The sequence below is a fragment of the Saccoglossus kowalevskii genome, chromosome 5 (assembly GCF_978046115.1).
Source record: "Saccoglossus kowalevskii chromosome 5, keSacKowa6.1, whole genome shotgun sequence".
Classification (NCBI taxonomy): domain Eukaryota; kingdom Metazoa; phylum Hemichordata; class Enteropneusta; family Harrimaniidae; genus Saccoglossus; species Saccoglossus kowalevskii.
The window spans coordinates 7,076,611-7,220,789 of NC_140645.1; the positions used below are offsets into that span (position 1 = coordinate 7,076,611).

General features: G+C 35.8%; 3 protein-coding genes across 3 annotated transcripts; all 3 read left to right on the forward strand.

Annotated features, from left to right (window-relative positions):
- The first annotated feature begins 3,995 nt into the window (after positions 1-3,995).
- Positions 3,996-28,484, forward strand: LOC102803591 (death effector domain-containing protein-like). Its single transcript, XM_085499102.1, has 3 exons — positions 3,996-4,366; positions 7,979-8,221; positions 27,535-28,484. Exons 1-3 carry the CDS (start codon positions 4,030-4,032, stop codon positions 27,897-27,899), a joined length of 945 nt encoding a protein of 314 aa, XP_085355228.1. The 5' UTR covers positions 3,996-4,029; the 3' UTR covers positions 27,900-28,484.
- An 18,081-nt stretch (positions 28,485-46,565) lies between these two features.
- On the forward strand, positions 46,566-64,082 carry LOC100366663 (ribosomal RNA processing protein 1 homolog A-like). The gene is made up of 11 exons (XM_085499103.1): positions 46,566-46,726; positions 50,008-50,148; positions 51,122-51,207; positions 52,380-52,441; positions 54,141-54,276; positions 55,306-55,370; positions 57,330-57,537; positions 57,791-57,888; positions 58,130-58,709; positions 59,697-59,781; positions 63,860-64,082. Exons 1-11 carry the CDS (start codon positions 46,591-46,593, stop codon positions 64,009-64,011), a joined length of 1,749 nt encoding a protein of 582 aa, XP_085355229.1. The 5' UTR covers positions 46,566-46,590; the 3' UTR covers positions 64,012-64,082.
- Positions 64,083-82,165: 18,083 nt separating this feature from the next.
- LOC100366513 (histone H3.3-like) lies at positions 82,166-83,485 on the forward strand. The gene has a single exon (XM_006817572.3). It carries the CDS (start codon positions 82,269-82,271, stop codon positions 82,689-82,691), a length of 423 nt encoding a protein of 140 aa, XP_006817635.2. The 5' UTR covers positions 82,166-82,268; the 3' UTR covers positions 82,692-83,485.
- The last annotated feature ends 60,694 nt before the right edge of the window (positions 83,486-144,179 follow it).

Genomic DNA, 144,179 nt, shown 5'->3' on the forward strand with positions numbered 1-144,179 from the left:
TAGTACGTGTTGCCATAAAATGGAAAACAAATGGTTTCATAAAGTGCGTGTTACCACAGAATGGAGAACACATGGTTTCATATAGTGCGTGTTACCACAGAATGTAAAACACATGGTTTAATATATTGCGTTTTACCATAGAATGGAGGACACATGGTTTCATATAGTGCATGTTACCATAGAATGCAGAACACATGGTTTCATATAGTGCGTGTTACCACAGAATGGAGTACACATGGTTTCATATAGTGCATTTTACCACAGAATGGAGGACACATGGTTTCATATAGTGCATGTTACCATAGAATGCAGAACACATGGTTTCATATAGTACGTGTTACCACAGAATGGATGACACATGGTTTCATATAGTACATGTTACCATAGAATGCAGAACACATGGTTTCATATAGTGCATGTTACCATAGAATGGAGGACACATGGTTTCATATAGTGCGTGTTACCATAGAATGGTGGACACATGGTTTCATATAGTGCATGTTACCATAGAATGCAGAACACATGGTTTCATATAGTGCGTGTTACCACAGAATGGATGACACATGGTTTCATATAGTGCATGTTACCACAGAATGGAGGACACATGGTTTCATATAGTGCATGTTACCATATAATGCAGAACACATGGTTTCATATAGTACGTGTTACCACAGAATGGAGGACACATGGTTTCATATAGTGCATGTTACCATAGAATGGAGAACAAATGGTGCCATATAGTGCGCGTTACCATAGAATGGAGAAAAATTGGTTTTATATAGTGCGTGTTACCATAGATTGGAGAACACGTGGTTTCATAAAGTGGGTATTACCATAAAAAAGTGAACACATGGTTTCATATAGTGCGTGTCACCATAGAATGGAGGACACGTCGTTTCATAAAGTGCGTGTCACCATAGAATGGAAAACACATGGTTTCATATAGTGTGCGTTTCCATAGAATGGAGATCAAGTGGTTTCATAATGTGCGTATCACCATAGAATGGAGAACACATGGTTCCATATAGTGCGTGTTACCATACAATGGAGGACACGTGGTTTCATATAGTGCGTGTTACCACAGAATGGAGTACACATGGTTTCATATAGTGCATGTTACCATAGAATGCAGAACACATGGTTTCATATAGTACGTGTTACCACAGAATGGAGGACACACGGTTTCATATAGTGCATGTTACCATAGAATGCAGAACACATGGTTTCATATAGTGCATGTTACCACAGAATGGAGTACACATGGTTTCATATAGTGCATGTTACCACAGAATGGAGGACACATGGTTTCATATAGTGCATGTTACCATAGAATGCAGAACACATGGTTTCATATAGTGCATGTTACCATAGAATGGAGGACACATGGTTTCATATAGTGCGTGTTACCATAGAATGGAGGACACATGGTTTCATATAGTGCATGTTACCATAGAATGCAGAACACATGGTTTCATATAGTGCGTGTTACCACAGAATGGATGACACATGGTTTCATATAGTGCATGTTACCACAGAATGGAGGACACATGGTTTCATATAGTGCATGTTACCATATAATGCAGAACACATGGTTTCATATAGTACGTGTTACCACAGAATGGAGGACACATGGTTTCATATAGTGCATGTTACCATAGAATGGAGAACAAATGGTGCCATATAGTGCGCGTTACCATAGAATGGAGAAAAATTGGTTTTATATAGTGCGTGTTACCATAGATTGGAGAACACGTGGTTTCATAAAGTGGGTATTACCATAAAAAAGAGAACACATGGTTTCATATAGTGCGTGTCACCATAGAATGGAGGACACGTCGTTTCATAAAGTGCGTGTCACCATAGAATGGAAAACACATGGTTTCATATAGTGTGCGTTTCCATAGAATGGAGATCAAGTGGTTTCATAATGTGCGTATCACCATAGAATGGAGAACACATGGTTCCATATAGTGCGTGTTACCATAGAATGGAGGACACGTGGTTTCATATAGTGCGTGTTGTCATAGAATGGAGAACAATTGGTTCCATATAGTGCGCGTTACCATAGAATGGAGAACAATTGGTTTCATATCGTGCGTGTTACCATGGAATAGAGAACAATTGGTTTCATATAGTGGGCTTTACCATAGAACGTGGAACAATTGGTTTCATATAGTGCGCGTTACCATAGAATAGAGAACAATTGGTTTCATATAGTGCGCTTTACCATAGAACGTGGAACAATTGGTTTCATATAGTGCGCGTTACCATAGAATAGAGAACAATTGGTTTCATATAGTGCGTGTTACCATAGAATGGAAAACATGTGGTTTCAAATAGTGCATGTTACTATATAACAGAGAACACGTGGTTTCCTATAGTACGTGTCACCCTGGAATGAAGAACAATTGGTTTCATATCGTTCGTGTTACCATAGAATAGAGAACAATTGGTTTCATATAGTGCGCTTTACCATAGAATGGAGAACAATTGATTTCCTATCGTGCGTGTTACCATAGAATGGAGAACAATTGGTTTCATATCGTGCGTGTCACTATAGAATAGAGAACAATTGGTTTCATACAGTGCTTGTTACCATAGAATGGAGAACAATTGGTTTCATATCGTGCTTGTTACCATAGAATAGAGAACAATTGGTTTCATACAGTGCGTGTTACCATAGAATAAAGAACACGTGGTTTCCTATGATGCGTGTTACGTGTCAGCATATAATTGAGAACACAGAAGAGGCTGCACGAAATTTTGCATGGGGGGGGGGTCTGCTCACAAACATTGCGCCGAAGACGTGACCTTACTAGGTGGTCCGAAATTTAGACCCCCTGAAACGCTGCATTTTGAGGGTCAAATTTTGATGACACAAAGGGTTTCAGCTTGATTTAGGAGGGGCGACGCATTTTTTTCGAGGGGACAATTTGTTCTATCGATATTTTACATGTTCACATAGATTTAATTTAGCGTATTTACTAGCGAACAATAGAGAAATTGAATGACAACTAATCTAAACAGTACGTTATTGGTGGTCCATGATACTATACGTTTAAATTCAAGTAGTATTCTCGTGTGTAATCTCAATTCGACCACCGTTACTCGTGCCAATACAGACATGATATATTGGGTGAACGAAAATGAATCCCCACAGCGCCATCTTGGATGAGGGGAAGGATCTCTTACAAGATAACGCATGAGGCGAAGCCGAATATATTATTGCGTCTTTATCTTCTCTGAATACAGTATGACGGTGTAGGGCATCTATTATTGATGTTTTAAATCAGCACCATCAGAATTAAACAAACTTGGGGGCTTTTGTTGAAATGAATTTACTTAAAAATAGAGTGAAGATGACAATGTGACGTAATAAAAACCTCTGATTTTAATAGTGCTTTTATATAACACTGACTAAATCGTCACAATTTAATCGACACTCATTGTACTAAACACACAACCGTCCAAAAATGTGCCCCGAATATGAAAAATGAAAAAAAAAAAACACGTCATGATGATCAAGTACCAATCGCGTCGGAGTACAAATTACGCTTTATTGTTCAATACACATTACGCAGACAGAAAATATCATAGCTTGAAAATAAACGTTTACCCCATACAGAATGTAAATATGTATTTCATTGTGACGTATTTCATGTTTGGTATTGCTGTTCTCTTATATAGTTCAGGGAGTATGTGAGTTTTACCATACTGCACGCCTGGATGGGTGAGAGAGCTCAGTAGGCAGTTGAAAACTGGACCAAAAACAGATCTACGTTAGGCGCTTTTTGGCCAAAAAATGGCTCAAAATTTGTCATTTTCAACAAAAAACTACCAATGTTTTGTTACTATTGCCGAACAATTAAAAAGAAACGGGGGTAAAAAAGTTGGGGGGTCAAAGGTACCTGGAGGTACCTGTGGAAAATGGGCAACGAGGTAGAACTTGTTATCAAATGAGTGTGCACATAATCGACCAGCGCCATCATCAAATGCAAAACAAAAACAAAAACAACGGCAACTGTGCGCATGCGCATCAAAAGAGGAAACATTACTAACAGTACAGTAACCAAGATGGCGGAGACGGTGGAAAACGACCAACTGGGAACTCATTCTCTTCACGAAATGTTTCGTATTGTTGCTGATCAACTCACTCAACGGGATTTAGAAATAATTAGAAGTTTCTACCCGAGGTCTCTTTCGGAATATGAAAAATCAAAGATAACTGACGGCTTTACTTTGTTCGTGGCGTTGGAGCAGAAGGGACTGTGTGACACATCGAATTTCAAAGAAATCTTGGAACTGTTGAAAATTGTTTCAAGGCACGAAGTTATGCCTTACGTGACACTCAGAAAAAGAAAAACAGGTAAAGTCCGCTCTGGCGGTGTTGGTGACTATCTGGTGACGGTATACTCCCTGTTCTTAATTAAAAAGTCTGGTACTGAAATGTCGTTGGCAAGTGTGTCGCACTGCAAAAAAGGGTGAGACGAGTGGCTTCGAGCGCGGTGATTGACGGTAGTCAGTTATTTACAACACCCTTGTTTACCCAACCCCATGTGCGTCACAGTATTATCGTTTTATGTACGTGATCAATGTGCAACTGGCGTAGCAACATCAACTTGTGCTGTAGCCAGTGTGCCCTGTAACAGAACTGACTTTGTAGGGATCCCAAGTCAAAATTGAAACCCAAAAATCAAGTTGGGCCACCTTGTAGTGCAAGGAAAGGTTGGTCTTCAAGAAAAAAATTGAATTGTATGCAATTTATTAACGTGCCTGTGAATTAGCATGACTTGTTGCTTCACAGCAAATCTTTGTGCGTCAGTGGTGCACCATACCAGCTTAGACTAACTGTAGCTACATGTGTATGTGAGTTCTGTGAAGTTCCTGGCCTTTTATAAAAAATAGCTACTACATTCTCAGCACAACAAAGGCATTCCCTTTATCCTTTTAAATATTTATAAATTTCACCATTCAAACTGAAATGAGGTTTCTAATCGACTGAAGAACATTGGAATATTTTCAAGGGATATTGTTGCACGTTACTTGATGATTGGCTGCCATTAAAAATTTATAAATATTTATAAAGATGAAGAGAATACCTTTGTTGTGCTGAGAGTAAAATACTAGTAGTCACTTAAAACACAGTCCCTCCACAAGTTGTGGAGGTACTGTGCTTTAAAGTATGTTGTCACCCACTGAAATATGAATTAACGCCAATCAGACACTTGTACTTTTACATTGACTTAACCACATTAGGGTTAGACAACTTGGAATTAATGTCAAGTTTATATTACAGTAGTACGCTTACTACACAAATCTGACAATATTTTTGATATACCATTTCTTGCTATTCACAAAGGAGGTAAACAAATTGAAAAATGGCTAAAAATAATAATGTAGCATTAGTCATTGTAGCTGAAACTATTTTATCCTTAACGGAAGCCAAGAATGCTGTGGTTTTGAATATCTCACTAGTAAATAACTATAATTTAAAAAAAAGTCAATATTTCAAACTTTAAACATACTGAAACTTCACCAAAACCCAGGCAAACTGACCCCCCTCAACTTGTCTGCAATTTCTCCCCCAGAACTGTATAATCCAAAAATATTTGACTCGTATCTTGTGTAATAAAATACAATGACACACCCTTATCTAAACCAGTGCAAACAATTACTAACCATATCACTGTAATCAGTGATGTATGTGACATTAGTTACTGGTTATCGGTTATTCAGGTGGCTCAACAGCTGCCTATAGATCCTGCCCTATGTAGGTGTGCTCAGTGTTGTTGTGACCAAGTGCTAGTATAACACTGAACTATCATCATATTTGATTAATTAAATACGTACAGGGTACGGGCTAATAAATAATTTGGGTTTTTGATTTCCCAGAGTTATTACCAGTGCATCATGGGAGATGTAATTAGGTTACACCCATCATAAATCACTGGATGTATTTTCCTTACACTATCACTCCAACAATGCTGTGCAAATTAGACGATGCACTTTGATTAACAGTTTGAATAAACTGGTGATTTTGAGCTTGTGGCTGTTTAAAATGCGTCTTCTCGTTTAGTTTTAGGGTAGAATTACCCTTACGTCAAAATTGTTTTCTACACATATTATATACAATAGCTAGCATATAATGTATTCTTATCTGAAACAAGCGTTTCTGTGAAGCACTTCGACCAGATACATTGTGATTAGCAGACTGAAATCTGGTTGCCATCTTTTCTTTCATACAATCTGAGGTTAATGAAACTTGTACAGCTGTTGAGACGATCACATTGTTGCTTCTGTTTTATGACTAAACTGGAAAGTGGTCGCTTGAGGGCTTTTTCTTCCTTTTTCTGGTGGCATGCCGGACCAATGCTTTAAACTAAAATATCGACTCTTATATAATACACGTATGTACAATGTTTTTTGTAAGATTTTTTGTAAAATGTAGCATTATGCAACCACTATCCACAACAGCTTGTGGATGACAACAGGTATACATGTACAAGAGTAATGAACAATACTGTAAAATAATTTATTTTCGCTTGGAATTAATTTTCGTTATTTTCACCGAAGGGATGATTCTGTGAAAATAAAATCCAGCGAATATACATTTTTTCCTATATTTTAAATTCAATTTATCAAAAGTCTGTGAAAATGACTTTCATACAAATTAATTAAGGCCTGCCGTTTTTAAAATGTAACTTGAATGGACTACTACTAGAAATTTAAAAAAAAAAATGAAATAACTGCTTTTCATCAATATGTGTACAGAGCTCTAAGCAATGTCACGTTTATTTTTCAAGTTAACGCTTTCTTGTATAGCTACTAAATCTGATGGACAACCCAATATAACTATGGGACTACTAACTCTTAAAACTCGTAGTGCAGCAGACCACATAGAAATGTTGTTTGCTTCAAGCTCTTGGGTGTGATGATGTTGTGATTTAGGAAGAAAATGTAACAAATAAGAGATTTATAGTGACAGTGAAGACCATAGCATTTCCTACCATGCTTTGCAGATTTTACTTCTTTACGGTTTTATCATTTTAGAAAATGTGTTCTATGCTAAATTTTACATATTCACCAGGTTTTACTTTAGCGCATTTTCCAGTCAGCGAAATAAGCAAAATTAAAGCCCAGTGAATAAGTAATCCCCTACCTAATGTACATATTGATGTGACTGCATTGGTTGTACATGTAAGCAATTTTAGGGGTTGTTTACTGGCTGCTGGCTTGGAGAAGACCGATGAGGATCAGTGTTTTTAAAATACTGGCAAACATTATTGTTAAAATTGAATTTAAAGTTACCTGTTTATTGTACAGATTGAATAATAAAAGTGCCTGTTCCAATTAATGATGTATCTGTTCTTAGCAAGATAACTTGCATTATATTTGAAATAAAATTAACGTTCATGGTTTATCTACATTATTTTAAAGTTCTTAAAAATTCTGAAATCAATTTTGTTGATGATTAGCAACTTTGGTCTACCACCATTTGGTCAATTAGTTCTAAAATCTTCCTTTCTGGGACAGGTGAGCAAACATGAATTTTTGTCTCTGTTATATACAGTATGTATGGAATGTAATTAATCTGTCCTGGCTATGTGCTACCTATCAGGGTCCAAATAGACCCCTTTGGTATTTTATGTGCTGTGTTATCTACAGTTGAGATTTATGCCAAACTCTGCTGACATGGTAATGTCAAAGATTACAGCCAGACAAACCTACAGAAAATTTTATCTGATGACTTGCAGTTAATTTGATCTCGTACTGCATGACTGACTTTTTTGAACTGTTGCTATGTCCAAATTACCTGGTCGGTGCAGCCTATTTGCTAGAATTGCTGATTAAGGAAGTACAAATGTGTTAATGATGTTTGACCATTTTAGTCTCTGAATTTTCATCTTTGTGGATGCCATGTTATCATGAAATTTTAAGTGTATACAATTTTACATATGTGTTCTATTTTCTATTTCAGTATTTCCGGATCCAGTGGATAAATACTTAGAAGATACATCATCCATGACAACTATAGGTAAAGATAGTAGACATTCTCAAGACATTATTGCTAATAGAACCCAATTTGAGCCTAGAGGTCCCTCACTAGGACTAGAAACCATAAATGAGGAACCACCATCTAAGCGTAGAAGAAAGGGTGCCAAACCTATAAGTACACTCGGCAGCGCGGAGCAACAAAAAGAAAAAGAAAAGTTTACTTGTGGTAAGTTTCTGCTAAAATCAGTTTGACCAAGAAAAGACAGTTGGCCAGACTAGACATTTAGCAGTTTTAGACTCTAATACAAGGTTACTTTTGACCTGATGCAAAAATTGACCTTTAACCCTAGATGCAGCGTACAACTTGTCCTTTTATACTAGTAAGTGGCCTTAATGTTAGATGTAAGCGCGCATCATGAATTTTTGGATTACCCACATTACCGTAAAAGTACCAAAATTCCAACCACATTTAACTAATTAGTTCAGTGAGTGGAACATCGCATAGTTTCCAGACTCCATGATAAGATATTACTAGCATTGTACCTAGGCATTAGGAGAGTGGTATACAGTGAATGGAACATCGCATAGTTTCTGGACTCTATGATGAGATATTACTAGCATTGTACCTAGGCATTAGGAGAGTGGTGTACAGTGAGTGGAACATCTCATAGTTTCTAGACTCCATGATGAGATATTACTAGCATTATAACTAGGCATTAGAAGAGTGGTGTACAGTGAATGGAACATCGCATAGTTTCTAGACTCCATGATGAGATATTACTAGCATTGTACCTAGGCATTAGGAGAGTGGTATACAGTGAATGGAACATCGCATAGTTTCTGGACTCCATGATGAGATATTACTAGCGTTGTACCTAGGCATTAGGAGAGTGGTGTACAGTGAGTGGAACATCGCATAGTTTCTAGACTCCATGATGAGATATTACTAGCATTATAACTAGGCATTAGAAGAGTGGTGTACAGTGAATGGAACATCGCATAGTTTCTAGACTCCATGATGAGATATTACTAGCATTGTACCTAGGCATTAGGAGAGTGGTATACAGTGAATGGAACATCGCATAGTTTCTGGACTCCATGATGAGATATTACTAGCGTTGTACCTAGGCATTAGGAGAGTGGTATACAGTGAATGGAACATCGCATAGTTTCTAGACTCCATGATGAGATATTACTAGCATTGTACCTAGGCATTAGGAGAGTGGTATACAGTGAATGGAACATCGCATAGTTTCTAGACTCCATGATGAGATATTACTAGCATTGTACCTAGGCATTAGGAGTGTGGTATACAGTGAATGGAACATCGCATAGTTTCTAGACTCCATGATGAGATATTACTAGCATTGTACCTAGGCATTAGGAGTGTGGTATACAGTGAGTGGAACATTGCATATATTCTAGACTCCATGATGAGATATTACTAGCATTGTACCTAGGCATTAGGAGTGTGGTATACAGTGAGTGGAACATTGCATATATTCTAGACTCCATGATGAGATATTACTAGCATTGTACCTAGGCATTAGGAGTGTGGTATACAGTGAATGGAACATCGCATAGTTTCTAGACTCCATGATGAGATATTACTAGCATTGTACCTAGGCATTAGGAGTGTGGTATACAGTGAGTGGAACATTGCATATATTCTAGACTCCATGATGAGATATTACTAGCATTGTACCTAGGCATTAGGAATGTGGTATACAGTGAGTGGAACATTGCATATATTCTAGACTCCATGATGAGATATTACTAGCATTGTACCTAGGCATTAGGAGTGTAGTATACAGTGAATGGAACATTGCATAGTTTCTAGACTCCATGATGAGATATTACTAGCATTGTACCTAGGCATTAGGAGTGTGGTATACAGTGAGTGGAACATTGCATATATTCTAAACTCCATGATGAGATATTACTAGCATTGTACCTAGGCATTAGGAGAGTGGTATACAGTGAGTGGAACATTGCATATATTCTAGACTCCATGATGAGATATTACTAGCATTGTACCTAGGCATTAGGAGTGTGGTATACAGTGAGTGGAACATTGCATATATTCTAGACTCCATGATGAGATATTACTAGCATTGTACCTAGGCATTAGGAGTGTGGTATACAGTGAATGGAACATTGCATATATTCTAGACTCCATGATGAGATATTACTAGCATTGTACCTAGGCATTAGGAGAGTGGTGTTCAGTGAATGGAACATTGCATATATTCTAGACTCCATGATGAGATATTACTAGCATTGTACCTAGGCATTAGGAGAGTGGTGTTCAGTGAGTGGAGCATCGCATATATTCTAGACTCCATGATGAGATATTACTAGCATTGTACCTAGGCATTAGGAGTGTGGTATACAGTGAGTGGAACATTGCATATATTCTAGACTCCATGATGAGATATTACTAGCATTGTACCTACATTGTAGGCATTAGGAGTGTGGTATACAGTGAGTGGAACATTGCATATATTCTAGACTCTATGATAAGATATTACTAGCATTGTACCTAGGCATTAGGAGTGTGGTATACAGTGAGTGGAACATTGCATATATTCTAGACTCCATGATGAGATATTACTAGCATTGTACCTAGGCATTAGGAGTGTGGTATACAGTGAGTGGAACATTGCATATATTCTAGACTCCATGATAAGATATTACTAGCATTGTACCTAGGCATTAGGAGTGTGGTATACAGTGAGTGGAACATTGCATATATTCTAGACTCCATGATGAGATATTACTAGCATTGTACCTTGGCATGATGCGGTGTATCCTGTGGCCATACTTTCACGAGCAAAGTGAATGAAAGTACAGCAGAATACAATATATATCTGGGAATTTTCTATAAGGATGACCATTTGTCTTCATTATAAAATTTAATCATAAATAAAATGCTAGCTACAACACATCTCAAGTGAAAATAACTTCCATACGCAACAAAAGCCATGGGGAAGTTGTGGGGTTCTGTTATTATTACATATGTTCCATATTAAAGAAAGAACGTGCAACAAACCGGGATGGAATTTAGGTTGGGGAACCCCATTGCCCATTAATATGTTCTAAGTGTCACGTGTGTCACTGTCTGTGTGAAAAAAATAATCAGATGACTAATTTGAATTGCTCTACGAATAAATAACTCGTGGACGTTTAGTTGGGGCCACGACAGAAACAGAACTTGAACTGGACGACTATCATACATAGTTTATGTTGAAGTTAAAAGTTCCTGTACAGAATTGTGCATTGGCAAACATGCCATGCAACTGCGGTACTCCACTGACGGAATGACTTTCGTCGACAGTGACCGTCACTTAGCTGCACGCTACAACTTTGTTTGTGATGTTGCTTGCTGGTCATGGATTGAATGAGTCTTGATTACCGGTTAAAATGTTACTCATTTTGCATTAATAATCTTTATTTGGAACTGAGTAACGCCGCAACGTCGCCAGCAGAAACCTGGTATCTCGATGTTGACGGTTGTGGCTCCACAATAATCCTTGATTTTACTGCGGGTGATCTTTTGAGAGCCTTTCAAGGTTTATAAAACTCAGTTTTTAGGTTATCAACATACCGTTCTCCCAATCGTAGTATTCCATGTGATGTACACCTGATATGCCAAAAGTGTTGCCGAACGATTTGAACCGGATAAAAATAGCAGTGTTTACAAAATAAAAATATTTTGGTAGCCAATGGAAATACCATGTTCATTTGCATATCGACCGTGAAAATACCGAAAACATTATTGCATGGGTGATATGCAAATTAATTTCAGTCAAAATAAGTGACTGCTTAAAAGTACCATTACTGTTGTTAAAATTTCATTTAACTCCGCAAGTATATTCATGTGCCACAAGGGGAAAATATCCTACTTCTAACTATTGTTTATTTCTGCTATGTTTCGAAAAACGGTACTCCTGAAGGGACTACTTTGTTTGCTACTCAGACCTCATTTGCATATGGGTTGTGGAAATACTGATTTTGATTTCAGGGACGAATCAAAATAAACTGCAGTACATATGTAATAAATTCTAGACTCTGAGATATTACTAGCATTGTACCTGGAGGAGTTTCACTTTTGAGTCTTCCTGTGAGGGTTATTATCATAACAGTGCTGAAAAGTATTCAAGATTGTAGTATAGTGATCATATCGACCATTATAAAACAAAGGCTGACACATTCCTTTAATGCACAAGTGTATTATTTTACAGTATTCTTCTGTTTTTTGCAATTTAGTGGCTTCTTAAATTACGACTTTGAACTGTAATTACTTCTTTTAATTCAGTTCAGTTCATTTTATTTTCTTTCGGACCAAATAGTTTGACTTTTACTCAGGCTATATTTAATGAGAATGGAAAAAAAGATAAACTAGCAATACATGGTGTTACAAGGAATTTTTAACGTATACAAACAAATGTTGTAACAAGGTTTCTTGTTTTTCAGTCATGGTTCTATTAACAAAATAACAAGATATTTCTTAGGTTTGCTATGAAAAATGTAAACACATGTAAAGTTAGTTTTATCTTGAAAGAATGTCTCAGAAAATTCAATCGATTCCATACAAATGCAGAGATAAGCAGCGTTTCCTTGAGCACAATTTGACCAACTACAGTCAAACCTGTGTTAACGCCACATGTATATAGTGGTCACTTGGGTCCATTGGAACTTGGGTTGTGTAGTTGCAAAAATTTTATGATGAATATCATCTGAATGTAACGTGTGGAGCCTGGAAAGATGTCCAGTTTGTTTCCGATTGGTTCTATGTATGCTATCGATTCCCATTGACAATTCACTGGACTGTCTCGTGCTTGAAGAGCAAATTCCTGCCATCTCGTAAACAAACAAAATAATAAAACATTCGTTTATTTCATTTTCATCCTGAGATTGCAAAATCAGATCAGTTGATCATTATAAATTATGCTAATCTGACTTGTGCATGGGCAACACATATTGTTACTGAGGGGTCATCTCAAGGTCATTCTCCATAGATACATATTTATCTATTTTGATCCTTTTTCTATATAAAAGGTAATACATGTATCAATAATTCGCAACATAATTGGAATGAGAAAAAGTCAATTGTTTACAACTGTAAAACTACGTGTACTGTCATTCTGGTTCTTTTCGGGTTTCTTTGATTTTCTGATTCAACACTGGGAGTTCATTATTAGTTTGGTAAATTTGTTTATCACCAATGCTTCTTCATTTTTAATGCTTGTTTGTTTGTTTTTTCAAACATGGTGACTTTGCCTGTGCGTTTTGTCACTATGTACATTCAGCAATACTAATGATCTGACTGATTACCGCCTGTAAAGGAATATGTGTTAGTGACTGGGGAAAAAGACTGCATGGCAAGACGGAAAGACCGAGCTGGAACGCTAATCCGGTCGATCGTTGACAATAGTTCAGTGTTCTCCACAATCCAAAATAGCTGGTGGGCGGCCTAATTAGCATAAATTTGCATATTAATTTGCATGTCATTTCCATACATCTATCTAGCATTTATGTCATGAAATGCAATACACACTAAGTTATTTACTATTCTCTTTTTAATTTAATTGAAACATGTTACAATTTTTTGAAATACAAACAGATTGGTCACTATTAATATTTACGAAATGCAAAAAGTTTGAAATCGGTGATTTATATGTTCGCAAATTATTCTGCGTTCAAGAAATGCAATTAGAGTAACCAAGAGCAAGTACGAGTTATAATGTAGAAAATATACAAGGTGATTTGTTCCCGACGCCAAAACGGACGATTTGTCAAAATAAAACTCATAATATTTTTTATTTGTGGCATCAGTACTCACCCGTGCCGACAAACGGTAAGATGCATTTACGCATGTACGGTCACGATACGTTGCGTTTTCACACGTTGTTTTGGGATTCAAGAAAAATGCTGGCAATCGGCAAAATAAAAGAATCTGCTATGTTCTCGAAAGATTAGACATAAAAAATGGATAAATGAAAAAAAAGTATGTGGAAAAGATAACTAAAATATTATTCAATTACAAATACTCGCGGTAAACTAATCCGGCAGCCATGTTTGATGTTTATTACCGCTTTCCGAATTCAGTACACGAACACCCAGAATGCGCTGCTCCGCTATGCAACTTAGATACTAAATCGTTACAGCGCCAACACCGGTGGGTGACCGACGGTCGTTGAATGGGGTAGGCCAAAAGGTCACCAGTTTGCCTTCTCCATGCTGTTTTCACGATGAAAATCGAGCGAACGTTGTAAATACGGCTAGAATTTTAATTTTTGTTCGAGTTTACATGCAATATGCTAATATATTTGTTTATTTTCTGTGCATATACATTTCGTTCGTATTTAATTCTTTCTTTCGTGATTGGAAGACGATTATTAAAAATACAGCTGTAAATTGAAACCACTGTAGTTGCGTATCGTGAGTAATAAGTGGCAACAATGTCGATGACAATGAATTCAGGCGATTGACACATTATCATGAATACACTTGATAACTGCTTGCAGACTTCCAATGGACATTGTTTATGTTTGGACTCTTGAAACAATAGCAAAATAAAGGGTTGGGCAACTACTCTTTTGTTTAGGCTTGGGAAGAACAATGCAAGCTTTATACAAATAATTTCAGCTGGATGTACGTTGGTGGGCGGGTGTTGAGAGTTACTAGGCGGCCGTAAAACTTGATGGGCGGGCCGCCCACCTAAAACCCCTTGTGGAGAACACTGTAGTTGCATTGTCCTTATGCATTAAATACACAAATGAATCCATGGGCAGAATCACTTGGTTCCAGTGAATTAACATGTTATAATTTGTAGTAAAAAAAATGAAAATGAGTGACCTTTGTTAAAAATGACCTATTTATTGTACAATGTGTAGGTTTGCTTTTTTGTTTAGCTTATGATCCCCCTTAAAATCCCTGCCCTAATTAATATTCATGATTGATTGAATAAATTAGGCTACCTCCATATAAAGACTACCTGTCTATAAAGGACAGTTTGGCTCAGTCTACTGAATGTCCTTTATAAACAGGTTTGATTGTATTCTGTCCTTTGATCTGATACATTGTAGGTTAAGAATTCCATTAATCAGAATACTGTGTGGTGCTGCCACATTTTGTGAACAAATTTTTAAATAGCAATGACAAAGAATGTATTTTAGTAGTGAATGGTGCATTATGTATGAAACTCAATGTGTTTTACTAAAAAAATTAACTACTGTGGAATACTTTATTTTTCGCTGGAATTAATTTTCGCTGAAAAGGCTTTTTGCGCATTTTGTATGGAATTTATTTTCACTGATTTTTTATGAGTTTAATGTGAAATATAGGAAAAGAAGTATATTCGCTGGATTTTATTTTCACGGAATCATCCATTCAGCGAAAATAGCAAAAATAAATTCCAAGCGAAAATAAAGTATTCTACAGTAGTTGATAATTTCAACGACATGTATTCGAAAATTTAAAAAACTAATTATTCAAAAGTTGAAATTTTACAGATTTGATGGTATCTATTCATAAACAGACTTTCTGTAGCACTTTAGCTAACAGTTAGCACCCATAATTTGAATAGCAGCACTTCCGTAATACCATTAAAGAACCTAGTTCTTCTCATTGTGAAGGGTGGTGATATTCTGGTATCCTTTAGGCCATACAGTAAATCCCTTTCGTGCATCCATCAACTCACCTTGATCCAGCTGATATGTAAGTACATAGATTATTTTTAATCCTAGTCCATTCTTAAAAGTTTCCTGAACATAATATATATTATGTCGTACCAAAAACAATGAAATTTAACATTTTGTGAAAGGCTTCATGCATTTGAAATGTATTTGCACTTGTTCGTTTGATTTTTCATGTTATTTGAGGTGTACAGCTTCACCAACATTGAATGCATTCCAAATTATTGATTATTGATGTTGCATTTTGTGGCTTTTTACCTTGTCTGAATCATAGAGAGGTGTCCTTGTTTTCATCGTCTCTGATGTAAACTATCTCTTGTGGTTACAATAACTAAAACAGGTTTTATTCAATCTTTTTATACTATGCACAAACGGCACCCCATACAGGATGTCCTTTTTTGAATTTTAGCCATTCAACTTAAAAATTTTGGGGATTTACTTGTAAACATGCTTTATTTGAATAGACAATTTTCTGTACTCAACAACAAACTCAGAAAAAAACATGCATTGTTGAATATCAAGTCTAATATTGGAAGTAAAAAAATATTGAGGCCAAAAACTACAGATTTTCACTTCTATAAATGTTTGATAAGAACATGAATTTAGTCCAGCAGTTAAATAGTTTATTTATATTACAGACAGGATTCCATCCATCAATCTGCTGTCATTTATATGATATGCCTGTTTCAAAGTTCAAAGTTTGTACAAAGACAATTTGTGAGAGAACACATCAATGGGTGGTGGAATTAATCTACATTCCAACATGTTGTTTCTAAGTTATACTTTGTCTGATTCCAGTTTCTCCATCACAGTATCTAAGAAGTTCATGGACCAATTTATACTAAACTTGGTACATGGTTGATACATGATGGTATACATATGTCCCAGATTCTTTTTTTGTTCTGTTCAGATACAAAATGGCTGACTGCCACCTATTTTTGACCCTAAAACAGCCTAAAAATCATCAATCATATCTGTAGAGCATTATTTCCAAATTGTGTTGACCGATTCTGCTCTACCTTAACACCTGTTGGCATACTAAGGCCCACTCCTTGTTAGCTCCGCTGTCGACTTTGTCGAGCAGAGCTTATCATATGAGTGATTGTCCGTCGTCATCCGTGTCAATGTTTTACTTTTTCGACTTCTTCTTGAAAACTACAAGCCTGAATGCTTTGATACTTGGTGTATATGTACCTTGGGTAGACCTCTCTCACATTTGTTCATTTCATGTTGATATCTTCAATTCTCTAATTTTGGTGAATATTTTTGTCATTTTTGGTAAAAAGTGATATTTTCGACTTCTTGTTAAAAACCGCAAGTCCAATTGATTTGATACTACATATATAGGTACTACATGTGGACCTCTCTCAGATTTGTTCATTTCGTGATGATATCTTCAATTCTCTAATTTTGGTGAATATTTTTGTCATTTTTGGTAAAAAGTGATATTTTCGACTTCTTGTTAAAAACTGCAAGTCCGATTGCTTTGATATTACATATATAGGTACTACATGTGGACCTCTCTCAGATTTGTTCATTTTGTGATGATATTTTCAATTCTCTAATTTTGGTAAATATTTTTGTAATTTTTGGTAGAAAGAGATATTTTCGACTTCTTGTTAAAAGTCAATAGTTCAATTGCTTTGATATTACATATATAGATACTACATGTAGACCGTTCTCAGATTTGTTCATTTCATGTCAAAATCTAAAATTCTCTGTTTTTGTTGAATATTTTGTCATTTTTGGTAAAAAGTGATATTTTCGACTTCTTGTAAAAACCGCAAGTCCGATTGCTTTGATATTACATATATACAGTAGGTACTGCATGTGGACCTCTCTCAGATTTGTTTGTTTTGTGATGATATCTTCAATTCTCTATTTATTTTGGTGAATATTTTTTGTAATTTTTGGTAAAAAGTGATATTTTCGACTTCTTGTTAAAAACTGTAAGTCCGATTGCTTTGATACTATTCACATTGTTCATTTTCTAATGATGTCTTCAGTTCTTTAATTGAAATGTGCATTGCTAACAGCGGAGCTATCTTAGCCGATAGGCTGCTTGTTTTTTGAAATCTTATCTTTGTACATTTTTGTTTTTAACTTGAGATTACTATTGCTAAGTTTATTCAGATTTGGTACTGAGGCAGTATATTATATCATGAAAATGCAAGTCAGTATTTGTCGAGATGCTGTACAATATGGCTGACAAGCAGCCATTTTATTTGACACATTTTGACATGTATCTAAATTTCATGCAGTACAATTAAGTCAAAACTCGGTTACATACAATTGTGTTCTAGCAATTCAACAAAAGTTCCATTCCAATTCAAAATTATGGACTGTCAGCCATTTTGTTCAACAAAAATCTTGGGTTTCATCTATTTTACTAAATTCTGCTTACCCGGGTATATCTCAAATTCTTACTGCCCAGATAAGTTCAAACTTGGTACACAGATTACTGCATCACTGATATTTGGTCTGTGTCATGATCCAATCGAAGAGTGTTGGATGGCAGCCATTTTTTCTTCTTTTTAGCTCCGCTGTCGACTTTGTCGAGCAGAGCTTATCATATGAGTGATTGTCCGTCTCCGTCGTCCGTGTCAATGTTTTACTTTTTCGACTTCTTCTTGAAAACTACAAGCCTGAATGCTTTGATACTTGGTGTATATGTACCTTGGGTAGACCTCTCTTAGATTTGTTCATTTCATGTTGATATCTTCAATTCTGTAATTTTGGTGAATATTTTTGTCATTTTTAGTGAAAAGTGATATTTTCGACTTCTTGTTGAAAACTGCAAGTGCAATTGCTTTGATATTACATATATAGGTACTACATGTGGACCTCTCTCAGATTTGTTCATTTCATGATGATATCTTCAATTCTCTAATTTTGGTGAATATTTTTGTCATTTTTAGTGAAAAGTGATATTTTCGACTTCTTGTTAAAAACCGCAAGTCCAATTGCTTTGATATATTATACATATAGGTACTACATGTGGACCTCTCTCAGATTTGTTCATTTTCTAATGATATCTTCTGTTCTTTAATTGCCATGTGCATTGCTAACAGCGGAGCTATCTCAGCCGACAGGCTGCTTGTTTAGACATGCTCGGGCCGATTTGTTAGTTCCGCTGTCGACTTTGTCGAGCGGAGCTTATCATATGAGTGATTGTCTGTCGGCGTCCGGCGCCCGACGTCGTCAATGTTTTACTTTTTTGACTTCTTCTTGCAAACTACAAGCCTGAATGCTTTGATACTTGGTGTGTATGTACCTGGAGTAGACCTTTCTTAGTTTTGTTCATTTCATGATGATATCTTCAATTCTCTAATTTGGGTGAATATTTTTGTAATTTTTGGTAAAAAGTGATATTTTTGACTTCTTGTTAAAAACCGCAAGTCCAATTGCTTTGATATTACATATATAGATACTACATGTGGACCTTTCTCAGATTTGTTCATTTCGTTATGATATCTTAAATTCTCTAATTTTGGTGAATATTTTTTTCTTTTTTGGTAAAAAGTGATATTTTCGACTTCTTGTTAAAAACTAAAAGTCCAATTGCTTTGATATTACATATATAGGTACTACATGTGGATCTTTCTCAGATTTGTTCATTTTGTGATGATATCCTCAATTCTCTAATTTTGGTGAATATTTTTGTCATTTTTGGTAAAAAGTGATATTTTTGACTTCTTGTTAAAAACCGCAAGTCTGATTGCTTTGATATTACATATATAGGTACTACATGTGGACCTCTCTCAGATTTGTTCATTTCGTGATGATATCTTCAATTATCTAATTTTGATGAATATTTATGTCATTTTTGGTAAAAAGTGATATTTTTGAATTCTTATTGAAAACAGCAAGTCCGATTGCTATACATACTATACATATTGTTCATTTTCTAAAGATATCTTCAGTTCTTTAATTGAAATGTGCCTTGCTAACAGCGGAGCTATCACAGCCGAGAGGCTGCTTGTTTTAAAGTTGGTGTGATGGTTTTATATGTTTGGGTGTCTGTTTGAACTTGTGTTTTGACCTCTGTGTGTTCGTGCATCTGGCCTGCATGCACACACGTATCTTGAACATGCCTGGACCAATTACTTTCAAACTTCACACAGACATGCATGCATCTTGTGATACATATGCACCTCCACTTAGTTTGCAGTCTGATACAAAATGGCTGAATATTGGCCGTTTTTGTGCTAAAAATAATTTAAATAAAACATTTCTACTGTTCTGGAACCAGATCTGGCTTGTTTATGAACAGATTTCAGTCAAACTGCTACATATATATACAGTGGAAATTATGGAACCTTGATTCACTTCATTTTGTTATTCAGATTAAATTCAAAGTGGCCGACTGGTGGCCATTTTGTTTTCAATGAATGCTTTTCCAGAGCCATATCTCTGACATGCCTTGACCGGTAATGTTCACATTTATTAGCTCCGCTGTCGACAATTATTACTGATTGTCCGTCGTCGTCGTCGTAGGCATCAACTTTACAATTTCAACTTCTTCTTCGAAACCTCAAGTCAGAATGTTTTCAAATTTGATATGCAAGTACCTTGGATGGTTCTTTCTCAGATTTGTTCATTTCATGTCAAAATCTAAAATTCTCTGTTTTTGTTGAATATTTTGTCATTTTTGGTAAAAAGTGATATTTTCGACTTCTTGTAAAAATCGCAAGTCCGATTGCTTTGATATTACATATATAGGTACTACATGTGGACTTTTCTCAGATTTGTTCATTTTGTAATGATATCTTTAATTCTCCAATTTTGATGAATATTTTCATCATTTTTGGTAAAAAGTGATATTTTCGACTTCTTGTTAAAAACCGCAAGTCCGATCACTTTGATATTACATATATAGGTACTATATGTGGACCCCTCTCAGATTTGTTCATTACATGATATCTTTAAAGGGGAACCGATACTATAAATAAGGGTCAAGATGGCCACGGTATTAGTATGCTAATCCGAACCAAGCAGCTAACATCGTGGCGGGGGCTCCGTGAAATATGCCATTTACGATGTTTGGAGATCAAGCTGTGGTTCCAAATACATATCCATGGAGGCATGAATATCAGGGATTGCGTTAACCCCATATTTTGCTTCCCGGACTCCAATTATTGAAGAGGGACCCAGTTTTTCAGGCAAGCTGGGGTCCAATCTCTAATAAAGTTATAAAGGGTCAAATTTCAATTTCTTAAAATTTTGTAAGTGGGACTCGTCTTGCCGAGACACTAGCGCAAACCCTGAATATGTACGCTAACGATTACACTCGTCTGGTTGAGCTTTTGATGTATAAATGTTATTTTCAGTCGAAACGTGCCGCGACCAGTGAAAATCACGAGTTTAAAATGGTGGCTAATGTATGCAAAATTCCTGTCAATCACAGTTTGAGTAAACGAAAATGTAAATCCCCTAGATGTTTATTCAATCTACAAAGCTTGTTGGTTTACAAACAGCATTATCGTTACGTAGTTTGTCTATGTCTAACCACCTCCATGGTCTAACCATCGGTAACACTGGGACATGACGATGTAAGACAGTAAACAATGTCAATAACATTAGGTTACGTGCTTTCGGTTATCCATTACAATAAATTAAATGTAGAAGTAGAAATCATTCGCGTGGTTTAAATTTCGTGGTGAGTCCAAAAGCTCGAAAATAAAACCACGCAATAATTTCCTGTTGGAATGTAAAACACAATACCCAAGTCAAAACAACACTCACTCCTGACCCACAATCTTACGAATTTTACCGTAGTCATTGACGCCTATTCGAGAGTACGGCGTTTATTGTGGTTAGCGTGAATGGGTAAAGCTTCGATTCGACAATGAGCTGTTATCATCGTAAAAAATAGTCTTCAAATGGCCAGTCTATCATCGAAAACAACTAATGTTTTGATTTAAAAAAAAAACGTGCCGTCTTCCCATCAAAACCAGAGGTAAAAGATCGAGCTGGAACATCCGCAAATCTCCTCTATTTTGGTAATTTGAACACGTTGGCATCACCGAGTATTTTGACTGGCTGATTAGCGATTTGACCTATGAGGTGTCGAGCATTTGCATGCGACCGGAATCGATGAAACTAAATTGAAATTTACTTGCATTTTAGAACAATTCAACGAGTTTACTTTTTGTACTTTATTAATAATCACTACCAAGTAATAATAATAATAATTGTGAAATGTAGCATGGTCGGATTGCGCTACCGTGATTATTTGCTACTAAGCAATGCAGTGTTTTTTTAGGAACGCCAGAACGATGTTGGTTACTACTATGTGAACAGTTTTCTTTTGATCGTACAGCAAAGACTTGTGTTTCCTAAGGGATGAAACTTTTTGCATAACTTTCTAGACAGTCTGGAAAAAGGAAGGGGTACAGTGAATAAGTGTCAGACTGCAATGAGCTGCAAATGGTAGTTGTGTAATACTGGTAGGTGTGCAGGAAATAACAGTTTCGGATATCAACAAGACATTGGCCTGATTGCTTTGTATGGTGTTACCCTTCGTTTTATTTTTCGCGAAATACTTTGACAGCTCAAAACAGCGAAATCAGATGTTTCCACAGCACACACCATAGAGTACATGACGTAAATACGGCATGCTTGAAAAGCATGAACAATCAGGTCTTGGCATAAGAAAATAAATCAGTTTTTGTTTCTGTGTTTGACTGTAGGACGAAATGGCGCCTATAGACAACACGTCACAGGCAGTTTCAATTGATATCTTTTACAATAGATTGTTTTCGTTCATGCGTCGCATATATGTCCAGAAAATTTAATTGAGTGTATGTGTGTATTTATATTCTATTTTTGGATTCTTATTTATAATAATACAACGCTGCAGATTGGTCGTTAAAATTGAGTCTACGGTAAAATTGTTTTGACAGAACGCTCTTCTCCCCCTCACCGCTCATTTGATTTTGACTGTAAAGTCAACCCGACGTTCACCCACCAGATGACAAGAACTCAAATCTCACACGAGATACAAGCCGGTACCACCCGTGTACATACGGGCTAGGCTTCACGGAAGACAAGGCTGTACATTTTGATTTTCCACACGAGTGTCGTAAACAGGTTACAAGATAAGCCCTTGATATCGCGGCGACTTTTCTTTACTAATTTTTTTTGATATTTTATCACGGGAATTTCCGTGTAATAACCTGTACTTATAATATACAGTAAACTTTTTCATTGTCGCCTCTACCAATTAGTCAATATTATATGGAAATTTGAGGGCAATAGTAAATACACGTTCTGTTTACCGATTTGTGACGGAAATATGAAAACCGAAGTCATTGACTTTGTGTTTTCACACTTGTTATATTAGCAGTCTGGAGGAGTAGTATGTATACAGAATGTGCATAGGAAGTTTCGTTCTCAGGTTTACTGTATACGAGATCAGTACCGTCAATAGACCGACGCAACGGAAACAGGCAAATAAACTTGAGTCAGCGTATTTTCTTCGTTACCGTTTAGCAACACTCTGGCCGTGTGTATCCGGTGGACTGCCATCTTTTCTTGTTGGCCATCATCAACTTGAATTAGTTCCGCGTCATATTTTTCCGACGATGTATAAATTACCGAGCGCGCGATGTTTCAAATCATGGCACATGAAGACTGCTCTGTATTTGTTTGAAATTCAATTTCTATGTTATATTTAAACAAGCAAATTGTAATCCGTTCTTAGGATGTTTATATTAGTTGTTGTTTTGTGGGATTAGCGGTACAGGGGGAAAGATAAGCATTCATTTACTCAGTGGACAGAGGCGGAGTTAATTACCCATGAGCACTTGGTGCAATCCAAGGGATTGAGCGGTTCCCCTTTAATTCTCTAATTTTGATGAATATTTTTGTCATTTTTGGTAAAAAGTGATTTTTTTTCGACTTCTTGTTAAAAATCGCAAGACCGATTGCTTTGATATTACATATATAGGTACTACATGTGGACCTCTCTCAGATTTGTTCATTTCATGATGATATCTTTAATTCTCTAATTTTGATGAATATTTTTGTCATTTTTTGGTAAAAAGTGATTTTTTTTCGACTTCTTGTTAAAAATCGCAAGTCCGATTGCTTTGATATTACATATATAGGTACTACATGTGGACCTCTCTCAGATTTGTTCATTTCATGATGATATCTTTAATTCTCTAATTTTGATGAATATTTTTGTCATTTTTTGGTAAAAAGTGATTTTTTTTCGACTTCTTGTTAAAAATCGCAAGTCCGATTGCTTTGATATTACATATATAGGTACTACATGTGGACCTCTCTCAGATTTGTTCATTTCATGATGATATCTTTAATTCTCTAATTTTGATGAATATTTTTGTCATTTTTTGGTAAAAAGTGATTTTTTTTCGACTTCTTGTTAAAAATCGCAAGTCCGATTGCTTTGATATTACATATATAGGTACTACATGTGGACCTCTCTCAGATTTGTTCATTTCATGATGATATCTTTAATTCTCTAATTTTGATGAATATTTTTGTCATTTTTTGGTAAAAAGTGATTTTTTTTCGACTTCTTGTTAAAAATCGCAAGTCCGATTGCTTTGATATTACATATATAGGTACTACATGTGGACCTCTCTCAGATTTGTTCATTTCATGATGATATCTTTAATTCTCTAATTTTGATGAATATTTTTGTCATTTTTTGGTAAAAAGTGATTTTTTTTCGACTTCTTGTTAAAAATCGCAAGTCCGATTGCTTTGATATTACATATATAGGTACTACATGTGGACCTCTCTCAGATTTGTTCATTTCATGATGATATCTTTAATTCTCTAATTTTGATGAATATTTTTGTCATTTTTTGGTAAAAAGTGATTTTTTTTCGACTTCTTGTTAAAAATCGCAAGTCCGATTGCTTTGATATTACATATATAGGTACTACATGTGGACTTTTCTCAGATTTGTTCATTTCATGATGATATCTTTAATTCTCTAATTTTGATGAATATTTTTGTCATTTTTTGGTAAAAAGTGATTTTTTTTCGACTTCTTGTTAAAAATCGCAAGTCCGATTGCTTTGATATTACATATATAGGTACTACATGTGGACCTCTCTCAAATTTGTTCATTTTGTAATGATATCTTTTAGTCTCTAATTTTGGTGAATATTTTTTTAAATTTTGGTAAGAAGTGATATATTTGACTTGAAAACCGTTGAAAAAGTCTGATTGCTTTGATATTACATATATAGGTACTACATGTGGACTTTTCTCAGATTTGTTCATTTTGTAATGATATCTTTTAGTCTCTAATTTTGGTGAATATTTTTTTAAATTTTGGTAAGAAGTGATATATTTGACTTGAAAACCGTTGAAAAAGTCTGATTGCTTTGATATTACATATATAGATACTACATGTGGACCTCTTTCAGATTTGTTAATTTCGTGCTGATATCTTCAATTATCTAATTTTGAGGATTATTTTTGGTGAAAAGTGATATTTTTAAATTCTTGTTGAAAACAGTAAGTCCTGTTGCTTTGATACTATACATATTGTTCATTTTCTAATGATATCTTCTGTTCTTTAATTGCATTGTTCATTGCTAATAGCAGAGCTATCTCAGCCGAGAGGCTGCTTGTTTACATTGGAAGCAGATGCATGATGGAAATAGGATCCTGTCATTAAATGCTAACATTCACACAGCACAAAATGTTTATTTGTTATTTAGGACATTACTATAAGCAGGAATAGGATGTGTACGGGTAATAAATATTATTAGAAGAATATCAGAAAATAACAACTGTTACATCCTACATTGTATACTACTGCACTCGACCGCGTTAGCACCCAGGGGTCTCAACTCAAAAAATCACGATTTTTTAGGGGTGGTTGCTTACCCGAGCACCCCCCTCGAAAAACTGTGCAAATGAAAAATTTCATTTATCAAGTGACAGATTACGTCTTTGAACGAAAATAAAATTACGAAATTAGTTGAGTCGTCATTGATTTTCACAATGAAGAAACAGAAATGATCACAAAAAATATGCACATTTTATTACAATATTAATTACGTACCACTAGAATTTAGGAAATTAAAAACATTTGAGTCTGTTGGAACACTGTCGAAGTCAAAATTGTCATATTATCTCCACTGACGAAGGTGTTGGATCGATGAAAATCACTTTCCGCCATGATGCATTTGCTTTTGACCTGCAGCAGCGTCCTTTGACCTAATGGGTCAAGTTGGTTATTTACCAATCAGAATGCTGTGTTGTAACTGACGCAATTCTTCGGAAATTCCTGAAGACTCTCTGGTAACGCAATGCGGAAGCGAATTATCGATGTCGAAGTACGATCTGTTGGAATTGATTTAAGCGAATACACGACATAATTTTTCAAAAAAACTAGAAATTAGCCATTTTTGAGAGGTAAACTGAATATGTCATGAAATATTTACCTCATTTTACTTGTCATTGTCGAAGCATAGTTTACGCACCGTTACCGTGTTCCATGCATTCACAACATGTTCACAGCGATCGACATCCACGCTGTATCATATAAAAACGATTACCAAGATTCGTTACGCAAGACCAAGTTTTAAATTAGTTTCATTTTGAAGGGGTGGGCGCTTTGCCGAATGTGACCCCAAATAAAAATTGCGAAAAGTGGGGGGTTGGAGTACGGTATATGCCCGTTAATATTGTCGTTATACTGCCTTTGGTCATATTTTGTGGTATTCTCGCTATAACCTGTCCTGTCACAGACTGGCAGATTTTAGCTGGGACAAGTAAATGTACAAACTGCCTGTCCCTGTTGTATCAAGGCCTGTCCACCTGTCACAGACAGGCAGATTTTAGCTGGGACAGGTAAATGTACAAACTGCCTGTCCCTGTTGTATCAAGGCCTGTCCACCTGTCACAGACAGGCAGATTTTAGCTGGGACAGGTAAATGTACTAACTGCCTGTCCCTGTTGTATCAAGGCCTGTCCACTTGTCACAGACAGGCAGATTTTAGCTGGGACAGGTAAATGTACAAATTGCCCATCCCTGTTGTATCAAGGCCTGTCCACCTGTCACAGACAGGCAGATTTTAGCTGGGACAGGTAAATGTACAAACTGCCTGTCCCTGTTGTATCAAGGCCTGTCCACCTGTCACAGACAGGCAGATATTAGCTGGGACAGGTAAATGTACAAACTGCCTGTCCCTGTTGTATCAAGGTCTGTCCACCTGTCCCACACAGGCAGATTTTAGCTGGGACAGGTAAATGTACAAACTGCCTGTCCCTGTTGTATCAAGGCCTGTCCACCTGTCACAGACAGGCAGATTTTAGCTGGGACAGGTAAATGTACAAACTGTCTGTTCCTGTTGTATCAAGACCTGTCCACTTGTTCCAGACGGGCAGATTTTAGCTGGAACAGGTAATTGTGCAAACTGCCTAACCCTATTGTATCAAGGCCTGTCCACCTGTTCCAGACAGGCAGATTTTAGCTGGGACAGGTAAAGATAAAGATTTAGGTTTTTGGTAACTGGCCAATATGGGATAGCCCAACATTGCTAATGTCAAGAAAATTGCTTTCAGAATTGTTGACTTATAATAAGCTAATAATTTAAATTTCCATCTTGCTAAGGACAGGTACAATGTACATCATCAGATAGGACAGATACCAGTCCAGTTGTCGGGCGTTAGCATATTTTAACTTTCTATGTGAATCTGAAAATTATGATGATTTTTTATAATACTTTTGCCACTGTGGCTAAAACTACTATACCCTCAGTCAAAGTGAAGCCCAGCTTGCCATTCATTCATTCATTGTTTCAATCTATTATCATCATCTAACTAATGCATTAAAAATTCTCCACAGATATCAGGCTGAGAGTCCGTGCGGAATATTGTCAGCATGAAGGCGCTCTTCAAGGAAACATATTCTCAAACAAAGCTGAGAAGATAGAGCAACAGTTTGAAAAATTCACGCAAGCAAGCACTATATTAAAGTCCCGTGATCTGGGATCAATAATCTGCGATATCAAATTCTCTGAACTAACATATCTTGATGCCTTCTGGAGAGATTATATTAACGGATCTTTACTGGAAGCGCTGAAAGGTGTCTTTATCACCGAGTCGTTAAAACAAGCTGTCGGACATGAAGCAATCAAATTGCTTGTCAATGTTGATGAGGACGATTATGAAGCTGGTCGGATGAAATTGTTGAAGAACCTTACTCAATGATACAAGTGGATTTGTGTATGTCTCATTGGCTTATTGCCATGGTAACTGCTATGGAAGTGAAGTGGTTTTTCTTCTTCTTTACATGAAGTTTTGCGATATCATGCATATGACATTTTTTGCAAAATATTTAATTTGATACGTTTTACAGGTAATTTCAGAATCACCTTGCTGGGCAGTTCTAATTGATACTGTTCTGCGCAGACCCAGTTGATACCATTCTGGGCAGACCCAGTTGATACCGGACAATCCCAAACAACTTTTAATCAGATGATTACTTTTTGCTTCAGTAAGACAATTTTCTTTTTTTCCCTGAAAGAGTAAGATAAGTATTATTGTGTTCTCATGGAATCAATGGATGATTTTCTATAATAGAATGAATGTGGAATAATTACCTGTTCACTGCTAGATACATGACAAACAGGACAAAGAAATGTCCATAGCGTCAAAACTGTGTTCCCACACTTAATATTGTACTATACATATTTGATGAATCATGGGTATCGCAATATCATAATCACCTCTGAAAGATGTATATTTTTGACATTAAACTATGAAAATAAAAAGAAATTCAAGTTTAAACTCAAATCATTTGATTTTTGCAGCAGACGTTTACGTCTTTTGTAAGATCTTGCAGTCAACTGGAAATCTGTTCTTAGTTTATTCTATCGTAAAACTTAAAAAAAAAACATGAATGAACAACTGCTGTGTTTTCTATCTTAAAATTTACACAGTATATAACCATTTTTACACACATAGATATGGACATTGTTTCATGATTTTAGTTTGTCAAATAACAAAATAAAATAACTAAACATGATGCATGCAACCGTAACACTGGGATATGCAAAGTTAAAACCCAGTGTACATGTAATTACAACAAAATGGGTAAATATCCAATATACCCAGTACTAATATTACTTTGTATTGTAGTTTTTACAATCATATGTTCATTGCAACAACTTGGAAATTTGAAATGTACATGTACTATAATGTGATAATTGTTCTCATGTGCCCTTTGAAGTCAATATGTTGACTAATTGTGCTTATTGGTGTGTTAATGACACAACAGAAAATTATACAGTGATATGGTAATCTTGAAAAAAACCATCTAATTTATAGTCAAGGATTTTGTGATTCGGTTATATTAAATGTACATAAACATAATGTTTAAATGTAAAAACAATGAAAATTGGAGAACAGGACATTTTAGTTTGCGTCTTAAAAGTTACCGGTACAACTGTGTATACCGGTAATCTTTATTTATCTTACAGACTTCTCACTAGCAGTCATCAAATTGTATCAACTTGGTTATAGGGATTTCATTTTGACATAATTCCTGTTAGAAGGCAGGGTTCTGTTGTGTAATCACATGATGCATGTTGCACAGAAAGTTTCCTGTTTGACTCGGTTGCACATCTTATTTTGCTACTTGTTACTATAGCAGGGTTTGAACTTGAACTTCTCATTTGGGCTAAACTACATCATTGACATGTTTGAACATTTATCTCAGTTTATATCTGCTGCCAATTCATTATAGCATGTGATGGAAAGAATCACTGTACGCAAACATTTGCATAAGGCAAAACAATTTTCATTGACATTTCAACAGTAAGAAGATGTATAAGTTTATAATGAGAATACTACAAAATATGCAATCGAGCACATCAAGTACATCAACCTCCACTACAAATCAATTGATTTGATTGCCAATAATACCCATTGCCGTATTCTTGTGATAACCTCATAGTATAGGAGAAAATCTATATTTTTGAAGGGCACCAAAGCAAACTCCTTGGGCATTGAGGCAATTGCCTTGGATTCCTCTGAAGTTAAAGCCTTGATATAGTGATTGAATCAAGCAGTGTCACTAATAATACTGAGCATTTTAAATCAGTTATGCTTTTATTATGTGATTATAATTGTCACTGCTGACAATACATATAGGCAGACCCTGTATTTGTGAAAATAAACTCACAGCTAAACATATCATACATTATTTGTATAGTTTTCTTGCACATTTCACATGGGAGTCTTGCATTCAAATATCATTTGCTGAATTAGGATACGTCTTATATAATGTACACATGGGATAATTCAGTGTATTTGGAAAGACATGTTCTGATTGGTTGAGAGCAAATAAGTCAGTCTGTAGTGAAGCTAGTCCAGGTCATGTGCCACATTAGCACTTCAGAAGTTGGAGCTTGGCTAAGAGTCAATGTTTGGAATTTTGAAAGTGAAAGGGAGTTATTGACTATATTTAAATATTGGAAGCTGGTTCCTATAACCGGCCAATAGAAATGAAGACATTTGAAGAATATAGTATGCATTCACCATTACATGATATGCATGACCATGTACTAAATAAAACCTTTATAGTTTATGCTAATGATATCATCCCACTGGACAGCAATTGGTTGAAATAATCATCTCATTTGCATAAATTAATATTCATGACCAATGAAAAACTTGTTTTTTCAGTAAAATTGTGCCAATAGCATACACGATAGTTCTAAATTGATTGATTCTATTGTTCAGTAAACTGTTGAAAGTAACCACAGGTTTTGTCTTTACCCTGATCCTAATAATGCAGAAGCACGTTTATATTTCACTATAGTACTATTGCTCAAAATGTTTTCAGTGACTTTTGTGAGTGACAAGTTACCTAATTACCGGATTCGGCTGATACCCCGCCCTGGGCGATCTTATGGAGGATTCGATTTTTTTTAAGAAAAATGTGGACCAAAAGATCGCCCGGGGCGATCTTTTGGCAGATATTACGAGGCCCATCTTGTCTAAAAAAATAACCCTGCGTTGATAGAAATGGTCTAGAAAAAATAATGTTTCGCGTTGACCAAATATAATCATGCAAAGTATAAATTCAAAGTGTTTTAATACATTGGTGAGAGGTCGCATTTTACGTGAACAAGAACATGCACTAAGAAGGAAAAGCAAGTCAAAGTCGAAACGGGGTGCATCATGGACATGACACAACACACGTTGCGACAACTGAGTGATTAGCGACATAATTTTGGGACGCAAATGAACTTGAAGTACTTCTTTGCGAAACTTGCTGCGCGGTGATCAAGTGTGTGTTGACCGAAGTTTGACCCCAAGTCACGTGCTGAACTGGTGCTTTACCTTAGCAACCTTTTTCTTTTGCGGTCCGCGCGTCGATCTAGTAAAATTTTTAGCTCCGCTGTCGACTTTGTCGAGCAGAGCTTATCATATGAGTGATTGTCCGTCGTCGTCGTATGTCGTCCGTGTCAATGTTTTACTTTTTCGATTTCTTCTTGAAAACTACAAGCCTGAATGCTTTGATACTTGGTGTATATGTACCTTGGGTAGACCTCTCTTAGGTTTGTTCATTTCATGTTGATATCTTCAATTCTCTAATTTTGGTGAATATTTTTGTCATTTTTGGTAAAAAGTGATATTTTCGACTTCTTGTTAAAAACCGCAAGTGCAATTGCTTTGATATTACATATATAGGTACTACATGTGGACCTCTCTCAGATTTGTTCATTTTGTAATGATATCTTTAATTCTCTAATTTTGGTGAATATTTTTATCATTTTTGGTAAAAAGTGATATTTTCCACTTCTTGTTAAAAACCGCAAGTCCAATTGCTTTGATACTACATATATAGGTACTACATGTGGACCTCTCTCAGATTTGTTCATTTTGTGATGATATCTTCAATTCTCTAATTTTGGTGAATATTTTTGTAATTTTTGGTAAAAAGTGATATTTTCGACTTCTTGTTAAAAACCACAAGTCCGATTGCTTTGATATTACATATATAGGTACTACATGTGGACCTCTCTCAGATTTGTTCATTTTGTAATGATATCTTTAATTCTCTAATTTTGGTGAATATTTTTATCATTTTTGGTAAAAAGTGATATTTTCGACTTCTTGTTAAAAACCACAAGTCCGATTGCTTTGATATTACATATATAGGTACTACATGTGGACCTCTCTCAGATTTGTTCATTTTGTAATGATATCTTTAATTCTCTAATTTTGGTGAATATTTTTATCATTTTTGGTAAAAAGTGATATTTTCGACTTCTTGTTAAAAACCGCAAGTCCGATTGCTTTGATATTACATATATAGGTACTACATGTGGATCTCTCTCAGATTTGTTCATTTTGTGATGATGTCTTCAATTCTCTAATTTTCGTGAATATTTTTGTAATTTTTGGTAAAAAGTGATATTTTCGACTTCTTGTTAAAAACCAATAGTTCAATTGCTTTGATATTACATATTTAGATACTACATGTAGACCTTTCTCAGATTTGTTCATTTCGTAATGATATCTTGGATTCTATAATTTTGGTGAATATTTTTGTCATATTTGGTAAAAAGTGATATTTTCGACTTCTTGTTAAAAACCAAAAGTTCATTTGCTTTGATATTACATATATAGATACTACATGTAGACCTTTCTCAGATTTGTTTATTTCGTGATGATATCTTCAATTCTCTAATTTTGGTGAATATTTTTGTCATTTTTGGTAAAAAGTGATATTTTCGACTTCTTGTTAAAAACTGCAAGTCCGATTGCTTTGATACTATACATATTGTTCATTTTCTGATGATGTCTTCAGTTCTTTAATTGAAATGTGCATTTCTAACAGCGGAGCTATCTCAGCCGATAGGCTGCTTGTTATTATATCTACGGTACTGTAATTACGCAACTTGTATGCAACTCTGTACTGGTTTTGAATATATCAACGTCGTTTACTTAGTGCACTGTTTTTCTAATTACGCAAAATTTGTTTACAATATTGTACCAGCTCTGAATATTTCAACTTTGTATTAAATGTATTGCTTTCATGATAATTACGCAAACTCAAGTTAATTTTTACTATTGTTAGGGCACTGACCCGGGGTATTGGGTCTGTGAATATTTCAATATTACCGACTTGATAATGCGTTGCATTCGTAATAATTACGCAAACATAAACATTGGCGCATTTAAATCATTAAAAATGATAGTAGTCGGGTATCTACGGAAAGTCGAGAAAATATTTTAAATACTTGTGATTCACCAATGTTCCAATGGTGATTTTTTTATTCGAAATGAAGTGAACATGTAATATAAACCATACCATGCGTCAAGTTAAATTTTACTATAATATAATAAACTTAGACAGCGCACTTCGATCGCAATATTCACGTACATTTCGACTGAACTCTAATAACCACGCGTTTGAGTTCACGCAAAGATATTTAAATTCGGGCCACCCAGCTTGACGCAAATCAATATAGTTACTTGTCATGTGTTCAAAAAATCTTTCAACTCTCACAAATACCATGAACGCGAAGAGCTAACTGGGGGTTATTTGAAAGAGAACGTCTTTTTTGGAGAAAAAACACGTCAGTACAAGATTATGTGTACAAGGTTATAGCTTTATAGAACGTACATGACGTAACGTACGTAAATCAATATAGTTACTTGTCATGTGTTCAAAAAATCTTTCAACTCTCGCAAATACCATGAACGCGAAGAGCTAACTGGGGGTTAACTGAAAGAGAACGTCTTTTTTGGAGAAAAAACACGTCAGTACAAGATTATGTGTACAAGGTTAGCTTTATAGAACGTACATAACCGCTTAACTCTGTGTGTTTTTTAATAATCATGTCGCATGTGAAACGCAGGAGACATTTTAGTTCGCCCATTTCTTGTTTACCGACATTTTGTCTGGAATGCGATACAGACAAAGATTAAACATTACTGATAACAACCAAGAGGCTCGAACCAGGAAGGCTTGAATATTTTAAACTTCGTAAGTATCATTCTTTTCAAGCGTAGACTTTATTCGAGTGTAATAATACGCAACAACAATTCCTATACAGCATTGGTTTTATTGAAGTTTTTAATGCTTTTCGGCTTCACAGTGAATTATTTTAGCGTCATATTTGAAATAGCGCGCTCGATAAAAGATGTCGGACGGGAAAATTGGGGTCTGTAAAAATGTTTGTTGGTTCAGTCAGGCAATGTGTGGACCAAAACATCGCCCACTATTTGAAACATCGCCCATGCGCGGCGTTTAGGATGGGCGGGGTATCAGCCGAATCCGGTACTATGCATTTCGAGAAACCACAGTGTGTGTGTGCATGCACAGTTTGAAATGGAAAAATTTTGAACGCAATAAAATCTCGCGTAGAATTGTTTTGCAATAGACATAATTTTAGAGCCTCCATTTTCCTACGAGATGTTTCTAAGTTCTGTTGAAGATTATTCTGTAAAGAAATTATTTAATATGTTCATAAAAGGAACGTTGTTGCTTTGACGATGGGTTACGGATGAATGACTTTGAAATGTTCCATTCAGATCGGATGGCGCCCTCTCGTACCAATCCCTTCTGGGATAGTACTGGGGCAAAGTAGTGTGTATATATTTGGGTTATTGGGTCTTAACACATACACATGGCCTTTGGCTCTGTAACATTTACAACATTTACGAGTCCAAGCATATATACAAGGCAGAATTTCATACATCGAAAAAACTCTTGACAAACAAGCTGCTCTCTTATTGGTCTGGCTGTTAGGTATTATTGTTGGGTAGCTTCGCATCAACGTCTAAAGTGTGACAGGCCTGAGACAATTATAAATATGCAGCAATTGTAACATGTAATGTTCAAATTATCAAGTTCTGGTTAGAGTAATTAATGAACTGAAACTTAAAATCAGAGAATTATGATTCAACTAGTCCATGACACACTCATACTCGTACGATTCACAGCACCGTCACGACCAATCAGATCGATTCACAGGACAGTTTATCAATCAGATCAATTCACAGGGTCGTTTCTAACAATCAGATCGATTCACAGGGTCGTTTCTAACAATCAGATCGATTCACAGGGTCTATTTCACCAATCAGATCGATTCACATGACCGTTTGTACCAATCAGATCGATTCACAAGGTCTGTTTCACCAATCAGAACGATTCACAGGGCCGTTGCTACCAATCACAACGATTCACAGAGTATGTTTCACCAATCAGATCGATTAACAGAACAATTACTACAAATCAGATCAATTCACAGGGTCTGTTTCACCAATCAGATCGATTCACATTACCGTTACTACCAATCAGATCGATTCACATGACTGTTTCTACCAATCAGATCGATTCACAGGGTCGTTGCTACCAATCAGAACGATTCACAGGGTCTATTTCATCAATCAGATCGATTCACATGATCGTTTCCACCAATCAGATTGATTCACATGACCGTTTCTACCTATCAGATCGATTCACAGGGTCTGTTTCACCAATCAGATCTATTAACAGAACAATTACTACAAATCAGATCGATTCACAGGGGCTGTTTCACCAATCAGATCGATTCACGTGACCGTTACTACCAATCAGATCGATTCACATGACCGTTTCTACCAATGAGATCGATTCACAGTTTTTTTTTACCAATCAAATCGATTCACTGGGTCTTTTTTACCAATCAGATCGATTAACATGACCGTTTCTACCAATCAGATCAATTTGCATGACCGTTGCTACCAATCAGAACGATTCACAGGCTATTTTTTACCAATTTTTATCGATTCACCGTATCTGTTTCACCAATCAGATCGATCCACAGTACCGTTTCTACCGTTACAACCAATCGGATCGATTCACATGGCCGTTAATACCAATCAGATCGATTCACATGGCCGTTACTACCAATCAGATCGATTCACAGGATCGTTACTACCAATAAGATCGATTCACAGGATCGTTTCTGCCAATGAGATCGATTCCCCGAGCCGTTACTACCAATCAGATCGATTCACAGGGTCTGTTTCACCAATAAGATCGATTAACATGACCGTTTCTACCAATCAGGTCGATTCACAGGACAGTTTCTACCAATCAGATCGATTCACAGGGTCTTTTTTACCAATCAGATCGATTCACATGACCGTTTCAACCAATCAGATCGATTCACAGGACAGTTTCTATCAATCAGATCGATTCACAGGGTCTTTTTTACCAATCAGATCGATTCACATGACCGTTTCAACCAATCAGGTCGATTCACAGGACAGTTTCGACCAATCAGATCGATTCACAGGGTCTTTTTTACCAATCAGATCGATTCACATGACCGTTTCAACCAATCAGATCGATTCACAGGACAGTTTCTACCAATCAGATCGATTCACAGGGTCTGTTTCACCAATCAGATCAATTTGCTTGACCGTTGCTACCAATCAGAACGATTTACACGCGTTATTTTTTACCAATTTTTACCGATTCACAGTATCTGTTTCCCCAATCAGATCGATCCACAGTACCGTTTCTACCAATCAGATCGGTTCACATGACCGTTTCTACCAATCAGATCGATTCACATGACCGTTTCTATCAATCAGATCGATTCACAAGACCGTTACTACCAATCAGATCGATTCACAGGACAGTTTCTACCAATCAGATCGATTCACAGTTTTTGACTACCAATCAGATCGATTCATAGGATCGTTACTACCAATCAGATCGATTCACAGGATCGTTTCTACCAATCAGATCGATTCACAGGATAGTTTCTACCAATCAGTTTGATTCACAAGACCGTTTCTACCAATCAAATCGGCTCACATGACCGATTCTACTAATCAGATCGATTCACATGACCGTTTCTATCAATCAGATCGATTCACAAGACCGTTACTACCAATCAGATCGATTCACAGGACAGTTTCTACCAATCAGATCGATTCACAGTTTTTGTCTACCAATCAGATCGATTCATAGGATCGTTACTACCAATCAGATCGATTCACAGGATCGTTTCTACCAATCAGATCGATTCACAGGATAGTTTCTACCAATCAGATCGATTCACAGGGCCGTTGCTACCAATCAGAACGATTCACAGAACAGTTTCTATCAATTAGATCGATTCACAGGGCCGCTGCTACCAATCAGAACGATTCACATGACAGTTTCTACCAATCAGATCGATTCACAGGGCCGTTACTACCAATCAAATCGATTCACAGGATCGTTACTACCAATCAGGTCGATTCACAGGATCGTCACTACCATTCAGGTCGATTGACAGGGCCGTTACCACCAATCAGATCGATTCACGGGGCCGTTACTACCAATCAAATCGACTCACAGGATCGTTTCTACCAATCAGGTCGATTCACAGGATCGTTTCTACCAATCAGATTGATTCACAGGATCGTTACAACCAATCAGGTCGATTCATAGGATAGTTACTACCAATCAGGTCGATTCACAGGATCGTTTCTACCAATCAGGTCGATTCACAGGATCGTTACTACCAATCAGATCGATTCATAGGGCCGTTACTACCAATCAGATCGATTCACAGGACAGGATCGTTACTACCAATCAGGTCGATTCACAGGATCGTTTCTACCAATCAAATCGATTCACCGGGTCTTTTTTACCAATCAGATCGATTAACATGACCGTTTCTACCAATCAGATCAATTTGCATGACCATTGCTACCAATCAGAACGATTCACAGGCTATGTTTTACCAATTTTTATCGATTCACAGTATCTGTTTCACCAATGAGATCAATCCACAGTACCGTTTCTACCGTTACAACCAATCGGATCGATTCACATGGCCGTTAATACCAATCAGATCGATTCACATGGCCGTTACTACCAATCAGATCGATTCACAGGATCGTTACTACCAATAAGATCGATTCACAGGATCGTTTCTGCCAATGAGATCGATTCCCCGAGCCGTTACTACCAATCAGATCGATTCACAGGGTCTGTTTCACCAATAAGATCGATTAACATGACCGTTTCTACCAATCAGGTCGATTCACAGGACAGTTTCTACCAATCAGATCGATTCACAGGGTCTTTTTTACCAATCAGATCGATTCACAGGACCGTTTCAACCAATCAGATCGATTCACAGGACAGTTTCTATCAATCAGATCGATTCACAGGGTCTTTTTTACCAATCAGATCGATTCACATGACCGTTTCAACCAATCAGGTCGATTCACAGGACAGTTTCGACCAATCAGATCGATTCACAGGGTCTTTTTTACCAATCAGATCGATTCACATGACCGTTTCAACCAATCAGATCGATTCACAGGACAGTTTCTACCAATCAGATCGATTCACAGGGTCTGTTTCACCAATCAGATCAATTTGCTTGACCGTTGCTACCAATCAGAACGATTTACACGCGTTATTTTTTACCAATTTTTACCGATTCACAGTATCTGTTTCCCCAATCAGATCGATCCACAGTACCGTTTCTACCAATCAGATCGGTTCACATGACCGTTTCTACCAATCAGATCGATTCACATGACCGTTTCTATCAATCAGATCGATTCACAAGACCGTTACTACCAATCAGATCGATTCACAGGACAGTTTCTACCAATCAGATCGATTCACAGTTTTTGACTACCAATCAGATCGATTCATAGGATCGTTACTACCAATCAGATCGATTCACAGGATCGTTTCTACCAATCAGATCGATTCACAGGATAGTTTCTACCAATCAGTTTGATTCACAAGACCGTTTCTACCAATCAAATCGGCTCACATGACCGATTCTACTAATCAGATCGATTCACATGACCGTTTCTATCAATCAGATCGATTCACAAGACCGTTACTACCAATCAGATCGATTCACAGGACAGTTTCTACCAATCAGATCGATTCACAGTTTTTGTCTACCAATCAGATCGATTCATAGGATCGTTACTACCAATCAGATCGATTCACAGGATCGTTTCTACCAATCAGATCGATTCACAGGATAGTTTCTACCAATCAGATCGATTCACAGGGCCGTTGCTACCAATCAGAACGATTCACAGAACAGTTTCTATCAATTAGATCGATTCACAGGGCCGCTGCTACCAATCAGAACGATTCACATGACAGTTTCTACCAATCAGATCGATTCACAGGGCCGTTACTACCAATCAAATCGATTCACAGGATCGTTACTACCAATCAGGTCGATTCACAGGATCGTCACTACCATTCAGGTCGATTGACAGGGCCGTTACCACCAATCAGATCGATTCACGGGGCCGTTACTACCAATCAAATCGACTCACAGGATCGTTTCTACCAATCAGGTCGATTCACAGGATCGTTTCTACCAATCAGATTGATTCACAGGATCGTTACAACCAATCAGGTCGATTCATAGGATAGTTACTACCAATCAGGTCGATTCACAGGATCGTTTCTACCAATCAGGTCGATTCACAGGATCGTTACTACCAATCAGATCGATTCATAGGGCCGTTACTACCAATCAGATCGATTCACAGGACAGGATCGTTACTACCAATCAGGTCGATTCACAGGATCGTTTCTACCAATCAAATCGATTCACCGGGTCTTTTTTACCAATCAGATCGATTAACATGACCGTTTCTACCAATCAGATCAATTTGCATGACCATTGCTACCAATCAGAACGATTCACAGGCTATGTTTTACCAATTTTTATCGATTCACAGTATCTGTTTCACCAATGAGATCAATCCACAGTACCGTTTCTACCGTTACAACCAATCGGATCGATTCACATGGCCGTTAATACCAATCAGATCGATTCACATGGCCGTTACTACCAATCAGATCGATTCACAGGATCGTTACTACCAATAAGATCGATTCACAGGATCGTTTCTGCCAATGAGATCGATTCCCCGAGCCGTTACTACCAATCAGATCGATTCACAGGGTCTGTTTCACCAATAAGATCGATTAACATGACCGTTTCTACCAATCAGGTCGATTCACAGGACAGTTTCTACCAATCAGATCGATTCACAGGGTCTTTTTTACCAATCAGATCGATTCACAGGACCGTTTCAACCAATCAGATCGATTCACAGGACAGTTTCTATCAATCAGATCGATTCACAGGGTCTTTTTTACCAATCAGATCGATTCACATGACCGTTTCAACCAATCAGGTCGATTCACAGGACAGTTTCGACCAATCAGATCGATTCACAGGGTCTTTTTTACCAATCAGATCGATTCACATGACCGTTTCAACCAATCAGATCGATTCACCGGACAGTTTTTACCAATCAGATCGATTCACAGGGTCTGTTTCACCAATCAGATCAATTTGCTTGACCGTTGCTACCAATCAGAACGATTTACACGTGTTATTTTTTACCAATTTTTACCGATTCACAGTATCTGTTTCCCCAATCAGATCGATCCACAGTACCGTTTCTACCAATCAGATCGGTTGACATGACCGTTTCTACCAATCAGATCGATTCACATGACCGTTTCTATCAATCAGATCGATTCACAAGACCGTTACTACCAATCAGATCGATTCACAGGACAGTTTCTACCAATCAGATCGATTCATAGGATCGTTACTACCAATCAGATCGATTCACAGGATCGTTTCTACCAATCAGATCGATTCACAGGATAGTTTCTACCAATCAGTTTGATTCACAAGACCGTTTCTACCAATCAAATCGGCTCACATGACCGTTTCTACCAATCAGATCGATTCACATGACCGTTTCTATCAATCAGATCGATTCACAAGACCGTTACTACCAATCAGATCGATTCACAGGACAGTTTCTACCAATCAGATCGATTCACAGTTTTTGTCTACCAATCAGATCGATTCACATGACAGTTTCTACCAATCAGATCGATTCACAGTTTTTGTCTACCAATCAGATCGATTCATAGGATCGTTACTACCAATCAGATCGATTCACAGGATCGTTTCTACCAATCAGATCGATTCACAGGATAGTTTCTACCAATCAGATCGATTCACAGGGCCGTTGCTACCAATCAGAACGATTCACAGAACAGTTTCTATCAATTAGATCGATTCACAGGGCCGTTACTACCAATCAAATCGACTCACAGGATCGTTTCTACCAATCAGTTTGATTCACAAGACCGTTTCTACCAATCAAATCGGCTCACATGACCGTTTCTACCAATCAGATCGATTCACATGACCGTTTCTATCAATCAGATCGATTCACAAGACCGTTACTACCAATCAGATCGATTCACATGACCGTTTCTATCAATCAGATCGATTCACAGTTTTTGTCTACCAATCAGATCGATTCACATGACAGTTTCTACCAATCAGATCGATTCACAGTTTTTGTCTACCAATCAGATCGATTCATAGGATCGTTACTACCAATCAGATCGATTCACAGGATCGTTTCTACCAATCAGATCGATTCACAGGATAGTTTCTACCAATCAGATCGATTCACAGGGCCGTTGCTACCAATCAGAACGATTCACAGAACAGTTTCTATCAATTAGATCGATTCACAGGGCCGTTACTACCAATCAAATCGACTCACAGGATCGTTTCTACCAATCAGGTTGATTCACAGGATCGTTTCTACCAATCAGATTGATTCACAGGATCGTTACAACCAATCAGGTCGATTCATAGGATAGTTACTACTAATCAGGTCGATTCACAGGATCGTTTCTACCAATCAGATCGATTCACAGGATCGTTGCTACCAATCAGATCGATTCATAGGGCCGTTACTACCAATAAGATCGATTCACAGGACAGGATCGTTACTACCAATCAGGTCGATTCACAGGATCGTTTCTACCAATCAGATCGATTCACATGGTCGTTTCTACTAATCAGATCGATTCACAGGATCGTTACTACCAATCAGATTGATTCACAGGATCGTTACTACCAATCAGGTCGATTCATAGGATAGTTACTACCAATCAGGTCGATTCACAGGATCGTTTCTACCAATCAGATCGATTCACAGGATCGTTACTACCAATCAGATCGATTCATGGGGCCGTTACTACCAATCAGATCGATTCACAGGACAGGATCGTTACTACCAATCAGGTCAATTCACAGGATCGTTTCTACCAATCAGATCGATTCACATGATCGTTTCTACTAATCAGATCGATTCACAGGATCGTTACTACCAATCAGATCGATTCACAGGATCGTTTCTACCAATCAGGTCGATTCACAGGATCTTTACTACCAATCAGGTCGATTCACAGGATCGTTTCTACCAATCAGGTCGATTCACAGGATCGTTACTACCAATCAGATCGATTCACAGGATCGTTTCTACCAATCAGATCGATTCACAGGATCGTTACTACCAACAAGATCGACTCACAGGATCGTTTCTACCAATCAGATCGATTCACAGGATCGTTTCTACCAATCAGATCGATTCACAGGATCGTTTCTACCAATCAGATCGATTCACAGGATCGTTACTACCAATCAGATCGATTCACAGGATCGTTACTACCAATCAGATCGATTCACAGGATCGTTTCTACCAATCAGATCGATTCACAGGATCGTTACTACCAATCAGATCGATTCACAAGATCATTACTACGAATCAGATAGATTCACAGGGCCGTTACTACCAATCAGATCGATTCACAGAATCGTTACTACCAATCAGATCGATTCACAGAATCTTTACTACCAATAAGATCGATTCACAGGATCGTTTCTACCAATCAGGTCGATTCACAGGATCGTTACTACCAATCAGATCGATTCACAAGATCGTTACTACGAATCAGATAGATTCACAGGGCCGTTACTACCAATCAGATCGATTCACAGAATCGTTACTACCAATCAGATCGATTCACATGATCGTTTCTACCAATCAGATCGATTCCCAGAGCCGTTACCACCAATCAGATCGATTCCCCCTTTTCTACCAATCAGATCAAATCGCAGGTTCTGTTTTACCAATCAGATCGATTCACAGGGCCATTTCTACCAATCAGATCAAGTAGCGGCGGCACGGGGGGGGCAGAGGGGTTGTCGCCCCTAGTGAAAAAATCAAGCTGAAAACCCTCTGTGTCAGCAAAATTTGCCCCTCAAAATGCGGAAAGAGTGTTTCAGAGGGTCTAGATTTCAAATGTTTTAAGGGGAACATGCACTTAATTTTTTTTAATAATTTCCATGTTTTTCTAATATAAATGTTTGTCATCACATTAAGAATTAATACGCTAAGGAAATCCTTATGTTTTCTCCATGTATGTGACGAAACAAAAATATGAAGATTTTTTTTTCAGCACTTTTAGTTATTTTTTTAAATTTAACTGCATGGTATGACATGACTACGATTTAGGACAACTATACAAGCAAGTACACGAACTTTTCTATCGCTTTTCACAACTTTGCACTCTGCTAATATACTGTGGAATACTTTATTTTCGCTGGAATTAATTTTCGCTGAAAAGGCTTTTTGCGCATTTTGTATGGAATTTATTTTCACTGATTTTTTATGAGTTTAATGTGAAATATAGGAAAAGAAGTATATTCGCTGGATTTTATTTTCACGGAATCATCCATTCAGCGAAAATAGCAAAAATAAATTCCAAGCGAAAATAAAGTATTCTACAGTATAGGGCTTTAACTTAGCTTTTTTTAATTTTTTTCTTGCAACTACATAACTCCTGGGTTCGATATGACAATGACTTAGGTCAAATATACAAGGAACCAACCAACTTTTCAATCGTTTTCACAACTTTGCAGGCTGTTTTTCTTATCATTACACAACCGGCTGATAGATCAATCTGCATATATCATAGAGGGATTTAACTTGGCATTAATTCATATATTCATATAACTACAGGGTTCGTAATGACAACAGCACATACTATAATGATATAATGTGTCCTTGAATTGTTGTATAATAACGTTGTTTGTGAACACATAAGCTATTGCATAATATCGGTGTCTGTAAACACACAATCTGTTCCTTGATAATGTTTTTTGTAAACACAAACTGTTGCATGACAACTCTAAACTCACAAACTGTTGATAATATTGTCTAAACACACAAAATGTAGCATAATAAAGGTGTTTGTCAACACAAATTTACATGATAACTGTAAACACACATACTACTATGAGATATTGGTGTCCTTGCACACAAACTGTTGTATAATATCGATGTTTGTAAACACACAAACTGATGCATAATAACGGTGTTTTTAAACACACAAACTGATGCATAATAACGGTGTTTTTAAACACACAAACTGATGCATAATAACGGTGTTTTTAAACACACAAACTGATGCATAATAACGGTGTTTTTAAACACACAAACTGATGCATAATAACGGTGTTTTTAAACACACAAATTGCTAGATGATGACTGTGTAAGGAACCTACTGCATAATAACAGCTTGTAAACACAAATGCAGATGTATATTAACGGTGTTTGTAAAGGCAAACTGTTACATGATAACGTTGTCTCGGCACAAGGTGTTGCATAATAACAGCTTGTAAACACAAATGCAAATGTATATTAACGGTGTTTGTAAAGGCAAACTGTTACATGATAACGTTGTCTCGGCACAAGGTGTTGCATAATAATGGTAACTGGCACACAAACTGTTGTATAACAGCACAACTGCACTGTATATTATCAGAATACATGTATTACATGTAAGACTGATTGTGAATACATTCAACATTACGTCGTCACGGTGCATTTATACAAAAATTAACAAAATAAATTAATCTCTCGGTTTATCTGCATCCGATAAACGGGGAGAACGCATCAGACTGAGGTATATTGCTGTTTATTTCATTCTTAGGTTTTTATTTATCGATATATAAAGTTTGGGCGGGGTGCCAAGGTGTACGTATACTACCTTATGTCCAATCTGCATATCACTTGTCAAGCGAGTAATGATATGTATCAACGCCCTCTACGATGAGCTTTAGCAAACCGATATAAACTGAAATGAAGCACATTACCGACTTGAGATGTTAGATTCGTTTGACTCACTTAATTGTAATCGCACTTGTGTTTAAATATATCGCGTCTTCATTTTTACAGTATGCACGAACTGGTTGTACCAGAGATACGTACTAAATTCATGCATTGGTCGGCGACAGTCGAGTGTTCGAGATCTTCTGTAAATAAAACTAGGCCAACCATTTAATATATTATGTAGTCGTTTTTGACCTTATTACATAATATTGCTTTAAAAATAACAATCAGAACATGACAATACATGACAATACAAACGTGCTTATTATCAATCCATTTGATCCAAACCCAATTGGCACAGGATGAGCCAATCTCCCAGGCAGAGTTCTATTTCGACGAATGTATACTTTCGGTGTTCTGGCCGCAATGATCACTGGGAAGGAGAATGGGGATAAGCCACACATGACAATTGGAACACAGTTAATAATGGCCAAACTGTATTACGTAAATGAATATAAGGTATTATTGAAATACAGTGGAAATGTTCAAGTTTTAATTTATGCAAATTCCGACAAATGAACATATAACAGAGCACATTATGTTGAATGAAGGTGGTCGCTGAACAGCGTGTCTTCGAATTCATGAAAACAAACAATGTATTTTACACGCGTTGTATACGTCGCTATTAGTCCCATATCGAACAGAACACGACGCGACGACTGCCACCCTTTAATAAATACACATTTAAGCTACAACATATGCCAATACTTCAATCAGGAATGGCAAACTATTCTGTTTTAACTATTATATTACATGTACTTATACTAGCTCAACACAACACTGAGATTAATTCTTAAAATTTCACTTTAAATATTGTGTGCATGCACATACAATAGCATTTAGTGGAATATCGTGATGAAAAAGTCGCAAACTTGAAAACGTGTTCGAATTTCATGTAAATAAACAATGTATTTTACACGCGTTGTGTACGTCGCTATGAGTACCATATCGAACAGGACGTGGTGCGACGACCACCGTCTATTGAATTCCGTAAGTTATGACACATTTTACCTAACCATCCATATATTTTATACTTTGGTCAGTGTCAATATAATTCATTTTATTTTCTATTCCTGATAGAGAACAGTGGCATATGCCATAATCCTTATAAAATAGTTGCCGTCCGTTTATTTTCTTCCTACTCTACCACAAACTGGCGTCGACAATAATTAAGTTAATATATGTAAGTATTAGAAGTTGTGTATAAGATGTATCAGGAATAATTGTCTCAATTCAAATAACCAAATTAATTTAATTATATTGCTTACGACAATAGCCGGTACATAACTCAGGCTTGAGGACAGAAGTCGGAAGACACGTAATATTTTAACAAAACAAACATTGAACGTCACTTGAGTCAAATAAATTCAAATTTCCAAAGCTGCATATGAAACTAAATACGTAGAATATTTACCATGTGGTGAACTCACACGTATACTTGTTTCAAGGGTGCTGGTAGTTTATAATGAAAAGTAATACAAGCCTGGTTTAGGTATACATTCAAGTTCGCTATTATCATGGACGTACTAGTACGTCCATGCTCTTACTATAAAGCAAATTATGTTGTCAGTTTGAACCAGGGATCAATACATTCTATTTACCAGAAATTAATTTTTATATATAATTATTTTATATTCGCTATCACGGAATACTATACAGAACTCATTTGACAGTCATTTCAATACCACGAATTGTCAGGACCTGGCTGCACCCCTCTAAATACGCCCTGGAGACAGTGATATACCGGTAAATAAAGTTCTCTCCTGAACAAATCCTATGCCTGACCTTTGTTGGGTCAAAGGTTACAGTGTGAGGGCGCTACAACGGTTTATTTTTAAAGATGGCGAGTACCTTAAAAAACTACAGCGTTGAGGTTCATTTCGCCCAACGTCTGGCAGCGAGTGAGAAAAAGATCCGAGACAAAGCTGTGAAGAGATTGAGAAGTTGGATCACAGTAAGATCGCAGTCGGAGAAAAGTGAGTCGCTTTATTTACGATTACATTGGTGTACTTGGCAAGTGTCAAACTTGCTTCACACGTGGGTTCATAGCATGCTGGAACTGAACACGTAAAACAGCAAAAACCGGTAGCGAAATGGTCCATAGAGTTGTTAATTTTTAATGATTTTGTACTTTAGCGACGATAATATTTGTGATTTCTCAAACGCCAATGTTTTTTTCCTAACTTGAAAGTTGAAGTCTCAAAAAATCAACTCTACGCCTTGTCACCATAGGGGGGGAGGGGGTTATCGGCAGGTTTCTAATGAAAGAAATATACACGGGATGAAAGCTTCAGCGAGCCCATATTTGTTAAACTAGAAAAAAATGACGAAAGGCATGTAAAATAAAATCTATATTTTTTTCAAATTTCACCAAATCAAGAAAACTACATAAATTGATTAAATATATACAGAAAGTACGGCACAGTTGGTGGTGTGGCAAGTCTGGTTTCTGGAAGTCCACTGTTTAAGAATTGACATCCCGAGCATAGAGACTATAGTCATACATGATTATAGTTCCTGGAGTCCCTGTGATACATCATGAATTAGCATCGACCTAAAAACCTAAAAAGAAGAATGAACTGATTTTAATCTTATTTTAGTTTTTGTTTTTGAGCTAATTTATGAGCACTCACTTCCACTTACTTATGTCAACACAGGTGTGTTGAAAAAGTGATCATAATGTTTTGGCGATTTACAAAATCTCGAGACTAGCGCATAAAAGGTAAATAACATAAAACTTTGACGACTGTTGATAAATGTGGTTATAAATGTAAATTTAAATGGTTATATTTTCGCATATTTCACTGATAAGAATGTGCACTAAAATGAAAATTGATCAATCTCCAAAGAAACAATGGAATACCTTTGTATATTAGTATTGGATAGGACTTCCTTAGGGTCCCTCACCCCTAACACTTTAATACCCAGTGCCCTTCCCTATTTTAATTGTACATGTATGCCCCTCTTCAGAATGTGTTATTTGGAGGGGCATATACAATAAACATTGGAGAGGTTCAGTGTTACAGTGTTTTTTTTTGAGGGGAGGAGGGCTTTAGTGAAGTCTTTTCGTATATTATTTTTCTTCACAAACCAGTGAATTTAAAACCTATTGACAAACACTGCAACATCATAATCACTAAAATTATCACCATTATATATTTTTGAGAACAAAAATGGGTGGTGTTTTCATTCCATTGAAGTGCATGCATTGTGAATCACATTATACTTTTGAAAAATCACTACTATAAGCATTGGATACTGTTTTAGTACTTTGTTTGAACCGAGGGGAAAAGATTGGTCCTTGACAGTTTACAAATGTCTCAGTGATTGGGTCACATACATGTATGACTGAAATGCATTGTTCAAACAGGGTGGTCATAATGTGCAATCAAATTATCTGTAAATAATTTATTTTACGTGTATTGTATTGCGGCCATACTTGATGTACACTGACATCCCCCGCCCTTTTATTTTAATATGTAAAGTTATAGTGACTTAATATTGCATAACACGACTGTTAAACCAAAGACACTAGACCTTAGGGTCACACAACTATTATTTTCTTTGATTTAATAAGTCTTAAAATTCAATTATGTGAATTCAAACATTGAATATTATATTTAAATATTCCAATATGAGTTACACATTCAAAATATTTATTATATTTTTTGATGAATGAACACATAACATTGTACATGTATCAGCCGTAGAACATAGGTTTGTAGATTTTTAAGGAATTTGAAATTGATACCGTACATCATACTTTGTAAACTAGTTTGTCTTGAGTTGATACATGTCAATATTGTTAGGATATTTTCATTGTGACTTGTTACAAGAAAATGATAATAATTTGTTGATTTTTAAATAACATGTTTACACAAACAGTATCTGAAATAGTTGATTGTCAACATATTTGGTATAGAATGTTTTCAAAAAATACATATAGGTTAAAAATCATATTAGAGACTCATTATTTATACTCCCAAATTTAATCATTTACTATTAATTAGACAGGGTGTTGCCCATTAGCTGCAAGCTGCTTTACTGGGGGGGGGGGACTGTAAATTATGTTCATACACAAATACAAAACATCAAAAATACAGTAAATTACACACAGTACTGTAACCAGTATACTCAGATAAAAATAGCAATACCGTACTCGACCGCGTTAGCGCCCATGCCCGGGCAAGCGCCCACCCCCCACTTTTGCGCAATTTTTATATTTGGGGTCACATTTGGCAAAACGCCCACCCCTTCAAAATGCAACTAATTTAAAACTTGGTCTTGCGTAACGAATCTTGGTAATCGTTTTTATATGATACAGCGTGGATATTGACCGTCTTGAACATGTTGTGAATGCGTAGAGCACAGTAACCGTGCATAAACTACGCTTCGACAATGACCTGTTAATACAAGTAAAATGCGAAATAGTGAAATACGAAAAGTGATTTTCATCGAGAGTTTGCGTACGATCCAACACCTTCGTCAGTGGAGATAATATGACAATTTTGACTTTGACTGTGTTCCAGCAGACGCAAATGTTTTTAATTTCCTAAATTCTGGTGGTATGTAATTAATTGTAATAAAATGTGCATATTTTTTGTGATCATTTCTGTTTCTTCATTGTGACACCGTCCCTCAACAGACGGTGATTGTGAAAATCAATGACGACTCAACTAATTTCGTAATTTGATTTTTCCTCAAAGACATAATCTGTCACTTGATGAATAAAATTTGCACTCTTTTTCGAGGGGGTGCTCGGGTAAGCGCCCATCCCTAAAAAATCATGATTTTCTGAGTTGAGTCCCCTGGGCGCTAATGTGGTCAAGTACGGTAAATTATTCAGCTGAAAGCTGTTTATGATGCTAAAATATCCTGATGACAGAAAAGATGATCATTCTTAGCTCTGCAGTCATTGTTCATAAAGGTCATTGTCTGTCTTGCGTCTTTGAGCACATCCAATTCTGAATCAAGTGGTTCCTGTTTGAAACCAAAGGTTTACATTGATTCTATGTGAGATTATTGGTGTAACAGTTGTTATTATATTGTACTTAAATTTTCTACAAATTCTTTGGTTTAAAGTTTTAACAAAAGATGAGAATGTCTTTTTAAAAAGTCTGCAAATGTACTATAGACCCTTACATATCAAAGGAGTTGGGAAATGTATATCCCGTAGATAGGAAAGAGTGGGATATTGCTGCAAATACTATTAATGATAGTAATATCAAATCACACTTATATTAATCTTATTATTCAGATGATTTTTCCGAGGATGATCTAATGAAGATTTGGAAAGGATTGTTTTATTGTGTTTGGATGAGTGATAAACTACTCATACAGCAAGCATTGGTAGAAAATATAGCAACTCTTGTATATTCATTCAAATCACAAAAATCAGGTAATGTGTTTCCATAGTTACATATGATGCTGGAGATGAATTTTCAAAAATATTTTTAAATGACTACACAATTGTATGTACAGTGATACATGTATTACAATTAAGGTAGGAGTCTACTCACAATTGTATGTACAGTGATACATGTATTACAATTAAGGTAGGAGTCTACTCACAATTTGTGAAAAAATTGGTCATAAATCACATTACAATGTTCATTGGTTTATTATGTGAAATCGTTAAGCTAATGTCCTATGGCGCCATGGAATAGCATTCTTTTGTGTGTCACAGTGACGTATGAGAAACTTGTTCTAATATTCTCCCAAAATCGCTATTTTTAGAACAATTCCATAGAGCACAATATTAATAAGGAAAAATTGCATTTTTTGGCACTTTTTAAAACCCAGATTTTTGAAATAATTGAGGTAAACATAAAGTACCCCATCATTCACAATATTTTTTCAGTCTATGTCACCATACTACAATTTAAGACATGACATAATATCTCTGCCATAGAAACCTATGGTAAAAGCATTATAATACTGACAAAATGACCACTATCCACTAAAATACAACCATCATTTTCTCAAAAATTAGGCTGGTGACCCCCAACCTTTTTTAGCTCAATATTCTTATATTGCCCGGAAGTACATTTTTTTGGAAAATGAATAAATTCTGGGTATTTTTATTTATGAGTAGGCTTCTACCTTAATTGGAAACACAGTGGTAGATGTGAATGAGTAATAGGGGGAAGTTACCAAAAGCAGTTCACCAAAACATTGCAATTTCACAAAATTAAAAGCATGTTGCTTACTGTTTGTTGCAGTAACATCTTCACTGTTATTGGTAATATTTTTAACTGTCAGTTGACATGAGAGTTGACTGTTGTAAATGAAATACCAAACTCCAAATCAAAATCCTTACACAACTCACAAGCCATGTTTTCAAAATTGTTTTCTGTACAAATTGTTTGCAGTTATGTTGTATATAAGGACATTCTATAAGACAATGATGAGAGAATGGCTGGGAATTGACCATCTAAGAATAGATAAATATTACAAGGTAAGTTGAGGGGTTTTCTTTAGAATAAATATTACAAGGTAAGTTGAGGGGTTTTCTTTAGAATAAATATTACAAGGTAAGTTGAGGGGTTTTCTTTAGAATAAATATTACAAGGTAAGTTGAGGGGTTTTCTTTAGAATAAATATTACAAGGTAAGTTGAGGGGTTTTCTTTAGAATAAATATTACAAGGTAAGTTGAGGGGTTTTCTTTAGAATAAATATTACAAGGTAAGTTGAGGGGTTTTCTTTATAATAAATATTACAAGGTGAGTTGAGGGGTTTACTTTATTATAACTATTACAAGGTGAGTTGAGGGGTTACTTTATTATAAATATTACAAGGTAAGTTGAAGGGTTTACTTTAGAAAACAACATTACAAGGTAAGTTGAGGGGTTTACTTTAGAAAAAAACATTACAAGTTAAGTTGAGGGGTTTACTTTATAGTAAACATTACAAGGTAAGTTGAGGGGTTTACTTTATTATAAATATTACAAGGTAAGTTGAGGGGTTTACTTTATAATAAACATTACAAGGTAAGCTTTTTTGTTGGTACCAATCAAATTGCAGGAACATCAGATAGTGACAGCCATCAAAGAATTTATATGTTTGTTGACAAAATGTGTGAAAAGGTGCTGGCAAAAATGTTTATCATCTTGTTGAAAACAGTCTGTGATTTTTGCCGACAATGCTAACATGGCTTTGATTGACAGTGTTACCATGACCACTAAAATGAATATTCATTGAAACTCATTGCAAGAAGGCGTGAACTTTGCGAATTCGCAGTATTGATCTTGTTGATGAGACGTACACTATTCTGTTAGGCGTTAGTGAGGTCTGATGCTGCCTACATGTCAGGCTAGGATTCATAAGCATGGAAATAATTCATTGAACTATTGGACATTACTCTATGTATGGCATTTAATGTTTGTTTCTAATTAATTCCCACAATATGATAATTTGGCTGCATTTATCTAGACTGGTCATTGCTGTCTTTTACACCAATTGTGCCATTGATTTGAATAGCAAACAAGGCCTGAGTTTAAAGTTGAGAAGGCATCCATTCTTGCATGGAAATTGTGTGATGGTGCTACTTGTATAACTTTTCTATTTACTCTGGAAGTAAGTAATAGTCCTGTTTCAGAATCCTATAACCAATTGCTGTTCTTTATTAGTTGGTGAGGAAGATGCTGAATCATAGTTTTGAAATGATCAAGAAAAGTGAATGGAAACCAGAGTGAGTATAACCATATATAGTGAAACTAAAACTTAACATCCAAAGCCATTTATTTAAACAAGTCTATCTTTACATCACGGTAATTCTTCATTAATCTTGGGTAGTGAGAGAAGACACTCTCTGATAACAATGATATAGATTCCTAACACGTTTCTCTCTGAAAGTCTTCACTGATAGCTGAAATGAATAGAAAAATAAAATGTTGTCAGCAGGCAATGTGGTAATCAAATCAAAATTCAATTCGTGCTTGCTGTAGATAATTTATAAAGATTTGCTGTGTATCATGAATAGCGTTTTATTTCATTTTTTAAGGCATTCATTTATTTGTGATCTGGCAATAACAAAATTATTATCAAATTTGTAATCTATTAGTAATGCACAGAAATTTTTCATTTTTTGTATTGTGCACTAATAAAGTACGACTCATTTTGACTATATACACACTTTAGTCATTTACATATGCTGCACCGTACTTTCACGAGCTTTGCTAGTGAAAGTACAGTACCGGTACATCGCATCTCAAGTGAAAATAACCATATGCAACGAAAGCCACGGGGAGGATGTGGGGTTCTGTTATTATTATGGTACATATGTTCCATATTTTATTATTTCATATTTAAGAAATAACGTACAACAAACCGGGATGGAATTTAGGTCGGGAACCCCATTGCCCATTAATATGTTCTAAGATAGTGTTACGCCCTAGCAACGTGTGTCAGGGTAGAACACGTGTCACTATTAGGGTGAAAATGAAATAATCAGACGTCTAATCTGAGTCACTGATTGAATGAATAACTCGTGGACGTTTAGTTGGGGCCACGACAGAACTTGAACTGGATGACTGTGATACACAGTTTATGTTGAAGTTAAAAGTTCCTCCAAAGAATTGTGCATTGGCAAACATGCGGAGCAACTGTGGTACTCCACAGATAGAATGACTTTCGTCGACAGCGGTTGTCGCTGAGCTGCACGCTACAACTTTGTGTGTGATATTGTTTGCTGGTCATGGATTGAATAAGTCTTGTTTACTGTTTAAAAATTTTGCTCGTTTGGCGTTCGTAATCTTTATTTGAAACTGAGTAACGCTGCAACGTCTCCACCTGAAACCTCCTGGTACCTTGACGTTGATGGTTGCGGCTCCATAGCAATCGCTGATTTTACTGCGGGTGGATCTTTCAGGGTTTATAAAGCTCAGTTTCTAGGTGGTCAACATACATTAAGTTCTCCCAATCATAGTATTCCATGTGATGTACACTTAATATGCCAAAAATGTTGCTGAACGTTTTGAACCCGATAAAATTGGCAGATGAAAATTTGTTCACATAATAAAAATAGTTCGGTTGCCAATGAAAGTACCATGTTCATTTGCATATCGACCGAAAAAATAGTGAAAACATTATTGCATGGGTGATATGCAAATTAGTTTTAGTCAAAATAATTGACTGCCTAAAAGTACCATTAGTGTTGTTCAAATTTTATTTCACTCGGCAAGTATATTCATGTACCCCAAGGGAAAAATATTGTACTTCTAAATATTGTTTATTTCTGCTGTGTTTCAAAAAAACGGTACCCCTGACTTCTTTGTTTGCTCTCAGACCTAATTTGCATATGGGGTGTGGAAATACCGATCTTGATTTCAGGGACGAATCAAAATAAACTGCAGTACATATGTAATAATACCAAGTATATTGTTTTGTAGAGTTATTGATGAATTTGTTGATGTAATGAAGACGACTGTTTTGACTTCTGACCCAGACGTTACAGTCCCTGATGGTTTACGATTCCACATGGCTGATATTTATTTGGTTGAATTATGTAAAGTAGGAGGTAACCAGGTAAGATTTCTTCAGACGTTAGATGTCACCTAGATCTTGTTGAAAAAGCCACATGATTATTTTTCTTCCCCAAAATAGTTGGGTATTCTCACCTGTATTGCATCCGATGTTTTATAACAGAAGTCAATAGAACAGTGCACACAATGACAGGCTGCAAAAACTTGTCTAGTAACTCTTGGTGGCCATTTTGTCTGCCCTATTCACTGATTCAGTCTGAGTTAAACACTATTATTTCTCTCACAAACTCATTTGAATTTTAGTATTTTTTAGAAATGCTTCTGATGTTGTAATCATCTCACAAATCACACGACTTTGAATGAGATCTTCATCTCATGTCACACCAGTTGCAGACCCTTGTCTTGTAAACCTTTGATTTTGATTACTTTGTGTGTTTACTGTGTGCAGTATGTTGGGTAGCAGTGCACTCCATCAAAATCCAAAAAAATTGGTCTTCAAAAAAAAAATTAAATTGTATGCAACCCTATAAGTGACTTAAGGTACAAACAAAAATGTTTATCCCCAGATTTAGTTTTTACACTTATTTTATTTATGAATTTGATTTACCAAATTAAAAATTCCATAACTACTACCGTAAAATCTGTATTAGAAGCTGCATCCCTGATATAAGTCGCACCTATTCTTTTTAAACAATTGAGAACCCAAAATTAATTGTTTCTCATACATTGTATGTGTAGGTGCTTTAATAGAAACCGCATCTATTCTGTTGCATTGTATCATTTTAATAGATGCTGCGGCTTCTAATACAGATTTTACAGTAATTGTGAAGGTTTTTCAAGACCACTGTATCAAAAGTTTCTGTTGCATCAATGACATGTAGGTGAATTAACATAATGACTTGTGTCTCAGCAAATCTTTGTACATCAGTAGTGCACCATATCGGCTTAGAAGGCACATTGGTGGGTAGGGGGTTTATCTGATATCTACTACAATATTGATTGGGTTCCACATAAGTAAATGGGATGCTGACTGATATATCTTTATGTAAATGTATGTATATTTTTTTACTAGTTATCCCCAGAAGAAACTTTAAAATTCCTTGATCCATTCTGCGTTCTTGCGGCAAAAACATCAAAGTAAGTTTGTAGTTAAGTTGTGCGTGGTTTGATTCTTTCTTACTGGTCCTATTACTAGAATACATGTCAGCTCTGTCCCAAAAAATCACACTATATTTCCTGCATTAGTTCTGTCCAAATGGCTTTGAATAGGATGCTATTACAATGTATATTTAAAACAAGGACTTGACATGTAATTTCCAGATGTGACTGGAATTTATTAGTTGAAAAATGGCATATAGAAAAAAATGAATAATACTATAAATACTATATTAGCTGGAATTAATTTTTCGCAGAATAGACTGTTTGGGTCTGTTTTTTGATGAGTTCAATGTGAAATATGGGAAAAAGGTATACTCACTGGATTTTATTTTCACTGAATCACCCCTTCAGTGAAAAGATTTATTTCCTGTAGCTTATTAGTCCCCGTTCGGACGCAGTCCGAAAACGGGGACTTATGTTTTGCCCTGTGTGCGTGCGTCCGTGCGTCCGTGATCACCTGTATCTCCAACATGCATGGACCGATTAAGTTCAAACTTCACTCATACATCACACATTATATGGGACATATGCACATGCATTTTTTTCATGATCTGATTAACGATAGCCGAATAGCGGCCATTTTAAGGCCGAAAATGCATCAAAATCGCACATTTTCACCATTCCGGACCCGGATCTGTTATGCATGGACGGATTTTGTTCAAATTTGGTACATACATTAAACATAATAGGACCTTGATGCACGTCATTTTTTTTTTTGGATCGGGTTCGAAATGGCCGACTGGCGGCCATTTGGTTTTAAAGAATTCAGTTCTGGATCCGTATCTGAGACATGCTTGGATTGATCGAGTTCAAACTTTACACACACAAGGTACATCATGTCACAAATATGTATGTGCATTTGTTTCATGATCTCATTAGCGATAGCCAAATGGCGGCCGCTTTAAGGCCGAAAATGCATTGAAATCGCACATTTTCACCATTCCGAACCCGGATCTCAGTTATGCATGGACAGATTTCATTCAAATTTGGTACATACATTAAACATAATAGGACCTTGATGCACGTCATTTTTTTTTTCAGATCAAGTTCGAAATGGCCGACTGGCGGCCATTTTGTTTTAAAGAATTCAGTTCTAGTTCTGGATCCGTATCCGAGACATGTCTGGATTGATCAAGTTCAAACTTCACACACACAAGGTACATCATGTCACAAATATGTATGTGCATTTGTTTCATGATCTCATTAACGATAGCCAAATGGGGGCCGCTTTAAGGCCGAAAATGCATTGAAATCGCACATTTTCACCATTCCGGACCCGTATCTCAGTTATGCATGGATGGATTTTGTTCAAATTTGGTACATACATTAAACATAATAGGACCTTGATGCACATCTTTTTTTTTTTTCGGATCAAGTTCGAAATGGCCGACTGGCGGCCATTTTGTTAAAGAATTCAGTTCTGGATCCGTATCCAAGACATGTCTGGATTGATCAAGTTCAAACTTCACACACACATGGTACATCATGTCACAAATAGATATGTGCATTTTCTTTCATGATCTGCTTAACAATAGTGGAATGATGGCCATTTTAAGGCCGAAAATGCATCAAAATCACGTATTTTCACAATTCCAGAACCGGATCTCAGTCATGCATGGATGGATTTTGTTCAGATTTAGCACAATGTGTTGTACATATGCAGGTGCGTTTCGGTCATGATCTGCTTTGAATGTATATGTCACTCAAATATGAACAGAACGGGGACGTGTCATTGACAATGACTTGTATTTATTTGGTTTGTATGCTCGGCCGGTATGATTTGGTTTTTGATTTGTTGACCTTTGACTGACTCAGCCACCCCAACCCCCTATGCCATTGTATATTTTATGAATGACATGTTTTCACTTTCTTAATGACTTCACCCCAAGAATTTTGATTGGTTGACTGCTGACAGAAGAATATTCTTATTTTCCACAGAGCAGCCTTACTCCGAGTGATTCTCAATGAAATATTCAGGAATGGAATCATCCGGCAGTCAGACATCACAATGGCAGAAAAGGAAGATAGAGGTGAGATGAAAGCTGATAATAATGAAGATGATGATGATGCTGATGAGGAACAGATGGAACAAGATGAGGAGAAACAAGACAGTTCGAAGGAAAAAACTAGAAAAGCAAAATTAAAGGTACATGTAACATTGAAAAGAAATCTGTTCATAGTCCCATTTAAAAAAAAATCCATAATCTCATTTCTTGGAACAGTTCATATACGCATTCCAGAAAATTAGTTCATGATCACATTTCAGGAAATCATTCCATACATGTAGTCTCTTTTTATGAAATATAAAATTACTACTATAATATCCTGAACGAGATGATTGAAGACATTTTGGAACATTGATTTAAGTTTTACTTCTAACACATCTGATTAATTTTCAGTTTGATTATGGGGCTATTGCTGATAGGATATTTGCATTGTCAAGTGAACCAAGTGTTCTTGGTAAAAATAGAAAACGACTTTACCAAATGGTTCAAAAGTAAGTATGTTGTATATACAGTCTATATTGAATAAGCAAAAAATAACATCAATTTTTGTTACCGTAATTACCGATGTTAAAAATACATAAAATAGGCACAATTTTACTGTGAAAAGACATATTGCTTATAAAATTATCCTACAACAAACTTAGAAACAAATCTTTTTGTTGCTTTAAGTAATTGGAAAAAAAGTATTTTGACAGAATTTATATAATTTGACATCCCGTTTTTTTTGTCTAGATTTAAAGACTTAGACAAAGGTATATTTCCTGTAGATAAAATTGATTTAAAGGTTGCTGATGTCATCATTGAAGAGGAGAAGAGACTGAAACAGATTGAGAAAAAGAAAAAGGCACTAAGAAAGAAAAAATGGCGTGAAAATGTCAAAGCAAGAAAACGTAAAAACTCTGAGGATCTCGGGGATGATGTTTCTGAGTCAGGGAAAACTCAAAAGGAAGGAAGTTCAGTGAAAAAGATTAAAGTGAATGGACATGTGAATCATGATGTGAAAGAGAAAGGCAGTCAGGAAAATAGCAAGAAAAAGCATGGGAAGCAACAGAAACAGAGTAAAGTCATTCAGGAAATTAAAAAAGATGGGGAAAAGGAGAATAGAAACAAATTAGGGAAAGAAACTCTTACATTTGAAAGTGAAACAAAAAAAGTAAAAGTAGAACTGAATGCGACATCAGTGGAAAAAATATCTCCTGTGAAATCAGAGAAAACAGAAGATACATCCATTCAGACCAAACCATTTGCAGAATTTGAGAAAGTGTCTACACCGCTTGCATTTGTGAGAAGAAATCTACGTAAGAGAGGGCAGGTAAGTCCATTGTAAACTATCACATATATTTTGACCAACAAGTCACTTGATAATTCTCTGAGTTTAATGGTTTGAAACAAATATTTCTGTAAAGTGTTCTCTAAAAACGTTAATTTTTTGGCTTATAAATAGTTGTTCATTGGCAACAAATACTGCAGATTTGTTCTTTCCCCCAGTAACTAAGTATTGTAATCTTTTCATAATTAAAATTTGTTAGAAAAAAAATTAAATTTTAGTTCATTTTATTTTGTCAAACATATCTACAATGCAACTGACTTTGACAAAAAAGCCCCCTATCTCAGTGTCTATTGTTTACGAATCTAGCTGAAATTAGAAGGCCCGATTAAATTCATATTCTGCCGTTGATTACTCATTAGGTCAGGGAATGGTATCTTACAGATTTATAAAGTGGGTTATACAACTTTAAAGAGTGGTGGTCGTCGCGCTGCGCATGTGCGTCATTTGTGTTGATAAACAATGATTTTCCCACAATCCAGTGCAGTCTTCTAATGAAAATCACAAGTTTGAATTTTGGCCTGGGCGTGACTCTCACTAATTAACACCGATGACTCTTTCAAATCACCTAACAAATTACCTAGTTAAAGCTTGGTAACATCTCAGTCCGTACTCGTTGATCTGAGCAATTGTCAAAAGTTACCATGTTTGTTTATATGAGACCCATATCTCGCACATGCAAGACGTGACGACTACCGACCATTAACGATTAACGACTGACATATAAATTTGTCATTCTGTCCATTACATCAACTGATACTAGACACATTGCAATGCGTCACAGCTGTCTATATTCCGATGTGACATAATCATATTTGTTAGCGTGCAATTCCTGTGGCAGACATTTGTTAGCCAATCAAATGGACCATTTTATCAACATTGAGTACAGCTGATACAACAGTCATTTTAATTCTTGATTGTTTCATTTCAAGTTAGCTATATATATTAATGTCAATTGTGTTTTCTATGTAGGTCATGACCGAGGCAGAAAATGGCTCTGAGAAAAAAAAGAAAGTTGAGTTTGCTTTGTCCAAAGTTTTCGCACAGGACCCAAAAGGTAAGGGTAGCAAAAGCCGTATCCAGTCCATAACGGTTTTATCATATACCTTATAGGTGTAATTACAAGTTTACCATGGCGTGACCTCAAACACACAACGTAATTTAGAATGACGTGATTTGATTTGATTGATGAAAGCCAGGCGTGCTGAGCCAGGTGTGATAGGGAAAATTATTGCCCTGATGTGAGGGCGCACTTCCCATAGTTACAAGGCCAGGCAATACAAGGTATATGATAAAGATGATTTTATAATATTTTGGGGGTGTTCTTCCTCCACACTGCGAAATAAATGTAAGAAATTAAAAGTTTATGGTGACCTGATCCAGATCTAGATAAAGAGTTTATCTACCATCCATTAGTAAGGATTAGTGACATGTTCAAATCATTGAACAAAAAAATGCTGTACTATTGCCATGGGGCTGTGACATTGTTTGGGCCCTGACCATTGACGCTGTAGGTTGGTGTCTTCTCTATGTCGCGCGTCCCATGGGACACATCTGTGACTGACTGTCGATTATTCATTGTCTGTATGGCTTGGCATTCTCATTATTCATTTTGGCAAAACCAATCCAAAATCGAGCTGCCATTTTTTATACCATGGAAGGTAGTAGGGGAGGAAAGAGGACAAGCTTTAATCCATATTTATCTCTTTACCTTCCAACTCATCTTAGTTAGTGCCACATAAGTGATTTGAGTGATGGTTAAATTTTATATATTCATTATACATCATGACAGATATTATTTGACTATCTGATTCAAAATAGCTGACTAGCAGCCAGTTTTTGTTTAATGAATGCGGTTCTGACATGCTTTGACTGATTCTGTTTAAATTTTATATATTCGTTATACATCATGACAGATATATTGGTTTGACTATCTGATTCAAAATGGCTGACTAGCGGCCAGTTTGTTTTAATGAATGCGGTTCTCAAATGCTTTGACTGATTATGTTCAAATTTTATATATTCATTATACATCATGTAATAGATATACAGATGTATTGGTTTGACTATCCAATTCAAAATGGCCGACTTATCAAAATCAAGAATTTAGAGAAGGATTTTGTTCAAACTTAGACACTATCAGACCTTGATGCATGTCATTTTATTTTTAAAATCAGATTCAAAATGGCTGACTGGCCGCCATTTTGTTTCAATGAATGCGGTTCTAGCGTCGTATGTCATATTTCTGACATGACATGTTATTTGTCAAAGGTGGTCACATGATTGATATTGTCCTCCCCCTGCATATTCCCTGCCTGTGACATTATGTTTTGTGTTACTGACCTCTGATGTCATAACATCTCAGCATATTCCCTGCCTGTGACATTATGTTTTGTGTTACTGACCTCTGATGTCATAACATCTCAGCATATTCCCTGCCCTGTGACATTATGTTTTGTGTTACTGACCTCTGATGTCATAACATCTCAGCATATTCCCTGCCTGTGACATTATGTTTTGTGTTACTGACCTCTGATGTCATAACATCTCAGCATCTTGTAGTAGATAAACAGATGAATGACATTTTCATATGTTGTGCTCCACAGAATACTAATTTTAATAACTCAGAATGTTTGCACTTTAATGCCAAAAATAAGCTTGAGATAATTAGAAATGGCACATACTTGACATTAAAGTTCAAAAAAATCTGTGATGGCTGTCTGAAATTATCAATATATTGCCAAAATATTCAAATTCACCTCATTTCAAATAGTTATTGCCAAAATACTTTTTATAGTCGGCAATGAACTATGTTTTGGCCTACTAGGGGATTGTCAGTTGGTGATGTTACAGTCTCAAATTGCATGCAAGGACCAATCAAATGACTGATATAGTATGTGATATTAAATGTATATAGATTTATCATGATGTATTAATGTATGTTTCACACACTGTGTTACATAAAATACTAGGTAATGCCTCAGACCACTAACGAATAGATTAGCAATGCGGCTTTTTCTTTGGTCAGATGCGTGCCACGTTTGTTTTTGAGCTTAACTTTTCAATCCAATAAACAACTGCTCTAACTAACGCGACTATAACGTAATTACGCGACATCCATTATTATTTCATCAAATCACGCGAGATACTGCGAGATGTACACAGGAAGGAGTATTGGTTGGGTCATAGATCAATGACTTCAATTGCTTAGTTGCGTGAGCATATCAAGTTTTCGAACGCAGTGTCCACAAAAACTACGACATCGCCATTTGACCTTTATAGAAAAAGTTCGATAAATGTTGGGAAAAGTCAAAGTAACAAGAAATATTACTACCGTACTTCCCCTAGTATAAGCCCAGGGGCCCGAACATGTAAAATCGGAAAAAATAAGGAGTGCGCTTATACTCGAGAACAACCTCAGAAAAAATAATTTGTTGGTGCGCTTAAAACTGTAACAATCTTCCCAACCTCGAAACATTATCCAAATTACAATTTTCGTCTTTTCGAGAAAACAAAAATGCGAAACGAACCATCATTGATTTCAATGACGCTTTTTACAATGAAGAAACAAATATGAACAAAAAACAAAAATTTTATTACAATACTGTTCACATATCGTCTGATTTTACGGTGCAAAAATGACAAAAAAACAGTAGAAGGCACGATCGTATGCAAACTCTACGCAAACTCGTACGCCATGGTTTCATCATAATTTGACCTGAACAACTTCCTTTGACCTAACAGGTCATGTCTTTCGTTAACCAATGAAAATGTTCTGTCGTACAGTCGAAGTTTCCCGATTATTGACGAGGTATTTTTATCAACGCAATGCGGAAGTGTATTACCGCGATGTTAAAATGCGATCTGTTAACACTGATTTCGACAAAAAACGGCAACTTTTTTCCCTAAAAGCTGTAGATGCGCAACTTTCGAAAAGTGAACTGAGGGTGAGAGAAGTATTCAAACCATTCACGGCCACCAACAAGTCATGTCGAAGAATAGTTTGCTCTTTCACTCCCCCTTCACAATAGTCTCAATGGACAAGATTATTCTGAAAGGTAAAACGATGATAGTGACCAGGTTTCACGACTTGACGATCACATTTTTGCCGTTTGGAAAACTACTACTCAAAAGAAATATGGATTATTTCAGTATTGCAACATCAGGGTTCATCCAGAGTAAATAACAGGATAGAAAACATGCGAACTATGTACGTTCGCCCGCCGTGCACTCTGAAATTAATGCGAGTTTTCTCGTAAAAGCTGGAACCAAACTACCGTACCAATCATGATTTTTATGCAATAAAATACACTTTTTACATGCATATTTTAATAAATGTCGTCAACGCCAGGTAAAAACACCCTGGGCTTATACTCTGGATGCCCTCAACTCGTTAAATGCTCAAAACAGAGGGGTGGGCTTATACTCGGGGAGGGGCTTATACTCGGGGAAGTACGGTATATATTTGCTCATTATGTATTCATAAATATCGTAGACAAAAGTAGGAAACAAAATGCAAAAATGCCGTAACTGACAGAAACGACGACGATGGAAAGGTCAGAACACATAAATGTTATTTCCGGTTAGATCTGAAAGTATGCGCCTGCGCATTCTGCACTAGAATGACATTATGAAAACACACGAAGCAGGTAAATGTGAGTACATTCGAGAATCTTCGGGTAGGCTTGTGTGAATAAACTACGCATCGTACTGGCGTAATCCCAAATTCACTCCTAAAACAATAGGCATTGCTAGTCTGTTCTATAGTGGTCTGAGGTAATGTGTAATACAGACAACTTGGGACTAATTGCATAGAACATGATGCTTGTTTGATTAGAAATGCAGCTTTCAATTCAGTTGAAGTTGTTGGATGTGCACATACTGTGATAGCGTGAAATACTTTATTTTTGCTTGGAATTAATTTTTGCTGAAGGAATGATTCAGTGAAATTAAAATCCTACGAATATACCTTTTTTCCTGTATTTTACATTCAATTCGTCAGAAATCAGTGAAAATAAATTCCATACAAAATACCCAAAAACACTTCAGCAAAAATTAATTCCAGCTAAACTAATTAAAAGTATTTTACAGTATTAATAGAATAATTTGTTTCAATATATTTGGGTTCATTTCAGCATACAAAGAGAGTGTTCGTAAAAGTCCATCCATTCCGTATGATGGGAGTAAAAAACCCACCCAGTCAGCACTCAAAACGCCTCCACTAAAGATGCCAAGAATGAAGACACGTTCTGCATCCAAAAAAGCCAAGTCATCAGCTCTATCCTAATGGCATCATTAAATCTAGGAATTTGTTTTATTTCACTGACAGTCAGTAACAATAAATTTTAGTGAAAATCATTTTCTTGTATCTTTTATTTGTAACAAATCAGTGAAAATAATTTGCTATATTGTGTATTGGCAGTATAATACCAGTGAATGCGCTGATAAACAATTTTGATTTTGTTTATTTAATTCACTCAAAGATAATTCTCATTGCTTTATTTAGTTTTTTTTACTACTGTAGAATACTTTATTTCCACTTTGAGTTTATTTTTGCTATTTTCACTGAAGGGATGCTTCTGTGGAAATAGTTTCTAGTGAATATCCTTTTTTACTATATTTTACATTCAACTTATCAAAAATCAATTTCAGCTAAAATAAAGTATTTTACAGTATTACAGTGAAATAAGAATGTGTCCCACAGAGGTGATCTTTATCTAGAAACAAATGAAAAGCAATTGAAATATCAGATAGATTGTCAAAATAAAAATATTCCCTCAGTTTGCACAAAATTCAGGCTATAGCCCTGAGGCCCCTATAAATAGGGAAATATAGGAATGATCACTGGGTGTACCCTTCAGTACATTCACACTGATTTGTTATCAGAGGTGAACAGTATGCTGAAATATTAGCAAATAATGTCAACAATATACATGCAGAAGGTCATTAAAATTCAAAATATTTTTCACAATTTATGCTAGTAGAGCCAAGTCAGCAAAGAGTTCTCAAAGTAAAAGATGTTTAATTCATCTGCTGGCAAAAATTTGTTTCTGTTTTGTGATAGTCTCCTTGGATTTTGTCACTGGGATGATAGGACTTCTGGTAAAGTAGGCATAGGGTCAAGACAGCGCCATCTATGGTAATAGACACAAAGTATTTTTTTGGCCATTTTGTCAAGCATTCTTGTGATAAAAAGACTCCATATTAAATAAATATTCAAATATAACTTGTGAAATGTACTTATTTTGATAACTCGCACCATGTTTAGCAATTTATTTCAATATTATAAATAAATGAAAACTGTAATGCAATATGATAGCAATACCACTCTAATGGGTAGGTGCATTATGGGTGCAAAACACCTTGAAACTTAAATTTCATGACATGTACCTTCTTACAGTTTGGAAAATGTTTATTTGATGTTCACACTTTTTACTAAGGCCAAAAAACAAAGATTTTGCTTCACTTCCCAATGAAAAATTAAAAAATATTGCGGTGATGCAATTTAGATTTTCTATTTGTATTATTTAAGGTAGAGATGCAGTTTATTTGGCTTGCTTTTTAATTGAGTAATTAGACAATGAAGATGGTATTATATATCCAACATGTTATATATTTTCTGAAAGCTTATTATACAAACTTTGTAAAACTTGTCTTTATTTTAAATATCCAGAATGCGTTTTTGATTTTGGGTAAAAAATATGCTTTTTTGGGCAAAAGTGGTTTAAAAAAAATTAGCTTAAAAACTTCAAGTCCGTTTGTGGGTAAAATTACATCACTGGATACCTTGGTATACTACTAATTCAAATGCGTCCACTCATCTCTCTAACGGCTTTCAAAGTCGCACAGCATGACCTCAAAGTTCACTTTTTTCTATTTTTGCATAATTTATATATCCATGTTAATCGCGGACTTGTTATTTTTGTTCACAGTCACTTGGGGGCTGAAAATCAATAAATACTAATTTTCAATAAAAATCATCCGCTATACGTATATAAATAAACAAGTTGTGAAACACGGCACCGAGTAAATCGACACCCTGTCGGTTTCAAATGTCGATTTCTTACCTTAAAATGCGAAACAAAAATTTTAGAGGGGATCAGGTGTTACGTTAATAACCATTGTTCATAATTGCTAACTTGGTTTTATTCAAAACTGCACAAATCCCGCGTTTTCTGATGATATCCGACGATTTCATGAACGAAAATAGCCAGCAGCCAGAATCAAGAGGGATTCGCATAGAGTTCTGGGTAAATCAAGGAAATACTCGCTGTTACGGTACGCCTGATTGGCTGAAAATGAGTATGCGCACTTGATTTACCCATAACTCTGCGCGAATCCCCCTTGATTCTGGCTGCTGGCCATTTTCGATCATGAAATTGTCGGATATCACCAAAAAACTCGCGATTTGTGCCGTTTTGAATAAAACCAAGTTAGCGATTATGAACAATGGTTATTAACCTAACACCTGACCCCCTCTGCACTTTTTGTTTCGCATTTTAAGGTAAGAAATCGACATTTGAAACCGACAGGGTGTCGATTTACTCGGTGCCGTGTTTCACAACTTGTTTATTTATATACGTATAGCGGATGATTTTTATTGAAAATTAGTATTTATTGATTTTCAGCCCCCAAGTGACTGTGTTTTTGTTCCACTCGCCGTAATAAACTGTCCGGACGCATTTTGAAGGGGGAACACCTTGTCAATAATGTGTGAAAATTTCGAGGCAAATGGCCAAAGCGTCTATCAGCTATTTTAATTTAAAACCCAAGAATTCACCAAAAATAGAAGACGAGAAAAAGGCTGATTTGCATATTTGAGCGTTAAACCGGGAATTACTGCTTTGTCATACTTTGTCATACTTTCTAGACTATTGAAATTGAAAGTTAACGTATAGACATAGACATTTTATGTAAAATCGTTGGACCAGAACAACTGCTCTTGAATATATAAATCAGAAACACGTCATTCATACCAGTGTTTTGATGGGGTCGGTAAAAACACGTGGCAATGCCCAGTAAATATGACGTAATCTCATGAATTATTAAACAGGGGGCGGTCCTAGGAAGGTGACCTTTTATCACGATCAAAATATCATGGCTTCTCTTCGATGTATTTTCAATAAAAAATCTACGAGTATTTCAGAGCCTATGGTTTACCGTGAAGAGTACAAAGTGGGATATTAAATTATTTATCCTTGATGATTTTTATGTAGTATTGAGAACCAACTCCAGGAAGCGAACGCACAATAATGAATAATCGCGTAATCCTAGAATCGAAACACGAGGCACAGAAGTTTTGTTCATCGTTTCCAATCCCATTTTTCCCAGTGCAACATATTTGTTAAAAGAAATATTTGAATTCTGTTCGTTTTTTAAGGAGGCAATTTTTTATTTTTTCCGATTTTGGCAACGCCTTATTCTGGGAATTTCTAAGACAGTCGCAGACAATCAGCGCACGGATGTACGTACAAAACATGCTGTTGTACTACCGGCGACGGTCGCCTGCAAGAAGAGAGCTCCAGCTCCTAACGCAACAGTTTTAAAATTTCGACCGGTTTTTACCAAACGCTTCAGCGTGGTATTAAGAGTTTGTTTTCAGGGGTGGGTGATACCAAGGTGGGAAATGGATGCACATATGGGGTTAATTCCTTGAATTGCAATATAGAGGGTTCAAGCTGAAATACAATATATAGTGTTTTCATGTTTCGTCTGATATTTCTGTGGTATTCTGCTGCTGTAAGTAATGCACGATTTGTTCCGAAATTCAGTATATTGTGTGTATTCCAGGGTTATTCGTTTTTTGCTGAAAACACCCCTATTTTTTTAGTGGCAGAGTCGAATAGTCTCACTCCCACTGGGAAATCTGCATTGTTGCTTGAATGTGAGTTAATTAAACACCTTTTCCAGACCGGCGAAAGAGTATACAACAGCCAATTTTAACAGCCTGTCACGTGATTTTAGTCTGAATGTCAACACGATGAGGCTAGTCCATTTTACGCAGGAGTAATTGGGAGTAGAATATGTGAGGGATAGTATCAACAGAGATGTGTATAGTGAAAAGTAATATCTATCCTTCATTTGCATCTCTGAGCATTTCTGTTTTAGTATATTGGTTTGAAAATGTTGAACTTGCATGATTTGCAATGTGTTTTTTTAATGGGACTCCCCTATTGATCGAATCCCGGGTTTGAACGAGAACGGCACACCACGTGATTCGTTTGAATACAATGCTGATGGCAAACATGCCGTGTTACTGCAGTACTGCGCTGACGGGATGACTTACTGGTACTGCATGCTACAACTTCGCTTGTGATGTTGCTTGTTAGCCATGGATTACATGAATCTTGATTACCAGTCAAATGTTGCTCATTTGACGTTGGTAATCTTTATTTGGAACTGAGTAACTTCCTGGTACTTCGTACTATGATAAAAATCAGTCAACATACATCAAGTTCTCTCAATCGTAGTATTCCATGTGATGTACACCTAATATGCCAAAAATGTTGCTGAACGATTTGAACTGAATAAAAATAGCAGACGAAAATTTGTTTACAAAATAAAAATACTTAGGTTGCCAATGAAAACCGGTAAAAACAAGCAATATGTTTTCGGCTGTTATCATGGAAGGGACATGAACGTGAAGCTAACGTCTGTTTATAACTAAAACCGGGCACCTTATACGAGGTTCGCAAAATAACATGGCAGTCATTAGAAGTCACTGTATTTTATTGTTAGGACGTATTCAGCCGTTAAATGTATTATTTCCAACCGTTTTGCGATAGTATTTTCTAGATTGGAGGCAGCATTTACATTTATTCAAAGTTCAAAGCTGCGTTGGGATTCCGTTGACAGTGGTAACAATGTCGGCGCCGGTGATCTCTTACCAGTGCGCAACGTAGCCACAATAAAAGGCATGATCATTTGGGCACTGCTATTACAAGACTTTGGCTGTTGCCATGGTAGCGGTGGGTCAGGATTGTTTTTCCAATTAGTGATGGTACGACCTGCCTGTCAAGTATGAACCGTGACAAAATCAGCCAAGCCAAAAAAAATCACAGAAGAGTTAAAAAGCCATTCCTGCTGAACAGTTACTCTAACTTTGGGGTCAACTTTCTCATTAATGAAAACAGATATCAAAAATTCAAATAGTAACTGTTTGCCCACACTCAAGCCGAGTACAATGAGCTATGTCTGAGGTGTTGTATCACAGGGAGTTGGACAAACTTATGTATTTTAATAAATTATTGAATAATAAAATGTTATATAACTTTTCTTTTACCCCCCCTCCCTCTTCCTGGTATCTATTTCAAGTATTTTTGTCAGGTTCAAATCGTTCACCAGCATTTTTGGCATGTTAGATGTACATCACATAGAATACTAGGATTGGGAGAACTTAATGTTTGTTGACCACCTGGAATCTGAGTTTTATAAATCTTGAAGGGCTCTCGGAAGATCCACCCGCTGCCTGGACCCGCAGTGAAATCTCCGATTAATATGGAGCCGCAACAATCAACATCGATATACCATGAGGTTTCTGTTGGCGACGTTGCGGCGTTACTCAGTTCCAAATAAAGATTACCAACGCCAAATTAGCAAAATTTAACCGGTAACCAAGACTCAGTCCATCCACGACAAGCAAGCAACATCACAAACGAGGTTGTAGTGTGCAGCTCACGAGTCAGCGACGACCGATTTCAACGAAAGTCATTCCGTCAGTGGAGTACTGCAGTTGCACGGCATGTTTGCCAATGCACAATTCTGTGGAGGAACTTTTAACTTCAACATCAACCGTGTATCGTAGTCGCCCAGTTTAAGTTCTGGTTCTGTCGTGATCCCAACTAAAGGGCGACAGTCGTCGTGTCGCGTCCTGTTCGATATGGGACTCATAGCGACGTATACAACGCGTGTAAAATACATTGTTTATTTACATGAAATTCGAACATGCGCTGCGCTACGACCACCGCGCTTAAACATCCACGAGTTATTTATTCGGACGATGACTTAAATTAGACGTCTGATTATTTTATTTTCACACGTACAGCGACACGCGTTCTACACTGACAAGCGTTGCTAGGTCGCAGCACTGTCTTGGAGCATATTAATGGGCAATTGGGTTCCCCGATCAAAATTTCTATCCCGGTTTGTTGCACGTTCTTTTTTTAATATGAAATAATCAAATATGGGACATGTGTATAATAACAGAACCCCACACCCTCCCCGTGGCTTCGCTCGTGAAAGTACGGCAGCAGGATACACCGCATCACTCGTGAAAATAACTTCCATACGCAATGAAAGCCACGGGGAGGGTATCTGTCATAATACTTCATTATCACTGAAAACATTTTTCCCCTGAAATAAATTCCAGTGAATATACCATTTCCCTCATACTCTATTGAGACACAGCGCAGTGAGTGAAAATTGGATTCACATGTAATGCTTGAAAACATGTCAGAAAAAATAAATTAAGTGAAATTCTACGTGACTTCATAATAGTTGGAAATGAACACATTACACCCGACCCTACCACTCTATATACAATGTAAACTACACCCCAAAACATCCTTTCACCCACAGTTACTACCGTGTTTCACCAGTGTATTCTATTTGACGTCAGGAGAAATTGAAATAAACAAATTAATTATAATTTCAGCCTCTAGTTGACCACTGATTAAATAAACTACCTCGTCTTTATGTCAACTTGCAGTTATTCGTTGCCTACACCAGTGACTTCAAAATATATGTTTCAATCCCAGGAATTTCACTCGCTGTTAATTGCATGGGAGTGGCAGTCTTTAATGAATTTCTATTGTCATGTCAATTTCTTGCGATTAATCGAACATTAAGCTGTAACCACATACCGCCTAGGTGCTGTAATTAAATCCTGGTGTAAGCACCATATGAACTATGAACAATGCATGTGAAGCCAGCTGTGGGGTATATTCAATCCTATAGATTTCTCATTGTTTGGTAACTATTTGCTGCAAATGCAACAAAAATCAATATAAAAAATATTACCCACACAGTATTCTACAGGTTACTTGTAAATAATTAGTGTTGGAAATCTGACATGTTTTAAGAGTGCAAAATGAAGGTGCATTTTCGAGCGGTCGAATTTTTCTGAATAGAAATCGGCAAATGAAAAAAATAGGAGTGCGAAACAGTGTGCTTCGTTAGTTTAAAAAAATGGAATGTCCGTCAAATTGACGTAAACTTACCCATTTTTCACGGAAAAAGCAAAGGTCATGGCCGAGTTGCAGGCTAAAAAATTCAAAAATCAAAACAAAATCATCAATCAGTAAGTATTATGACAAGGAAAAAAAACATCAGACGCGGAGAAGCGGTCAGCGCGTCAAAAGAGTTGTTACCGTAATGTATCAAGTTACCTCTCTCTGTGATTTATTTTTCATTGAAATTATTTGGTTGTTTTCAATTAATTTTAGGGTACCTCTGCAATTTATTTTAGCATTGTCAGTTGTTTGCTTCATTGAATTAAACGGAGTTCGTCCGGTTGCAAACAAAGCTGTCTCGCACCACCTAGCAAAACTTGCGAATGATCGAAGTACAGGTACCCATTGGACAAAAGATACACAAAAGTTTGTATCTCCCCGACCCAGTGCAATATATCCGGTTAGAATCAAAGCTCACATGTCCCTTATTTGAGGGACCAGATTCTGCCGTAAATTCGGGATGAGATTTAGAAAAACAATAAAATGGGACTTTTAAGGTGTATTTTGGCGTCATTTTCGGACATTTCAATCATTCCTGATGCCTAAAATAGAGTCTAAGTTTTACCGTAGTCATTGACGCCTATTCAAGAGTATGATGTTTATTGTGACTAGCGTGAATGGGTAAGCTTCGTTTCGACAATGAGCAGTTATCACTGTAAACAATGTTAAATTATTCTTCACATGCTCAGTTTATTTTTTGAGAACAATTATTTAAAAATAAAATCTCTCAGTCAATCAGAAACTCGGATTCATGCCTTCAGGGAAAGCCATGTTTGGACGCTCACCGGACGCTCACATCGATTTTGTTTTTCGTTCGGTGGGCTGATGCCTTCAGTGTAGCTTTTGCCTCTTCCGACATAGAAATCATCTGAATCTTCTTTCTACCTCTCTTTCTTTTCAAACCACGCATAATGTATTGATAAAAATCAGGAAAAAACGCTGAGGAAATATAATGTTTGGTTTGCTAGCGAGCGAGAACTGATTTGAGAATAATTGCACATGCGCGTGAATTGAATGAACTATGACACGTACAATCTCGATTTGCATATTGTCAATCAAAGGTCCTGTTATTTGGTTACTCATGCAAATTAGGCAATTGGACATAAACATTGCCACGTGTGAGTGTTTTTTATTTTTAACCAGAAAATAAACAGCAATTTTAACGGTGTTCCAATAAGAATTCATTGGTCAAATTTTCACAGAATGTTCTTTAGATAAAAATCTATATAAAAAACGAAAAAAACTGATTTTGATTGAAATTCACAAATAAACTGCATCTCTACCTTAATAGCACTTGTTTAACAGTTATTAAATAATTCTTCCACAACCATGCATTAAAGGTTGGTTTGGATTTCACAAGAATCTCCTCTGAAACAGAAAACCCTAACCCTATTTAGAACATGCAAGCAATAAAATTGATATGAACACTTTTAACCTTAGCCAAGGAAAAATTGAAGATGGCAAACATTTTTCAAGATGGCCAGCTTTTCTGACATAAAAAATACTAATTTGTGGATTAACAAAATACATTCTTGTTAACTATGAAGACTTGAAAGCTGGAATTTTAATTTGTACATGTCTAAGATATAGCAGATGCACTAAAATACCTAATTAAAGTAGCGAGTCTAATTTTAAGTCTTTTTTTATTTTTTGAATCTAAATCAAATTATCCAAATAATAAGTAGGAAATTATGTTCAGAAGTTTCAACTTTTTTCATGTCAACAATTTTGAATGCATATATAATGATATAAATGCAAACTTTCGTCAAAGAACATTATTTTTAGTCAGAAGAGTTAAAATGAGAGGCCGCGAACGCGAGTCGCTACCTTAACCTGTGTAAGAATAGCAATTAGTAGAGTCATGCATGAGAAGTGGCAGTAAAGGTAGTTTTAGAAGTTGTTCATTCATTGGACTGACTCCTGGCAATACTAACCATACTGTTCTTTTTGGCTTCATGTACATATTAATGGCCACCCTCTGATAAAATGTTGTCTCGTGGTATGAACTAGGGGGTATTGGTATGTAGAGGCTATCTGTATACCAACGCCATTTAAGACATCATCTTATATACTTGTACATACAGACAGATGACACATATACATACCCTGGAGATGAAACAACTCAATGAAGACGTCATCTTGTATACATACAGACAGATGACACATATACATACCCTAGAGAAGAAACAACTCAATGAAGACGTCATCTTGTATACATACAGACAGATGACACATATACATACCCTAGAGATGAAACAACTCAATGAAGACGTCATCTTGTATACATACAGACAGATGACGCATATACGTACCCTAGAGATGAAACAACTCAATGAAGACGTCATCTTGTATACATACAGACAGATGACGCATATACGTACCCTAGAGATGAAACAACTCAATGAAGACGTCATCTTGTATACATACAGACAGATGACACATATACATACCCTAGAGATGAAACAACTCAATGAAGACATCATCTTATATACATACAGACATATGACACATATACATACCCTGGAGATGAAACAACTCAATGAAGACTTCATCTTGTATACATACAGACAGATGACGCATATACGTACCCTAGAGATGAAACAACTCAATGAAGACGTCATTTTGTATACATACAGACAGATGACGCATATACGTACCCTAGAGATGAAACAACTCAATGAAGACGTCATCTTGTATACATACAGACAGATGACGCATATACGTACCCTAGAGATGAAACAACTCAATGAAGACGTCATCTTGTATACATACAGACAGATGACACATATACATACCCTAGAGATGAAACAACTCAATGAAGACATCATCTTATATACATACAGACATATGACACATATACATACCCTGGAGATGAAACAACTCAATGAAGACGTCATCTTGTATACATACAGACAGATGACACATATACATACCCTAGAGATGAAACAACTCAATGAAGACGTCATCTTATATACATACAGACATATGACACATATACATACCCTGGAGATGAAACAACTCAATGAAGACTTCATCTTGTATACATACAGACAGATGACACATATACATACCCTAGAGATGAAACAACTCAATGAAGACGTCATCTTATATACATACAGACATATGACACATATACATACCCTGGAGATGAAACAACTCAATGAAGACATCATCTTATATACATACAGACAGATGACACATATACATACCCTAGAGATGAAACAACTCAATGAAGACGTCATCTTGTATACATACAGACAGATGACGCATATACATACCCTAGAGATGAAACAACTCAATGAAGACGTCATCTTGTATACATACAGACAGATGACACATATACATACCCTAGAGATGAAACAACTCAATGAAGACATCATCTTATATACATATAGACATATGACACATATACATACCCTAGAGATGAAACAACTCAATGAAGACATCATCTTATATACATACAGACATATGACACATATACATACCCTGGAGATGAAACAACTCAATGAAGACTTCATCTTGTATACATACAGACAGATGACACATATACATACCCTAGAGATGAAACAACTCAATGAAGACATCATCTTATATACATACAGACATATGACACATATACATACCCTAGAGATGAAACAACTCAATGAAGACATCATCTTATATACATATAGACATATGACACATATACATACCCTAGAGATGAAACAACTCAATGAAGACATCATCTTATATACATACAGACATATGACACATATACATACCCTGGAGATGAAACAACTCAATGAAGACTTCATCTTGTATACATACAGACAGATGACACATATACATACCCTAGAGATGAAACAACTCAATGAAGACATCATCTTATATACATACAGACATATGACACATATACATACCCTGGAGATGAAACAACTCAATGAAGACGTCATCTTGTATACATACAGACAGATGACACATATACATACCCTAGAGATGAAACAACTCAATGAAGACATCGTCTTATATACATACAGACATATGACACATATACATACCCTGGAGATGAAACAACTCAATGAAGACATCATCTTATATACATACAGACAGATGACACATATACATACCCTAGAGATGAAACAACTCAATGAAGACATCATCTTATATACATACAGACAGATGACACATATACATACCCTAGAGATGAAACAACTCAATGAAGACATCATCTTATATACATACAGACAGATGACACATATACATACCCTAGAGATGAAACAACTCAATGAAGACATCATCTTATATACATACAGACAGATGACACATATACATACCCTGGAGATGAAACAACTCAATGAAGACATCATCTTGTATACATACAGACAGATGACACATATACATACCCTAGAGATGAAACAACTCAATGAAGACATCATCTTATATACATACAGACAGATGACACATATACATACCCTAGAGATGAAACAACTCAATGAAGACTTCATCTTGTATACACACAGACAGAAGACGTAAATGCATTCTCTATAGATGAAGCAACTCAATGAAGACGTCATCGTATAGACATACAGACAGAAGACGTAAATGCATTCTCTATAGATTAACAACGCAATGAAGATGTCATCTTATAGACATACAGACAGATGACGCAAATGAGTACCCTAGGAAAGATGTACAACACAGGCACATATGATCGCTGCTTCGAAACTGATTTTATTGAAGAAACCAGACTCTCCCATTCAAGTTGCTTAAATTCATAAACGCATTGGTCAGATCAATAACAGGGTCAATGCAGTGAAGCCTATATTATTGACCTGCCTCAGATTTTTACTCGTCTACAGATTTGTTCAACCCCTCTCTATAGTAGATATCGGGAACTATTTTGTTGCCCACATAAACCTAGCGGACTGCCTGGGAACACCCTTGTTCATAACTTTGACTTTCTCGGTCTTTGGGGTGAGAATCTCTCATTGCTGGCACAATTGGCAAACAATTTTGAACGAATTGCTTATTTGAGACTTTTATCTTGAAATGAAGCCTGGGTTCGCTCAGTATGATGATTTTGAATTGTTTGGCTTAACATTAAAATTCGAAAAAAACAACACTTTCTTGGGTTTCTTGCATTACCCATAAGTCTTTGCATCTCTTGGTTGTTGATTATTCGGATCAAAATTTCAAGATTATTTGAGAAAACAAAAAATTGACATGCATATGTATATACTGCAAAACCATTTATTTTCACTGACATTCAATTTCATTATTTTGATGATTTCAGCAAGTTCACTGTGTTTTAATTTCACGAATTTGTCAAGAAAACAATGAGTTTATTGTTAGTTTACATGTTCCCGTAGATTTAATTTAGCGGATTTTACTTATCAGCGAAAATTGCGAAGCTAAAACCCAGTGAATAATTATTGCATTTACAGTATTATATTGTATTTTCTCTTTTAGAAATTATTCTAGACGCACACATGACACCAGACGTACGTTGTTTAAACCTCAGACTAGTAATACTAGTCTGAGTTTAAACATGCCTGTGTTATCGGTAAAATAATCTGAATATTGATCCTATCATATAAGAAAAGGCGAATTCCAAATATTGAAAGATTACGCGCGTAAACGGCCTCTAATAATAAAAACAAACACGGCAGCTCCCATGATTGACCTGACTCCACACAAAGAAGTTCGCTCATTATCTGTTCTAAACTTTTTAATTTCGGCATTCCCATGATGTATCCTTGGGAGGAAAAGATGTATAATAATAAGGTTATTACGAGGATACCGAAAAGTACGCACTCAGACAGTGCGCGACACATCTGTACTCACTCACTGTACTGTTATCGTGCATACTTGTCGGTATCTTCGTAATAACCTTATAATATGTGATTTCCCTACGGATAAGTTATTTTGTAGGTGAAAATAGATATGCTTTGTGTGAGTTATTGGTAAAGAAGTTAATTAAATATTATTTTTAGTATGATTTAGTAAACCGATTACGGCAATATCGATAGCTATTTTACAAAACTTGGCACATAACCGGCGGTAGGCTTTCTGCATGACCAAAAGATGTGAGCCGGAAATGATGGCCGAACATTCCATGCACCGATGTAATGATGTTTGGGGATATAAATGGAAAAGCTTATGAATGTAATATCACTTAAAGCGCGGTGGTCGTCTGTGTCGTCGCGCAGCGCGTGTTGGGATTTCATGTAAATAAACAATGTATTTTACACGCGTTGTACATACATCGTTATGAGTACCATATCGAACAGGACGCGACGCAACGACTGCCGCCCTGTAATATTCCATTCATATAAGATTTAGTTTTCATATATCGCCACAGGGAGTTGGACAAACTTATGTATTTTAATAAATTATTATATAAAATGTTATATAACTTTTCTTTTACCACCCCCTCCTGGTCTTTTACCCCCCTTTGTTTATACCACTCTTTGCTTTATCACAACTTTGTTACGCGCTAATGTTATATGCAAATTTTAACGCGCGATGTAGACACACCCTCTTATAGCATTAACGCATCAAAGAATGAAAGGTAAGAATTTCCCCAAATTCATATACTATTTCAGATCACAATATTCTTTTTCTTTAGATTATATGTATGTTAATCAATGGCAAACGGGATGAAAGTGGTTGAACAGGCTTTTTGTTTAGGGGGACGCCATCTTATTTTGACTGTAGTCAAAGTAATACCTAGTAACGTGACGTCATTTGTTTACATTTGTGCCAACCGCCATGTGATGTCTGATAAATAATATATTGCTAACTGGTTATCACAAGCTTGCACTTTGCTATGACAACGTTGTGCATGAGCTGTTTATTGCGAGACGAATGCAAGGTTAAAGCGGGAGGGTCGTCACCTGCGCACGCGCAGGAATTGAGTCCCAAGCGACCAAAACAACGAATTGGGGGCATTTCGCCCATTTACCACTTTGCCCGAACGGTTTCGCCCGATTACCTGTTCGCCCGATTGCCATTTCGCCCGATTACCAGTTCGCCCGATTACCAGTTCGCCTGATTCATCGTATGTTTGGTATTTACGTGTAGTCAAAACAAGATAACGTAGAAGTCGAAATTTGTTTTTATAAGGTGACGAACGTGAAGTTTACAACGGGGTTGTAACGTAATTTTATGCCGTTGCGGCCATCTTGTGTGGGTCATACCATTTGTGTATCGGGAGGAAACAATGAGTTGAGGGACAGTCACACCTTTTTGTTTGATGGTGGTAGTTCCTTTAGTTAAATGCACCGTGACCCTTTAAAAACACATTTTTTTGTATAAGAATGTAAACCTCTGTTTTTAATGTAATTCCAATCTGATAAAACTTTATTTTTCCTTTAATATTAGCATTTTTTGGTAACTTGACACAGTAAAACACAGAGCTACAACAATTCAACAAATTAAGTTGAGGAAAAACTTTTGAAATATTTTTATAGTATTGTGTTTGTTTTCCCCAGTTTCATTTCCAATGTTGCATGAACTTTTTGTTTCCTGGAAGAGGGGAGCAATGAAAGTAAAGATATAATGCATAATTTACATTTACATTACATTTATTTATTTACCCTGGAATAAAAATAAAGTGGCACACCAGGTGCTAATACAATCGAGCAATATAAAAACACACACTGTACAAGACAATTACAAGAAATCACAAATACCAAAAATATATATATTAGTACATGTATTACATATGGAATGTCTACGTAGAAATTGAAATACAAATTAAAAATTTACATCTTTGATTCTTTTTTTAAAAATAATGTAATAATAATTTTATTATTCAGTGATAAAATGTCTTGAAAAAAATTAAACTCAACCTAGAAACAAACTTCCAGACAAAATATTTGAAAATAGTTATGGCGAATAAATTAAAACTGCTTTAGCAAAATGTTAATATACTTCCAATCACATCAGGACACCTAAGTTAAATCAGGCCCTAATGCTATATTAATTACGGTATATACAATGTTGTGTTTCTATTTCAATTTAAAAGTATGGTCGAAATTTAAAATAAATTAGTGTAATTCTGGCCCTAATACTATATTAATTATATACAATGTTGTGTTTCTATTTCAATTTAAAAGTATGGTCGAAATTTAAAATAAATTAGTGTAATTCTGGCCCTAATACTATAGTAATTATATACAACGTTGTGTTTCTATTTCAATTTAAAAGTATGGTCGAAATTTAAATAAATTAGTGTAATTCTGGCCCTAATACTATAGTAATTATATACAATGTTGTGTTTCTATTTCAATTTAAAAGTATGGTCGAAATTTAAATAAATTAGTGCTGTTCGGTATAACGACAAAAATAAATAAATAAATATGCCTTATATAACTTGAAGGTGCTTAACTGAACTGGTATGATATATAAAACTTGAAAGTGCTTAATTAATGAACTATAATGTTGAGATATATAAAACTTGAAAGTGCTTAATTAATGAACTATAATGTTGAGATATATAAAACTTGAAAGTGCTTAATTAATAAACTATAGTGCTGAGATATATAAAACTTGAAAGTGCTTAATTAATAAACTATAGTGCTGAGATATATAAAACTTGAAAGTGCTTGATAATCAGTAGTGTCGAACAGTCAATAATAATAGCGCTGTTGTTGAAAAAGTCTGGCAGAGATGTTCTCTTGATGGATATCAATCGAAGTGGTTGTAGTACTCTCAAAACGACGTCATTATAAACACTATTTGGACGCTGTGATTGGCTAGTGCATCATATCTTGTCCTGTGGGAGTGTCCACGATAAAATTAAGGGGCCCTCATACGAGCGTTCACTGTGACGTCACTGGTAGGCTAAATCGAGATCAGCGATTGGCTGGACACGCAATTTTGTTTACCAATGGACGAAATACGCGGGTGAGAACATTAACACTCAATGATATTGTGCTAATACTTAACACCTATTTCCTCTATTTAACAAGCTATGAGACGGACACAGAAATCGGCCATCTCTTTGATAATAGCGCGTCCGCCACACAACATAAAGCCAATTCCTAAAATTAAATCCATTTATAACGTTAAAAATTCAAGCAAAAAATGGAAAAGTATCAGTCCCACCATGGAACTATGGTCCCACTGATAATTAAAAAATCGTCCCATGCTATGTTAAGTCGCATTATATCAGTCCCACTGATAATTAAAAAATCGCCCCATGTTACGTTAGGGGTCCGGAAAGAAAACCCCTTAGGAAAAACAACCCATAGTGAAAAACAATTGTTTTTTATCACCAATGCTTGCACATTGTCAGTATTTGCATGTAAAATAAATGGCAACACATATTTTCTGCTATTATTTTTAGAGTATGTTATTGGTCTCATGGGGGATATGGGGGGTATGTTCTTAGGTGTGATCAACAGGTGTTAATTTGTGTCAATCCTATAGTTAATGGAGTGGCATCCTTTGATCTTGTCTATTGTACTCATTTAATGTGTTTCTCTTTTGGTAAATATTTAATAAATAATGAAAAATAACAAAAATACTGTGTAATAATGCTTGATGTTTACTTTTGCCCTTTCCTGTCCATCAATCCACCAATCTATATCAAAGATTTAAAACTAAATGAACAAGACTTATCTTATGTAAAAATCAAAGGCATCCCTCAACAATATATAGAATTAAACACTTAAGAAAACACCAATGAATAGGCATTCAAGATCAAAGGTTGCCTATAAACGTAAGTGATTGACACAAATTAACACTAGATGTTCACAACTAAGATCAAAGAATAACACAATGAGACAATAATACACTAGTAACATGTGTGGCCATTTATGTCAATCCAGTGAATATAGTTATGAGAAACAAGTTAGTAAGTCTTCCGTACCACGTGCATTTTTTCTATTTGTTTCAAAAGATTTTACGTCTTTTAAGGTGTGGTTGAGTTATTCTTCACCTAAAGCCAACCTCGTCGTTTATCAACTTGACTAATATAACTCGCGAATCACCGTCGACGTTTTAATAAAATACTGTTACAATAGTTTCATTGTTGTGTACGGTAGAATTAATTTTAATTCGCGCATTTTATACCAGTGTAATAATTGCATCGGTTAAATACGACTAAACGACTAAATAAAAGTAAATGTGGAAATACTGTGCTAAGTTGCAAGGTTTTTTTTCTAAAAAAAACCAGGTCGCAATGACAACGAATGTACTATTGATATTCGTCGTGCCACATTAACCATTTCTCTGACTGTAAAAAAAGAGGAAATAATATATATATATTAAAAAAGAGGAAATAATATATCACCGATGGTGAAACAAGTGAAAAATCTGTGTATGACGGCCGATGCATACCTGTCCCATTGCCTGTCGGCCACCCCTCTATTGTGAATGGGGATGACTACCCGCAATGGCGGACATCAGTTGCAGTGTTTGCATCGGCAAGAAAACCCTGACTAAAATGCGATCATATGGTAGATTTTATGCATTTTACCAGATGTACATTTCGAATCGAAACCCCCAGTAGGCCTAGTGTGTAACATCGGTAAATCGGGCGAAAAGGAAAACGGGCGAACCGGTAATTGGGCGAGCCGGTAATTGGGCGAACTGGTAATCGGGCGAAGGAGTTCGGGCGAAGTGGATTTCGGGCGAAGTGACTGTACCCCAAAACGAATCACGCTAAAAACGCAAAGGCTCGTGGGTAGACGCTTGTTTGTAAACAATGACACGCTATGGTATCTGACGCATGCGCAGGTGACAACTCCCCCCCCCCCCGTTTTAAGGATTTTTTGAAACATTGAAGGAACACTTACCAAAATCCTGGGTAAATTTACATGAATGAAAAAATATGTTTTAAAAGTTTCCCTTTTTTCTTCACACAAGGTGCACAATGTACTGTGTCCATTTTAAAAAGATATTCATTCGTAAACAGAATCTGATGAAGTAATTTAAACTGTACATATTTCACGAGTCGTGGTGCCAATGGTTACCTTGAAAAGCAAACTATAGTCAGACTCCAATCGTTTGATTTCATTTTATTTTTGTTGATGTGTATATTTTAGTTTGATTAGGTTCTACATAATACATTTCATCCTAAAATAAGATTGCATGTAGTGTTTTGATTTAACTAGTTCGTTTTCCTAATTTTACGTTATTACTTTATTAACCTACTTCATCCTAGATAATGGTATTGGTGCAGAATAATTATGCAAACACATGCTTTCTGAAATCGTCCAATTAGAGCGCTAGAACGAATGCGTTATACAAACGCTGTCTTCATGTGACAAGCACGCTAAACTTGTCTCGGCTATTGAAGAGTCGGTTGTTTTTGTCTGATACTGTTATGGCCCGCATCAAACAAACTGCTCGTAAATCGACCGGTCGTAAGAATAGCAAGAATTTACAGAAAAAATTAGGTGCAAAGGTTGGACGAAAATCGCACCGTGACAAGTCTGGTGACGTGAAGACTAAACCACATCGCTACAGACCAGGTATCGTAGCTCTTCGTGACATCCGACGTTACCAGAAGAGTACAGAGCTGCTGCTTCTAAAAATGCCATTCCAACGCCTTGTTCGTGAAATCACATTGCAATTCAGCAAAGATATCAGGTACCAGTCTGCTGCTCTCGGCGCTTTGCAGGAAGCGGCTGAAGCTTACTTGGTTGGTTTATTCGAAGACACCAATCTGTGTGCAATCCACGCTAAACGCGTCACCATTATGCCAAAGGATATTCACCTTGCTCGTCGAATTCGAGGTGATAAATAGAATCCACCATAGACATAATGCAATCCAATTACGTAACATTGTAATCAGGAGTATTTTGTTCTGCTCTAGTTTTATTTTTTGCTGACGAATGTCAGTATCTGTGATGTTATTTATTTTTATTAATAGTTTATATAGTGGTGCGTGGGCGAATACAACTCGTTCCGAACACTGTTATGTAACAGTGCGTGTTTCTCAGCACTGGCTATGGTCTGTTCCCGAAATGCACTACGAGAGTGTTTCCTGTCCAGACCCGTTCACATGTGTGATCTGTGGGGACAATATTTGAAAAGACACTAGCACAAAAATGCCAATGGAAGGCGGTACTTAACATGTGCAATATTTCTTTTTTTTTAAATTGCGTTACACGGTCGACGGAAAGTTGTGCGATGCAACACCCTCTTTGTGGTAAAGGGGCGATTGACGCAGCTGGTCTGAAAAAAAACAAAAAAAAAACGTTGCATAACATTTGATTTTGGGTCACATCATTCCCGAAGAGATCAGCTACATTGCAAGAAGGACAAAATGGTTTTGTACTTTTTCATAAGTTGGAAAACTGCATGCTGCACAACTTACTTCTGATGTGTGTACAGAGCACAAGTAATTATTTTAAGTGATTTTTATTTGTAATACAAAAGAAACGAGTGTATATTAATAACTTTAATTTGAGTGTTCCTGTGTAAATATGTGTATTTCCCGTTTTTAGGATGCCACTAATGATGAAACAAGGACCAAGTCGTGAAACTAGTTTGTTATTTTGATTAAACAAAACGTACGTTTGTATTTACCCCATTAAATCCCTAAGGTTCGTGTCATAATTACGTTTTATGGTGATTTAGTTTCAAATCATTCGCACACTGCTTTTCCCGAACATTGCCATGAAAGAGCACAGTTACATAGACACAAGACTCGTATTGCTGACACTAGCAAGTATGCGAATTGATTTACATGTGTACAAACCCATGAAACCCAAGCTATGGCGATAACAAGTGTGTACGGTTAGAGATAAACGTTGAAATGACTACATGCCATTTTGGTAAATTTGACTAAATACTTGAAATAACAGCGTCTTATTCATCATTGTGGAAATATATTTAAAATTAGCGAAATTTCAGATTATCTAAAACACGTTAGCTAAACAGATGTTTTTTACAATGTATTTTACACGCGTTGTATACGTCGCTATGAGTCTCGTATCGATCACGCGGCGCGACGACTGCCGCCCCTTAAACTTTTGGTAAATTTTGCCTAAATCCAAGATGGCGGCCAAACCACGTGATTAATCGAAAATATATTATTTTTCTCATATGCAGCTATGACCAGACATATTATATACAAAATTGGCAGTTAATTGGTACCAATGAGAAATAAATGCGCAAACTTTTGGATATTTTTGTAAAAACCTAAATCCAAGATGGCGGCCAAACCACGTGACTAATCGAAAATATATTATTTTTCTCATATGCAGCTATGACCAGACATATTATATACAAAATCGGCAGTTAATTGGTACCAATGGGAAATAAATGCGCAAACTTTTGAATATTTTTGTAAATAAAACAAAATGGCGGCCCGGCCAAACCATGTGACTGATCGATTTTTTTTTTTGTAGTTTTCTTGTATGAATGGTTATATGCAAAATATCAAAATGATTGGTTCGAGAATTCAAGAGAAACGATGCCCTAAATGTTGGTCAATTTTGCATGGAATCTATGATGCGGAGAAACCACGTGACTGATCGAAAGTACATTATTTTTCTCATATGACCAGACATGTTATACGCTAAATACCCAGTTAATCGGTTGAAGCACCTTAGAGAAACAAATGCCCAAACTTTTAGTTCCTTTTTTCTAAAATCCAAAATGGCGACCAAACCACGTGACTGATCTGAATTTTTTTAAGGTTTCTGAAAGACTTCAATACAGAAATGCCATGCTGAAATCTGGGAGATAATCACAAAACTTTCAACCCAACGTTATTAAACTCTAGTAATCGCTCTGTCTATCTTGAGATTCATTTATAATGTATATGCTTGACCAGAAATTAATTCAACGTGTGAAACCGAAACTGCACTGTCCCAGAAATTCGAAATTCATACTTGTTCACATTTTTGGATTTCAGTTCAGCTGCGTGTTTATGGGATTCATAGGTCAAAGTTCAGCATAATAAATTTGACATAAATATCTTGTCAGTTTATAGAATATCACAAATAGCTTTAACAGATTAAGATGGAATTTTACTTTTCTATTCAGCCTTGTTCAGTTTCACTACTGAGAAACCATAGCAACAAGAACAATGTTTCAAGCATTGTATTTGTAAGCATTTTTTCATTGTTTTTTTCTAAGTGAAGTTCAGTAGAAAAAAAATACTCAACAGGTGTACTTTAAACTATATAATATAACTGAATATAATGGAATGGTTCGTTCATGTTAGTTTTGATCACATAGTTGTGTTACAGAACACAACCAACCAGCGCATTGTATTGTGCTTCAAATTAAAATGCTTTAAATAGTAAATGCTATATTATTTCAGTTAATATAATATTTGGGTGTGTTGCTCTTTAATCTGTTCTACGAGTGAACATAACATTTTAGGAGACTGGAATGATGCAGTATGCTATGAGAGTAGTCCTGGTTCTGGTGGTTGTTTGTGGAAGCTTCGTGTACATTTAGTAACATATTATCCATTATACTACGGTAGTATTTTATTTGTTTTCTATGATAATAAGTATAATCCATTAAGCTTTGTCGCCTTGTTGTACCATCGGATGATGAACTGTTCTTGTACCGGAATGGTAAATGTACAATAGATTTTGCAGCAATTTTTTCCAACCTCACAGTAAGTTAAAATAACGCAAAAATGAGCTGTACGTGTTTTCTTCGTATTTTCAATCCGTGTAATGAGTCATGGTATAAAATATGCTCTGATGAGGTAACATTTTAGTATACACATAACGGCGTAACCATTTCTAATGGAATTCTTTAGATAAATATTAATACACTCGTGGTAGTTATTCACAACTACAAATCCACAGCAATTGCTCTGACATTGGAACAGAGCAGAAACGTGTTTAGGGTATTCGTTTATATTCAAAAATAGTTCAGACCAAAATATTGTAGTTTTTAACGCCAGCATAATAATATGCTATCGGTTGTAAGCGTATTTCTCAATATGACGTCATACTGTACTACTAATATGATTTTTTCATGATATTGACAGATCAAGAGTATTTGTTTATGCCAGGGGAAACCCGTTCACAATTAGAGGGGGAGGTGTGTATCCCCGTCGTATACCACGACAGAAGACGTGTGTCGTTGTTGGTAACAGTGGAATTCTTCTAAACAGCAGTTGTGGTGACGAGATCAACTCAAACGACTTTGTCATCCGGTGCAACATTCCATAAATTGAAGGATATAGTCGTGACGTTGGCAACAAGACACATGTGACTATCGTTAATTTTACCAGAGTTAAAGCCATTTACGAGGATGTCGAACACAACAGTGAGTCTCCAAACTACATCAAGAATTTTCAGTATCTAAACAACACAATACTTTGGACATTAGGATCTACTGGGACATCTAGGACAACTCATCTGGTACATTCTGTAGAGTACCTCAAGCATAAATTTGATTTGAATTTCCAGTTGGCTTACACGGATGAGAAACACAATTCTTGGAAGCTAATGAGGTTAGTTTTGTTTTGTCAAGTCTGGTAACTTTCTTTTATGATGACGAGGAACGCAACACATTTCACACACACATACATGCATATGTCATTCCAGTATATCGCGCCCTCTAGCATCATAAACAGTAAAATGATAAGTGAAAGTATGCTATTCACAATATTGCCATAGTTGTTACTGTACTCCAGTCAAACACAAGTGAAGTTTTGTTGTACTTTGAGTGACAAACATCTACACCTCAAAAAACGTCATTGTGCACACAGGACGGAATAACTTGTCACTGGGGACGAACTCAATTGATAAGATACATTTAATTAAATTCACCTTCAACATTACTCACAACTGCCCCGGTGTAGCAAGGTTACAAGACTTAGCCCCCGGGAAGTTATACTGAAAAAAAACAACAGAAAAATGTGTATACTAATTGCATATAGAAGTCATCGTGCCCTCTGGCGACAATATATTTACTTGAAGTAAATGGACGAGAGAAAGAACGCTCACTCAATGTTGTTTTAATCTGCAGTCAATCCAAACGGATTGCTTTTAGGAAATTCAGTATATTCAAAATGAATATATTCTCAGTGCGGTAATCTTGATGTTATGTCTAGACATGAATAAGTCTAGCTATACAGTGTCCATCCAGAGTAAATAATTAAATGTATTCAATAATGAAATAAAATGTTTGTTTTATTTAATTGGCTATTTTAAACGATGAACTTGTTTTGTTTTTGAACCCTCTCTCCCCACTTTGTGATTTCAAAGAAACAAACATTTTTCACAACCATATTAAATACGGTATGTATGAATTGTTGGTTTTATGCACAATTGAACGTCATGGGAATAATTAATATCCGAGAAATCATTATAAAAACTGACAGGAATGACAACCATTATGTCATATGTGTAAAAACAAATTAGGGTTTTGAAATTTTTAAAATGTGTTGGGAGTATTGTCAGTATGGAATAGAATTAGGGATACATAAAATTCAGTAATGATTAGAGTCTGGATAATTAAACGAGAAACCATTTTGTTAAAATATCTCTATTAGGGTGAACAAGGTGATAATACAGAAACAGAAATGATAAACAAATGTGACAACAAAGGAATTAAATTTGATTGATAAATTGTGGTATCCTAGATTACCTACGTACCAAAATGCATTTAAATATGTTAAGTAGTTCTTGGATATCAGTGAAGAAGCTTACATTTTTTTTTTAATTTTGCAAATGAAATATTTAATATTAAAAAAATAATAAAAAAATAACTGAATATGCCAACCGCCCATGGTTGCATTTAGTACAAAATAGACATTTAAGACTTAGTATTCTATTTGATCATCAAGATTTGTTGTTGTAATTCTGTTGTAAATATCGTGGTTTTTTCGAGACGACGGGAAATTGCGCCCTCATATTTACGACGTGTGGTGGCGCTATACCGTTTGCCATATAAGGTACACATATTTAGTAATACTAAAAGATCGTGACCTAGGTCCTAAATTATAAAGTTTTTTGTGTGCTTTCATTATAAAATATTACTTAGAAAATTTCATATTTCGAAATTTTTGATAGTCGGCAATCTGCCTTTTGGGGATCTTTCTGCTAAAAAATCAACTTGAATTTGTGATGAATTTGATGCTCGGGACAAACAAAGCTTCAAAAAGAAGACACTAGTTTAGTTGAGTCATCATGACGTCATCCATTAAGTGAAGTTTGGGGTTGAATTTCTGTCTTCTAGCTTTTAGAAGATAGAATGTTCGCCCGACAATTATTCAGTACGCTGCCAAAGTAAACTGTCAAAGCAATGTTATATAAATCAACAATTAACTAACGGACAAATTTGAAGTAGAAACGATCTACAACATTTGTCTGTATTGACAACTCTTGGAATGCAAACGTTTTGTACAATTTTTCAAAAGTAGCACACATTCATAACTCATTATTATTATTTATTATTATAACCATGAGAAATAGTAAAATTAGTTGGCTTAGCTACGAATCCTGAAATATTAGAGCTCATCTTGTCCAAATTGTAGTAGAAGGGAGTCATGTGATTTGAACAATGAAACCCACCCCACTCCTCCCCAACGAAGGCTAACTGATCATTTCCAAATAGAGACGAGCATTTATTTACAATGTCTATTTCATGTTTACAGATCGTTGCATTTACAACTACCTCTAACATCGGGGATGTATTCGGTGGTCAACGCCCTTTGCCTTTGTGATAACGTAAGCGTATATGGATTCTATCCGTTTCCAACCCGTCCGCATGACCACAGCATCGTTCCCTATCACTATTACGGCGAAATGGCAAATATAACAGCAGGATCGTTTGAAACACGTCAAAATTTCAAAAGAGAGTACTTAATATTAAAATCTATGAGCAAAGATGGACTTCTCAATTTTGTCTACGGCAAGTGTAAACGATGAATATGGAAAAATGCAGTGTCTGTCCCGTAAGTCGCGACATCAAATGAACATATGCTACATTCTTTTATAGTTATGAACGAATATTTATATTACTGTCTAATTTACTCAATACAATTACAGTAATTTCAGACTATAGCAATATACCACATGGTAAGTGGGTTCTAATAGACAATAGAAATAATATCGTACCTAATCGCTATTCACAAATTACAAATACATAAGTGTGTCAATTGTGTGCCTTCGTGTACTTAAATTACTAATGTTACAAGGTCAAACATGCAAATAGTTGATAGTTCTCGGAAAACAAAATTTATATTAATAGTTATTTCAACTTATACATACGTTTTGCGTGGCTTAGAGATCGTACAGGGATAACATATAGAACAGTTTATATTAAATTTATTATAACTGCACCACACCTACCCCATTTACTAACCCGAAGCTTCACAAGCATGTTTATGTTGCGTCACAAGATATATGATGTCATTTCCGGTTTGTTGCTTAGTCCTTTGAATCAACGGCGCGACGGGCTAATGTCATTATTTTTTAAGTGCCGTAAGTCGTATGACATAGGAACAGATTTGAAAGACCTTGGTAGGATGATAACTTGGTAGGATGATAACTTGGTAGGATGATAACTTGGTAGGATGATAACTTGGTAGGATGATAACTTGGTACGATGATAACTTGGTACGATGATAACTTGGTAGGATGATAACTTGGTACGATGATAACTTGGTACGATGATAACTTGGTAGGATGATAACTTGGTAGGATGATAACTTGGTAGGATGATAACTTGGTAGGATGATGACTTGGTAGGATGATGACTTGGTAGGATGATGACTTGGTAGGATGATGACTTGGTAGGATGATAACTTGGTAGGATGATAACTTGGTAGGATGATAACTTGGTAGGATGATAACTTGGTAGGATGATAACTTGGTACGATGATAACTTGGTACGATGATAACTTGGTACGATGATAACTTGGTACGATGATAACTTGGTACGATGATAACTTGGTACGATGATAACTTGGTAGGATGATAACTTGGTAGGATGATAACTTGGTACGATGATAACTTGGTACGATGATAACTTGGTACGATGATAACTTGGTACGATGATAACTTGGTACGATGATAACTTGGTACGATGATAACTTGGTAGGATGATAACTTGGTAGGATGATAACTTGGTAGGATGATAACTTGGTAGGATGATAACTTGGTAGGATGATAACTTGGTAGGATGATAACTTGGTACGATGATAACTTGGTAGGATGATAACTTGGTAGGATGATAACTTGGTACGATGATAACTTGGTACGATGATAACTTGGTAGGATGATAACTTGGTAGGATGATAACTTGGTACGATGATAACTTGGTACGATGATAACTTGGTAGGATGATAACTTGGTAGGATGATAACTTGGTAGGATGATAACTTGGTAGGATGATAACTTGGTAGGATGATAACTTGGTAGGATGATAACTTGGTAGGATGATAACTTGGTAGGATGATAACTTGGTAGGATGATAACTTGGTAGGATGATAACTTGGTAGGATGATAACTTGGTAGGATGATAACTTGGTAGGATGATAACTTGGTAGGTCGATAACTTGGTACGATGATAACTTGGTAGGATGATAACTTGGTAGGATGATAACTTGGTAGGATGATAACTTGGTACGATGATAACTTGGTAGGATGATAACTTGGTAGTATGATAACTTGGTAGGATGATAACTTGGTAGGATGATAACTTGGTAGGATGATAACTTGGTAGGATGATAACTTGGTAGGATGATAACTTGGTAGGATGATAACTTGGTAGGATGATAACTTGGTACGATGATAACTTGGTACGATGATAACTTGGTAGGATGATAACTTGGTAGGATGATAACTTGGTAGGATGATAACTTGGTAGGATGATAACTTGGTAGGATGATAACTTGGTACGATGATAACTTGGTACGATGATAACTTGGTAGGATGATAACTTGGTACGATGATAACTTGGTACGATGATAACTTGGTAGGATGATAACTTGGTACGATGATAACTTGGTACGATGATAACTTGGTAGGATGATAACTTGGTACGATGATAACTTGGTACGATGATAACTTGGTAGGATGATAACTTGGTACGATGATAACTTGGTACGATGATAACTTGGTAGGATGATAACTTGGTAGGATGATAACTTGGTACGATGATAACTTGGTACGATGATAACTTGGTACGATGATAACTTGGTAGGATGATAACTTGGTACGATGATAACTTGGTAGGATGATAACTTGGTAGGATGATAACTTGGTACGATGATAACTTGGTAGGATGATAACTTGGTAGGATGATAACTTGGTAGGATGATAACTTGGTAGGATGATAACTTGGTAGGATGATAACTTGGTAGGATGATAACTTGGTAGGATGATAACTTGGTAGGATGATAACTTGGTAGGATGATAACTTGGTAGGATGATAACTTGGTAGGATGATAACTTGGTAGGATGATAACTTGGTAGGATGATAACTTGGTAGGATGATAACTTGGTAGGATGATAACTTGGTAGGATGATAACTTGGTAGGATGATAACTTGGTAGGATGATAACTTGGTACGATGATAACTTGGTAGGATGATAACTTGGTAGGATGATAACTTGGTAGGATGATAACTTGGTACGATGATAACTTGGTAGGATGATAACTTGGTAGGATGATAACTTGGTAGGATGATAACTTGGTAGGATGATAACTTGGTAGGATGATAACTTGGTAGGATGATAACTTGGTAGGATGATAACTTGGTAGGATGATAACTTGGTACGATGATAACTTGGTAGGATGATAACTTGGTAGGATGATAACTTGGTAGGATGATAACTTGGTAGGATGATAACTTGGTACGATGATAACTTGGTAGGATGATAACTTGGTAGGATGATAACTTGGTAGGATGATAACTTGGTACGATGATAACTTGGTAGGATGATAACTTGGTACGATGATAACTTGGAAGGATGATAACTTGGTAGGATGATAACTTGGTACGATGATAACTTGGTACGATGATAACTTGGTAGGATGATAACTTGGTAGGATGATAACTTTGCAGGATGATAACGTGGCAGGATGATAACTTGGTACGATGATAACTTGGTAGGATGATAACTTTGCAGGATGATAACGTGGCAGGATGATAACTTGGTACGATGATAACTTGGTAGGATGATAACTTGGTAGGATGATAACTTGGTAGGATGATAACTTGGTACGATGATAACTTGGTACGATGATAACTTGGTACGATGATAACTTGGTAGGATGATAACTTGGTACGATGATAACTTGGTAGGATGATAACTTGGTAGGATGATAACTTGGTAGGATGATAACTTGGTAGGATGATAACTTGGTAGGATGATAACTTGGTAGGATGATAACTTGGTAGGATGATAACTTGGTACGATGATAACTTGGTACGATGATAACTTGGTAGGATGATAACTTGGTAGGATGATAACTTGGTAGGATGATAACTTGGTACGATGATAACTTGGTACGATGATAACTTGGTACGATGATAACTTGGTAGGATGATAACTTGGTACGATGATAACTTGGTACGATGATAACTTGGTAGGATGATAACTTGGTAGGATGATAACTTGGTACGATGGTAACTTGGTAGGATGATAACTTGGTAGGATGATAACTTGGTAGGATGATAACTTGGTAGGATGATAACTTGGTAGGATGATAACTTGGTAGGATGATAACTTGGTAGGATGATAACTTGGTACGATGATAACTTGGTACGATGATAACTTGGTAGGATGATAACTTGGTAGGATGATAACTTGGTAGGATGATAACTTGGTAGGATGATAACTTGGTACGATGATAACTTGGTAGAATGATAACTTGGTACGATGATAACTTGGTAGGATGATAACTTGGTAGGATGATAACTTGGTACGATGATAACTTGGTACGATGATAACTTGGTAGGATGATAACTTGGTAGGATGATAACTTGGTACGATGATAACTTGGTACGATGATAACTTGGTAGGATGATAACTTGGTACGATGATAACTTGGTAGGATGATAACTTGGTAGGATGATAACTTGGTAGGATGATAACTTGGTACGATGATAACTTGGTAGGATGATAACTTGGTAGGATGATAACTTGGTAGGATGATAACTTGGTAGGATGATAACTTGGTACGATGATAACTTGGTACGATGATAACTTGGTAGGATGATAACTTGGTAGGATGATAACTTGGTAGGATGATAACTTGGTACGATGATAACTTGGTAGGATGATAACTTGGTAGGATGATAACTTGGTAGGATGATAACTTGGTAGGATGATAACTTGGTACGATGATAACTTGGTAGGATGATAACTTGGTAGGATGATAACTTGGTACGATGATAACTTGGTAGGATGATAACTTGGTACGATGATAACTTGGTAGGATGATAACTTGGTACGATGATAACTTGGTAGGATGATAACTTGGTAGGATGATAACTTGGTAGGATGATAACTTGGTAGGATGATAACTTGGTAGGATGATAACTTGGTAGGATGATAACTTGGTACGATGATAACTTGGTACGATGATAACTTGGTAGGATGATAACTTGGTAGGATGATAACTTGGTAGGATGATAACTTGGTACGATGATAACTTGGTACGATGATAACTTGGTAGAATGATAACTTGGTAGGATGATAACTTGGTACGATGATAACTTGGGAGGATGATAACTTGGTACGATGATAACTTGGTAGGATGATAACTTGGTACGATGATAACTTGGTACGATGATAACTTGGTAGGATGATAACTTGGTAGGATGATAACTTGGTACGATGATAACTTGGTAGGATGATAACTTGGTAGGATGATAACTTGGTAGGATGATAACTTGGTAGGATGATAACTTGGTAGGATGATAACTTGGTAGGATGATAACTTGGTAGGATGATAACTTGGTAGGATGATAACTTGGTAGGATGATAACTTGGTAGGATGATAACTTGGTACGATGATAACTTGGTACGATGATAACTTGGTAGGATGATAACTTGGTAGGATGGTAACTTGGTAGGATGATAACTTGGTACGATGATAACTTGGTACGATGATAACTTGGTAGGATGATAACTTGGTAGGATGATAACTTGGTAGGATGATAACTTGGTAGGATGATAACTTGGTAGGATGATAACTTGGTAGGATGATAACTTGGTACGATGATAACTTGGTACGATAATAACTTGGTAGGATGATAACTTGGTAGGATGATAACTTGGTAGGATGATAACTTGGTAGGATGATAACTTGGTAGGATGATAACTTGGTACGATGATAACTTGGTACGATGATAACTTGGTAGGATGATAACTTGGTAGGATGATAACTTGGTAGGATGATAACTTGGTACGATGATAACTTGGTAGGATGATAACTTGGTAGGATGATAACTTGGTACGATGATAACTTGGTAGGATGATAACTTGGTAGGATGATAACTTGGTAGGATGATAACTTGGTACGATGATAACTTGGTAGGATGATAACTTGGTAGGATGATAACTTGGTAGGATGATAACTTGGTAGGATGATAACTTGGTACGATGATAACTTGGTACGATGATAACTTGGTAGGATGATAACTTGGTAGGATGATAACTTGGTAGGATGATAACTTGGTACGATGATAACTTGGTAGGATGATAACTTGGTAGAATGATAACTTGGTACGATGATAACTTGGTAGGATGATAACTTGGTACGATGATAACTTGGTACGATGATAACTTGGTACGATGATAACTTGGTAGGATGATAACTTGGTACGATGATAACTTGGTACGATGATAACTTGGTAGGATGATAACTTGGTAGGATGATAACTTGGTACGATGATAACTTGGTAGGATGATAACTTGGTAGGATGATAACTTGGTAGGATGATAACTTGGTACGATGATAACTTGGTAGGATGATAACTTGGTAGGATGATAACTTGGTACGATGATAACTTGGTACGATGATAACTTGGTACGATGATAACTTGGTAGGATGATAACTTGGTAGGATGATAACTTGGTAGGATGATAACTTGGTACGATGATAACTTGGTAGGATGATAACTTGGTAGGATGATAACTTGGTAGGATGATAACTTGGTACGATGATAACTTGGTACGATGATAACTTGGTAGGATGATAACTTGGTAGGATGATAACTTGGTAGGATGATAACTTGGTAGGATGATAACTTGGTACGATGATAACTTGGTAGGATGATAACTTGGTACGATGATAACTTGGTATGATGATAACTTGGTAGGATGATAACTTGGTAGGATGATAACTTGGTACGATGATAACTTGGTACGATGATAACTTGGTAGGATGATAACTTGGTAGGATGATAACTTGGTACGATGATAACTTGGTACGATGATAACTTGGTACGATGATAACTTGGTAGGATGATAACTTGGTAGGATGATAACTTGGTAGGATGATAACTTGGTACGATGATAACTTGGTAGGATGATAACTTGGTAGGATGATAACTTGGTACGATGATAACTTGGTAGGATGATAACTTGGTAGGATGATAACTTGGTAGGATGATAACTTGGTACGATGATAACTTGGTACGATGATAACTTGGTAGGATGATAACTTGGTAGGATGATAACTTGGTACGATGATAACTTGGTAGGATGATAACTTGGTACGATGATAACTTGGTAGGATGATTACTTGGTAGGATGATAACTTGGTAGGATGATAACTTGGTAGGATGATAACTTGGTAGGATGATAACTTGGTAGGATGATAACTTGGTAGGATGATAACTTGGTAGGATGATAACTTGGTAGGATGATAACTTGGTAGGATGATAACTTGGTAGGATGATAACTTGGTAGGATGATAACTTGGTAGGATGATAACTTGGTAGGATGATAACTTGGTAGGATGATAACTTGGTAGGATGATAACTTGGTACGATGATAACTTGGTACGATGATAACTTGGTAGGATGATAACTTGGTAGGATGATAACTTGGTAGGATGATAACTTGGTAGGATGATAACTTGTTACGATGATAACTTGGTACGATGATAACTTGGTACGATGATAACTTGGTAGGATGATAACTTGGTAGGATGATAACTTGGTAGGATGATAACTTGGTAGGATGATAACTTGGTAGGATGATAACTTGGTAGGATGATAACTTGGTAGGATGATAACTTGGTAGGATGATAACTTGGTAGGATGATAACTTGGTACGATGATAACTTGGTAGGATGATAACTTGGTAGGATGATAACTTGGTACGATGATAACTTGGTACGATGATAACTTGGTACGATGATAACTTGGTAGGATGATAACTTGGTAGGATGATAACTTGGTAGGATGATAACTTGGTAGGATGATAACTTGGTACGATGATAACTTGGTAGGATGATAACTTGGTAGAATGATAACTTGGTACGATGATAACTTGGTAGGATGATAACTTGGTACGATGATAACTTGGTAGGATGATAACTTGGTACGATGATAACTTGGTAGGATGATAACTTGGTACGATGATAACTTGGTAGGATGATAACTTGGTAGGATGATAACTTGGTACGATGATAACTTGGTAGGATGATAACTTGGTACGATGATAACTTGGTAGGATGATAACTTGGTACGATGATAACTTGGTAGGATGATAACTTGGTAGGATGATAACTTGGTAGGATGATAACTTGGTAGGATGATAACTTGGTACGATGATAACTTGGTACGATGATAACTTGGTAGGATGATAACTTGGTAGGATGATAACTTGGTAGGATGATAACTTGGTACGATGATAACTTGGTAGGATGATAACTTGGTAGGATGATAACTTGGTAGGATGATAACTTGGTACGATGATAACTTGGTACGATGATAACTTGGTAGGATGATAACTGGTAGGATGATAACTTGGTACGATGATAACTTGGTAGGATGATAACTTGGTACGATGATAACTTGGTAGGATGATAACTTGGTACGATGATAACTTGGTACGATGATAACTTGGTAGGATGATAACTTGGTACGATGATAACTTGGTACGATGATAACTTGGTAGGATGATAACTTGGTAGGATGATAACTTGGTAGGATGATAACTTGGTACGATGATAACTTGGTAGGATGATAACTTGGTAGGATGATAACTTGGTAGGATGATAACTTGGTACGATGATAACTTGGTACGATGATAACTTGGTAGGATGATAACTTGGTAGGATGATAACTTGGTACGATGATAACTTGGTAGGATGATAACTTGGTAGGATGATAACTTGGTAGGATGATAACTTGGTACGATGATAACTTGGTAGGATGATAATTTGGTAGGATGATAACTTGGTAGGATGATAACTTGGTAGGATGATAACTTGGTAGGATGATAACTTGGTAGGATGATAACTTGGTACGATGATAACTTGGTAGGATGATAACTTGGTAGGATGATAACTTGGTAGGATGATAACTTGGTAGGATGATAACTTGGTAGGATGATAACTTGGTACGATGATAGCTTGGTAGGATGATAACTTGGTAGGATGATAACTTGGTAGGATGATAACTTGGTAGGATGATAACTTGGTACGATGATAACTTGGTACGATGATAACTTGGTAGGATGATAACTTGGTAGGATGATAACTTGGTAGGATGATAACTTGGTAGGATGATAACTTGGTAGGATGATAACTTGGTACGATGATAACTTGGTACGATGATAACTTGGTACGATGATAACTTGGTAGGATGATAACTTGGTAGGATGATAACTTGGTAGGATGATAACTTGGTAGGATGATAACTTGGTACGATGATAACTTGGTACGATGATAACTTGGTAGGATGATAACTTGGTAGGATGATAACTTGGTAGGATGATAACTTGGTACGATGATAACTTGGTAGGATGATAACTTGGTACGATGATAACTTGGTACGATGATAACTTGGTAGGATGATAACTTGGTACGATGATAACTTGGTAGGATGATAACATGGTACGATGATAACTTGGTAGGATGATAACTTGGTAGGATGATAACTTGGTAGGATGATAACTTGGTAGGATGATAACTTGGTACGATGATAACTTGGTACGATGATAACTTGGTAGGATGATAACTTGGTAGGATGATAACTTGGTAGGATGATAACTTGGTACGATGATAACTTGGTAGGATGATAACTTGGTAGAATGATAACTTGGTACGATGATAACTTGGTACGATGATAACTTGGTACGATGATAACTTGGTAGGATGATAACTTGGTACGATGATAACTTGGTAGGATGATAACTTGGTACGATGATAACTTGGTAGGATGATAACTTGGTAGGATGATAACTTGGTACGATGATAACTTGGTAGGATGATAACTTGGTAGGATGATAACTTGGTAGGATGATAACTTGGTACGATGATAACTTGGTAGGATGATAACTTGGTAGGATGATAACTTGGTAGGATGATAACTTGGTAGGATGATAACTTGGTACGATGATAACTTGGTACGATGATAACTTGGTAGGATGATAACTTGGTACGATGATAACTTGGTAGGATGATAACTTGGTACGATGATAACTTGGTAGGATGATAACTTGGTAGGATGATAACTTGGTAGGATGATAACTTGGTACGATGATAACTTGGTACGATGATAACTTGGTAGGATGATAACTTGGTAGGATGATAACTTGGTAGGATGATAACTTGGTAGGATGATAACTTGGTACGATGATAACTTGGTAGAATGATAACTTGGTACGATGATAACTTGGTAGGATGATAACTTGGTAGGATGATAACTTGGTAGGATGATAACTTGGTACGATGATAACTTGGTAGGATGATAACTTGGTAGGATGATAACTTGGTACGATGATAACTTGGTACGATGATAACTTGGTAGGATGATAACTTGGTAGGATGATAACTTGGTAGGATGATAACTTGGTAGGATGATAACTTGGTACGATGATAACTTGGTAGGATGATAACTTGGTAGGATGATAACTTGGTACGATGATAACTTGGTAGGATGATAACTTGGTACGATGATAACTTGGTAGGATGATAACTTGGTACGATGATAACTTGGTACGATGATAACTTGGTAGGATGATAACTTGGTAGGATGATAACTTGGTACGATGATAACTTGGTAGGATGATAACTTGGTACTAAGATAACTTGGTAGGATGATAACTTGGTAGGATGATAACTTGGTAGGATGATAACTTGGTAGGATGATAACTTGGTAGGATGATAACTTGGTAGGATGATAACTTGGTAGGATGATAACTTGGTACGATGATAACTTGGTACGATGATAACTTGGTACGATGCTAACTTGGTAGGATGATAACTTGGTAGGATGATAACTTGGTAGGATGATAACTTGGTAGGATGATAACTTGGTACGATGATAACTTGGTACGATGATAACTTGGTAGGATGATAACTTGGTAGGATGATAACTTGGTACGATGATAACTTGGTAGGATGATAACTTGGTAGGATGATAACTTGGTAGGATGATAACTTGGTAGGATGATAACTTGGTACGATGATAACTTGGTACGATGATAACTTGGTACGATGATAACTTGGTACGATGATAACTTGGTACGATGATAACTTGGTAGGATGATAACTTGGTAGGATGATAACTTGGTACGATGATAACTTGGTAGGATGATAACTTGGTAGGATGATAACTTGGTAGGATGATAACTTGGTAGGATGATAACTTGGTAGGATGATAACTTGGTAGGATGATAACTTGGTAGGATGATAACTTGGTAGGATGATAACTTGGTAGGATGATAACTTGGTACGATGATAACTTGGTACGATGATAACTTGGTAGGATGATAACTTGGTAGGATGATAACTTGGTACGATGATAACTTGGTACGATGATAACTTGGTAGGATGATAACTTGGTAGGATGATAACTTGGTAGGATGATAACTTGGTAGGATGATAACTTGGTAGGATGATAACTTGGTAGGATGATAACTTGGTAGGATGATAACTTGGTAGGATGATAACTTGGTAGGATGATAACTTGGCAGGATGATAACTTGGTAGGATGATAACTTGGTAGGATGATAACTTGGTACGATGATAACTTGGTACGATGATAACTTGGTACGATGATAACTTGGTAGGATGATAACTTGGTAGGATGATAACTTGGTAGGATGATAACTTGGTAGGATGATAACTTGGTAGGATGATAACTTGGTAGGATGATAACTTGGTAGGATGATAACTTGGTAGGATGATAACTTGGTACGATGATAACTTGGTAGGATGATAACTTGGTAGGATGATAACTTGGTAGGATGATAACTTGGTAGGATGATAACTTGGTAGGATGATAACTTGGTAGGATGATAACTTGGTAGGATGATAACTTGGTAGGATGATAACTTGGTAGGATGATAACTTGGTAGGATGATAACTTGGTACGATGATAACTTGGTAGGATGATAACTTGGTAGGATGATAACTTGGTAGGATGATAACTTGGTAGGATGATAACTTGGTAGGATGATAACTTGGTACGATGATAACTTGGTACGATGATAACTTGGTAGGATGATAACTTGGTAGGATGATAACTTGGTAGGATGATAACTTGGTACGATGATAACTTGGTAGGATGATAACTTGGTAGGATGATAACTTGGTACGATGATAACTTGGTAGGATGATAACTTGGTAGGATGATAACTTGGTAGGATGATAACTTGGTACGATGATAACTTGGTAGGATGATAACTTGGTAGGATGATAACTTGGTAGGATGATAACTTGGTAGGATGATAACTTGGTACGATGATAACTTGGTACGATGATAACTTGGTAGGATGATAACTTGGTAGGATGATAACTTGGTAGGATGATAACTTGGTACGATGATAACTTGGTAGGATGATAACTTGGTAGAATGATAACTTGGTACGATGATAACTTGGTAGGATGATAACTTGGTACGATGATAACTTGGTAGGATGATAACTTGGTACGATGATAACTTGGTAGGATGATAACTTGGTACAATGATAACTTGGTACGATGATAACTTGGTAGGATGATAACTTGGTAGGATGATAACTTGGTACGATGATAACTTGGTAGGATGATAACTTGGTAGGATGATAACTTGGTAGGATGATAACTTGGTACGATGATAACTTGGTAGGATGATAACTTGGTAGGATGATAACTTGGTAGGATGATAACTTGGTAGGATGATAACTTGGTACGATGATAACTTGGTACGATGATAACTTGGTAGGATGATAACTTGGTAGGATGATAACTTGGTACGATGATAACTTGGTAGGATGATAACTTGGTAGGATGATAACTTGGTAGGATGATAACTTGGTACGATGATAACTTGGTACGATGATAACTTGGTAGGATGATAACTTGGTAGGATGATAACTTGGTAGGATGATAACTTGGTAGGATGATAACTTGGTACGATGATAACTTGGTAGGATGATAACTTGGTACGATGATAACTTGGTATGATGATAACTTGGTAGGATGATAACTTGGTAGGATGATAACTTGGTACGATGATAACTTGGTAGGATGATAACTTGGTAGGATGATAACTTGGTAGGATGATAACTTGGTACGATGATAACTTGGTACGATGATAACTTTGTAGGATGATAACTTGGTAGGATGATAACTTGGTAGGATGATAACTTGGTAGGATGATAACTTGGTACGATGATAACTTGGTAGGATGATAACTTGGTAGGATGATAACTTGGTACGATGATAACTTGGTAGGATGATAACTTGGTACGATGATAACTTGGTAGGATGATAACTTGGTACGATGATAACTTGGTACGATGATAACTTGGTAGGATGATAACTTGGTAGGATGATAACTTGGTACGATGATAACTTGGTAGGATGATAACTTGGTACGATGATAACTTGGTAGGATGATAACTTGGTAGGATGATAACTTGGTAGGATGATAACTTGGTAGGATGATAACTTGGTAGGATGATAACTTGGTAGGATGACAACTTGGTAGGATGATAACTTGGTACGATGATAACTTGGTAGGATGATAACTTGGTAGGATGATAACTTGGTAGGATGATAACTTGGTAGGATGATAACTTGGTAGGATGATAACTTGGTAGGATGATAACTTGGTAGGATGATAACTTGGTAGGATGATAACTTGGTAGGATGATAACTTGGTAGGATGATAACTTGGTACGATGATAACTTGGTAGGATGATAACTTGGTAGGATGATAACTTGGTAGGATGATAACTTGGTAGGATGATAACTTGTTACGATGATAACTTGGTACGATGATAACTTGGTACGATGATAACTTGGTAGGATGATAACTTGGTAGGATGATAACTTGGTACGATGATAACTTGGTAGGATGATAACTTGGTAGGATGATAACTTGGTACGATGATAACTTGGTACGATGATAACTTGGTAGGATGATAACTTGGTAGGATGATAACTTGGTACGATGATAACTTGGTAGGATGATAACTTGGTAGGATGATAACTTGGTACGATGATAACTTGGTACGATGATAACTTGGTACGATGATAACTTGGTAGGATGATAACTTGGTAGGATGATAACTTGGTAGGATGATAACTTGGTAGGATGATAACTTGGTACGATGATAACTTGGTAGGATGATAACTTGGTAGAATGATAACTTGGTACGATGATAACTTGGTAGGATGATAACTTGGTACGATGATAACTTGGTAGGATGATAACTTGGTACGATGATAACTTGGTAGGATGATAACTTGGTACGATGATAACTTGGTAGGATGATAACTTGGTAGGATGATAACTTGGTACGATGATAACTTGGTAGGATGATAACTTGGTAGGATGATAACTTGGTAGGATGATAACTTGGTACGATGATAACTTGGTAGGATGATAACTTGGTAGGATGATAACTTGGTAGGATGATAACTTGGTAGGATGATAACTTGGTACGATGATAACTTGGTACGATGATAATTTGGTAGGATGATAACTTGGTAGGATGATAACTTGGTAGGATGATAACTTGGTACGATGATAACTTGGTAGGATGATAACTTGGTAGGATGATAACTTGGTAGGATGATAACTTGGTACGATGATAACTTGGTACGATGATAACTTGGTAGGATGATAACTTGGTAGGATGATAACTTGGTACGATGATAACTTGGTAGGATGATAACTTGGTACGATGATAACTTGGTAGGATGATAACTTGGTACGATGATAACTTGGTACGATGATAACTTGGTAGGATGATAACTTGGTAGGATGATAACTTGGTACGATGATAACTTGGTAGGATGATAACTTGGTAGGATGATAACTTGGTAGGATGATAACTTGGTACGATGATAACTTGGTACGATGATAACTTGGTAGGATGATAACTTGGTAGGATGATAACTTGGTAGGATGATAACTTGGTACGATGATAACTTGGTAGGATGATAACTTGGTAGGATGATAACTTGGTACGATGATAACTTGGTAGGATGATAACTTGGTACGATGATAACTTGGTAGGATGATAACTTGGTACGATGATAACTTGGTACGATGATAACTTGGTAGGATGATAACTTGGTAGGATGATAACTTGGTACGATGATAACTTGGTAGGATGATAACTTGGTAGGATGATAACTTGGTAGGATGATAACTTGGTAGGATGATAACTTGGTACGATGATAACTTGGTAGGATGATAACTTGGTAGGATGATAACTTGGTAGGATGATAACTTGGTAGGATGATAACTTGGTAGGATGATAACTTGGTACGATGATAGCTTGGTAGGATGATAACTTGGTAGGATGATAACTTGGTAGGATGATAACTTGGTAGGATGATAACTTGGTACGATGATAACTTGGTACGATGATAACTTGGTAGGATGATAACTTGGTAGGATGATAACTTGGTAGGATGATAACTTGGTACGATGATAACTTGGTAGGATGATAACTTGGTACGATGATAACTTGGTACGATGATAACTTGGTACGATGATAACTTGGTAGGATGATAACTTGGTAGGATGATAACTTGGTAGGATGATAACTTGGTAGGATGATAACTTGGTACGATGATAACTTGGTACGATGATAACTTGGTAGGATGATAACTTGGTAGGATGATAACTTGGTAGGATGATAACTTGGTACGATGATAACTTGGTAGGATGATAACTTGGTACGATGATAACTTGGTACGATGATAACTTGGTAGGATGATAACTTGGTAGGATGATAACTTGGTAGGATGATAACTTGGTACGATGATAACTTGGTAGGATGATAACTTGGTAGGATGATAACTTGGTAGGATGATAACTTGGTACGATGATAACTTGGTACGATGATAACTTGGTAGGATGATAACTTGGTAGGATGATAACTTGGTAGGATGATAACTTGGTACGATGATAACTTGGTAGGATGATAACTTGGTAGAATGATAACTTGGTACGATGATAACTTGGTAGGATGATAACTTGGTACGATGATAACTTGGTAGGATGATAACTTGGTACGATGATAACTTGGTAGGATGATAACTTGGTACGATGATAACTTGGTACGATGATAACTTGGTAGGATGATAACTTGGTAGGATGATAACTTGGTACGATGATAACTTGGTAGGATGATAACTTGGTAGGATGATAACTTGGTAGGATGATAACTTGGTACGATGATAACTTGGTAGGATGATAACTTGGTAGGATGATAACTTGGTAGGATGATAACTTGGTAGGATGATAACTTGGTACGATGATAACTTGGTACGATGATAACTTGGTAGGATGATAACTTGGTAGGATGATAACTTGGTAGGATGATAACTTGGTACGATGATAACTTGGTAGGATGATAACTTGGTAGGATGATAACTTGGTAGGATGATAACTTGGTACGATGATAACTTGGTACGATGATAACTTGGTAGGATGATAACTTGGTAGGATGATAACTTGGTAGGATGATAACTTGGTAGGATGATAACTTGGTACGATGATAACTTGGTAGGATGATAACTTGGTACGATGATAACTTGGTACGATGATAACTTGGTAGGATGATAACTTGGTAGGATGATAACTTGGTACGATGATAACTTGGTACGATGATAACTTGGTAGGATGATAACTTGGTAGGATGATAACTTGGTAGGATGATAACTTGGTAGGATGATAACTTGGTAGGATGATAACTTGGTAGGATGATAACTTGGTACGATGATAACTTGGTAGGATGATAACTTGGTAGGATGATAACTTGGTAGGATGATAACTTGGTACGATGATAACTTGGTAGGATGATAACTTGGTACTAAGATAACTTGGTAGGATGATAACTTGGTAGGATGATAACTTGGTAGGATGATAACTTGGTAGGATGATAACTTGGTAGGATGATAACTTGGTAGGATGATAACTTGGTAGGATGATAACTTGGTACGATGATAACTTGGTACGATGATAACTTGGTACGATGATAACTTGGTAGGATGATAACTTGGTAGGATGATAACTTGGTAGGATGATAACTTGGTAGGATGATAACTTGGTACGATGATAACTTGGTAGGATGATAACTTGGTAGGATGATAACTTGGTAGGATGATAACTTGGTACGATGATAACTTGGTAGGATGATAACTTGGTAGGATGATAACTTGGTAGGATGATAACTTGGTAGGATGATAACTTGGTAGGATGATAACTTGGTAGGATGATAACTTGGTACGATGATAACTTGGTACGATGATAACTTGGTAGGATGATAACTTGGTAGGATGATAACTTGGTAGGATGATAACTTGGTACGATGATAACTTGGTAGGATGATAACTTGGTACGATGATAACTTGGTAGGATGATAACTTGGTAGGATGATAACTTGGTAGGATGATAACTTGGTAGGATGATAACTTGGTAGGATGATAACTTGGTAGGATGATAACTTGGTAGGATGATAACTTGGTACGATGATAACTTGGTACGATGATAACTTGGTAGGATGATTACTTGGTAGGATGATAACTTGGTAGGATGATAACTTGGTAGGATGATAACTTGGTACGATGATAACTTGGTAGGATGATAACTTGGTAGGATGATAACTTGGTAGGATGATAACTTGGTAGGATGATAACTTGGTAGGATGATAACTTGGTAGGATGATAACTTGGTAGGATGATAACTTGGTAGGATGATAACTTGGTAGGATGATAACTTGGTAGGATGATAACTTGGTAGGATGATAACTTGGTAGGATGATAACTTGGTACGATGATAACTTGGTACGATGATAACTTGGTAGGATGATAACTTGGTAGGATGATAACTTGGTAGGATGATAACTTGGTAGGATGATAACTTGGTAGGATGATAACTTGGTAGGATGATAACTTGGTAGGATGATAACTTGGTAGGATGATAACTTGGTAGGATGATAACTTGGTAGGATGATAACTTGGTAGGATGATAACTTGGTAGGATGATAACTTGGTAGGATGATAACTTGGTAGGATGATAACTTGGTAGGATGATAACTTGGTAGGATGATAACTTGGTAGGATGATAACTTGGTAGGATGATAACTTGGTAGGATGATAACTTGGTAGGATGATAACTTGGTAGGATGATAACTTGGTAGGATGATAACTTGGTAGGATGATAACTTGGTAGGATGATAACTTGGTAGGATGATAACTTGGTAGGATGATAACTTGGTAGGATGATAACTTGGTAGGATGATAACTTGGTAGGATGATAACTTGGTAGGATGATAACTTGGTAGGATGATAACTTGGTAGGATGATAACTTGGTAGGATGATAACTTGGTAGGATGATAACTTGGTAGGATGATAACTTGGTAGGATGATAACTTGGTAGGATGATAACTTGGTAGGATGATAACTTGGTAGGATGATAACTTGGTAGGATGATAACTTGGTAGGATGATAACTTGGTACGATGATAACTTGGTACGATGATAACTTGGTAGGATGATAACTTGGTAGGATGATAACTTGGTAGGATGATAACTTGGTAGGATGATAACTTGGTACGATGATAACTTGGTAGGATGATAACTTGGTAGGATGATAACTTGGTAGGATGATAACTTGGTAGGATGATAACTTGGTAGGATGATAACTTGGTACGATGATAACTTGGTACGATGATAACTTGGTACGATGATAACTTGGTAGGATGATAACTTGGTAGGATGATAACTTGGTACGATGATAACTTGGTACGATGATAACTTGGTAGGATGATAACTTGGTAGGATGATAACTTGGTACGATGATAACTTGGTAGGATGATAACTTGGTAGGATGATAACTTGGTAGGATGATAACTTGGTAGGATGATAACTTGGTAGGATGATAACTTGGTAGGATGATAACTTGGTAGGATGATAACTTGGTAGGATGATAACTTGGTAGGATGATAACTTGGTAGGATGATAACTTGGTAGGATGATAACTTGGTAGGATGATAACTTGGTAGGATGATAACTTGGGTAAATGTCTCTAGAGGTTTTTTTTACTTTTGTTGAATCGTTTAAAAGACCTGTTTTCATATTTTTGATAAACATGGTATTTCCAGTATTTTTTCAGTATCTTTAACCGGGTTGGTTTAACTTATGCATATTCATATTACACTCACAATTGTTCATTTATTTGCAACAATATATGCTTTTTTTTATATTTTTGCATACTTTTTGTAATGTTATTAATTGTTTGAGCTCAGAATGTATAACTGGGGTGCTATTAAATATAATGAGATGCTCAGTATTGCTTCGAGATATATGACTATAATGAACTATGGCCATAGTATGTTAATGATACAGTTTAGTTGTACTTCCAAGTATCAAAATAAATTAATAAATTAACAAATTAATGATATTCATAATAATATGATAAAATATCTGAGTTTATACACCCACCCACAGTTCTAAATTGTGAAACTACCCTAACAGGCCATTTGACATAGTTCGGTAATTGCATAGTTAGGTAATAAACTATTAAACCGTGCTGCGCATGTTCATATTCCCATGAAGCTCTGAAGTTAAAGCCAGAAAAAATTTTCGCCTTTTTAGCAATCCTGTTTCTGTATGAATATTTGTCTTTTTTTAAAAGTTATTTTTTGTTGTTATTCATAAGTATTAATATAATTATGCATTTATTTGTACAAATTTTTTTGACGGCTTCTAGCTTGTTTGTCAGTGCGAGTCGCGCCTAGTTTAGCGTAATACTTTATGACTAGGACTCGTATGACTCTAGCCCTGCGTACATGGACTGTGTCGGGGGCTTAGTACCATAATACGAGCAGACACCCCCACAGCCATACACACCGACCATAAGAATGCGTTCGATCTCCGCTTTGGAGATGAATATCAACGATTAACTTTTATCGTCTTCACAATATATAGACTATGATCGATCGACATAAACTTTTATTTGACCGTTAAATGACTATTCCATGCTGTCTAGTGGCTGTATTTCTTTTACAATTGACATTCTACGCTACTGGTAGAAAATTATGGGTAATCTCGCGTTAAAAAACAGTCTTCCAAAAAGGCGGACGTACGTCCTCAAAAGAGGGTATCAAAAGAGGCGTTTTGAACGAAGTTATTCATTTTTTTCTCGCAACGGCACTCGATCAAATGGATCATAAATATTTATTGGAATAATCGAACCAGGTATTTTAGAGCGATCGTTTTGAATGCGTCCGAAAACAGTCGTTTTTCGATGCATGGTCGCTATTTGTGCCGATCGAAAACCGAATACAAAACAACCGTCACTGCGTATGGTTGTTTGTGGGGCATTGTCCATTAGTTCGCCCCGATCAACACGGCGCTTCACGTTGTGCTTTACCTAGTCCTTGTGAACTTTGAACTTTTGTTACTATATTGTTGCGAGTGTTGCAACAAATGAAAAGACCAAATGTATTCGTGTCAATAGCATTTTTAGTGAGCACCGTTAACAACACCGACACGGTGCAGTTAACGCAACGACTGGGTTCAAGTGTGCTATGGAAAAACAGGAGTCGCCAAGTTTGATTGTTTGTCATGTATGATTTCCTATGGAAAGCCACAGCTATCTTAAGTCGTGAAATATTATGTCATGTTGTGCAATATTATGTGGTGCATTTACTATATTATGTGGTGCATTTACCTTCTTATATAGTGCATTTACCATGTTATGTAGTGCACTTACCATGTTATGTAGTGCATTCCTCATGTTGTGTAGTGCATTTACCATGTTGTGTAGTGCATTTACCATGTTATGTAGTGGATTTATCATAGTATCTGGTGCATTTAACATGTTATGTGGTGCATTTACCTTGTTGTATAGTACATTCCTCCGGTTGTGTAGTGCATTATCACGTTATGTAGTACATTTACCATGTTATATATTGTATTTACCATGTTATGTAGTGCATTTACCATATTGTGAATTGCATTTATCGTGTTATGTAGTGCATTTATCTTGTTATGTAGTGCATTTATCATGTTATGTAGTGCATTTATCATGTTAAGTAGTGCATTCACCATGTTATGTAGTGCATTCACCATGTTATGTAGTGTATTTATCATGTAATGTAGTGCATGTATCATGTAATGTAGTGCATTTATCATTTTGTGTAGTGCATTTACCGTGTTATGTAGTGCATTTATCTTGTTATGTAGTGCATTTATCATGTTATGTAGTGCATTTACCATGTTATGTAGTGCATTCACCATATTATGTAGTGCATTAATCATGTAATGTAGTGCATGTATCATGTAATGTAGTGCATTTATCATGCTATGTAGTGCATTTACCATGTTATGTAGTGCATTTACCATGTTATGTAGTGCATTTACAATGTTGTATAGTGCATTCACCATGTTACGTAGTGCTTTCATCATGTTATGCAGTGCATTCATCATGTAATGTAGTGCATTTATCATCATGTTATATAGTGCATGTACCGTGTCATGTAGTGCAATTACCTTGTTATGTAGTGCATTTATCATGTTATGTAGTGCATTTATCATGTAATGTAGTGCATTTATCATCATGTTATGTAGTGCATTTACCATGTTATATAGTGAATTCATCATGTTATGTAGTGCATTCATCATGTTATGCAGTGCATTCGTCATGTTATGCAGTGCATTCACCTTGTTATGTAGTGCATTTACCTTGTTATGTAGTGCATTTATCATGTTATGTAGTACATTTACCTTGTTATATAGTGCATTTATCATGTTATGTAGTGCATTTATCATGTTATGCAGTGCATTCACCTTGTTATGTAGTGCATTTACCATGTTATGTGATGCATTTATCATGTTATGTAGTGCATTTACCTTGTTATATAGTGCATTACCTTATTATGTAGTGCATTCATCATTTTGCGTAGTGCATTTACCGTGTTATGTAGTGCATTTATCTTGTTATGTAGTGCATTTATCATGTTATGTAGTGCATTCACCATGTTATGTGGTGCATTATCATGTTATGTAGTGCATTCACCATGTTATGTAGTGCATTCACCATGTTATGTAGTGCATTATCATGTTATGTAATGCATTCATCATGCTGTGTAGTGCATTTACCATGTTATGTAGTGCATTTACCATATTGTATAGTGCATTCACCATGTTGTGTAGTGTATTTACCATGTTATGTAGTGAATTCACCATGTTAAGTAGTGCATTTATCATGTTATGTAGTGCATTTATCATGTTATATAGTACATTTACTTTGTTCTGTAGTGCATTTATCTTGTTATGTAATGCATTCACCATGTTATGTAGTGCATTCACCATGTTATGTAGTGCATTTATCATGTAATGTAGTGCATTTATCATGTTATATAGTGCATTTATCATGTAATGTAGTGCATTGATCATGTAATGTAGTGCATTTACCATGTTATGTAGTGCATTTACCATGTTATGTAGGAAATTCACCATTTTATGTAGTGCATTGATCATGTTGTGTAGTGCATTCATCATTTTGTGTAGTGCATTTACCGTGTTATGTAGTGCATTTATCTTGTTATGTAGTGCATTGATCATGTTATAAGATAAAATAAGATAAGATAAGATAATTCTTTATTACAACCTTATAGAATGAATTACATACCTATTTTGGTTTATGAAATGCAATAAAATAAACATAAGTTGGATATCTAATATCTACTATATTACAGATACATGGAATAATGTAAAAAAATATTAATGACCCATTAGGTGGTTTTCTCTAATGGTATTTGCTGTTTTTATAAATTGGATAAGCTCTGTTAGTAAATATTTGTTGTTTGTATTCAATATATGAATGAATTTTTCTTATTTTGTACAGTGTTGAAAATTGTTAATTTTCTTTGAAAAATGTGAATAAAACAACTCTCTTTCATCTGTGTAAAGTTCACATTTTGTGATGTAATGAATTTCATCCTCAAGTAGGTTGCATTTAGTACATTTTCTGTCTTCTGTTTTTATTTTTGGTTTTTTGTGCCTTCCCATTTCGATGTTTAGTTTATGGGCACTAAGTCTCAATTTTGCTAATAGACCGATGTTTTCTTTATTATCCAGGATTTTAATGTATGGTTCAGTATTTATAATTTAGTAATGTATAAGTTCTTAGTTTTGAATCTGGTTTTTGATTATCTTGGTTCCATTTATAATTGTAATATTCATTCACTTTTTGTTTAAACTGGTCTTTTTTAATTGTTTCTAAATTCCTAATATCATACAGTTGTTTTATTTTATGCAGATTCATTAACCATGTGTCATTATATTTGTTTTGTTGTTGATCTTTTATTGCATCACATACTAGACTGATTGGGCCATTCTTAATAATATTTTGGTAGTATATGATTGCATTCAGTTGTATTTTTGCTAGTAATGGTAGTCGTCCAATTTCCATTCTACTACCAATGTTACTTGTTCTGTTATTAACATAACATAATAATCGTCTACAGAACATTAAATGGTGTTTTTCTGTACACGTTTTGTCTCAGTACTCTGGTCTGCTATTGATTCCCCAAATTGCTGCAGCATAAGTTAAAATTGGTGTCTGGATGCCATCAAATAATTTTAATTGTAAAAGCATGTTTAACTTGTTTGATGTTAATACTGGTTTGATTGCTGCATTAGCTTTTTTTTTGCTTTATCTACCAATCCTTTCATGGTCATGTTCATTGCCCCATTTGTATTAAATGTTACCCCTAGATATGTGAATTGGTTTGTTTTTTCAATCGTGTTTAGCCCATATGAGAATTCTGTATTTTTTGATTTATAACCATTTTTTGTGAAAATTATAATTTTTGTTTTTCTCATATTCAACTGTAAACCCCATTGTTTTGTATATTCATAAAGTGTGTCTAATGACCTTTGTAAGTCTTCTTTGTTAATAGCTGTTAGAACAATATCATCAGTGAATAGAAGTGAAGAGATGTTTTGACTATTTAGGTTTGGACTATTCATTGTACAGTTATCAATGTTGGCTACCAAGTCGTTTATAAAAATGTTAAATAATGTTGGGCTTAATGGACACCCTTGTTTGACACCTTCTTGCATTTGAAAGCTCTGGGTCACTTTGTCATCTAATTTAATTTTGAATTGCATATTCATATACATATGTTTTAGGACTCGATAAGTATCACCACATATGTTGTATTGTAATAATTTTATGAATAGTCCCTCTCTCCAAACTTTATCAAAACATTTTTTAAGTCTATAAAGCAAGTGTAAAGCTTTTTGTTTGTTGATTGGTATTTTTGATCAGTGTATGTAATGTCAGTATATGATCTGTTGTTCTGTGATTGCGTCTAAAGCCGGCTTGGTTTTTATGGATAATGTTGCTGGTTTCAAGATGTTGTGTTATACGTTTATTTAAAATTATTGCAAATAATTTTCCAATTGTGTTACTTGTTGATATGCCTCTGTAATTGGCCGGATCATATTTGTCTTCTTTTTTATGTACTGGTGTGATTATATTTGTGTTTCAACAATCTGGATATTCTCCCCTTTGTAAAATGATATTAAAAATCTTTTGTAATGCTTCTGCCATTAATGGATGACTATGCTTTAGCATTTCACATGGGATGCCATCAATTCCAACTGATTTTCTTGTTTTTATCTTTTTCAAAGCTTCATTGATTTCTTTAAGTGATATTTCAGCGTTCAACATATTATTTAGGAAATTCATATTTTCTAATTGCCTTAATAGTTTCTATATTTCTGATTGTCTCTTTTCTGAAGTACTAGTATTTTGACTGATATTCTGGAAATGGTTTATCCAATCATTGTATGGTATTTCAGACACAATGCTGTCTTGTTTTCTCTTTGTGTATTGTCTTATTACCTCCCAAAATTTCACTGTATTTTCTTCATTATCTAGGTTGTCTAATTTTTGTTTCATCATTTGCCATCTTTCCTTTTGAAGTGTTTTGACATATTTTCTGAATAGTTTTCTTTCTTCATGATATACTTTTCTCAAGTTTTCATCATAATGTCTCTGTTGTATGTGCTTGGCAAGAGTTTCTAGTTGTTTCTTCATTTTCATACAGTTTGAGTCAGTGCATTTTACTTTACTTTCCTTAATGCTTTTTTATGTTACATTTTTTGGCAATGTTTTCGAATAAATTTTGAAATTTTTGGGTTATCTCATTTACATGTCTTTTTTGTAAATGACTTGATTAATTGTTCACCTTCTTTTGTTTTTAAAAATATCTTGTAAATATCTGTTGCTGACTTCGTCCATTTATAGCTTCCTGGGTGATTTTGCAGGTTTTTGTTTATGTTAAACTCTGTTTCTGTAAATGTTGGCATTTGTATTGTTGTTGATATTGGACAGTGGTCACTTCCTGGTACTAATGTTTTGACTTTAACGTTCAAAATACATTTACTTAATCTATTGTCAGCTAGAAAGTAATCAACAGTGCTGGCACCTCCATTGTCCGCATGACAAGTAAAGTGACCAAGTATGTCACCATTATATCTACCATTCAATATATGTAGTTGATTACTTTTACATAGTTGTATAAAGTGATCTCCAAATGTATTTTTTCTTGTGTCCATATTGTTTCTCTTTTTCATATCATTATCATAAATATAATTGTCTGGCATTGGAGTATAATTGTCCTCGTCATCTGTTATTGTGTCAATTTAATTGTTAGTTCTGGCATTAAAATCGCCTTGTATCATTATTGCACCTTTCTCTTTGTAATCTTGTATTTCTTGTTCAATAGCCTGGTAAGGGTTCATGTCTAAGTTATTCACATACCATGAGGAATCAGCCGGTGGGACATACACCGTGCATAAATAAATAACTCTTATAAGATTAAAATATTTTTTGTTAAGTTTTAACCATTGTGTATAATCACTAGAGTTCTGTATCACAGTAATACCAGGTCTTATTGATTTCTTTATATACATGCTTATACCACCAGAGTTTTTCCATGCTTTACTATGTTGCCTGCGAATTTTGTGATGAACATAGTATTCTTCTGGTGTTGGAATTAAATCAATTGATTTCTGGTCTAGCCACGTTTCTGTAAAGGCATAGATGTGATAATTTTGAATACATTTCTCAATATTGATTAACTGTTTTGTTATAGTGTCTACGTTTTGTGATATTTTTGGAATGTAATTATAACGTAATCCACGTGAGTTCCAGTGTCCAATTGTCATTATGTTTTGTGTAATGACATTTTTCTTATATTTATTTCCTTTCATGGTTTTGTGCATTTTACCATTATTGTGTACCACTGCCTCTTGACCTGAGTTGTGCTAGTTGTTTTTCTAGGTTTTTTAACGACGCAAGTATAGTCACATTGAGGTGTTTAGTATCGTCTGCGTCCTGTATAATCTGTGTATCATTTTCTTCGTTGTCATAACTTTGTTGCTGGTATTCATTTCTCTGTTTTCTGCTGATGGTACTCTTTAGTACTGAAGCATAAGTACCGGTAGGTTGGTTTGATGCATTCTTGTTGTAGTTTGTATGTCTAGTTGGATTTGTTTGAAATCCCCATGTATTATTTTGCATATTCCTTCTTGTTTGCGGACGTGCTTCTAATGGAGAGAAATCATTTATTGCAGATTTGATGTTATTAATGAACAGCTTTACACCATCATTGTGGTTGATATGTATGCCATCATTCCTAAGATTACGTTATTCATACTGACTCTGTGGATATCTTTCTTGCTATTTTTGGTTTTAATCTTGTCATTCAACATATCCATCTGTCTCTTGTTATTTTCCAGCCAGTGTCTTCTTGGAAATATCTCGCATAAGAACAGGACTATATTTGGAATTTTTTGCTTTATGATGAAGATAAGGTCTTCATAGTTTTTCCAGATATCGTCACTGCTAGTTCCATTGTCAATATCATTACCAGCAATATTAAGTGTTAATGTTTTTATAGTTGTTGGGAATTCATTTTCTAATATTGCCTGTCTATAGTATATCTATAGTAGCGCCACTGTACGTTAACACCATTTGATTCTTTGCTAAATATCTGTTATGTATAGAGGATGACTGAGAATCACTCATAATAAGATGTTGTACCCCGTTTGGTATTTTCCTGGGTTGACGTTGTTTTCCGACATACTGTAACATTAATGGTTCCTTATTTGTTTTCTTTGATGTATAACTAGTGTCTTTTTGCTCTGTTGATTGATGGGATGGCTGATTGGTTTCATCTACAGCTGTTACAAACTTTTCATTATTTTTAACTTTTTCACCAACTTTATCTATTTGTTCCACTACAACTTCACATATCTTTTTTCCCATTTTCTGAAAGTTGTTTTCATTTGTGTAGCTGCTTTTTGTTTGTTTGTCCATTTCTTTCTTTAGTCTGTTTATTTCTGAGTCCTTATTTTTGATATTTTTTTTCAATTGAGCTGTTTCAATAGTCATTGAGTTGTTTTCAATAATTGTTTTATTTATCTTTACTTGCATCTTTTCTATGGTGTCTTGTTTCTCTCTAAGTTGCATCTTTATTTCTTGCATTTCTTCATCTTTATGTTTTATTTCCTTCTAGAGTATTTTCACATCTACTGGAATATTGCATTTTGTTGCAGTAGCTGAGGCTAATTATGAAGAAGTTGATTGAAAGTGTCAGTAATTTTGGTATCCATGTTTGAAAACAGTGAGATTTGCTGATGATGATTATCTTCAATTAGTTCAACAAGTTGCTGATTATCAATGGCTTGTATCTTTGGTGGTTGTTTTGGTGACGTAGATGTTTCCCCATTTATCATTCTTACTGGTATTTTGCTGGGAGTATCTTCTTTAACAAATAGTAAATGGGTAGATTTGTTTTGGGTGGGAGTTAGCGGATTGGTGTATACTTTCTCAACTCCATTCACTACTTGTTGGCTGGTATCGCTATTTTCGATGTGACCATTTGACTGTGGTCTGTCTGCTGTTTTTTCATCTTGTCTGTATTTTATGGGTTTTCTAGTGTTTCTCTTTGGGTTTCTTCTTGTTGTTTCGACTGTTTCTTTATTAGACACTTCAATATTCAGTTGTAATTCCTGTTGAATGCCTTTCATTAATACTTTCCCTTCATTCATTACCCATCTGTGGTATGAATTGCCTTGTATTAAAAGTGTTCCGTTATTGTATACTTTGGCAGTTACTGTGTGGCCATTACTACTTGTGAGTCTTAGCTGTACACTCTTTTCATCTGATTTTTGTTCATAAGGATAGTTACTCTCAGGATATGTATTCTTTAAACAGGAAATCCATAGGTCTGTGTAGCACTTATTTGAAGTCAGTGTAACTGATTGTTTGTTGATTTTTATCTCAATGTCGTTACCCTTCAGTTGATCAAATGATTTAAAAAAGTTCTTTAATTTTTCACTATCAAAATGCTCTTCCATACTTTTTTCATTGACAGGTTTTGTGGCAGGGACTATAGTAGAATTCTGCATGATTACTGTGCACGTGTTGTCTATAATGTATTGTCCTTGTTTGAGTGTTTGAAACACTGTTCTTGGTTCTTCAAAATCCGTTGTCTCTTTGTGTCAACAGTATAAACAGTGTTTATGCTGCCTCAATGGATTGTTTTCATTTCTTTTTGTCTCATTACACAAATAATCACCCAACAGGTATAATGAGGAAACTTCTTTATGTAGAAATACAGTTCTTTAGTAATAGGTGACTTACATGTTATAGCATATGGTCATAGCTCACTTAGATCTCAGTTGCTGCTGTCTTTGCTCTTTAACCCTGGATTCCAGTACACATTTCCAGTGTAAAGTGCAGAGTATTTAAATCCATAGAATATATGTCTCTCTAAGTGGCTGCTATACTTCACAAAGTGTCTCACCTCTTCTACTAATCATTCATGAATTAATTCCACTAGATGTAATAGAACAGAAATTTAGACTATTTTCCTAGTTGATTTGCTGACTTTGCAGTTGTTCACTTGTAAACATTCCTTTGTCTGCCAGTTGTCAGTCTTTTCCCCGTTGCTTGCATTTAGTTATCCCAAATAACTCTTCTCTGGTTGTATATAGTGTAGTATATCTTTATCAGCTCCAAAGACTAGATGTTTATAAAACTTCTCTGGTTAATTGTTTTTGTTCACCTTATGATATACTGCATAAAACTGAAGTATTTTGAAGAGAAACATTTTATGGTACTGAAGGAAGTCAGCCATCTTGTTGTGTAGTGCATTCACCATGTTATGTAGTGCATTCACCATGTTATGCAGTGCATTTATCATGTAATGTAGTCCATTTATCATGTTATGTAGTGCATTTATCATGTAATGTAGTGCATTTGTCATGTTGTGTAGTGTATTTACCATGTTATGTAGTGAATTCACCATGTTATGTAGTGCATTTATAATGTTAAGTTGTGCATTCATCATGTTATATAGTGCATTTATTGTGTTATATAGCGCATGTACCGTGTTATGTAGTGCATTCACCATGTTATGTAGTGCATTTATAATGTTATGTAGTGCATTCATCATGTTATGCAGTGCATTCCCCATGTTGAGTAGTGCATTTATCATGTTATATAGTGCATTTATTATGTTATATATTGTATTTACCCTGTTATGTAGTGCATTTATCATGTTATGTTGTGCATTTATCATGTTATGTAGTGCATTTATCATGTTATGTAGTGCATTTATCATGCTATGTAGTGCATTTACCATGTTATGTAGTGAATTCACCATGTTATGTGGTGCATTTACCATGTTATTTAATTATTTTTTTATTTATTTATTTATTTATTTATTTATTTATTTATTTATTTATTTATTTATTTATTTATTTATTTATTTATTTATTTATTTATTTATTTATTTATTTATTTATTTATTGCTTCCCTTTTGTAACTGGGGCTCACTATGTAAACTAGGAGCTGAACCAAATAAAAAAAAAATACATTTCACTCAAAGACTTATGGATAAAAAACTTTTGATAGACAAAAAGAAATTAAGTTACATGAACTAAGATAACAAAATATAACAACAACAAAAACATCTAAAAGTAGCAACAACAACAAAAAATAAGAAAACTAAAATATAAGAAGTACACTGGAAAAATATTAAATATTATCTGTATACCTCTTTCTACTGTCCATGGCATCAACTAAGAATTTTTTTGTAAAAGTATCAATTTCGTCACACAGGACTGAATTATACTGCCTTGTACTGTCACCCAGGATTAAACATAGCACTTCTTTGTTTGCTATGAAGTCTTTATGTAAATTTATTTCATTTTTGTTACATAGGAGCATTTCAATCCCTTCCATTAGAGTTTCTCTCTGTGCTGAGAAACATTCACAATGTAATATGAAATGCTCCAGTTCAGGTTCCTTTTTGCAACAGATACAATCATTATTATCCAAGTTTGCCCATTTCCTTTTCTCATATGCCAAACCAAGAGTGCAAGATCTTGCCTTGAATTTTAATTGGGTGCCCTTGAAGTTGGATAAAGAATTTAAATATTTCTCACAATATTTTAAATTTGTTTTAAATTTTCTATAATGAACGAGCCTTGATTTCTCTGCAATTTTTTGTTTCCATTGAATCTCGTCACTTTTTACAATCAAATTTTTAATATTTCTTTCAGACAGATGAGTGAATTGACTTTTGTTTATCTTTATATTTCTTTCTATATCTTCAATGCTATTTAGCCATGGCCAGGTCTTAATCAGATTATTCACTTTAACTGCTGTTAGTTTATTAAAAATAATTTTTGACCATCTGGTTGATTCCATTAAACACAAACTCTTGTAATAATTCAGTTTTAATAAACTGACTCTACTTTTCATAGTTATCTACCCCAGGTCCCCTAGAACGGCTTCATTTGCTGTGTATCGACATGCTCCTAGAATAAACTTTCCCACTGTACGTTGCATTCTTTCTAATTTTTCCATATCTGTTGAACTAAATATTAGTAACTCACAGGCATACTCTAAGGCAGGTCTAATGTGGTTCCACAGGGATATACCATAATCTACTCTATTTACATTGCCATGGTTACCAAGAATGATTTCATAATGGGGAATAACTTGTTAAACTTTTCAGACATTTTTGTACATTGTGTATGATCTGACAAGTTACGTGTAATCCAATAACCCAAATATTTATACTCAGACGCTTCTTTTATCTTTGAGTTCCCAATCTGCCAATCTTTGTTTTTGTTAACTTTCTTGTTAATGATCAACACGTTTGACTTTTCCTCATTAATTGTCATCTTCCATAGCTTGCAGAAATGGTTTGTGTCATTTAACATGGATTTGAGTTGGACCTCATTTGGTGCAATAAGCACCACATCATCAGCAAAAAACAATCCATTTATACAAATTTCATCCAATTTAACACCAAGTAGTGAATCATCTAACAGTTTTTTGAATTCATTCATATAAATTGAGAATAACGTTGGGGCTAAAACACATCCTTGTTTTAAACCCTCATTCTGTGTAAAATAATCTGTTTCAATATCGCCAAATGATACTTTACGTTCAATATGGTTATATGTATTTGTTATTATACGCCATAATTTGCCCTTTACACCATTCTGCCATAAAGCATACCATAAACCTTCTCTCCAAATGCTGTCATAAGCCTTTTTAAAATCTAAGAAGGCAAAATATGTATGCTTTTTCTGGTGTTTACGAATTGAAGCTATCCCTTTTAGAATGAACACTTGGTCAATTGTCCGTCTGTTTTTCCTGAAACCCCCTTGAATTTCCCCTAAAATATTATTAGATTCCACCAAATCGGTTGATTCTTTTTCAACTATTTTACTATAAATTTTTCCAATAACTGAGCTGAGTGAAATGCCTCGATAGTTATTCAGATTTTTTATATTGCCTTTCTTGTGTAATGATATTATTATGCTTTTTCCCCAATCTACAGGGACAACCTCAAGGTGGAGACACATATTAAACATCAATTTTAATGAGTCTGTCACTACTTTGCCACCACCTTTGATGATTTCATGGGTGATTTCATCTGGCCCTGCAGCTTTATTATTCTTGAGATCTGATATTATTTTATTTATTTGTTCATCCTTTACGGAGATATTATTTACATTTTGTGATGAATCTTTTTCATACTTGGCTATTGAATCTAGAACTTTTTTTTCAAACATTTTTGATTCTTGGAAAAAACTATCTTTCTCATACAAATTTTGATGACTTCTTTCACCCAAGTGTTCCCAATAATTTATCAAAACATTTTTAACTTTATCTTTTTCGATGATTAATTTATGTTCCTGGTCAAGAACAACTGACGAATATGTTCTTTGTTTAGGACCCTTTAGAATTGACCAGTACTTTCGAGTTGATTTACCTCCACATTTACCAACCTCAATACACTGTTTAACTTTGTTTTCAATTTTTTTCTGTTTTATAAGATTTTGGACATTATTTTTATCTTCTAGATATTTATTCCATAATATTTTACCTTCATTGTCATGGTAACTGCTGTTTTCTTTAACCCACTCTCTGTGTTTTTTATTTGATTTTTTCCTTTCATTTATCGCACTTTTAATTTCGTGATCAAACCATGGTTTAGCACTACCGGTACTTGATGTAATTTTTTTTGCCTATAACCTCACGACATGTTTCAATTGTATTATTTAACCACTGGTTCCAAACTTCATCACATGCTGATTGTTTGTTTGTTGTATTAGTTGCCAAACGCACGGTATCATCAAAGGATGATAACTTGGTGGTTAAAACATTTTGAAATTCATTCCAATCAGTGTTTTTGTTTATATCCCATTTTTGTGTTTTATTTATTTTGTGGTCTCGTTTTAAATTTGAAATGTTTAGAGTGGCATACATAATATTGTGGTCACTACCGATATCAAATATTCTATCCTCATCTACAAACAGCTCTGTTACATTATACTTAAAGCTGTTATTTGTTAACATATAATCTATGACCGATTGTTGTGTATGGCGAAACCACGTCCATTTACCAATGCTAATATCACTATTGTTAAGCAATGAAAGGTCAAAATTATTTATTAATGAAATTAATTTTTTACCATTATTATTTACAGTTTTATCACCTAGCAATAGATACTGATCATTTGATCCTTCTAAATTACTAATATTACTAAATAATTCATGATACAGTTCATCAACCCCATCCTTGTTTGTATTTTCTGGGGGAACATATACCACACATAAACTCAATGTTTGCCCTTCACCTACTTTTAATTTGATCCATAATCTTTCTATATCATCATCCTGTGATTGGAATAAATTATCGTCTATTACCTGGAAATTATTCTTAACTAAAAAACCGATTCCCCCACCGCCCTTTTTTAATTTTAGTTTACGGTTTTTACCAAACCATTTGTAACCTTTTACAACTGGTGTTTTACTGTTTTTTAGGAAGGTTTCAGTGCCTCCAAAAATGTCCAAATTTAGTTCCCTAAGCAAGGGGCTAAGCTCATGCTCTTTAGACTTCAACCCTCTGAAATTTACATATCCTAGCCGTAATTTTGAAGCAAGTGATTTTGATTTGCTGGCTTTTCGTCTTGTTTTATGGGTAGCTTTATGGCAGTTAGGATTGTTAGATGAAACACTACTGGACATGCATGTATGGCTTTGAGTTTTAACTACTTTGTCAAAAAGAACATTTGAGTTTGCGGCATTTGGTAAAATTATATCATCCTTAAAAGTCTCATTAAAGCCCAGTTGGTCCTGGTTTAAATATTCTATAAGAGTCTCCTTTTCACCGGCACACTCTTCTTGGCCATTGTTTTAATCATATCTTACCCAGCAGAACTTGGCTTTGTGACCTTGTTGACCACAGCTCCTACATGTAATTATTGAAGACTGGTGTATAGACTGCAAAACTCTTCAGCTGATTCACCTTTCATCAGGAAATTATTATTTTCAATAAAAGTACTTCCTGTGTTATTGGCTACAGATCTCAATTGTTGGTTCATATAGGCTGCATCCCTGTTTCTGTAGTCCCTTCTTGGACAGATACTGGATACAAATACTCTGGCTGATGGTAAAAGTTTATTAATTTTATTCATATGTTATGTAGTGCATTTATAATGTTATGTAGTGCATTTATCATGCTATGTAGTGCATTTACCATGTAATGTAGTGTATTCATCATGTTATGCAGTGCATTCATCATGTTGTGTAGTGTATTTACAATGTTATGTAGTGAATTCACCATGTTAAGTTGTGCATTCATCATGTTATGTAGTGCATTCACCATGTTATGTAGTGCATTTACCATGTTCTGTAGTGCATTTACCATAATATGTAGTGCATTCACCATGTTATGTAGTGCATTTATCATGTTATGTAGAGCATTTACCTTGTTATGTAGTCCATTTAATTTGTTATGTAATGCATTTACCATGTTATGTAGTGCATTTATCATGTAATGTAGAGCATTTATCATGTTATATAGTGCATTTATCATTTAATTTAGTGCATTTATAATGTTATGTAGTGCATTCATCATGTTATGCAGTGCATTTATCATGTAATGTAGTGCATTTATCATGTTATATAGTGTATTTATCATGTTATATATTGTATTTACCATGTTATGTAGTGCATTTACTATACTGTGTAGTTCATTTACCGTGTTATGTAGTGAATTCGCCATGTTATTGAGTGCATTCACCATGTTGTGTAGTCCATTTACCATGTTATGTAGTGCATTTACCATGTTATGTAGTGCATTTATCATGTTATATAGTGCGTTCATCATGTTATATAGTGTATTTATTATGTTATATATTGTATTTACCCTGTTATGTAGTGCATTTATCATGTTATGTTGTGCATTTATCATGTTATGTAGTGCATTTATCATGTTATGTAGTGCATTTATCATGATATGTAGTGTACTTACCAAGTTATGTAGTGAATTCGCCATGTTATGCAGTGCATTCATCATGTTGTGTAGTGTATATACCATGTTATGTAGTGAATTCACCATGTTAAGTAGTTCATTTATCATGTTATATAGTGCATTTATCATGTTATTTATTGTATTTACCATGTTATGTAGTGCATTTACCATATTGTGTAGTCAATTTACCATTTCATGTATTGCATTTATCATGTTATGTAGTGCATTCACCGTGATGTGTAGTCCATTTACCATGTTATGTAGTGCATTTATCATGTTATAGTGGATATACCTTGTTCTTTAGTGCGTGTACCTTGTTATGTAGTGCATTTACCTTGTTATGTAGTGCATTTACCATATTATGTAGTGCATTAATCATGTTGTGTAGTGCATTTACCATGTTATGTAGTACATTTACCTTGTTATGTAGTGCAATTATCATATTATGTAGTGCATTCATCATGTTGTGTAGTGCATTTACCATGTTATGTAGTGCATTTATCATGTTATATAGTGCATTTATCATGTTATGTAGTGCATTTACCGTGTTCTGTAGTGCATTTACCTTGTTCTGTAGTGCATTTACCTTGTTCTGTAGTGCATTTACCTTGTTATGTAGTGCATTTACCTTATTATGTAGTGCTTTTATCATGTTGTGTAGTGCATTTATCATATTATGTAGTGCATTTATCATGTTGTGTAGTGCATTTACCATGTTATGTAGTGCATTTATCATGTTATGTAGTACATTTACTTTGTTCTGTAGTGCATTTACTTTGTTATGTAGTGCATTTCCCTTGTTATGTAGTGCATTTATCATGTTATGTAGTGCATTTATCATGTTATGTAGAGCATTCATCATGCTGTGTAGTGCATTTACCATGTTATATAGTGCATTTATCACTAGACAAGTGTACTAAGCAGCTCCATCAATTAACACAACAAATTGCCACAAAAGTATTTGTTTTGAGGAATGCGGCATACGGAGTTGTATATGGAATGTTCAATATTTTAAATTCGCCAGTGTGATTCCCATGAAGATATTTCCCGTTTAATCCAGTGTGGATTAGTTTATAACCAGGCTACCATTTTAAAAATTGCTAAAATCGATTTAAATCACATAATTGTGAAGAAATATGTACTTTAGTCAGTCTATTATTTGGCCTGAATAGACTTCCTTGATTAATCGTTTCCTCGCAATTGACTTCAAAATACTAGTTTCATTAAAAATCAAACTTTAGAATCAGTAACAGGAACAGGGATCTGCTCAGGTTTGAAAACTAAAAATATCTTTTTCAGTATTGACAGATAATGGGGATTCATTCACCAACTCTAACAAATCACTGAATAGCATTGTCAAATTGCATTGGCAACTAGCGATATGGCTGTATGAATGAATCTACTATAAAATCTTAATTCGTCAAGGATTGTTATGAGTTTTGCTAAAAACAAACTGAAAGTTGAAACGCAACAGTTTTGAAGCACACATTTTGCATATTGAACATTGGAATATACTCTAAAAACTATATAGAAAGTTTTCAAATATTTGGTGAAAATATAGAACAAGTAACACATAAAAAATGTTCTTAGCTTACTTAATTTTTAATACAGAACTTATAGAACACACTTATAACGTCAAGAATTCTGGTGTTTAAAATAACGTTAAAATGTTTGCATAATACTGTTAGTTTATCAAACTACAATCTAGTGTAAATCACAAAACTGATGTAAAAGTCTACACATAATAATAAAAACGCACAAACTGTTTGTCGAAGCACACACACTGCTAGATATTAAGGGTGTTTGTAAACACAACCTGTCGCATAATAATTGTGTTTGTAAACAGAATGATGTTTGTAAACACACAAACTGTTGCTTGGTAAAATTGTTTGTCAAAGCACACACAGTGCTGGATATTCCCGGTGATTTTAAACACACACTGTTGCATAGTAACTGTGTTTGTAAACAAAAACTGATGTATATTATCGGTGTTGGTAAGCACAAATTGTTACATATGAACGGTATTTGTAAACAGAAACTGTTGCATATTGACATTGCTTATTAACACACAAACTGTTGCATGGTGACATTATGTTTATTAACTCAAACTGTTGCTTATTAACGGTGTTTGTAAGCACACAAACTGTTGCTTGGTAATAGTGTTTGTCACAGCACACGCTGCTGGATATTCCCGGAGATCTAAAACACAACATGTTGTATAATAACAGTGTTTGTAAACACAAAACTTGCATATAACGGTGTTTGCAAGCACAAACTGTAACATATTTACGGTGTTTGTAAACACAAACTGTTGCTTATTAAAGGTGTTTATAAACACACAAACTGTTGCATGGTAACAGTGTTTGCCAAAGCACACACAGTGCTGGATATTCCCGGAGATTTTAAACATAACATGTTGTATAATAACTGTGTTTGTGAAAACAAAACTTGCATATTAACGGTGTTTACAAGCACAAACTGTAACATGTTTACGTTGTTTGTAAACACAACATGCCGCATAATAACGGTGTTTGTAAACACAAACTGTTGCATAATAACGGTGTTTATAAACACACAAACTGTTGCATGGTAACAGTGTTGGTCAAAGCACACACACTGCTGGATATAACCGGTGATTTTAAACACAACCTGTTGCATGATATCTGTCTTTGTAAACACAAACTGTTGCATATTAGCGGTGTTCATAAACACACAAACTGTTGCATGGTAACAGTGTTGGTCAAAGCACACACACTGCTGGATATAACCGGTGATTTTAAACACAACATGTTGCATAATATCTGTCTTTGTAAACACAAATTGTTGCATATTAGCAGTGTTTATAAACACACAAACTGTTGCATGGTAACGGTGTTGGTCAACACACAAACTGTTGCATGGTAACAGTGTTGGTCAAAGCACACACACTGCTGGATATAACCGGTGATTTTAAACACAACCTGTTGCATAATATATGTCTTTGTAAACACAAACTGTTGCATATTAACGGTGTTTATAAACACACAAACTGTTGCATGGTAACAGTGTTGCTGAAAGCACACACACTGCTGGATATTACCGGTGATTTTAAACACAACCTGTTGCATAATATATGTCTTTGTAAACACAAACTGTTGCATATTAGCGGTGTTTATAAACACACAAACTGTTGCATGATAACAGTGTTGGTCACAGCACACACACTGCTGGATATAACCCGTGATTTTAAACACAACCTGTTGCATAAAATCTGTCTTTGTAAACACAAACTGTTGCATATTAACGGTGTTTATAAACACACAAACTGTTGCATGGTAACGGTGTTGGTCAACACACAAACTGTTGTATGGTAACAGTGTTGGTCAAAGCACACACACTGCTGGATATAACCGGTGATTTTCAACACAACCTATTGCATAATATATGTCTTTGTAAACACAAACTGTTGCATATTAACGGTGCTTATAAACACACAAACTGTTGCATGGTAACAGTGTTGGTGAAAGCACACACACTGCTGGATATTACCGGTGATTTTAAACACAACCTGTTGCATAATATCTGTCTTTGTAAACACAAACTGTTGCATATTAGCGGTGTTTATAAACACACAAACTGTTGCATGGTAACAGTGTTGGTCAAAGCACACACACTGCTGGATATAACCGGTGATTTTAAACACAAGCTGTTGCATGATATCTGTCTTTGTAAACACAAACTGTTGCATATTAGCGGTGTTCATAAACACACAAACTGTTGCATGGTAACAGTATTGGTCAATGCACACACACTGCTGGATATAACCGGTGATTTTAAACACAACATGTTGCATAATATCTGTCTTTGTAAACACAAACTGTTGCATATTAGCGGTGTTTATAAACACACAAACTGTTGCATGGTAACGGTGTTGGTCATCACACAAACTGTTGCATGGTAACAGTGTTGGTGAAAGCACACACACTGCTGGATATTACCGGTGATTTTAAACACAACCTGTTGCATAATATATGTCTTTGTAAACACAAACTGTTGCATATTAGCGGTGTTTATAAACACACAATCTGTTGCATGGTAACAGTGTTTTTCAAAGCACACACACTGATGGATATAACCGGTGATTTTAAACACAACCTGTTGCATAATATATGTCTTTGTAAACACATACTGTTGCATATTAGCGGTGTTTGTAAACGCAAAGTGATGCATATTAACGGTGTCTGCAAGCAGACACTGTTGCATATTAGCGGTGTTTGTAAACATACAAACTGTTGCTTGGTAACAGTGTTGGTGAAAGCACACACACTGCTGGATATTACCGGCGATTTTAAACACAACCTGTTGCATAATATCTGTCTTTGTAAACACAAAACTGTTGCATATTAGCGGTGTTTGCAAGCACACTACTGGATATTACCAGTGATTTTAAACATAGTGTTTGTCAAAGCACACACACTGCTGGATATTACCTATGATTTTAAACACAGCCTGATGCATATTAACCGTGTTTGTAAGCACACATTGTTACATATTAACGGGGTTTGTAAACACAAATTATTACATATAAACGGTGTTTGTAAACAGAAACTGTTGCATCTTTACGGTGTGTGTTTATACACACAAAATGTTGCTTGGTAACAGTGTTGGTCAAAGCACACACACTACTGGATATTACCGATGATTTTAAACACAACTTGTTGAATAATAACTGTCTTTGTAAAAACAAACTGATGTATATTAATGGAGTTTGTAAACAGAAACTGTTGCATATTTACGGTACTTGTGCTGGATATTACCAGTGATTTTAAACACAGCCTGTTGTGTAATAACTGTGTTTGTAAACGCAAACTGATGCATATTAACGGTGTCTGGAAGCACAAATTGTTACATATTAACAGTATTTGTAAACACAAACTTTTGCATATTTACGGTGTTTGTAAACACAAACTGTTGCATATTAACAGTGTTTGTAAACACAAACTGTTGTATATTAACGGTGTTTATATACACATGAACTGTTGCATGGTAACGGTGTTTGTCAGAGAGCACACAGTGCTGGATATCACCGGTAATTTTAAACACAACCTGTTGCATAATAACTGTGTTTGTAAACACAAAACATGCATATTAACGGTGTTTGCAAGCACAAACTGTAACATGTTTCCGGTGTTTGTAAACACAACCTGCCACATAACAACTGTGTTTGTGAACACAAACTATTGCATAATGACGGTGTTTAGAAACACACACACTCTTGCATGGTAATAGTGTTTGTCAAAGAACACACAGTGCTGAATATTACCGGTGATTTTAAACACAACCTGTTGCATAATATATGTCTTTGTAAACACAAACTGTTGCATATTAGCGGTGTTTATAAACACACAATCTGTTGCATGGTAACAGTGTTTTTCAAAGCACACACACTGATGGATATAACCGGTGATTTTAAACACAACCTGTTGCATAATATATGTCTTTGTAAACACATACTGTTGCATATTAGCGGTGTTTGTAAACGCAAAGTGATGCATATTAACGGTGTTTGCAAGCAGACACTGTTGCATATTAGCGGTGTTTGTAAACATACAAACTGTTGCTTGGTAACAGTGTTGGTGAAAGCACACACACTGCTGGATATTACCGGCGATTTTAAACACAACCTGTTGCATAATATCTGTCTTTGTAAACACAAAACTGTTGCATATTAGCGGTGTTTGCAAGCACACTACTGGATATTACCAGTGATTTTAAACATAGTGTTTGTCAAAGCACACACACTGCTGGATATTACCTATGATTTTAAACACAGCCTGATGCATATTAACCGTGTTTGTAAGCACACATTGTTACATATTAACGGGGTTTGTAAACACAAATTATTACATATAAACGGTGTTTGTAAACAGAAACTGTTGCATCTTTACGGTGTTTGTAAACACACAAAATGTTGCTTGGTAACAGTGTTGGTCAAAGCACACACACTACTGGATATTACCGATGATTTTAAACACAACTTGTTGAATAATAACTGTCTTTGTAAAAACAAACTGATGTATATTAATGGAGTTTGTAAACAGAAACTGTTGCATATTTACGGTACTTGTGCTGGATATTACCAGTGATTTTAAACACAGCCTGTTGTGTAATAACTGTGTTTGTAAACGCAAACTGATGCATATTAACGGTGTCTGGAAGCACAAATTGTTACATATTAACAGTATTTGTAAACACAAACTTTTGCATATTTACGGTGTTTGTAAACACAAACTGTTGCATATTAACAGTGTTTGTAAACACAAACTGTTGTATATTAACGGTGTTTATATACACATGAACTGTTGCATGGTAACGGTGTTTGTCAGAGAGCACACAGTGCTGGATATCACCGGTAATTTTAAACACAACCTGTTGCATAATAACTGTGTTTGTAAACACAAAACATGCATATTAACGGTGTTTGCAAGCACAAACTGTAACATGTTTCCGGTGTTTGTAAACACAACCTGCCACATAACAACTGTGTTTGTGAACACAAACTATTGCATAATGACGGTGTTTAGAAACACACACACTCTTGCATGGTAACAGTGTTTGTCAAAGAACACACAGTGCTGAATATTACCGGTGATTTTAAACACAACCTGTTGCATAATAACTGAGTTTGTAAACACAAAACTTGCATATTAACGGTGTTTGCAAGCACAAACTGTAACATATTTACGGTGTTTGTAAACACAACTTGCCGCATGGTAAATGCACCACACAACATGATAAATGCAATACACAACATGGTAAATGCATTACATAACAAATTAAATGGACTACATAACAAGGTAAATGCACTACATAACATGATAAATGCACTACATAACATGGTGAATGCACTACATACTATGTATGGTAAATGCACTACAGAACATGGTAAATGCACTACATAAGATGACAAATGCACTACATAACATGATAAATGCACTACATAACATGGTAAATACACTAAATAACAAGGTAAATGCACTACATAACATGGTAAATGCACTACATAAGATGACAAATGCATTACGCGACTGGGTAAATGCACTACATAACATGATAACTGCACTACATAACAAGGTAAATGCACTACATAACATGATAAATGCACTACACAACAAGGTAAATGCACTACATAACATGGTAAATGCACTACATAACATGGTAAATGCACTACATAACGAGGTAAATGCGCTACACAACATGGTAAATGCACTACATAACGTGGTAAATGCTCTACATAACATGATATATGCACTACATAACATGGTAAATGCACTACATAACATGTTAAATGCACTACACAACATGGTAAATGCACTATATAACATGATAAATGCACTACCTAACATGGTAAATGCACTACATAAGATGACAAATGCACTACATAACATGGTAAATGCACCACACAACATGATAAATGCAATATACAACATGGTAAATGCATTACATAACAAATTAAATGGACTACATAACAAGGTAAATGCACTACATAACATGATAAATGCTCTACATAACATGGTGAATGCACTACATAACATGGTAAATGCACTACATAACATGGTAATTGCACTACACTACATGGTAAATGCACTACACAACATGTTAAATGCACTACACGACATGGTAAATGCACTACAGAACAAGGTAAATGCACTACAGAACAAGGTAAATGCACTACATAACATGATAAATGCACTACATAACATGGTAAATGCACTACATACTACGACAAATGCACTACACAACATGATAAATGCACTACACAACATGTTAAATGCACCACACAGCATGATAAATGCACTACATAAGATGACAAATGCACTACATAACGTGGTAAATGCTCTACATAACATGATATATGCACTACATAACATGGTAAATGCACTACATAACATGGTAAATGCACTATATAACATAATAAATGCACTACCTAACATGGTAAATGCACTACATAAGATGACAGATGCACTACATAACATGGTAAATGCACCACGCAACATGATGCATGATAAATTCTTTTACTAAAAAAATCATTGACTAAATCGATGGCGTGCCTGCCTGGCACGGATTGTCCATCAATGATTAATTCACCGTTTTCACCCCAGTCGACCAGTTGGTTCTGTATAAGTTTCTCAAGTAGGAGCTTCGCTTTTCTCTGCATGCTCTTGGGAACACTTTGTAAGACTTCGGATTTGATCTGGCACACCGTCTTTGTCGGGTTGAGATTCCCGATCGGCTACAGCGACAGCGCTGGGTAATTGCCATGTAACAGAGATTGAAATTGGTTCGTTTTTCTTCTCCCGCAACAACAAGTACTTGCGCAGAACTTGTTGGTACATTTTGACCTTTTCGCCTTCAGGCAACTCTTCCATTTGCGTTATGTCGTTCATGTCTCTATCCAGCGAAGTCAATGATTCTATCTATTTAAGACCGAGTAGGGGAGGGAGTATCTTCGAAATTAAGGGAGCAATTGAGGCAGTCAGGAAACCCCCTTCTGAACCAGAATGTTTTTCTTTTTCTTGACTGGAGTTTTCTTATTGGACAGTGCTCGGAGATGTTTCATGTACAACGCCAATTTTCATCTCTGACTAGGTGATAGCTGGACGATCCCTTTCAACACATTGAGCGAGCATTCACATAGACACTGTATCAAGTCACTAGAGGCTCCATCAATTATCCCTTTTTGTTGTTTCGAGTTGGCCTTGTGCAATACGGAGAGGAAGTTAGCATTCTTTCGCATACGGGGTGACATGGTGAAATGACTGAAGATGGAAGACTGCCCTTTTTTATACCTTTCTCACATACACTATCGATACTTGAGATTAAAGTATGTTCGTTCGAATGCGTACTTCCTCAGGGGTGTCTGGCATCAGATCCATGAGGAGGTATCGGTGAGGTTCTTGGGTGGCATCAGTGAATGCCTCCCGAAGAAACTTAATGTTTCCTGGGTACATTTGCTTAGCCAGTACGTTGACTTGTGATGCGTCCCTCGGATTGTTAAACAGGAAAATGTAGTGCGTATTGAGACTGATGGTTCTCGATTGCCTGCCCTGATGAAAGAGATTTTGCAAAATCAGTATCATGGATAAATTTAGATGGTGGGATCCCTTCGTGAAGAACTGGGCGATTTGTTTATCGTTACCCGTTTCTGTCATCAGATCATCTATCACCAACAAGTTTCTTTTAGCCGGGTCGATTATTCCACCAATATCTGGAGGTACCCCTTTGATAAAACGAATTCGAGGCACTGTCTTTATCATTTCCAAATAGGCTGGCTGAAACTCGCCGTAGCACCAATAGATAACGAGATATGACACTGTCACATTGTTCTAATATCTGTTTGAATAAAAACTTCTTCCCCGACTGCGTGGAACCGCACACGACAGAGGTAAAAGGGTGTTTCAATCTTGCATCCATGACGATATTATAGGACCTCGCTCGTTATCGCGTCTCTTTTTACGTTCTTCAATGTACTTTTTCAACATCCAGGCAGTGTGCATAAGCCAGAATAGACGAGTGATAGAACCATTTGTGATTGTTCAAGTTTCAAATGGATGAATGGAGGGTAACCAACGATCTCGCTTCTATTTATATATATATATTTTTAGAAGCCGTATCAGAGGGAACAGTAATCATCTTGTATCACCCGATTGTCATACACTAAACTGTACGTTTTAACTTCTTCTCTATTGAATATTCTATCTCCCTTGCACATTATTTTTCGGGGTCTTTGATGTGTAGAGGACCGCTTGTTCTCCGAACAAGTCGATTCATGGAGTCAAAAATAATTAATTTCCCGATACGAAATGTGTGATGTAATTATTCGCTGGAGTTATTTCTCTTGTCAGATCTCCGAGATAATCACCCGTCGGTGGATCCCATTCTCCAGCTCGCTGGATGTAAATGATGGAATCGGTGTCAAAGTACAAGACTCTACTACCTAATTTCTCTAGAACACTGTAGAGTTTAAGTCGGGCATAGCTCGTCGTCATGGCAGGCAGTACAACGTTCGTATTGGGTGCTTCAGTAATGTCTTCTTTATCGCAGTGCTGGACAAGAACCATTTTGTCAGAGATAAAAGAAAGATCTGCGATGTCCTTTGTACTATCCATCAACATTTCCAACAGTTTGGCGGCCGTTTCTACATACGTGCTCTATCCAAAGTTTGATATCTGTCCCAGCTTTCCCCAGAACCAATTGAGATTTAGCTTGGCGAGAGCTCTGAGGCCTGGATTGGTGGTTATCTTGCTTCTGTCCAAGACGATACCTTCTCTTTTGCAGTACCTTTGGATGTAGATGGTTCGGTCTTCCTTGCTGCGACACCACTGTGGATAACCGGAAGACTCTTGTTTAATTTTCAGAAAGATATTGATGTACTCGGTGAACAACCCTCCTTCTCCAGTCTCGTGGTTGTAGGTTGTCAACTCACCGTAATGCCAAACTTCATATACCTTGGTGATGTGATACCCTACTTCTTCAGCCTTTTCTAATTCCGGATTGCACCAAACACACGTCAGCTGGCGTTCATTGACACTGTGGTAACATTCGTCTTGATTCATGGTTTCCGCGCATTTGGGACAGAGTGGGAACATCAGTTTGTTGTTCACCCTGAAAGGTAGAACTGGTATATACAGCCTCTCTGTCTCTGATAGGATTTGAGATATCTAAGTTTCCGACAAACCTCTCGACTTTGTGATTGTTCTTCATCAGGTTTTTGAAATAGCATTTCCACATGGTGACTAGCGAGTATCCTTTCGATTTCAACCACTCTTCCCTCGCCAGTAGCCTATCGTAGAGGGAGGTCATACTAGTTCATTCTTGCGATTCGTCTCATTCCTTCTGGGGAAAACACTTTGGGCAACCATCGAAGTAACAACCGTAGTACTCATACAATGTTTTGGTAGAAGCATCATATCTGTCTACGTAATAAGGTCCATTTTCATCTCCCTTCTGGAATTATGAACATGTTGAATGCGTGCGTTATTGACGTGTGCCTCGTATTCCATCCATCTTATAGCATCTGCGGATTGATTCTGGGCGCTGAGGTACCCTTTCTCAGGCACAACCTCGATTGTGTCAGGAGTCAGGAAAATCTTTTAAAATATGACGTTGCACACAGAAGCGATCGTGATGCAACGGCTGAAGGGGTCAACTTTGGTGAGATCCATCATCATCGATCTAAATGCCAAACAACACTCCTCGAGTATGTACACGTCACTCCGAAAGTACTTGAGCAGTTCTTTACGTAAATCATAAACGGAGTTCTTTTCTACTTCTCCATTGTACCATGTGTACAATGTCTTTCTAGCCTCCTTCTCATACCATCTGGGTCAAAATAACAAGCCCCGGGTATCGGTCCTCTGTAATTGATACCAGCGGTTCTCAGAAACAAGTGGGGAAAAAGCCCTTGTGTAACTTGTCCATTCCGAAGGTCTTAGGAAGTTTAGATATAGCCATGGGCAGGAAATTCAAGCTACCAGTGAATTTGATGTTTAGTTGCATGACTTTTGAACCATTCATGATGACTTCGGGTAGTATCTTTTGATCGTGAAAGTATTTCAGAATCATAATTCTATCGTACCCCTTTGAATTATGCGCGATGAAAATCATCCCATTATGCTCTTTTTCAAATGCCCACTCGTAGAAATCTTCCAAGTTACGTGGACCATTGAACACTTTCTCTGTATTCAGTGGAATTCTCGCTACACACAGATCTGGAATATGAGTGCAATGTTCGTCGGTCTTGCATTCAAAATCATAAAAGTCGTAGTTACCATGGCTGTCAGAGTCATCCTCCGCAAATTCTTCCATCCAATCGTCAGATTCTTGGTTCTTTTTTTCTATCGTGGTTGAATGTAACACAGGTGGTCATACATCTGAAATGACTCGCAGGTTTTGTAGTAAACTTCATTACATTTGTGAGACGAATCTAGATATTTGTGGAGTGTTTTCATAACGTTGAACTGACTGGCAGAGAGTTTTTTCCTATTAACTGACTTTTGACGCCATTCAAAACATTCTTCGTTCTTGAAAAATCTGTGGCAATTTCCGCATTTTTTCCATCGTGTAACCATGCAGTCCCGTTGATTTCCACAACACAAACACCCCGTCGGACACACGTGATCGTAACGGTGAGAATAAGACTTGTCACATCTAGTGTAACAGTAGCACCAAGGAGCATTTCAACAGATACCGTCCTGGTGGTGATGTTTTCTCTTACTGACAAGATTGAAATTAAACATACCTTACATGGTCTTTATGACCCCCGCGTTGATATCCCGAGGTAGATGGATGGTTAACAGGTCCTATTGGACTCGGAGGGTGGGCATGTGTGTTCATTTAGAGATTTCGGTCACTTGGTTAATGACATCGGAAGAAGTGGGTGTGGGCAGCTACCCTTTCAAAAACTACAAAATACGTTTTGACAACACGGAATAATAAAAATTGAAACATTTGAAAATCCTGGCAAATGTCGTGAACGCGAGCGTGACCTCCAAATTTGACCCGATGTTCTAAATCCAGAGAAGTTTGCTGCATTTCTCCAGCATTGGAATGAAGCGTACGATTTTGAAAATGTCACAGAAATCAAGTAGGGAATGACAGCTATAGAATGACAGGTGATAGGTGAGAATCGGCCGAAAATTGGCGAAACGGCAATATAAACAAAAGTTTAACGGCAATTTTCGTATCGACTTACAACTTTCTGGCATATCTATCACTCATAATTTGAAAAAAAAATATAATTTAATAGACAAAAATCTAGGTTTTGTGAGTGTGACATCAATTTAGAGAGTGGGACAAGCCCATTTTAAAAGTGGTACCTCTATCCCGGTACTTTGTCTACATGGACGCCATTTTCATGTACGAAGAGAATTTTTTACTCCTTCACTTTTATATACGGCAAAATACGTTTATTTTGTTTTTAACATGTCGAAAATGCAGCGTAAATGCAAAGTGAAATGAGTTGTACATGTTAGAGCATTCACAGCTGTAGAATTGAGATGATTTATTGGTTATTTCTTTTCTAAGTTGCCAAAAAATAAGTTGTATATTATGCTATAATGATATATCTTAGATTTGTTTATTCGTGTCAATGCTTTTTTTTCATAAGTATTATTATAGCGTAAAAATAAGAAAAGCTTGGTAGAATGCATAGCCGGTCGATGAGGGCGTTTTCAAAGCATTTGTATAGGAATAAAAACGAAGGCAACATAAACGAAAGTAAAACTTGTTTATCTTTATTGACACGGACAGATGATTTAAAATTAAATTTGAATATGGCCTGTTTCCATGGTAACAGATGGTCTATATGTTGCCCTCTAACGACATTAGATAAACATTGATATAAAGTCCATTTGTTGAAAATTTTGTGAAAATCCGATAAAAAAGGGGAAAGATATGGCAGTTTAAATTCAGCTCCAATTGATCAATTAGTGCTTATTCACCCCAAATGGTGCCGTTGTCTTTACTATTCAGTAGTGCTTTTTGTGTCATCCTTTGTCCATAATTTAGAGATGCTAATTGAAGCTACAAAGTACCTTATCTCGGGTAGGGTTACCTTGATTTTCATCAAATAAGGTGCATTGTATTGCTCTAGTAGAGATCTGTCCAATGCCACCATGTAAACTACTCTATAGTATGTGTATAATTTCCCCCTGAAATCCCTACATATATATGGTACAGACTTTTCAGAGAGGACTTGGGTGCTGCAAACCCTGTAGAACTATAAAAAAAAGAAAAAAAAGATTTTTTTTTTAATTATTCATATTCATATTGTTTACTAATCTTCACACGCATATCCAATGAATTAATCGTATAGTATTCGAGTACACATCTGCTTATAAAACCAAATTCATGTTCTAGGTCTGACATAGTTTGAAGCTGTGTATTGCTCTCCCTGTAAATTCAAAGTTAAAAAACACGTTTTATCCTGTTTTATTTTTTCCCTCACATAAAATAAATAAATAAATAAATAAAACCCATCATCTGAATTTTATTCCATACGTCTAAAAATGACAAGAGTTTTGAATCAGCGCCAACATGTGGTCAGTTCCAAAAAAAAAACAAAAAAAAACTTACTCACACATAGAAGGCATACATTAATGGTCGATTGAAAAAAAACAAAAGATTTTTTCAAGTTAGCATCGGGAAAATAGCGTTGCTAAGTTTTACGGGCAATGATTGAGAGATTTTGACCGTTTGTGACGTAGGCTTGACTTATAGAATGTCGCATTTTTATATCTAGTCGTCTGTTTGCGAAAAATAAGAGAGACGAAGTACAGGTTTGAAACATCGGAAATGTTGCTATAGTCAGAAATGTTGATGGGTAGCGCTATACAATATGCCGACCTTCATGACAAAACAAGGTCAAGTCTAATTATTTGGGAAAATGTAACACCACACATAATAATTGTTTAAAGCTGAGGGGTACCCTCGGTAATTGACTCCAAGCCATGATTCGCTGGTACCCTGCATTTTTTGCGAATACTAGTATGACATCATTTGAAAACATTGTAGTATTCGTTTTTTGTAAACAAGTCTGTTTCTGTGCCAATTTATAACAAAATAACAACGCAATTTAAAAACGCAAAGGCTCATGGGTAGACGCTTCCTTAGTGGTTTCAACAACAAACTCACATATCCCAAATTATTGGCTAGTGTTTAAAAACATGAAAACAAAAAATAAAAAATAATCCATTACCTTATGTTATCAGTGGACGTCATTTCATCCCGTGTAATGAGAACACAAGAACGCTTAGACATACTGGCGAAGCTATGACCTACGTCATGGGTCTAAATACGCTCGAACGAATTTGTGTTTTGATAACACTGTCTTGACACCCTCAACACCTTAGATAACGAGACATTCATATTCCCCTGGATCCAGGAATCTGTTCTGGGATCTGTTTATTTTACTGTAAACATCTGTGTATGTCTGTGTGGTCTGATAAAATTCGAATATGGCACCAGTCAGACGCATTCATCCAGCGTTCATCAAGCGTTCATCTTTCATCGCCAAGTTTAATGGTTTCAAAGAATGTTGTATATTGTGAGAATAACAACTCATGAGAGCTATGTTATTTGTAGTTATGCTGGCTATCGCCGCTGTGTCTGTGGAAGTACTATGGCAGATTGCATGATGGGTGTGACAAGTCTTTTGATCAGTAAAATAATTTTTGAAAAGTTAAAACTAGAGTGACTGTGAAATAAAGGTTGGTTGTAAATATTAAATATCACGGAATATAGATGAAATAATAGAAGTAAATTGAACTGGTATGAAAGGGCAGTAAATGTAGCCAGAATGCAAGATCAGAATCAGCGGGTCAAAATACGTCACAATACATCCATCAAGGCAGTTGCAAAGTGTCAACAACTATTTATGCGGTAAAACACTTGATTTGCAGTTTGCGTGAATTACCGTTTGCTTCAGTAACATTATTTGCTGCTTTTTTGTGCAATAGAAATTAATACAAGAAATGCTGACAAAAGAAATGCCCTTCTAGTAAACGAAACAACCTTGGGACGTTTATCTTGTACCATCTGTATTTATTAGTTCTATAGCTGACGTAGTATCTATGTCATCACCAAGTTTAATGTCTCTGAGAAATGTTGTATCTTGTGGCTTGTATTTTTCAACACTTGTATAAATAAATTGTTCTGCCCTGAGAAATTGTAACGTCAAATCAGCGACGGAGATTTAGAACTTGAACACAAGATTTGAGTAATACAATTTATTTCTATAGTTGACTACCGCTGCTGCAAGATGGCATCAAATCAGCTGCACCCATACCTAAATGATTTCTCTGGCAGTCTCGTACAGGATGTACTACCTTCAACATATGAACAAAGTATTTCTACTACTGCTACACCACAAGTCAAACCAACTCGTTGTATTAAAAGACGAATTTGCTGGCTACACCTAAATCATCTGATAGTGGTACAACGCGCCCATCAGCTAGTGAAAGTCCATCAGCTAGTGAAAATCCTACCCAGAGGTGAGAACATTTTCACGTAACTGCTGTTCCCAATCAAAAATTGTATGTCTGTGCGTGAATTCATTTCGCCAGCGTACTTATGTACATATTCATGAGTACTATAATGGCTACCCCACCAAGCGCGGTGCATCCTTAATGATGAAACAGTTCCAAGACTTCAATGAGATTTTACCACAAATCAACTGCTTTGTCAGGTATTTTATTTCAAAATCCAAATATCCGTTGCTCATTTTCCTGACACCTCTTCCCCCTGCTGTTATATAGATTCGTCCAGAGTGGACGATGAGACTGCTGTGAATACAGTTCAATCTGCTAAACATTTACCAGTGATTAACATTAAGCCAATTGCCTTGGTTGTGCAATCCAGTATGGCTCGCAAAGGCAGCATTTGTGTTTATCTTCCGGATTCGCCTATGAAGATAGTCAGATTAATGAAATTTGTCTCTACATTGACCAAGCTTTGTCCGAAATTGATAGTTGTAAAATTGCTATGTGTTACGATGCATTTCAACGCATTTTTCTAGATTTGGTTGGAAAATTTTCCAAGCGTTATACACGTGTACTGTTTTGACGATTTAAATCAAATCCCGAAATGTGTTCAGTCTGCTGTGAAATCATGTTATCAACACGCAAAATGGATTCCCAACTATTTGACATCATACAACAGCCTATATAGATTAAGCATGCCAATCACACTTTAGCAGTCATTCTCTATAGTACAGTGAAATGTAGGACACTTGGTGAGTTTCCTGCTGACCCCTAACCCTATTCCATTTATTTCAATCTAGTTTGCTTGATTTTCCTTGGAGAATACTTAACTGTCGTGTTATATATGTATATTCTGTTTTTTATTCATTTTTTGAATATTTATCAAACAAACAAAAAATTATATTCCACATAACTGATCTTAGTAGTTTTACCAACCTTTTGTCAGTTTCATAATCGTGTTACAAAATGTATACTCTTTGTATTTCAACCATTTTAAAATGTCATTTTCTTTATTCTTATATATTACTCAGTTTTTTAATCCATTCTTTTTTGATTATTTACTCAAACAAACAAAAATGTATAATTCCATGTAGCTGATCTTATTAGTCTTATCCATCTTTTGTGTAATAAACTCAGTTAGTTTTCAAAATGACGTGTATTTATTAGCGTGTGTGTGTGAGCGCCCTCTACGATACATTCAGAAATCTTTCGTGACGTCCAGGCTCGTCCAATAAAAAAATATGGTAATTTATGCAAATGTATTCACGGTGACCTCGTTACGACCTCGTATTCAAATAAATTTCATGTATGAAAATGTATTCACAGTATCCCATTGTGACGTCATCCTCATTCAAGTGACCCCCTTTACGGACATGTACACTCATTTATGCTAATCTATGCACGGCCCTCCATTGTGATGTCATCCACCCCTTATGACGTCATCGCATCCGAATATGAACAGCGCCCTCATGGTCGTACCTCATAGTGCATCCTTAACTACTCATCTGCTTTCCAAAAGTCTAACACCAAATCACCCAGGTTGTTATTCCACTTACAATTAAAATCATTAGAACACATAATAGCTCTAGATTGTTAAAACATCGTGCAATGTTGTGCAAAGCGACTACAAAGTTGGTAGACTTGTTTGCATATTTAACCAAAGTTGTTATCATGATATCGAACCCCACAATTATAAAGTTGGGAAAAAATGAACAAAAGCTAAGTTAAAGCCCCCTAATATTAGCAGATTATTCCACTAGGCAATCGTTGAATGATTTACAAAGATGTGAAAAGTTTGTGTCAAGTTTATATTCCAGCAATGAAATCTTTGAAAATATGACATTTGTCAAATTATTGAACTCGAAAATCAGAGATTGTCACAATCTCATTTACATATTTGTTCAATATTTATTGCTACTTTTAGTAAATATCAGTAATTATAATAATGGCACTCATATTTCAAATCTTTCAATTTATTTGAATTGAACCTTCGTCAATAAAAGCATATCTACAATAATACAATATTTAGTGTTTGAATGCTACTTAGGAACAATTATATTCAAGTCAAGATAAGTGTATATATACAATAAATTCTCCATCAATTAACAGTCACAAAAATTAACATAGATTATGTTAGATATATGTTGGTTCTAAAACGTTAGAATATCAGCCTGTGCATTTATTCAAACCATTGGATTGGGTGATATTCATTTTAAGATAGCGAGAAGAGACATTTTAATATTCTTTCTGGATTTTTCAAAAATTGATAAAACTGTTACTTTAGACCTTGATACATCATCCCAGCTTTCAAAAGATCGAAATTCCGAAAAAAAAACGTGTTTTAAAACACAAATACAACTACAACTGCCGTTTCGTCGATATTTGCATAATGTTTATCTTTAGGACGGTTTAAATAATAACATCTTATCTATTACTTTGTTGAATTTTCTGACATAATGGGTGATGAGCTTCCTATCGCAATCAATGCGTCCATTGTCAGCATCAAGACTTCGTCGAAGAAACATGGTCATAACTTCACGCAACTTTCAAATCTTTTAAACTGAATATTCTATTTTACTAATACCATTTCACTAACGCAATGTCGAGGAAAGAAAAAAAGCGAAGACGCCGCTGATAGATGAGACAAAGAAAAATATGCGACTCAGTGACACAGGGTTGTATTATGACAAACCTCTCGATTGGTTCAAAAGGGACGACGAGGTTGAACTATAAGCATCCACACGGAAGATTTTCAACTACTACCAATATACTACTTCCAATGAAAACACCAATACACCAGACGAGGAATCGAGTACAGAAAATCTTGCTTGTCGATGTCAGCCAAATAAACAAAGCCATCGTTCCGTCTAAAGCGTCCAGCTATATTCTCGTCACACTTTGGAGAAGCAAAATGTTTCTTCGAACATCGGCAATTTTGCTTCACCATGATCAGTTTTATTAGATCTCTTATCAGAGACACTTGAAGGATTAGCTTGTGTGTAAACAGTCAGTGTGTAGAGTGGGACGTTAATGTTTTTCAGCGGATCATCCCTCATTGTGTATTTGCATAACAATAGAAGCCTTGTCTTCCTAACTTTCTAGCAGTATCGACTCAATTTGACAACTGTTTTCTTCAATTTTCACACTCGCGCTTGAAATTATTTGTTATCTGATACACCTAATGGGTTCTATGATATCAGTGGTTAATAAGTTTTGCCATTCATAGCGTATGTTTATAATAATGCAGCAAGTCTGCAGTGTTTTACTATACCAAACTCTCGTTCGTGTTTTTGTCTGGGATTTTAAAGAAAATGCCTTGTCACAGAATAACAGTCTGTTGAAGGCGCAAAGTTTAAAATAATTAAGGGACAACAGAAAACAAACCTGCATAGAGATCGGAAAAATAGGTCTTTTGATTGTCGTGGACACATTTCAATAGACTTAATTACGGACAGTGAATGGCGTAAATTTCCCCTTAGAAATTCCACAGTGTGCTCTAGCAATCGTGGATTTAATCATTTTTACAAGGTTCGTGATTTTTGTTGTCACGTTGTCATTATGTAAACAATGACAGTCCAGTTTGTGCGAACTTGTCCATCTATACTTGGGCATTTGAATTATATACGCCAAATTACGTGTCTGAATGAGACAACAGACAGAGAATGCTTTAATCAAACACGTCATTAAACCCTTCTCAATAGCTTAAATCACTTTCATGTGTGATTCATTAAATATGGATGTATACTATGGCATTGCCATTTTCTACAATGTTACAAGGCATCTAATGACAATGGTACAAGGCATCTGATGACAATGTTCACATATTGATAAACTCGTTGAAATGTAATATTGAAATTGAAGATTGTTTCATGCTGTGGTCAGATATGCAATTGCAGTAAGATGTGCCAAATTATTCACAAAGTAACACAAAATGTAAGACAGTTCGAAAAACAGTCAAAAATCATATTTTTGATGTGAATTACCTATATCGACATGTAGCTGTTTGGCAGTTCTGGATCATGATTATGATCACGGAGAGTAGTGCTGGACAAATGACCAATAATAACCTAATAATAGACCAATAATGTATACAAATAATTAATTACAAAGTAATAAACATAAAGTTGATATTGTTCACATAAACTTTTCAATATGCATATTATGCAAATTGGCGATACAAACGTTTTTCTGTTATATGATGTTGTATTGAGAACATCGTTTCAGAACATATACATGATGGAAAATAAATAAAATGCTTAATATCAATTGAAATGTTGACACCAGCATGATGAAACTGCTCATACATGATATTAATATCAGTACATAGCTTAGACTGTTCACATTGCTGCTTGCAGCTGTATTCTGATATTCAAATTGTCATCCATACATACAAGTGTCAGCAGAATGAACACTAAATGTTTATTTGGTATTAAATTGGTGATTCTGTATAATTCTCCCTTAAGCAAATAACATGATAAAATCATTCATAGAAATGCAATTACAACATAAATGTTACTACCTTGTACATTGAGTATGTATATTAGCACTACAAATAAATGAATGGATACAAACGATGCATATTCATTTCTTTGCATGACAAAGTGAATATACATATCCTGGAATAATACAATATGCATTATTAGCGTGAAAACATTAATAGCTAACGTAATCTCACTGTATCTTATATAATAATAATAAAACGAGTTATATTAAAGTTTCCAACGAG

Excerpts from the sequence above, each read along its gene's own strand:
- LOC100366663 (XM_085499103.1), top strand. The coding sequence starts at position 46,591 with ATGGCGAGTACCTTAAAAAACTACAGCGTTGAGGTTCATTTCGCCCAA. Across the intron at positions 46,727-50,007 it reads AAGATCGCAGTCGGAGAAAA|ATGATTTTTCCGAGGATGAT; the intron begins GTGAGTCGCTTT and ends CTTATTATTCAG. Across the intron at positions 50,149-51,121 it reads ATTCAAATCACAAAAATCAG|TTATGTTGTATATAAGGACA; the intron begins GTAATGTGTTTC and ends AATTGTTTGCAG.
- LOC100366513 (XM_006817572.3), top strand. The coding sequence starts at position 82,269 with ATGGCCCGCATCAAACAAACTGCTCGTAAATCGACCGGTCGTAAGAAT.
- LOC102803591 (XM_085499102.1), top strand. The coding sequence starts at position 4,030 with ATGCGCATCAAAAGAGGAAACATTACTAACAGTACAGTAACCAAGATG. Across the intron at positions 4,367-7,978 it reads ACTCAGAAAAAGAAAAACAG|TATTTCCGGATCCAGTGGAT; the intron begins GTAAAGTCCGCT and ends TTTCTATTTCAG. Across the intron at positions 8,222-27,534 it reads AAAAGAAAAGTTTACTTGTG|ATATCAGGCTGAGAGTCCGT; the intron begins GTAAGTTTCTGC and ends AATTCTCCACAG.